The sequence below is a fragment of the Melanotaenia boesemani genome, chromosome 6 (assembly GCF_017639745.1).
Source record: "Melanotaenia boesemani isolate fMelBoe1 chromosome 6, fMelBoe1.pri, whole genome shotgun sequence".
NCBI lineage: Eukaryota > Metazoa > Chordata > Actinopteri > Atheriniformes > Melanotaeniidae > Melanotaenia > Melanotaenia boesemani.
The window spans coordinates 34,448,338-34,592,516 of record NC_055687.1 but is presented as its reverse complement, the minus strand read 5'-3'; the positions used below and the strand labels follow the sequence as shown (position 1 = coordinate 34,592,516).

At 40.5% G+C, this 144,179-nt stretch overlaps 4 protein-coding genes across 5 annotated transcripts; 3 read left to right on the top strand and 1 right to left on the bottom strand.

The window, feature by feature from the left end:
- Positions 1-5,186: 5,186 nt before the first annotated feature.
- adcy3a (adenylate cyclase 3a) lies at positions 5,187-61,036 on the top strand. Its single transcript, XM_041988508.1, has 21 exons — positions 5,187-5,532; positions 6,050-7,113; positions 11,556-11,705; positions 12,768-12,895; positions 14,823-14,934; positions 16,819-16,946; positions 17,773-17,931; positions 23,350-23,515; positions 26,335-26,454; positions 31,835-31,977; positions 33,981-34,142; positions 34,249-34,336; positions 38,102-38,218; positions 38,302-38,588; positions 38,663-38,744; positions 39,483-39,641; positions 52,677-52,823; positions 54,276-54,389; positions 60,125-60,251; positions 60,425-60,549; positions 60,736-61,036. Exons 2-21 carry the CDS (start codon positions 6,439-6,441, stop codon positions 60,913-60,915), a joined length of 3,369 nt encoding a protein of 1,122 aa, XP_041844442.1. The 5' UTR covers positions 5,187-5,532; positions 6,050-6,438; the 3' UTR covers positions 60,916-61,036.
- A 19,989-nt stretch (positions 61,037-81,025) lies between these two features.
- Positions 81,026-105,355, top strand: wdr26a (WD repeat domain 26a). 2 transcript variants are annotated; one of them, XR_006010664.1, is made up of 15 exons: positions 81,026-81,599; positions 88,926-89,025; positions 89,155-89,211; positions 91,114-91,250; positions 92,482-92,579; positions 92,700-92,856; positions 92,964-93,102; positions 93,189-93,329; positions 94,873-94,992; positions 95,176-95,321; positions 95,718-95,796; positions 95,951-96,080; positions 96,243-96,437; positions 98,343-98,943; positions 105,344-105,355. XR_006010664.1 is itself a non-coding variant. In XM_041987155.1 (14 exons), exons 1-14 carry the CDS (start codon positions 81,331-81,333, stop codon positions 98,363-98,365), a joined length of 1,791 nt encoding a protein of 596 aa, XP_041843089.1. In that variant the 5' UTR covers positions 81,026-81,330; the 3' UTR covers positions 98,366-99,838. The 2 variants fall into 2 exon arrangements, 1 of the variants encoding a protein (XP_041843089.1); XM_041987155.1 differs by lacking the exon at positions 105,344-105,355 and having other exon boundaries at positions 98,343-99,838.
- Positions 102,421-109,585, bottom strand: cnih4 (cornichon family AMPA receptor auxiliary protein 4). Its single transcript, XM_041987156.1, has 5 exons — positions 109,458-109,585; positions 107,358-107,426; positions 107,157-107,269; positions 104,818-104,958; positions 102,421-103,754 (listed from the first exon to the last, which is right to left on the bottom strand). The coding sequence occupies exons 1-5, from the start codon at positions 109,524-109,526 to the stop codon at positions 103,727-103,729; spliced, it is 420 nt and encodes a 139-aa protein (XP_041843090.1). The 5' UTR covers positions 109,527-109,585; the 3' UTR covers positions 102,421-103,726.
- Positions 109,586-118,149: 8,564 nt separating this feature from the next.
- On the top strand, positions 118,150-134,271 carry zgc:114181 (uncharacterized protein LOC619255 homolog). Its single transcript, XM_041989046.1, has 12 exons — positions 118,150-118,205; positions 118,440-118,550; positions 119,963-120,106; positions 120,843-121,005; positions 121,609-121,697; positions 122,383-122,583; positions 122,664-122,745; positions 126,479-126,639; positions 126,724-126,888; positions 126,978-127,119; positions 129,424-129,571; positions 133,877-134,271. The coding sequence occupies exons 2-12, from the start codon at positions 118,440-118,442 to the stop codon at positions 133,953-133,955; spliced, it is 1,485 nt and encodes a 494-aa protein (XP_041844980.1). The 5' UTR covers positions 118,150-118,205; the 3' UTR covers positions 133,956-134,271.
- The last annotated feature ends 9,908 nt before the right edge of the window (positions 134,272-144,179 follow it).

Genomic DNA, 144,179 nt, shown 5'->3' with positions numbered 1-144,179 from the left:
TAATCTCTTTAGAAGTTTTTCTGGGCTCTTTTGTTACCGTTCGTATTATCCGTCTCTTTTTCATCAATTTCCTCCTGCAGCTACATCCAGGGAGGTTGGCTACAGTCCCATGGGTCTTAAATTTCTGAATAATATGTTAATAATAATATAACTGTAGTCACAGGAACATCAAGCTGCTTGGAGATGGTCTTATAGCCTTTACCTTTAACATGCTGGTCTATAATTTTCTTTCTAATCTCCTGAGACAACTCTTTCCTTTGCTTCCTCTGGTCCATGTTGAGTGTGGTACACACCATGTCACCAAACAGCACAGTGACTACCTGTAGCCTATATATAGGCCCACTGACTGATTACAAGATTGTAGACACCTGTGATGCTAATTAGTGGACACACCTTGGATTAACACGTCCCTTTAGTCACATTGTTTTCAGTCTTTTCTAGGGGTACCATCATTTTAGTCCAGGCCTGTTTCATGAGTTTATTTTTTTTAAATAATTATGTTGAATCATGGTTAAAAAGCAATGTCTGTCTTTCATTGGTAAATTTCATAGAATTTTTATTTATTATTACTTTTGTCAGATTCAAGTTATTTCTGTGACCATTGTGAGTTTTTCTTTCATTAACCGAAGGGTACCAACAATTTTGTCCACGTGTGTACATACATATATATCAATATATAATTTGAATTATTATATGTTTAGTTTAAACATGTCATAAAATGATAAAATCCCCGCCCTGTACAGAGAACGACACTGTTGTGGAGATATTGATATGGAGATATACACACAAACAACCTAAAAAACATGGCTTGGCTAAAACCCTTTGAAAAGGACTGTTATGTTGAGCTTCTGGTGCATGTTGTTTCTTTGGAAGCTAAGTGAAGTGATGTTGGCAATGTGGTGCAGCCTTAGCTCCAAAAAACACACAACTAATGTCAGCAGCATGGTGGCGGTAACTGTCTACGCCATACTGTGTGCAACCGATGTGCTCCTCAAGTAAACACATCCTCCAACCCGATCCTCTCCATACAATGTACAGGACCTCCAGCAGTCTGATGGGCTGTGATTGGCTGGAACTTGCTGATGCCTGGCGAATGAGTCGCTTTTCTACTCTGATGAGCCTTACTGTTTAAGTCACTTTTCAAAGACAAAAGCTGAAATTTCAATATGTTCAAGTATCCAGAATTATAACCACGTTAATAGCTTGTGTAAGAAACTAAACTGTTTCTAAATCCGTCAATATTTTACTGAAATTAGAGCATTTGTTTGTGCAGATCACTCATTTTCCCTCAGATACCACAGATCCTTATGAGAAGCAAACTTGTGGCAAGATGGCCGCCGGGTGAGGACGTCTGAAGCTCCACCATAAAGCATTTAGCCTTTATTGTAGATATCTATGCCCCTAACTCATGTGTGAATGCAACATTTAACAGGTCCCCTGGGGAAGAGCAGGTCATTGAACTTAATTCGAGGCGGACAGTTCTTAGAACTTCTCTGTCCGATTGCTCCTATAATGAACGGTGGCGGCTCTTAAGAAATTTCTCAGTGGGGGTACTCGTTATGACAAAGGTTACCTGTCAACTCGCAGTAAGGTTTTACCTTTACCTCTGTAAACTAAACACCATGTGCTAGAGGCTGTGGAGTCTTAATGAATACAATTATATTGGCTCTTCAGTGAATGATAAATTCAACGAGTTATCAACAGGAAAAACTTGATCGATTTCCTTCAAACAATGAGAGATAAATGCTTTACTATAAATAAAGGGAATTGCATATAATTCTAAAACACAGTTTATTTACAATATTTCTGATTTAAGACAACATTCGTAAAGTCCAAGATCAGCTGTGTACATGAATGCAGTAATCAAGAGTATATGAACGGTTTTTACTGTAACAGAAGCAGAATTATGGTTCGTCACATGAAGACTGAACAGAAAGATGATGTCAAGGTTAAACCTGATTTAAATCCAGTTCAAATTCTAAAGCCATGAAATAGCCAAATTTATCATGTCCCACTAATCTGCATTACTTGTACTGAAACTTTGCTCATCTCTCTTTCAAAGCAGCAAAATGCAACAAACACTAACCGTGACAACAAACAACGGACTGGCGAAGGAGGAACTGTGGCTTACATACACTGAAGGATAAACAAGGCATAAGCTAATCAGACCGAGTGAAGTAATGAGCAAGAAACCAAAGAGCAACACAGAACTAAACATGACCCTAAGCAACAAAAACATGAACCAAAAGTTAACAGGAGATTAAATATTTAGGAATAGTCATTTCAAAAGATAAAGGTAAAAGAAAACGTTCAAATATTGAGAATAATTTGTAAAAATCCGAAAAGATTTTGAATAATTGGCTTCAAATAGACTCGTCTAGCGGCCGTATTTTATTAACTAAAACTGAAAGCTTGTATCGAACAGTTTAGTCTTCACAATGTCTCCATATATCAAATAAAGTAATCAGGAAAATAAATTCATTTTCATTTTATTTGGAGAAATATATATCACTATATCAGGTAAAATCATTTGATGAAGGAGGTCTAAATGTGATTATCTTTTGGTGTGAGGTGTGTTAGGAGCGAATTTGTCCCAACAATCGTTTTGAATCGGGTCGTGGCCGACAATCGGAAGTTTAATATTTACTACCAAAGATCCTCACGTGCATGTGGAAAACTGAGTTGTGTATAAAAGATGGATGGAGCCTCCGTAACGTCATCATTAAGTTTCTGAAGAGCAAAAATGAAGCTCATTGGGTGGTTCCCACCATCACCATCTTGGTAGCGTCACGCCTGCCGTTGTTCCCAGAAAATACAAAAATGGGCAAAGAGTTGGAGCTGAGAGGGGGGCTGTGACTGTGGGGGTGAATGATTGACATCTGTCAAACTCCGAGCTGCCTGTAGCTAAGAGCTAACTGAGCCAACTCGGATGTCACGTAAGCTAACCGGCTAATGAAGGTAGGCGGGCTAAAGCTAAGGTGCGCTGTTAGCCGGCTAAAAACCGCGGCTGTGCTACACTCTCCATTCTTACCATGGATATTGGATACCTGTCAATCAAATGGACACACCCCTAATTATGCCAAATTTCAAGATTAAATAACATCCAAATGGATGAATTAGAAAAAAATGCCCCTCCCTCACAGTTGTCGTGAAGGTAAACTTGACCTATTAATCCTAAAATGGATTTTTGTACCAGGCTTTAAACATGTTTATTTCTGCTGTGAAGTTGGTCTTTTTAACATGGGAGTCTATGAGGATTGACTCTGTTTTGGGGCCAGCTCCTAGTGGATGAGGGGTGAACTGCAATTTTTTGCACTTCTGCATAGGCTTCACATTTCACCGGCAGATGTTGCTGCTTGGTTGTGACTGTGTGGATGGTGATGTGAAATGTAGCCAATCAGAGAGCGAGCTGACTGGGGAGCAAGGCAGGATATAAAGTCTGTGTTCACACTGTCTGTAGTCTGTTATTTATTTCAGTTCTGGAATAGTCCCAAGACCACCATTATTCCCTGGTCTTGTATATCCTCTTCCATGCTGGATGTTGTGTTTTCTGGTTGTTGCCATGGTTCTTCTTCTTCATTTTTGTTAGATCACATTTGATCCCGTGAGATTTCTGCCTCCGAGGACTAGATTCTAGATGGGCTGCAGGACAACATCGTTATGTCTGGTTGTTCTGTGCTGACATTATCGGAGCCACCACACACATTATGACCAAAACTGTTAAATACCTGATTTTTTATCTTCATGTGTAAGGTCTTGAACAGATAAAAATCTCCTCAGGCTTATGTGTGTACCAGGCTTTAGACAGTATTTGAGAAATTTGGTGGAATTAAATGTGAATTTGAGATCTCCAGTTTCTCATGAACAGTTTCTCCTGCACTGGAAAATTATAAACTCAATTTCTCTCCACACACTATCTCAATTTGGAACAGTAGGTGCATTTTAACAAATAGTAAATAATTTTTTGGATGGATCATGGAGTTTGGTCAATTTTCCAAATTTCCAAATTTTTTTTAATTTACTAGGTAACAATGGGAATCTGCTAGCTTCTAATAATTTGTCTCCAAATGTGGCCTGTTCTGAAAACAAGTTTAATAAAGTAATGAAAGTGATTCCTTTGGCATTAACAATATTTTAATAGTTTTGAAGCTTTCAAAAATTGTGTTCATTTTGCCAAAGCCCAAATATTGTTTGAATATATAAATAAACCTTTCCAGTAATGGAGTATGTGGGTTTGCCCAATAGATATGTAGCTATATTTTCTAAAACTTGTAAAATATGTGCATTTTATATTTTTTACTGTTACTGTTGTTGTTTTTTTTCTTCTTTTATACAAAAGTTTTCTTAGAAACTTTCATATTATTATTATGATTTTGCACTAAAGATTAAAAAATAAATAAAACTTAAAAACAGCTGAAACCGCCATATTCAATGAAAACCAGAGTTTACAATACTAATGTCTGTGTCTGTTATTTGTTTCATCTACTAAAATCAAATTATTTAAATATAAGAAATTAACATTTTTGGGGGGGCAACTATTTTTATGAAGCTGCACTGCGATTAATCAAGATAAATTAATTACAATGCCTCAAATTCATTATAATTCATTGACTCATTCAACGATGCCCACCCTAACACACACATGTGTGTGTGTATGTGTGTGTATATATATATATATATATATATATATATATATATATATATATATATATTTGTCATGTTTGTCAGTTTCACAGTTACATATGTGTTCGGCTGGAGAATCTGAGTGACTGTAAAATGGTATGTTTTGAGAAGATATTGATCAGGAAACTATCATCTGTCGGAGGCCTGAAAATCCTCCACCCTACATAATTAATTCAACTTCCAAATCTCTGAAATCACGGTAGCTGGCAGCAGCTTCAGTAACTCAGGGTTTCTTCAAAGTGAACCTGTGAAAGAGCGAGTTTCCTCCGTAACTCAGAGTTTGAAACGGAAACGCTTCAGTGTGCCTAAATTCTGCCCGGTTAAGTTAGTTTTCTGGAAAACCCTCCAGGCAAAGGGCTTTTTTATTTTCGTTATATTACATAAACAGACACGTACACACACACACACGTCCATCCGGTTAATCTGCATTAATTCTGTATTAGTGTCCACGGCTTTTATTTTGACACTTAGCGGAAGTTTTGGTGTGCTTGTTGGTTTCAATCATGCTAACTTGATGATCAAGCGATTCCGTCTGTTCTGCGGAAAACACCCAGAACCAAACGTGTCGGACGGGGAGCTGATGGGATCTAAAGAGGAGACTTCTTATGTCTTTTCTTCTCCTCTTTCCTTTCTTTTCTCGTCTCTTTCTTTCTCTTGATCAGATGTAATTATTTCCCAGTGTGGATATACGAGCTCTCCTGGTTTCTTCCCGTGGACAGCTAAAAACCTCAACATTCACAGGGTAATAACGATAAGACCCTGAGGACCGGAACATTTGAACGCATCTGGACGAACCCCCTCTTTCTGGAAGAACCGGAGGAGGGAACGTGTTTCCAGAGAGTAGACATGGTGAGTGGAGTCCGGGTAGAAAACCGTATTCAGACAAGTTTCCGACAAAAAAACGCATCCATCTCTGACTGCAAGGTTCTGCTGAGAGGAGAGGACACCGAGTCTTATTTACCCGACAGGTTCTGATCAGGTCCAGGTTTCAGTGCGCGTGTATGTGGGTGTGTGTGCATTTGCTTCAGCACCTGACAAAGCGCAACATGTAGGGAGGAAGGCCCGCAGCAGCAGCAGCCTGGCCTCTGGAGGGACGTGACGCCGAAATCAATCCATCTTATCTATTTTACAAACCAGTTTCCATAAACACACCAGATGTCTTCCCTGGACTGCTGTCAGCTCTTCTTCCTCCATATTACTGAAAATAAACCCGTTTTCTGGTGTCTGTTAAATGTTTAATCTGTAAAATCCGTTTGGAGGAAATGAATCTAAGCGAGGAATGTGGATCATCAGGTTGGGTTGGTTGAATGAGCTGCATCTCTGAAGTTAAATGTTCATGTCTTCTTGTGGTGCTCTTTGTTTTCAGACCCAATGAGATGGAAACCTGAAACACAAACAGTGGTCCCTCAGAGGACGGTGGAGACAGAAAAATCCCACCATCAGAAGTGAGCAGTGGAGCTGTAAATGTCCATGTTTGTGGGGCTGAATGTGGAAGCAGGAAGTGGACAGTGTTTGGATCAGGGTTTACATGTGACTCAGGACTAATGACCTGGACTGAGCAGCGGGGGTCTGGTGATGTTCCATCTATGCTGCAGAACAATCGTTACACTTCACATGTCCGGGGTGGACATGGTTTGTTCATCAGTGAGGGACACCACAGCCGATGATGTAGGAGTTGTTGATCTGCTCCTGCAGGACGACAGCGTGCTTTCCGTTTCTGATAAACAGAGGAAGAGGAGGCTGTGAGTGTTAACCATGCCCAGGAATCAGGCTTTCTCAGAACCGGAGTACTCTGCTGAGTACTCAGCGGACTGCTCTGTCACGCTGCCCTCTGACCCCGGACAAGCCGTGGGGCGAACACACGAAGTCACGGTGAGGAACTCAGGATGCTGCCTCTGCCTGCCTCGCTTCATGCGCCTGACATTCTCCCCCGAGTCTCTGGAGAACCTGTACCAGACCTACTTCAGACGGCAGAGACATGAGACCCTGCTGGTGCTGGTGGTGTTCGCCGCCCTGTTCGACAGCTATGTCATCGTCATGTGTGCAGTGGTCTACACCGCCGACAAGCTGGCCTCTGTGGTGGTGGCTTCAGTGGGATTAGCGGGGGATGTTATCCTTTACCTGCTGTGCCGCTTTGGACTGCTTCCAGATCGGATTTCCAGACGGATGGTTCCCTACGCCCTCTGGGTGCTCATAGCAGCACAGATATTCTGCTATCTGGGTCTGAACTATGCCCGCTTCCACCATGCTAGCGACACTGTGGGCTGGCAGGCTTTCTTCAGCTTCTCCTTCTTCCTGACGCTGCCTTTGAGACTAACGCCCATTGTGCTCATCACAACCATCTCCTGTGGGGTCCACACCCTGGCTCTGGGGGTCACCATTGCCCAGCATCAGCAGGAGGACATCCAGGGGGCCGCACTCGGCAAACAGGTAAGAGGTGGTGTGTGTGTGTGTGTGTGATACCATGTAGCTAGACCTCCATCTCTGTGAGATACAAGGTCTCTGGAGCTGATGTTAGATGTTCAGACCTGCTGGATCAAAGTTTTGGTGCTAAAATTTAAATCTCAGTTCAAGATATTCTTGGTTCTTTAAAGCATATTAGCAGCTAAGGTGGTTCAGCAGATTGCTGGTGTTTCCATTTGCTGCAACAACTATCTGGACATGATTGTCACTAACAAGCTGCTTGCTACACGTCTGACCTTTTACAAGTATCTCCGGACAGCAGATATGTCATCAGGGCCTGAAATTCACTGCGGGGTTGTGGGAATCACACATAATAAAATCAGTTTCTGTAAACCTAAAGGCCCGTTCATGCTTGATGCAGAAATACACAGACGGACGGACGGATAGTTTCGTTGGCCTTCTGCGTCGGTTACGCATGTAATTTGGTGTGTTTTCAGGGAGCTTAGTTATCCATAGCTTGATGCAGAATAGGGCTGCAATGATTAGTCGACAATAAAAATAGTTGACAATGAATTTACCCGTCGACTGTTGTCAGCAAAAAAAAAAAAACAAAACTACAGAGTGAGACATCGTCGTCTTCCCTTTCTCTGCTGAGAGTTGCACACGCGCAATACAGTCCGCCAGGGGAAAAATATGGTGGCCGAATAGGTGGCAGAGGACGTCAAAAGTCTGAAATAACTTCACGTTACACTTTACAAAATAAATTAAATACATCTGAGATTTGTAAAGCGGACCTTGCGTACCACGGAAGTACGTCTGCAATGCTCGAACATTTAAAGAGGAGGCACGTCGGACTTACATAACAACCTCATGAGATACGTAATCCGATCGGTCGACTAGTCGTTTTAATAGTCGCTGACTAATCAACCATCAGAATAGTCATTAGTTGCAGCCCTAATGCAGAAGATGGAGCAATACCACCGGAAATTTGGGGGACAGTGCTGAGCAGAAAAGCTGACATGCGACCATCAAAAAAACAAACCAAAGAAGAAGAAGAAGAGGATCAGGAAAGGAACAACAAAGAAGAAGAATGAAAGCTTTTGAAGAACTACATACGAATGTTTAGGGTGTGTTGGGCGGCTGGAAGCAACTTTATAGCGACGCATTACCGCTGCCAAACGGTGGCGAAACTGACGTCGGCTGGTGAGAGTGAACCCTGAACTCAGCACTGCCCACTAGTGGAGGACTTGACCTAACAACCATGGCAACTCAAAACATGCACGGAAGTATGAGGACGGCAGCGTATGACAATGTTTGAAATGGACGTTGCTGTTTACGTACGTAAGGGAGCATAAATGGGCCTTAACTCTTACAATGCAGGAAATTTCCGCGTAGTTACAGAGGTGTGACAATAATGTGCAACAAAGGTTTGCATCGGAGCCATAAAAGTTTGGAATAAATAAAAAAAACTAGAAGAAAGAAGAGGACTTCCGCTACAGATTCAGTGCTCTCTCCTTCTTTCTAAACTCTGAGTTCCCTCTGCTGTCGCAGCATCGCTGTTAAACCAATCGTTGAAGGTGGATTTCCTGCCGGAAAGACAATCCATTCATATAGTCACATGTTGTGTCTTTGCATTTATAGGTTAGATGTTATATTTATTTTAATCTATCACTCCCAAGTTCTACATTTGATCCGTTTTATGGTTCGTCATCTAGTTAAATTTGATACTTGTCTGAACAATAAAACAACCACAAACTACTTTCTTTATATTTTTCTGTCTTAATCTGTTATATTGTAAATACTGACCAGTATTTTCCGGAACTCTATTAGTGGAAAACAGAAGTAGCTGGATAGTTTCCTCGGGGCATCTTTAGCAAAAGTAGTTTATTCAAGTGTACTTCTTTTATAGTAAAACTGAGGCAGTATACCCCAAGTTTACTTTTTATATACTGTATTTTATATACTTAAGAATAGTATAGTGAGGTATACTGGGCTTATACTGAAAAGTATAAAAAAGGTATAAAGAAAAGTCTACTAATGCTTGTACTTGCTACAGAATAAAGGCAAGTCACTGACTCATGCTTCCCTTTGCAAAAAAGGAAGCATTTTAAATGGAAATGGAGCAAAGACTGGAACATTTTAAGTTCATAAAAGTATACTTAAAGTATACTTCAATAAACTAAAATGTGAATTAAAGGTATATCACTACTACAGTGGCAGTATATAGCCTAGATTAGTGTACTTGTTGTATACTTGAAAGTATACTTTTAAACTTTAAATGATCTAATAAAAATGTATAAAACCCAAATGTAAATATTATTACAAAAACATCAGTTAAATGTCGTTTGTGGCACAAATTGATGATCAAACAGTCCAAAAATAGCATGAAACGGGATTTATAAATAAATTTATAAATAAATGTTGTAAAATATAAAATTGAATTTGAAAATGGTAAAATCCTAAACTGCACAGCCATTTACAGGAAACAGAAACGTTAAATGATTGTATTTGTCTTTATATGACACTGATTAATTAGAAGTAATTAGTGCATACTGAGTTCATGACCCCTCTTCCATCCGCTGCATCCACACAAGCATCAACAAATGGTTGCCATGGAAACGTGCCGCACATCATCATTGATGTACAGAAAACTGCCACTCACAGAAATAAACCAGAGTGTGATACAAAGACTTTTTTTTTTTTTTGTTAGACAAATTTTGGAAAGTTAAGTGAGGGCTGAGAACATTATTCAGATAAAGAACAGACTGCAGGGTGAATGGAAAGTGCTCAAACAGAAATCATCAGGATTAAATATCTAAACAAGGTCTGATCAGACTTCCGGTGAGTGATGTGATGTCGACTGATCTTTCAAAAGAAAAAAAAGAGAGACACCACGTCTGATTAGGGATTTAGTTCATCCTGAATGTGCAGCTGAAGAGGAGAAACTCAGTTACTGGGTCTAAACCTGCCAGCGAGCAGGTTGGTCTCTGAGTCCAGCTGAACTCTTTCTGTGAAACAGAAAACTCAGTTTCCTTTAACTCTCTGCATGAAATAACTCAGAGTTTTGACTGAACCCACTTTCTGGAAATAGGCCCCAGTACACAGTTGCAAGACAACTGAAACCTGTTGTTTTACAAAAACTAGCTACCCGGAGCTACCCTGAATGTTTACAAGCGTCCGCACATAGAAGTATTTCAAGAGTATTAGAGTAATGAGAGTCGACTCTAACCGTTTCATGTTTGATTCCAGATGAATAACCTTCTCTTATGGGTGCGACGGTGTGTGAAGTGTTTTGCTGCTTAATTTAAGCAGGCCTTTTAAATCTGAGAAACATAATGATTATGATAATAATAGGCTGAATAATATTTATCTTTGGTATTAAACGGACAACCACATCTACTTTTGACTGAAACATTGATATTTTTTCTATTCATTATGTAATCAACTTACTGTAAACAAACACTGTTGAACATCTCTGATTATTATTGAACTATTACGTAGCAATTGTTTCATTGTTGTTCCACCATAAATTTGAAAATGAAAAAGAAATCAAACAAACCCAGTCAGCTGCAACTGCCATGACCAATATGGTTGATCGTATCCTAGCAACGGACCGAAGCGGTGTCTGTTTTTTATTGATGAAGACTGACTTTCAGAATAGAGTTGCGATATAGTGGGGCTGTTGTCCATCATCTTAACTGCATTTGGGTACTCTTGGTCCATCTTTATCTCCAGATCAATGACAAGATCACAGCGTATAGAGGCGGTGAGAGGACGAAAGTTGGGGGGGGTTCGTAAAGAGTAACGTGTCTCATTTTATAATTTCCTTAACTTTATACTTGGCATACAGTATGTTTGAAAAGGTAGTTAGTTTTTAGATGAGTTCTTTTACTGTGAGGTTGGAAGTCACTGTGTTTTTCTTGCATTGGAAAAAAGTGCATGTATTTAAAACAAATGAATAAATAAATAAAATAAAAAATAAAAACATAATGCTTCCTAGAGATTTCTGGGTTGGGTTATCCTTACATGTTTAGAACCAACTTTCTCAGTGCACTTTGTCAAGTAAAAGAAGTGCACCCTGAAGAAGGCGGTGACGATTTGCACAGTCAGCATTTGTTCTATTGGCTGGAGGACGTTTGACAGGCAGCTCGTTCAGCAAAGTGTGAGGGAAAGAGACCAAGCTGGAGCACAGGAGATTTTAACCTGCAACCCTGAACTTGAGAAGAGGAGCAGAGTTTGAAAGGAAGAGCAATGTATTTGAGAGCAAGGAGGAACTTTTGGAGTGTGAGAGCAGAGTTTTTAGAGAACAAAATCATGAGCGTGAAAACCAGAGCAACCCCAGGTGTGCTGGAGCAGGGAAACATAGAAAACCTGCAGGATTGTGGCCTTCGAGGACTGGAGCTAGACACCATGGCCTTAAAGCTTTCTGCTGCTGTATTTAACTGTTTTATTCTCTCTTTTTTTTCCAGCTGCTGGCCAACTTAGTGATCTACATGTGTGCCATCACTGTAGGCATCATGTCATACTACATGGCTGACAGGAAGCATCGGAAGGCCTTTCTGGAAGCGAGACAATCCCTGGAGGTTAAACTAAACCTGGAGGAACAGAGTCAGCAGCAGGTTAGTGCATGTATAGCTGAGATAGTTCAGGCTTCAGGGTTCATGATAGATAGATAGATAGATAGATAGATAGATAGATAGATAGATAGATAGATAGATAGATAGATAGATAGATAGATAGACTCATTAAAATGACCTTATTGAACACATTGAACCTGGAACTAACAAAGCCTATAGTTATTGCTTATAAAAAGACATTAATCATTAAATAAATGGAAAAAAGAATAAAACAAGATAATAAAATCTTGTTGCGTTTATTTCTTATGGCTATATATACATTTTTTTCACAGTAATTTCAACTGAAAAATGTTTTCACTTGGAAAACAAAAGAAAAATGAAATGCCCTGTAAAAGCCAAACAGGGTTAGCGAGCGACTGAACGGTCTTGCAGGTGATCTCTCTCGTGTCATATTTGACAGCAGCATGTTGCACCAGGAGCACGTGATAAACCTGTGCGAGGCGAGTCGTTTGCCAACTCTCAAGCATCAGCCCTAAAACTCACGCATTTGAGTGGCTTCTTAGGCTCTCACTCTCCGATTTCTCACGGTGTACTTTGAGAGCGTGGGAAATGTCCCCTTTCTGATGTCCCACTCTAACCCCTCAATTTGTCTACAGTGCTGACTGAAACCTATCTAGTAAACAAGATTTGTAAGAGGTAAATGTCATATTCTCCGCCAGTTCTATGATAATGGTCTGTTGGAGGTGTTTAGTAGATTCTGTCAATTTCCATGTTTCCTGAAGGCAACCCTTGACCTCCTAAATGACCCCCTCTGGCAGTTATAGGGGGCATTAGAATGTTTGTGGCTCTTAAGTTAAGAAACAGATATGGATGATATAAATTTATATGGATATTTGGTCTGTTGTTACAAGAAAAGTGTTAAGCAGCAAAATGAAAAGTGTTAGAAATGCTCAAGTCTCTGATTTTTGTCTGTGGTTGGTTTTCTTTCTTACTGTCTACTGTGGAGCACGGTTGGCTTTTTAAAACACTGTGCTCAAGGCTGCTGCCTTAGCCTCCATAGTTTGTAATTATTTATTTAGTTGTTATTTGTCCTGTCTTCCATAGGAGCGTCTCCTGCTGTCCATTCTTCCAAAGCATATAGCAGACGAGATGCTTCAGGACATGAAGGAGCCCAGTCAGAAAGAGATGCAGCAGTTTAACACCATGTACATGTACAGGCACGAAAATGTCAGGTACCAAAGTCAGCTTTCATTCTCACTGTCCACATTGAGAGTTCAGGCCAGACATTAATGTTTCTACAGCAGATTCCATGAAACGGACCATTAACAGGTCCATAAACCAGTCCATGGCCTATAAACGGGTCCATGGCCTGTAAACTGGTCCATGACCTATAAACTGGTCCATGGCCTATAAACTGGTCCATGACCTATAAACTGGTCCATGGCCTGTAAACTGGTCCATGACCTATAAACTGGTCCATGGCCTATAAACTGGTCCATGGCATATAAACTGGTCCATGACCTATAAACTGGTCCATGGCCTATAAACTGGTCCATGGCATATAAACTGGTCCATGACCTATAAACTGGTCCATGGCCTGTAAACTGGTCCATGACCTATAAACTGGTCCATGGCCTATAAACTGGTCCATGGCATATAAACTGGTCCATGACCTATAAACTGGTCCATGGCCTATAAACGGGTCCATGGCCTGTAAACTGGTCCATGACCTATAAACTGGTCCATGGCCTGTAAACTGGTCCATGACCTATAAACTGGTCCATGACCTATAAACTGGTCCATGGCCTATAAACTGGTCCATGACCTATAAACTGGTCCATGGCCTATAAACTGGTCCATGACCTATAAACTGGTCCATGGCCTATAAACTGGTCCATGGCCTATAAACTGGTCCATGACCAATAAACTGGTCCATGGCCTATAAACTGGTCCATGACCTATAAACTGGTCCATGACCTATAAACTGGTCCATGACCTATAAACTGGTCCATGGCCTATAAACTGGTCCATGACCTATAAACTGGTCCATGGCCTATAAACTGGTCCATGGCCTATAAACTGGTCCATGACCAATAAACTGGTCCATGGCCTATAAACTGGTCCATGGCCTGTAAACTGGTCCATGACCTATAAACTGGTCCATGGCCTATAAACTGGTCCATGACCTATAAACTGGTCCATGGCATATAAACCAGTTTGTGGTCCATAACATGGTGTACTGGTCCATGACCTATAAACTGGTCCATGGCCTATAAACTGGTCCATGACCTATAAACTGGTCCATGGCCTATAAACTGGTCCATGGCCTATAAACTGGTCTGTGGTCCATAAACCAGTATGTACTATTACGCATTGTATGATAATATAAAATATTAAAGGGCTCATGAAGTCTGCATTTTATTGTTAGAGGGGTTCGTTTTGTCATTTGTAAAGAAAAAGAATTAAAATAAATTTGACATGATGACTGGGGGTTAACCAAGATAAAAAGATAAAAAGATAAAGGGATGAGCTGACAGTTGTCTGAGGCAGATTAAATGGGCTCAACCTGAAAAAACAATAGACTGTAATCTTTCCTTAGAGTTGGGTATGAGAAAATTATAGTTAGTTGAAAACTTTTCACCGTCTTCATTGTATTTTCTCCAAACTTAAATCTAAATTCAATTATTATTTTAAAACCAGGACTCATAGTGGAAACCAAAGACTGATCTCATTCTACTGTTGAAGTGATTAAGAGCAAAGCCAAATTTTTCATAGCATAGTTGTAAATATTTTTTCCCCTTTCTTTTTCCACTAAAACACTGGGACCTTTCAGGATGTCCAATCCAGTCTTTTAAAGTCCATTGTGAATGTAAAGAATGCTTTCAGAAAAATTATTTAAATCGTGATTCCCTACATGGATGTTTATAACACATCACACAAATTATTGATGACAGATGTATCGATGTTTGTATGAAAATATTGGGAGATTCCAGTGTTGATGGTTTTATTAAATAAGTTTCTACTTACATAAAGGTCTGATTGGAGGGTAAAGGCTTTCCTGAATGTCCCGTTGAAGCAGTTTTTGGATAATGTCTGTATGACTGCAGCAGCATGATGAACTAATGTGTTGTTCTGTTTGTGTCTCTTGTTGTAATGCAGCATTCTGTTTGCAGACATCGTGGGCTTCACCCAGCTGTCGTCATCGTGCAGCGCCCAGGAGCTGGTCAAACTCCTCAATGAGCTATTTGCTCGCTTTGACAAGTTGGCTGCAGTGAGTTTTAGATGATCACAGTGATCTCATGACATGTTATGTACTTACAATCTAATTAATCTTTCATTTTATTAGTTTGAGGTTATATTGACATATTCAACAGGAGGACGACTGCTGTCTTGGCAGTAAATTTTTCCATAGATAATAATAATACTAATACTAATACTAATAATAATAATAATAATAATAATAATAAGTCAAGTTTAAAATCACTGTCAATGGTGACGCCAAGGCTGGTGACTTTGGGACTGACATAATTTTGGAGGGGTCCCAAGTCAAAGAGGGCATTTCCAAACAACATGATCTCAGTCTTTCCCTCGTTCAGTTTTAAAAAAACTTTGGGCTAACCAAGCCTGGACGTTATCTAGACAGTCGAGTAGGGTTGTAGCAGTGGCTGTCTTTGGCATTGGCATGTAAAATTGGCAGTCATCCTCATAAAAATTAACCCACACCCCACGCACCAGTTATAATTACCAAACAACCCATTTTGCAAAAACAAACATACCCAGTCCCTGGTTTAAACCATGTTCTTTGTTCTCGAATCATAAATCCAGCTCCAAGAAAGGAAACGCTGGCAGCTGATACTTTGGAATACTGTTATTTAAATATACAAAATACAACACGTTTTTTTACCTATATTTAAAGAAAAAATAAATACATTTCTTATCTGTGATCGGCCTGCACCTGTTAAATTTAAATTATGTAGATTTATTTCATTTTTTTCCGCATGGAGCACCTTTCCTGCAGGTACTCTGCACGTTGCAAGACTCTGGCTGTGAGTCAGAGTTCAGTTTAAGCTAATGTTTGCCAAAATACCTGCACTTTTTTTGTTATATTCATGAAACTTTGTTGTTTTTAGTCCAGTGATAGGCAACCTGAGCCCATACAACTTGTAATTTATTCATCTAATCTTGTAATTTTTTATTTATTTTATTTGTATTATTTATTTTCTTTATTTTTTATTTGTCTATTTTATCCTGAAATTTTCATTCTTCGTCAAAAATTTTTTATTTTATATATATTAAGAAATATTTTAACTGTTACTGTTTAAAGAGAAAACTGCTGCTAAATATGTTTGTTTAGTACAGGGATCTTCAACCTTTACAATCCTAAGAGCCATTTTTCCCTCAGCCAGCTAAATAAAAGTCCTTTAGAGCTGCAAATGTTATGAGACGTTTTGAAGAAAGACAACTTATAATTTTTGATAAATATCTACTAAAGGACATTTGTTGTCATTTTTGGAGAACTACATTTTTATTTTTAGGTTTTAAAATAAAGAAAATTATTAAACTTTTGCAGTAGACAGACTTTCTTCAATGGGATGTAGATATTTGTAAAAAAATTATGTATTAAAAAAAAACCCAGAAAAAACAAACCCATAGTTTCCAACCTAATGACAAGAAAAATAGAGTACTGGTTAAAAAAAACTGAAAAATTGCTAAAACCTGCATTTGTTATTACATTTATATTTAAAAACATTAGTTAGTTCTTTAGCATTTTTAGCCCTTTATTAAGAGCCATTGTGGAAGGTCCAGAGAACCACTTGCAACTCCGGATGATGCAGACCCCTGATTTAATGTTTGTAAATCAAAATTTACTGCGTTTTCTTCATATAGCAGTAGGCCTATTTTTTTAAATCGTAACAATGTGATTTTTAAGTTTTGCCCAGCACTAATACATAGCTCTATCTATCTATCTATCTATCTATCTATCTATCTATCTATCTATCTATCTATATCTATATCTATATATATATATATATATATATATATATATATTTATATATGTGTGTGTGTGTGTTCCCTAACCCTTCCTTTGCCTAACGCCTAACGCCGTCATGTGTTCTCAGGTTTATACCTGATTAAACCGTACCTCCACTTTCAGAAATATCACCAGCTGAGGATCAAGATCCTGGGAGACTGTTACTACTGCATCTGTGGGCTTCCAGACTATAGAGAGGACCATGCTGCCTGCTCTATCAAGATGGGGCTGGCCATGGTGGAGGCCATCTCGTAAGTGCATGTGTTAGCTTGTCATTAGGTTGTGTTAGCCTTAAAAAATTCAAATATCTTTCAGTACAATAAACAGATATATTTACAACAAATTTATCCCTAAATATTACCGAATCAAAGTTTTGTGCTTTTCGTCCCACAATGGGCTTCAGTTAGGATAAAGCTAGCAGGAGCCGGTCACATCAACCAGGGTCAGACTAGCATCAAAGAACATGACAAGGAAGTAATGATCCTCACTTTTAGAGATTTTTATTTCCAAGACTGGATCATTTCTCCTGGAGGGATGAGGTTTGTTTTTGCCTTAATTTCTCTTTTTAACAAATTTGCTCCAACCCTTTCATGCATAGTCTCCACTACTGTAGAAACCTAGTTAAAAGCTGTTTTCTTATACATGCATGGGAGAAAATGGTATAAACGGAAATTAGCCCCTTCATCGAACATTTGCAAGTCAACTAATTCACTGCCACTTACTGAAGTGTAAATATTATCTCATTCATTCATTCATTTTCTATATCGCTTAGTCCCATTCAGAGACATGGGAAGCCGGAGCCTGTTCCTGCAATTAGCAGGCAAGAGACAGGGTACACCATGGACAGGTCCACCGCAGGGCCTAAATATTATCTCTTATGTAATTTTATGTAGAAACACACGTTAATAGCCTCTCTCTATATATATATATATATATATATATATATATATATATATATATATATATATATATATATATCCTGTGTGTGAAAAAAAGTTTTGTGTTGTTGAGGTATTTAGAGGGATGAAAAGAGTATGGATGGATTCATCACTTTCCTGTTTTGTGAACCAATCACAGGTATGTTCGAGAGAAAACCCAGACTGATGTAGACATGAGGGTTGGTGTGCACAGTGGTACGGTACTGGGAGGAGTACTGGGACAGAAACGCTGGCAGTACGATGTCTGGTCCACAGACGTCACCGTTGCCAACAAAATGGAGGCTGGAGGCATTCCAGGGTAAGAACATCATAGCCATTTTACAACTTTTAACACAGTTAACCTAACACCTTTCCAAGTACCACCTTTATGACTGAATAATAGCCGGTAGAAGAGATGTCCCCATTCAGCAACCTCAGGCATGTTTCTTTTTTTTTTTTTTTTTTTTTTTTTGTAAAGCAAATTTAAATTGTGTATAGTTTTCATTAAACCTTACAATTGTGTGCCACTTTGTGTTGGAATTTCACATAAAATTCCAATAAAATATTTTTATTTTTGTGGTTATAATGTAACAAAATGTTGAAAAGAGGTACGCTGTATATATGAAAAAAAAAATCAGATCCATTTAACTCAACATCTTCACTTTTGTCAGGGGTTATCCAGGTCTCTGGTATGGCAATCACACTTAAAGTTCTCTCAAACTCTCTTCGATGTCCTTCAAAAGAGTGAAAGTTTGCATACAAACTTCTATTATAATGAATCACTGTAATGCTGTTTTTTTTATCTTCATGTTAAATTGATCATCTGTGTAATAGTTGCAGTTATTTGTCAGACTGTTAAAGAAATGTATGTCCAGGTTAATATCACTTTCATACTCTGTGCTCTATATACTGTGCTGTATAGTGGTGTTGGTTGTAATATTCAAATTGTCGTGTATCATATACAGAGTACTCTTTACATTTGACAGCATCCTGACTGGTTAGATAACTAGTTTCGTAAGGTCCGCACTGGTATTTTTCCAGTTCTGCCATCTCTCTGATGACTAGGATTTTTGCCTGCTCTGGAGCCCCATTCAGTTTAATGTATGCTTTGTACTCTGAAGTCCATGTTGACTGGATTTTTTTTCTGCTTACTGATTAGTCGTGCCTGTCTTGTGATGTCTGCTTGGTTTTTTTGTGAGGTGTTAATTTTTTTTTGTGAGGTGATCATTTACATAAACATTTGTTCCTTTTAGCTTTCTTCCCTGTTCAAGCACTTCTTTTTTTGTTTTCTCTTAGTAAAGTGGATAATCATTGCCGGTTTTTCATTTTTCTTTTTTCTTGGAACCGGGTGACCCCTCTATATCCTTACTTTCCACCTTTATCCCCTTGCTGTCAAAGTAGGCAATTACTTGTTGTTCTAAGGAGAGTTGTTCTTGGTCTGGTGGGTCCCCGTTTCCGTTGCCGTAAATCTTGCATGTGAACGGTGTGTGGTTTCCAGCCCACTGATTATCACATCATTTATTCTTAAGTACTGTTCCAGTTCTGACACTCGAGATTCCAGGAAAGCAGTTTTCTTAATCTTTTCTACCCCAGTGCCAGAGGAGACAACGTGGATGCAAAGCTGTTGTAAAACAGTCTAATGGCTAATAGACATTAGCCTGGTACCTGGCTAGTCAAGCAGCCTCAGCCTGGGTTCTGTTGATGGACCCAGCGGTGGAACCTGGGCCTGATGGCTGGTGGTAGCTCCTGGGCCTGGTGGCTGGTGGTAGCTCCTGGGCCTGGTGGCTGGTCGTGGCTCTTGGGCCTGGTGGCTGGTGGTAGCTCCTGGGCCTGATGGCTGGTGGTAGCTCTTGGGCCTGGTGGCTGGTGGTAGCTCCTGGGCCTGGTGGCTGGTCGTGGCTCTTGGGCCTGGTGGCTGGTGGTAGCTCCTGGGCCTGGTGGCTGGTCGTAGCTCGTGGGCCTGGTGGCTGGTGGTAGCTCCTGGGCCTGGTGGCTGGTCGTAGCTCCTGGGCCTGGTGGCTGGTGGTAGCTCTTGGGCCTGGTGGCTGGTAGTAGCTCCTGGGCCTGATGGCTGGTCGTAGCTCCTGGGCCTGGTGGCTGGTGGTAGCTCTTGGGCCTGGTGGCTGGTAGTGGCTCCTGGGCCTGATGGCTGGTCGTAGCTCTTGGGCCTGGTGGCTGGTGTTAGCTCCTGGGCCTGGTGGCTGGTCGTAGCTCTTGGGCCTGGTGGCTGGTAGTGGCTCCTGGGCCTGATGGCTGGTCGTAGCTCTTGGGCCTGGTGGCTGGTGGTAGCTCCTGGGCCTGGTGGCTGGTCGTGGCTCTTGGACCTGGTGGCTGGTGGTAGCTCTTGGGCCTGGTGGCTGGTGGTAGCTCCTGGGCCTGGTGGCTGGTGGTAGCTCTTGGGCCTGGTGGCTGGTCGTAGCTCCTGGGCCTGATGGCTGGTCGTAGCTCCTGGGCCTGGTGGCTGGTGGTAGCTCCTGGGCCTGATGGCTGGTCGTAGCTCCTAGGCCTGGTGGCTGGTGGTAGCTCTTGGGCCTGGTGGCTGGTAGTAGCTCCTGGGCCTGATGGCTAGTCGTAGCTCCTGGGCCTGGTGGCTGGTGGTAGCTCCTGGGCCTGGTGGCTGGTCGTAGCTCCTGGGCCTGGTGGCTGGTCGTAGCTCTTGGGCCTGGTGGCTGGTCGTAGCTCCTGGGCCTGGTGGCTGGTGGTAGCTCCTGGGCCTGATGGCTGGTCGTAGCTCCTGGGCCTGGTGGCTGGTGGTAGCTCTTGGGCCTGATGGCTAGTCGTAGCTCCTGGGCCTGGTGGCTGGTGGTAGCTCCTGGGCCTGGTGGCTGGTGGTAGCTCTTGGGCCTGGTGGCTGGTCGTAGCTCCTGGGCCTGATGGCTGGTCGTAGCTCCTGGGCCTGGTGGCTGGTGGTAGCTCCTGGGCCTGATGGCTGGTCGTAGCTCCTGGGCCTGGTGGCTGGTGGTAGCTCTTGGGCCTGGTGGCTGGTAGTAGCTCCTGGGCCTGATGGCTAGTCGTAGCTCCTGGGCCTGGTGGCTGGTCGTAGCTCTTGGGCCTGGTGGCTGGTAGTGGCTCCTGGGCCTGATGGCTGGTCGTAGCTCTTGGGCCTGGTGGCTGGTGGTAGCTCCTGGGCCTGGTGGCTGGTCGTGGCTCTTGGACCTGGTGGCTGGTGGTAGCTCTTGGGCCTGGTGGCTGGTGGTAGCTCCTGGGCCTGGTGGCTGGTGGTAGCTCTTGGGCCTGGTGGCTGGTCGTAGCTCCTGGGCCTGATGGCTGGTCGTAGCTCCTGGGCCTGGTGGCTGGTGGTAGCTCCTGGGCCTGATGGCTGGTCGTAGCTCCTGGGCCTGGTGGCTGGTGGTAGCTCTTGGGCCTGGTGGCTGGTAGTAGCTCCTGGGCCTGATGGCTAGTCGTAGCTCCTGGGCCTGGTGGCTGGTGGTAGCTCCTGGGCCTGGTGGCTGGTCGTAGCTCCTGGGCCTGGTGGCTGGTCGTAGCTCCTGGGCCTGGTGGCTGGTCGTAGCTCCTGGGCCTGGTGGCTGGTGGTAGCTCCTGGGCCTGATGGCTGGTCGTAGCTCCTGGGCCTGGTGGCTGGTGGTAGCTCTTGGGCCTGATGGCTAGTCGTAGCTCCTGGGCCTGGTGGCTGGTGGTAGCTCCTGGGCCTGGTGGCTGGTCGTAGCTCCTGGGCCTGGTGGCTGGTCGTAGCTCTTGGGCCTGGTGGCTGGTCGTAGCTCCTGGGCCTGGTGGCTGGTGGTAGCTCCTGGGCCTGATGGTCGAATTGTGTGGACTTGAATGGAGCTCAGCTCTGCTCCTGCTCAGCTCAAACAAATGAACTATTTTTTAAAATACAAGCTCTAAAATTTCCAGATTGATCCAGTTTAAAACAGCACAAATAATATTCAAAGCCAGAAATAATTTACTTCCAAATAATATTGAGAATTTGTTTTCAGCAAGAGAAGGAGGTTGAGATTTAGGAGGGAAGCATAAATTAAAAATGCAGCATGTCAGAACAACTTTATGTGTGTTTCAATGTGAGGGGTAAAATTATGGAACAGCCTAACAGATCAATTAAAGGAAAGTAAAAACATATTCCAGTTTAAGAGGAGACACAAAATGCAAATATTAAATAAACATAAGCTTGAAGCTTGAAAAACACTAGTTTTACAAAGGACGGTGAAGATGGTGTGACACTGTTTGAAGGCAGAAATATTGTGGTGTTTTGTTTGATTTATTTATGTTTTCTTGGGAGGAGGGAGGGAGGGGAGTGTGTACATTTTTTATTGTGAATATGAAAGTTGAGTTGTGAAATAGAGTTGGAGTGTTAGTATATTGTAGAAATGGGGTAGGGCATTATAAGTTTATACTTCGGCCTACTCCTTTTCAGACATGAAATGGAAAATGGAAATATTGTAAATGTAAGAACATGTTTGAAATAAACTTTGAAATGAAAAAATCAGGCTGGTCATGGAGCAGAGGTGAACGTCTCCTTCTCTGACAGTGACGGAACAACACCACGAAAGCATGAAGGCCTATTTTTTCCTACAACATTTAATTTTTTCTATGTCAAAAATCATACAAAATATACAAATCATACAAATACAAAGAGACTGTCAAAAATAAAGCATCAACTGTGGTAACTAATTTATGTAATTAATTGCGTTAAAACTTTTAACGCGTGCACAGCATCCGTCATTATGACGGCGAGACGGGGAGGCATGATGGAAAAAGCTGAGCTAGTCGCTCTATGGATGGATTTGACGTCACATCCATGGGAGATGGGTATGTTTTAACACCCACACATTTCCTGGTGAGAGGGTTCAACATCTGCACCTCTACCGCATTAAAAAAAAAAAAAAATTCACGTAATTTTGCACAGACGTCGCTGCTCTGCTCGTCTCTGTATCTGCTACAGCCGCCTCCTCTCCTCCCTCTCCTGTTGTGATTCAGGACGGCTGTTGTGATCAGCTGATTGGATTTTCTGTTTCTAGCACCGTCTCTCTTGTGTTTGTTTATCGTTCAGCTGAGAAGTAGGAAACCAGCGGTTCATGGCTCGCACTGGTGCAAATTTACCCAGAAGTATTGTTTTTGAACACGCTAGCAATAGTAAGGTAAATTTACCAGTCAGATCCATGTCACTGTCATGTGAAGCTGAAGAACTTCAGCCTATTTCAATTAGATATTGTTTGCCTATTTTTCCTATAACATTTCAGTATGATTGAGGTTTTCTAGTGACAGCCATAAAATCTACTGTCATCAGACAGTCATGCACACATCTATGAAGACAGATCAGGTATCTAGTGAGGGTTAAACAGCAAAGGAACAAGGAGACATCTTCATCATTTAGGGGCCATGAATGTGGTGAGAGAGATCATGAACTGGTTCTGAGAAACAAATCATAGCAAGACCCTTGTGTGTGGTGATAGAAAGGATTTCTACTTCAGCTATGCAGGAGCGGGTCTAGAAAAGTTTTGATGGGGGGCCAGGCAGGGGCACTGGCCAGGAAAAGGTTGGCACAAATGAGATTTTAATTTGATTTTATGTAATATTGAACTGATTATTTTTACGTATTACTTATTATTACTAAAGTGATCATCTAATGTAATAAATCCCAAGTAAGCATTCTTACTGTTGATCAGTACCGTAAAAATGGGATAATTGCGAATGGTAATTAATCATGATTAATCATTACTAAGTCATTTGTAAGCTGTGATTAATCTGATTACTTCTCTGTGTGTTGTTTGTGGACCAGTCGTGTTCACATCTCACAGAGCACCATGGAGTGTCTTCACGGAGAGTTTGAGACTGAGCCTGGAAACGGAGGCGACCGCTGTGACTACCTGAGGGAGCGAGGCATCGAGACATACCTTGTGGTTGTTGCGAAAGCCCCTCTGGGAAAGAACGGAGTCAGTGGTGTGGTAAGTTAAGCTCACAAACTGCAAACATGAGGCGGCGTATCATCATCGTACATACAGGATTAATGTCAGAATACAACCAGTGATCTAAAAGCATCAGGTCTAAGTCTAAACTTTAAATAAAAATAGAATTCAGTGATTTCCAAATCTCATCAACACATATTATATTCCTAATGGAACATACACCACATATCAGATGTTGAAACTGAGACATTTTACCATTTCATGGAAAATATTAGCTAATTTTGAATCTGACACCAGAGACAATCAGATTCATGAGATCTGAGACCGGTAGTACAAAGTTGGATTTTCTCTTATTGAGGTAACTTTGGGGTTAACCCTGTGTTTTCCATCCTAGACGCAGGTTTACTTCTTACCGGGGTAAATCTGTGGTGTCCGTGGTATAAGCTGAAACACTAACCTGCTCCGGAGCAGGTTATGTTCTGGATAAGAGATCAACCAGTATAAAAGCACCACCTCCTGACCAATCAATTCTCTTGGAAAATGGCCGCCCATTCTTATAACATCCTGTCCTCTTTGGTGCATGGTTCATGAAATGAGCGCGTAGGAGAGAAGGTGTTTTTAGGGATAGTTGCAATTCCTTTGATGTCTCCAATGTCATCCTATATGAAAGGTACAGTTTTTTTTATCAGATGGACTGTGTTACATTTGTCAACTGATGGGCTGCAAAAAATAGGCTATCAAATCAGTTCAGTCCAAAAAACAGACAGCAAACAAATACAGCCTTGTAAATAAATAGGTTGAATTTTAAATAAAGCACTTTGAACTATGTTTTTGTACAAGTTCTTGTTCCCAAGTCCGTTTAGTTCCAGTAGGGTTGCTGAAATAACAAGGTTGATAGTAATGGTCACACATGGCATAACTGCAGATTTACGGAACAACTGCTCATTCTTATGGAGAGGAATTAATATTCCAACACAAAACACGCACACACAGGGTGCTAAGCCTCGGAGAACTAAGTGGAAAATATAAAGGAAAGGAAGGCGACTGAGGAAGCGCTCTGCCCGAAATGTCTGTGCCATAATAAACTGATCAGAGTTGTCCTTTTATAGTGTCCGATTAATTAAAATTGTATAATCTCACAAACAAACACAGAGTTGGCAGTTTTCTGCCAGCAGTCCTTTCTGGCATTTGCTGCAGCAGCAGTGTTGCTTTTGGCCTGGATGATGTGTTTGAATTTTTCATATTTTTGAAGGATAATTGTCTGCTCCTCAGTGGTGAAGTTGGCTGCTCTGCAGGGTTTTTCCATGTTTGGGATTGGTCAGATGTTGCAAACACCACTCCTTTTATGATGGTATCCAGCTTTGTAGTACCGCTTATCAATGTCTGGGTAAGTCAAGCCAGGTAACAGAGAGATATCCCGGGTATGTTAACCCTTTAGCTGCAGGAGTTTTTAAACTTTCAAAGGCATACTGCAAATGATAAATTTTTTTTAATATGAACCAGAGTTTATGGTGGCAGTAAAATGACTGATTTGTGTTGTGACATCACAGGTTGGCAGCCATATGAGATTCCATATCTTTAAGTGGGCCTTTACCACGTCCAGAAACTTTCCTAAATATTGGAATTCTGCCTCCCCTGCTGCTTTAGACTCGTTAATATTATGGATGAATGCACCGTGATTTCCAACAGAAGCATCCCTTTAAATGTCACTAGATGACCAATCATCACTCTTAAGAGGCAAAATTTCCCCTCCAGAATCAGAGATGGCTGATGCTAAGAGCTGAGAAATATACTCCATCAACAGTGAAACATGTCGCAACATGCCGCGTGCATTCTCTGAAATCCACTCCACATCACTGACAATGCTCCGCACTGACTTCCTCCTTGGCTCCGTATGATGCCTTTCAAATGTGATTTCCTTATAAACTTTAAAAGACTCTCTCCGCCCTACCACTTGTGTTACATTGAAGTTCACACGTCTGTCATCTCGCAGTGGAAAGTGGTCGCAGGCTTAAGCTCTTTCTGGTCTTGTGCTTGCTGCAATTTTGCGACTTTGGCACATAGAGGGCTAATCTCTCTTCATAGAACAAGCCTCTGGAAATCATTGGATTCTGTTTTTATTTACATGTTACACAGAGTTCCAACTTTCTGGAACAAGGGTTGTAGAATGGAAAACCTTTCTTGTCAAAAATACTACATTTGGTGTAATTTCACATAAAAACACATAAAATTGTTGAAGCACTTTAAAGATGCACTTCTTAACTTTTGCCATTTTCTAAGTGATGCGCCCCTTATCAACAGCTAATTCAGCATCCATCTTGTATCCTACCGGTACTGTGAGCTCTCACCAGAGTGTAAAAAACTGGTAGAAAGACAGTCTTATGTTGACTCTTGTCTCATCTCTTGCTCTGTCTCTGGCTCTCTTTTGTTTCTTTTTTCTGCCTCTGATAATGTTTTCTAAGTTTCTTGGCTGAATCAGCCACGGTACATGTTCAAAACGACCAGTTTGTTTACATTTGCTTGCTAGCGTGTAATGCTTGCACAAAGCGAATTTCTGCTGCAGTGTCACGCAGCAACCCGGGCAGGTGGCTTCATCCAGAATGCAGAGTTTTAAAGGAAAAAGTTGTGGAGTGGGCCTTTAACATATCAGTAAATCAGTATGTACAAATATAAAAGATGTACTGCTCAGATTAAAAGGTAATAATGCACAGCAGGAAAAACAACTTTTTAAATAATTATTTCCTTTAAAAACTAGGATTCAATCATTTATAAAATATGAGATTTTGTTAGCTCAGCATTTAAGATGTAAAAATGTGTGGATAGTAAACGGTTCTTCCTGTTTGCTTGTTTCATGATAGAAGCTGTCTGTAACATCTTCAAATGGAAACTCTCCTCTGTTGATCAACACCACGGAGTGTAACGGCAGTGTGAACACAGCCTGCACCACACCAGAGGAACCGGAGGAACTGGATACCAGGGTAATTGAGAATATACCTCACACTTACACTCACTGTAAACACTGCTTTCTGGAAGTTACTACTCTATTGTTCTTTTCAGAAAGATTTCCATTAACTTTGTCTGACATATAATTACAACTCTTCTCATGTCAAGCTACACAGGTGTGACGGATGCAGCACGTGGTTTAGCATTGTCTTGCTGCAATCTGCAAGGCATAAACTGTGATGAATAGATTGCCCCTTAAATGTAGGATAGGACATGTTTTCCAGGAGCATTTTTACTATATTGGTTAAAATCCTCTTGACACCCTGGTTGCAGCCAATTAATTAAATGCTCTAAAAATTTAGTCACCTGTGGAACGGACAGGACAGAAAAAAACACACCATCCAATCATTTTAACCGGCCCGTTGTAAACGATTGATTGGTGATATGTCTTTCAAACTTAACTGCCATTTGTCCCTCCCCCTCAACCCCTCTGTGTGCTCCTCCTCGTGCACGAATCGCGCTCTCAGAGGCTCGGAGCACTATTAGAGGCAACGAAGCGAGAGCACAGCTTGACTAGCTTATGACATCAAAACATGGTTCACTTTAAACGTACGTGACATTTTGGATGAAAAGGTGTCTATATCTAGTCTTAAAAAAGAAACTGTTTTGGAGAAGGCTGCTTCCAGGAAAAAAGCTGAAGAGCGCAGAAAGAGCAGAGTGTGCATCGGTGCAGCATTTGAGCGGTTGTTTCATCTAGTGATGGGATGTTCGGCTCTTTTCAGAGAGCCGGTCTGTTGCCTCGTCTCCCAAAGAAGAGCTGGCTCTTTTGGTTCCCAAACGGCTCTTACTTTAGCATCTTTTTAGCTCCATAATTTACGTTAACTTCTCAAAAATGTTTGTGTTTTGAAAACCCTTTTGTGTTCAACATTTTCACGACAAGCCTTATAATTGCATCCTTTTGTGCATTTATTCTGATACACAACCACTTACTTTTGTTAATATTTTAACTAAACACTTTTATTGCACAAATGAACAAAAACCAGCAAACAAATCCACAAAACAGAACGAGAACCAAACTCAAGGAAGCAGCCTCAATGTCCTCAATGCAGGTTGGCATTCAGAAAAACCAGATGCCTCATCTTGGATGGGTTGATCCGGTTTCTCCTCTCTGAGTAGGGTTTGATGACATGACACACTCACTCACTTACTCTCCTCACGGCTGTCTGCTGTCTCACTCGCAGTGTAGCGCCGTATATCCCTCCCGGTTTTCACATAATGGTATGATGTGATTGGCCCCCTGTGCATGCAGGCCAATCCAGGAAAGCAGTACTGTGGGCAGACCTGGAGCTGAGCACTGAGAGCTAAGCACGCAGCAAAAGGGAAAAAAAACTGGTAACTGGCTCTTTTGAATCCCTACAAAATATCAGCTCTCAGAGCCGGCTCTTTCACGCATGGCACATCATTAGTGTCAACCGAGCAACAACCTCCGGAGGTAAAAATTGCAGTTCACCCCTCATCCACTAGGGGCAGGCTCCAAAACAGAGTCAGTCCCCAAAGACTCCCATGTTAAAAAGACCAACTTAACAGCAGAAAAAAACATGCTTAAAGCCTGGTACAAAAAAAAATCCATTTTAGGATTAATAGGTCAAGTTTACCTTCATGACAACTGTGAGGAGGGTGATTTTTTTTCTAACTCATCAGTTTAGATGTTATTTAATCTTGAAATTCGGCATAATTAGGGGTGTGTCCTTTTGATTGACATGGATCCAATATCTGCGGCAAGAAGGGAGAGTGTAGCACAACCGCGGTTTTTAGCCGGCTAACAGCGCGCCTTAACTTTAGCCCGCCTACCTTCAATAGCCGGTTAGCTAACGTTAGATCCGAGATGGCTCAGTTAGCTCTTAGCTACAGGCAGCTCGGAGTTTGATGGGTGTCAATCATCCACCTCCACCTTCACAGTCCCCCTCTCAGCTCCACCTCTTTGCTCATTTTTGGATTTCCCGGGAATGACGACACGGGTGACGCTGCTAAGATGGTGACAGTGGGAACTGCCCAATGAGCTTCAATTCAGCTCTTCTGAAACCTACGGGTGACGTAACGGAGGCTTCCTCCATCTTTTATATACAGTCCATGGTGTCAACTGAAGCAAAGTAGTGTTAATTCCATTAACGAAAACTAAATGAAAATATTTTCATCAACGCACGTTTTTCACCGGACAAAAACTTAACTAGACGAGACTAAAATCCCCATTAATAAACAATAACTGGGACTAAATCTGAATGCATTTTCGTGGACTAATAAAGATGAAACGAAAACACAAAACACCTGGGCAGCTACACATGGATGCAAACTAAAAACTAAAACGTACTAAAACAAATCATCTAGATAAAATAAAATAATACGGCACACTTAATTCAAAACAACTTTAACCTACATTTTCATACATGAAATTGCCTAAATGTGGTATAAAAGTAAGTAAAATTGTGTTTTGAATGTCTGGGGCCACCAGAGTTTAATGATATCTAAATGGGGCTCCAAGCTAAAAAAGAAAAAAAGCTAGGAACCACAGCTCTAGGAGTTTGCATCAATGTATTTATTTGATGATATAAAATGCTGCTCTGTTTGTCTTCAGGTTGCCATCACAAGGACATTTGATTTGAATTTGCATCAATATGAATATGAATAAATGCATGTAAACATAAAAATGCCTGCAAATATTTCTGCATAAAATAGGATAGTTATGTTTTAAGTATAAGTTTTAAATGGATTGTTAAATGTAGTTTAACAATGTTAAACTTAATTTAACAATGTTCTACTAACTACTAACAATGTAATCTACTACTAACAATGTTCAATATTATCTATTGACAAAAACAATTGTCCTGACTAAAACTAGACTAAAATGTTGACAGTTTTTGTTACTAAAACTAGACAAATAAAAATATATTTTCTTGGACTAAAATAAAGACTAAAATGCTAGACTTATAGTCGACTAAAACTTGACTAAAACTGAGACTAAATTTAAAAATGGCTGATAAAATTAACACTACTGCAATGTGATGTCATGGTGGCCCTATTTCTACTTGATATGTAAGATAACAATATGTCTTTATGTTAGCGAAGGTTAGCAAATCGATGCTGCCAAACGCTTGTGAACCCTCAGGAACAAACATTGCGCGTTTCTTTGCTTTGGAGGCGTGGCTTCAGGGGAGGTCTGAAGACCTACATTTTCAAAATGTAGTTTGCTCAGCCATTTTTTCAAGGATCTCCTACCCTACCTTTAAGTAACCAGGCATTTATAATATAATATAATATAATATAATATAATATAATATAATATAATATAATATAATATAATATAATATAAATCGTTATTTGTATAGCACTATACACGAGGTTTACAGTCCAGCTGCAAAATGTAGTGTTTACTCAGAGACTTTATATGGTAAATCCATGTTGAATGATTCATAATACCATTATTTATCACATGGTTATCATCATAAAAAATATCACTATCACTACCATAGATATCTATAATAAAGGCTAGATGACTCGTCCACGTTGTTGGCCAGTGGGGTCGAACGTCCGCACTGGCGGCCATCTTGCCACAGTCAACTCGCCTCACTCATAACATTGTTTTAATGGTGCACGACTTTATAAATAACCATAACTTGGTCAGTTTTTATAGCGATTTTTAAAGGGCTTGGTTTGTTATAAACACCAGAGATGTAGCAATGCATGCTTATGAATAATACTTATAAATAATTATAACCAAAGATTCTAGAGTGGAGCTTTAACCATGGAAATAATATATATATATATATATATATATATATATATATATATATAAACATTATAAAATCGTTTGAATTATTACTTGTTTAAACGTGTAATAATTCAATTTTTTTTATTGTATTAGTAATATTTTAATTATCATAACACATTATAATACATTATTCTCATTATTCAGTTCAATGTCTGTAACATCTTGGGCATAAAAGTGACGTTTACTTGCAATACAAAATAAGTACAAGATTTACACATTTACATGACGGAATGCAGCTTGTTGAAACCCCCACCCTGTACAGAGAACTAGACTATGGTGGAGCTTTACACATGGAGGCCAGAGATAGCAGAGAGATGTGTGAGTGAAACAGTGGAATTGAATTTAACACTGAAAAATCTCAGAGTTTCAATGATATGCAAATAAATTATCCAAATTAAGATATTACTAGACATAAACACAAGGCATAGCAGTGAGAGTGTGAGAGGACTTCAAACCAACACAAACTACACCTCAGAAATCAACGTACAAGCTCTTGTGAAACAAACAAAAAAAAAAAAAACATGGCTGGACTAAAACCCTTGGAACAGGACTGGGTTGTTGAGCTTCTGGTGTGTGTTTTTTCTTTGTGAGCTAAGCGTAGTCATCTTGGAAATGTGGTGCAGCCTTAGCTTATAAACAGGGATACAACTAATGTCAGCAGCATGGTGGTGGTAACTGTCTACGCCATACTGTGTGTAGCCGATGTGCTCCTCGAGTAAACACATCCTCCAACCCGATCCTCTTCGTACATTGTACAGGACCTCCAGCAGTCTGATGGGCTGTGATTGGCTGGAACTTGCTGATGTGTATTTATGTTTGTGCAGATCACTCACTTTCCCTCAGACACCACAGATCCTGCGAGAGCAAGCCTGTGGCAAGATGGCCGCCAGTGAGGGTGTTCGAAGCTCCGCCATAAAGCATCTAGCCTTTATTATATAAATTTCTATGATCACTGCTATGTACCTAAGAGACCTCTAATTAGACCTGGTCATGATGATGAAGCCACTTCCTGTAAAACTTTCCACCAATCAGAGAGCTTAGATTGACGGTAACGTCCAATCAGGAGCAGCCAAGGATCAACCAGTGAGCAGAAAGTTCTATGTGTGTGTGAAAAGAAGAAAAATAATGCTCCTCTGTGGCTGGAATAAAGCCAAGAAGACGTTTCTGATGCACGGTGGCGCCACAAAGCAGCTGAGCTGGAGTTGGTTTAGTGAGGATAGCAGGTAAATAGTAGCAGGAATAACTGGAAATAGCAAAAAAAACAAGGAAAAAACTTATAAAAGTTTCTGTTGTTTAATAAAGCCAAGCCCTGGAAGAATGATATGCAGAAAGCTTCATAATCTGACAGCTGAGGCTGTCTTGAAAACTTAATGTCTGCATGTTGACTGGCATTAAAAGGGTTGAGCTTCTTGTAGTTTTACATAAAAATAAAAAATAACATCAAAGTAGACCAGAAATAGCAGAAAATGCAGTTTTAAGGGTTAAAGTGTTACATATTGCAGATTGAGCAGTGAACAAATATAACTGCTGTCATGTACAAGTCAGATGTGTGTATTCCATTTTTTCTGTTCAATTTTGTTGATGTGAAGGTGGTAAATCCGTCTTTTCCAAACCCTCGGAGACGGCTGCGTCTGCGGGACTTGGCTGAAAGGGTGATCGATGCTCAGGAGAACGAACAGGAGCTCAACAAACTGCTGAACGAGGCTCTGCTGGAGAGAGAAACAGTTCAAGCGTAAGTCAGCTCCTTCCCTCTCTGAACCAGAAAGCGCCACCATGTTCAGGTCACTCTGGTATATATCACCACACAAGAAAACTGTCTGTCTACTTGACTGGGAGTAACACTCTTGATTAGAGGTACTCTGACTCACATTGATCATGAATCATGAATCCAAACGATATAGACTTGATAGCTTTATTAATCCACACTCACCAAACAGTGGCAGCTCTGTGCTGCAGCAGTGTGTTCTTTCAAAGACATGTTAAAGAGATAGAGCTGCTAGAAAGTTAGGAAGCAGTTTTAGAATTTAGGAAGCACATCTTTTTTATGTGCATGCTGTCTTATAATCAGTATAATCAACTAGGGAATGAATGAGTGAACTGGGAGATGATTAAGTGTGAGATTCCTTCCTAAAAAGGGACAAGATAAGAAGTTAAATAAACAAGCACTACTCTGAGATAATAATGGAAGGGGAATGATCACTACAGGAAACGTCACATATAACTTTAAATGATTTCTGTAATTATCAACCATGTAAACTATCATACAAAACTGGAAATCCATAGACTCATTCAGGATGAATCACTGGAATATTTACTCATCTAGTTTCATACTGGAACCATTTCACCTTCATCGCTACTGTTTGTTTGTAACCAGATGAAAGGTTTCACCACACCACCCTTTTCTTTCTTCTTCTTTATTTTTAAGTCTGTGTCCTGGTTGTTCTCAGTATCATTCTCCGAATGAAAAATATCATGTCTGCAGTAAGAATCTGTAGGATGTTCTTCATGTCATGAACATTTTAAAGCTCAACATCCAGAATGTAGTTCAGCCTGTTTGTTTTATTTAAATGTCTGATTCATCAGGAAGAAAATTAGATGTTTCTCATTTGATCTAAAGTGATCGAGTTTTATCAGCTGTGATATTGATGGATGGATCCTGAATCCAACTACTGATATCAGCAAGCATCCAACCGTTTTCCATATAATATCATAATGTCATCAAATAAAAATATTGATCTGACTTCACTTAGATTACACTAACTCATTGTTGGGTATCAGGGAGGGAGAGGAAGAAAACATGAAGACCAGGGCAGGAGTTTTTCTACAGAACATTTTTCATTCATAAAAAGGTGTAAAACCTCTTATATGTGAAACATGTGAAGAAAAACCAGTTTTAATTAGATTCATATTTAGAGAAACACTGTTTACCTGCAGAACCCAAGCCACCAAATCTGAGAGACTTTATATGATAAATCCACGATGAGTGATGACACCATTTTTATCACATTTCACCATAAAACATCACTATCACTATTATGTTGCTAAGAGACCTCTATTTAGACCTGGACATGATGATGAAGCCACTTCCTGTCAGACTTTCCACCAATCAGAGAGCTTAGATTGATGGTAACGTCCAATCAGGAGCAGCCAAAGATAAATAAAGCCAAGAAGACGTTTCTGATGCACGGTGGCGCCACAAAGCAGCTGAGCTGGAGTTGGTTTAGTGAGGATAGCAGGTAAATAGTAGCAGGAATAACTGGAAATGAGGAAAAAGTAGAAACATGGAAATAGTTTCTGTTGTGTGTTTGTTTCAATAACAATATTTTTTCTCCTAAAAGCCAAGACTTGAGAGAATGATGAGATGAGAAAAGGCTTGGTCACTGTTGATCTGTGTGTTATAACGTGTCATAATCTGACAGCTGAGGCTGCAAACATCATGTCTGAGGCTGGCTGGGATTAAAATGTTTGAGCTTCTAAATGCATTTTTTATTGACCACAAATTAATTTGTGATTTTTATGGTAATTCAACTTTGCTATCATGTTTGTTTGTAGTGGGCTAATGATGTAAAACAAGGTTACAATCAGGTAAAACTCACTGAGAATGAAAGAAGCCGTCAGGCTGATATAATTTTCCTCCTACTGACGGTCCTGGAACGGCTGTGTCCAGGATGATCATGTGACAGGTCAGATGATTATATATTTTAGTTTGGAGCTGATGTTGTTGTGTATTTGCAGTCTGAAGGGAAAACACACCAACAAGCTGTCCCTGAGGTTTGTGGATCCGGACCTGGAGACTCGCTACTCGGTGGAGAAGGAGAAGCAGAGTGGAGCTGCCTTTTGTTGCTCCTGTGTAGTTCTGCTTTTCACTGCAGTGATGGAGGCGCTCATCGACCCCCGGTCAGTCCATGAGGCGTCAACAACGTCCTCGCTCTGTCTTTTTACCATTATAATCCAGATTGAAGCTGCGGTTTTTGCCTGAGTTGTTCTTCTTGTGTTGGAACAGTTTGGTTGCAAACTACATCAGCTTTGCCGTTGGAGAAGTGCTGCTGCTCGTCCTGACTTTCTGCTCTCTGGCTGCCATCTTTCCTCGAGTGAGTTAAACATTTCTTAACTATTTACACTCCAACTGTCATCAGTGATAACACAAAACTTCTCAGCTTCTGTTCCCTTTTAATAAACCAAATAAAATAAAATCACATAAGAAGATAGCTGAAGCACTAGTTTATCTTTTAAGGTTGAAGGTTTTCTAAAACTAATTTATTAATTGCAATACCTCATATGTAGTCTATAGACTCGAATGTCCTTGTGGTTGTTTTTTTATTGGGAGAACAAAACACAAATTGAAGGCAAGACTGACTGAACATAAATATGCAATAAGAACTGGCAGCTCCCGATATCCTATGGCTGTTCATTGTAAAGATGCTAATCATAGCAGTTGTAATCCATTAAAGATATCAGGTATAGAGCACACTGAAAACCGTGGAACCCTCAAAACAGGAAAACGGTCAGCAGTCTCGAAGGGTCAAGCATCTCACATGAGTGAAAAGAAAATCTCCAGTCAGTTCGTAGAGCTCTGAATTTTCTTTTACTTAGAAATAAGTGTTTTTCTTTTCATTTACCAATAGCAGGATGGTTCAGCAGTATCAGACAGACATTCAACCTGCTTCACATCTCTGACCCGCCCCCCCCACAGCACCTAAATAATTATCGGTTGAACCATCCCACGAAAAGATGGTGTCCCTCACATTTCTAATGCAAATAAACTACTATTTACTACATAACTTCCCTGAAATTATTTAGAAACTGCATACATTGTGACTAACTAAACTTAATACATAACAGAAAAGCAAAAGTAACATTCAAAGAAAACAAACTATACAAAAGCCCCATCCACTCCCGTCCCTCTCTACTCTGACTCCTTGGTTCAGCCCAATCAGGTGATTATTGGACAACCTCCAGCAGCTTGGGTCCTTAGGCTGCCTTCATGTGTGCACTCCATGAAGCTACGCCCAGCAAGACCTCAGAGAGATGTTAGTGGCTTTTCCCAAAATAAATCACAACTACAACCTAAGTAAAAAAAACAGTGTCAATATATGGAACACATTCACCTTAGTGAGGGGGCTGTCACGCCACACCCTCACATGGAGACAGGCTCAAAAGACTCTTGCAAAGAGAGTCCTTTTGGATTTATAGATTGAAAGCTACACATTACCCAGGCTTAAATGGAGAACTGGATTTTTCTGCCTTTTTGTAATGGTTATGCTGTTTTACTGTGTTTTAACTGTTTTAATGTTTGTTTTGTACATAGTGGTTTTTAAACTATTTTAATGTTCCTTTGTACAGTGTCCTTGGGTGTTTTGAAAGGCGCTTTTAAATAAAATGTATTATTATTTTATTATTACTGGCTTAGAAAAATATCTCAGTCTGCTTGTGGGTCTGATGCACTTGTTGGTATGTATACACGTATGTTTCTCACATCTTGTTTAATTTTCTTTTAAGGAATCTGTGACTTTGTCACCCTGTGGCCGCCTACCTGCCCACACAGTGTCTTTGATTGCCTGTTGAAACATGAACCGAGCTTACTGACAAACATTTAGCCATTTTCCCTGATGAAGGCCTTTTAGGCTGAAAAGCGTCAGCATGGATATGTTTTTATTAGGTTAGCCATGATATAATAAAGGCTTTTTATTCATCATCTGCCTGAGTGCCTCAGCTATCTTCTAATGTGCTTTACCTGAATCCCAGAACTGAAGAGCACCAGAGGAATACTACTTTTTTAAACCCAAGTAGCACTCCATGCATTCTTTTTTTTTTTTAGTAGTTTGATACATATTTACAAAATATGGATGTTCTTCATCATCATCATCATCATTTTGGGTGATGAAGGACATCACAGCATCCAGTATGGGTGCGCTGGCATGTCCTGTCATGGAAATTCAGATGTATTGATTTCCTGCAGGCAGGTCAGTATCGACTGTGATCTGAGGTCAGCTTGCGAGGCATCGATCTGACGCTTAGCTGCTGTAAACGGTGCTCGGGGCGGCTCACTGTGTTCAATACTCATCAGAATACTCATCAATATCCTCGTGGACAACATGTGTGTGGAAACGTGATCATCCTCTCTCCTTGCATCTAATATTACCTGTAGGTCTGACCATGTTAGTATGGGCGCCACCAGGTGATGCTCTCAGGTGATGCACATGTTTTTAAAAAGAATAAAATATGTTTTAGATTTTCTTCAGACGCACTGGATAGTGATTAAATTAAATTCATAAACTTTATTTGTCTGGGGACAATTTATGGTACACAAAGTAGTTATTAGGTTTCTCAGTACATGGAAATTACAGTACAACAGTTAACTGGTCAGTAAACACAAACAGCTGTAAATCAGAGCATTATTGCAAAACACACTAATAAAAGGTAAAAAAAAAGTTTAAATTTAAATAGAAAATGAAATACAGGTACAAGTAACATGATAGCAGTACACAGTATAATATAGTAAAGCCCAGTAGTATTATGTCATATGTATTTTACAGTACAATGTACACTGAATAGCAGTAGAGACTAATATTAACATAAAACATGTCATGTTGTGGAGTATACATAGTAACTCTAATACAATAAACCGTGTATTATTGTCTTATGTATGGTAAAATAAATGGTTGGTTAATAATTGAACATAATGTATAATAAAGTGAAATAAAGTAGATAAATGAGGATTTGATAAAAGTATAAAACACTGTAAGATAATAGGACATAATATCCCATAAGGTGTGTTATAGTATAATGAGAGATATTCTAATAGTTATAATAAGGGTTAAAATAGCATGTGATATAAAGAAAACCTTGACCTATGGTCACGAGCTGTGGGTAGTGATTCAAAGAATGAGACCGCGAATGAGTTTTCTCTGCAGGGTGGCTGGGCTCTCCCTTAGAGATAGGGTGAGAAGCTCGGTGATCCGGGAGGGGTTCAGAGTAGAGTCGCTCCTCCGCATCGAGAGGAGTCAGATGAGGTGGCTCGGGCGTCTGGTTAGGATGCCTCCTGGACGTCTCCCTGGTGAAGTGTTCCGGGCACGTCCCACCGGGAGGAGGCCTCGGGGAAGACCCAGGACACGCTGGACGAACTACATCTCTTGGCTGGCCTGGGAACGCCTCAGGATTCCCCCAGACGAGCTGGTGAATGTAGCGCGGGGAGAGGGAAGTCTGGGTTTCCCTGCTTAGTTAGCTGCCCCAACGACCCGACTCCTGTAAGAAGTAGTAAATGGATGGATGGAGAAAACCATGCAAGTGTTAACATTGTATACACGTGACAATAATAAATATTGAAGGTAATATGTGGTGAGTGATGTAAACAATAGTACTGTGCATGTAATAGTGCAATTACGTAAAGTTCTGGTGGAGAGCAGCTACAGACGAACAAAGTGTTCTGGGATTTTGGGGGTGTGAGGGCAAATTGTGGTGGTGCTTTCATTTTTTTTTTTAAATTCATCTACAAGAGAGAGGCAGTGGACACCCTTGACAGGTCGCCAGTACAGGTCACCTGGAGAGGTAACCTCAATGGCCCACCTGGATAGGTCACCTGGATAAGTCACATTGACAGTTGTCACCTTGATGGGTAATCTAGACGGGTAACCTCAATGGGTCACCTGGACAGGTCACCTCAAGGGATCAACTCGACAAGTGACCTGGACAGGTGACCTGGAAGGGTCACATGGACTGATCACCGGAATAGGTCACCTTGATGGGTCACCTGGACAGGTCATCTCAACAGGTTAACTTGATGGGTCACCAATCCATCACAATGGTTGTGATCTGTTGGTAAAAATAAAATTCTAAATGAATGGTTTCTGCTTCAGGTCTTTCCCAAGAAGCTGGTCTCTTTTTCCACTTGGATTGACCACACCCGTTGGGCAAGAAACACCTGGGCCATGGCTGCCATCTTCATCCTCACTGTGGCAGACATCATCGACATGGTGAGCTTTGATGTTCCTCTGATGGTAAAGTGGACGTCAGGACCTGACATGAATAACTGACTCTGTGTCTCTTAAATCTGCAGCTGAGTTGTCTGCCTGCTGTCCCAGATCCAGCCAGCACCACCGTGGCCCCGTCCTCTTCCTCCTCTTTCTCGGTCCGTTCAGGCCTGGAAGGTTGCTTTAACAATCCCAAATACTACAGCTACACCGCTGTGCTGGCTCTGATGGCAACCACCATGCTGGTCCAGGTCAGTCACATGGTCAAGCTGACGCTGATGCTGCTCATCACGGTGACCACCGGCATCGTGAACATCTACAGCTGGAAGGACATCTTTGACCGCTACGACACAGTCCGCTTTGAGGATTACAGGTAGTCACATAAAGCATGTGAATCCTGAACATCAGCGTCCATGATCAGAAGGTTTAACTGGTTTACCTGTGCAGTTCGTTCCTGGTTCCCTCCAAGTTCACCATGACCGTGATGATCTTCATTATGATGGTCAGCTTCTATTATTTCTCCAGACATGTAAGTTTAGACTCCTTAAAAAACATCTCTAACATCTGTTCCATGTTTCTGCTCCATGTTTGTCTTCCGTGTTTTTTTCCATGTTTCTATTACATGTTTGTTTTGTGTTTGTATTGCATGTTCTGTTCTTTTTTGCTGTTCCATGTTTCTGCTCCATTTTTGTGCTTTATCACCTCAACATCTGACTATGTGCTCAAATAAAGAAATTAGGGAGATAATCAGAGATGTTTTCCCATGAAGAGGTGTGACCACGATGTTTACTTGGTATTGGTCTGACAACATGGCATGAAATAAACACCTTATTTTCCACTCTTCTTTCTTCAAAAAGCCTTATTTCATGTTAGTGACTGAGTCCTGTACTGTAGCACTACTGCCTGCTAAATGTTTGCTGCTTTTATGTTTTTATGTGGATTCAATGAAAGATTATGACTAGATTTTTCTTCGTGTTTAAGGTCATATCCGTGACTTGTTTCTTTCCAATATCCATTTATCGTTCTGTTTCCATTAAACAAACCAAAAGAAACTTTAAACTGAGTAGAAAGCTGTTTTTTATTCCTCATAGCAACACCTGAATAAGATGAAAGCTGACCTTAAATAATCTGGCATAACCCCAGGCCAGTGTCTACCTTTAGAATACAGAAAAATAAATACAACTTGTGCTTAGTGGTTGGGGGGAAAACTTAATCATGGCTCCTACAGTCTCCTGAATTCTAACATGAGTCCTGTTGCTGTGTGAAGGTGGAGAAACTGGCCCGAACCCTTTTCCTGTGGAAGACAGAGGTCCATGAGCAGAAGGAGAAAGTGTATGAGATGAGGCGTTGGAATGAAGCTCTGGTGACGAACATGCTGCCTGAACATGTGGCTCGACACTTCCTGGGCTCCAAGAAAAGAGATGAGGTGAAAAGTTCTGCTCCATGTACACCAAATGTCTCCTTTTTTTTTTTTTTTTTTTTTTTTTAACCTGTCTTGTCCAGCATCGTTGCAAACAGAATGATTGTCTGGTTGCCGTCTGGTGCTGGGCAATTTTACTCTATCAAGCAGGGATTTATACTACATGTATAAAGTCCCTCTTGATGACATGAAAAACTTTATTAAATCAGACTCTTAATGCTGGACTCGACCGGAGGGGACAGAGAGAGAGAGAGAGAGAAAAGAAAGTAGAAAGAAGAGGGAGGGGAGAGAGAGGGACAGAAAGGGTGTGGGGAGTGCGGGTGGGGACTTGAAACATCATACAGAAGACCATGTAATCCATACTACTTACAACATATATAGCTAAGATCATCCTAGCCAGTAGGTCATTACACAACTAGTTGATAATAGTAACAATAATAATAATAAGAGTAAGAGTAATAATAATAATAAGAACAGAAATAATAAAAAAAAGAAAAAAAAATATGATAATAGATATAAGTGAAACTGCTGTATTCAAGAACACGCGCAGAGAAACCTGTGTGGATGTGTTGGAGAACTCGGCCACACGGCGACGCAAAGACTGTGTGGAGACGTTCAGGAAGGAGTGACCATGCAGAGTGATCATGCAGATGCCACCTCACTTGAACAGAGGCCAGAGTCAGGCCAGCGGTCCCGAGACCCAGGCCACCAGCCCCCCCGCAGGCAACAGATCCCGACCGGTCCACAGAGACGACCACTCGCCCGCCCAGGAAGGCAGCAGCAGGAGACCCCAGCTGTGTCCGCCCTGTGGACACAGGGCACCGGCCCCGGCGGGCCGAGGCCAGCAGTCCCCGACCCCCCCGGGCACCGGCCGCCCGGGACAGACGGGGCAGAGGGCCCGGGCCCAGGAGCGCAGAGACACCCCCCCCCCCCACAGGCCGAGGGCCAGCACGCCACCCGGGGGGACCCGGCCCGCCCAGACGGCCACCACCAGAGGCCAGCCCCACACCCCAGCGCCCAGCCACACACCCCGAGAACCAGTCCTGCCCCCCCCCAGACCAACACACACACACACAAACACACACACTCTCCTTCCACTCCTCCATTCATCCTCCCACGCATACACCATTCAACCCTCACATACTCAGTACTCCCACACACACACACCATCCTTCCACACACACACCATCCTTCCTCCCACACACTCACCATCCTTCCACCATACACTCTCCCACACCTACCCCATCCTCCCACACACACATCATCCCTCCACCACTCATCCTCCCACACATACACCATCCTCCCTCTCATACACCATTCATCCACCTTCACACCTCCCACACACACACACACACACCATCCTTCCACTACCCATCCTCCCACACATACATCATTCTCCTACACATACACCGTCCTCCCTCTCCTACACCAAACATCCACCTTCACGTACCCCATCCTCCCACACACACACACACCACCCCTCCATCACCCACTCTCCCAAACATACACCACTCCCCCACACACACACCATCCTCCCTCCCATACACCATCCATCCTCCCGCACACACACCATCCTTCCACCATCCATCCTCCCACACACTCCCCCATCCCTGCACCATACATTCTCCCACACATACGCCATCCTCCCACACATACATCATCCCTCCACCATTCATCCTCCCACACCCACACCACCCCCCCTCCCACACACCACGCATCCACCTCCACACACCCCACCCTCCCACACACCATCCCTCCACCACCCTCCCACACACACACACACACAAACACCATCCCCCCACCACCATCCTCCCGCCACCCCACGCCGCGGGGGGACAGCCCCAGCCAGGAGGCGAGGAGACACGAGCCAGGCCCCCACCCCGCCCCCGCCCCCCCACTCCCCACCCCCAAAACAGCACCTTCCCCCCAGGGCCAGCAGCCAAAACCCCCCGGGACAGCCCGCCTACGCCCCGGGCCAACGCGACATGCCACCCGGCCCTCCCCGCCCCCGGGCCATCCATGGAGACAGGGGCGCTTGAAGACCCTTATATAATTGGAATATATTATGTGCTGTTTGCAATTAAAAAAAGAGGGTTAAAATTGGGGGGCAGTAACTGCATTGAGGAGGGGGCGGGGCCACCTGAGCAGTCCCACCCACCTGACCTCGCATGTTCCACCCCCCAAAACGTGTTTGTATGTTGCAAATGTTATTTGTGCTCAGTGACTAAGTGGAATTAAAAGCTGGGAGGCATGCTGCCGCTCAGCGAAGCAACGGGGCCATTATGATGACCCCCCTGCCCCGCCCAGCGCAACAAGCACACCTCCCACAGCCCTACCTGTGTATGTAGTGAAGAGTGGGGGAGGGGAGGGGTCAGGAGATGTAGGTCCAGAGGGGAGTAAGCCTCCCCCCTGGAAGACGAGCCGCCAGTGGCTTAGGGCGCCCCCGTCCCCCGCCGGCCCCGAAGGGCGTCACAGGCCCGGAGCAGGCACCCCAACCCAGGCACGCCACGAACCCCCCCAGGGGCCAGCCACCAGCCCAAGGGGCCACTTTCCTCTTTCTGAGTGGGAGGGGGGCGAGGCAAAGGAAGGGAACCCCAGGCCCACGCCCCCAACACCCGGCCAGGGCGCCCCCCAGAGGACACGTCCTAACCCCCTGCAAACGCACACACACTCTTTTTTTTTTTTTTTTTTTTTTCCCCCAGCCACTCACACACCCTCTCACACACCTCTATACACCAACACCTCAATACGTGCACATACCTCCACACACACACTTCACGCACATACCTATAAACACACACACACCGGTGCCCACATACACACACACTCTCATACCCCTCCATACACATACACCACTACACACGCACTCACATACATACCCGCATATACACACAAGCACCTCCATACATACTCACGCCTCCACCCACTCCTTCACTCCTCCACACACACCTCGACCTCCACGTGCACACACTCATATATACACACCTTCACACACCCCCACACACACATCCCACATAGACCTCCACACACACACCCGCACACCACTCACACACACATACACGCACACACCTAGACCTTCATACACACCCACACACACATACAGCACACACATCCCTCTACACCCACCCACACACCAGCATACCTACGGACACACACACACACACCTATATACAAACACACCCCCACCCAGGTTCCGGGGCTGCGACCAAGCACCAGGGCACGGACCAACCCCCGGCACGGCACATCCGGACGGGCCCAGCCCCCCCCAGCAGCGGCAGACCCCCCACCCCCAGGAGAGGGGGGAGACCCGACACCCCAGAGCCCGGGGCCCCCACCCGGCCCACCCCGGGCCCGACCGGCCACCCGGCCAGGGGCCGACGGACACCGACCCAGGCACCCCGGCAGCCACCCCCCACCGCCACGAGGCAGCCCCACCCCGGGGCCCACCCAATGCCGCCCGCCCAGACCGGAACCCCCAGCCGACCCAGCAGCGGAGCAGCCGAGATCCCCACCCAGGAGATAACCGGAGACCCGAAGCCACCAGGGACCCCCCACCCATATCCACCCCCATCCAAGCGAAGCCGCAATCCTCCACCTACATTAGGTGATGTAGCCAGTCACAGGGGACCAGAGGGAATGAAAGTCATCTGATTGGTTCCTGGAGGAGGCAGACATTGTCTCAATGCTGATGTGATCTAACAGGAGATTTCTAAACTGCTGGATAGACAAATTATTCTTATCTTTCCAGTTCACAAGAATAGTTTTCTTTGCGATGCATAAGACTGCGAGGACCAAGTTTATGGAGTGTATTCCTATGTTAGTGTCACCCAGGTCGCCCAGTAGGCAAAGTGTGGGGTTTGCAGAAAAACTGGTTTTAAACCATTTTGAGAGATCTTCACACACCTTAATCCAGAACCTTTGGACAGGTGTGCAGGACCACAGCGCATGGATGTAGCTATCAGAAGTGTTCTCAGAGCAGTGTGGGCAGATATCTGATGGTGAAAGGCCCATCCTGAACATCCTGTGTCCTGTATAATGAGTTCTATGGAGAATTTTGAATTGTATTAGTTGTATATTTGAATTCTGAGTCATTTTAAACGTGTTTAAACATATTTGTGACCATCTTTTCTGATCAAAGTTATTAGATAAATCATCTTCCCATTTTGAAGTTGGGAGAGATATCCTGTCTTCTAGCTTTGCAAGTAATCTATATATTTTGATAATAATTTTGGAGTATTAAGATTCAAGAATTCTGCTATTCTGACAGGAAGCTGCAAGTCTAACTGTACAGGGGTATACTTCTTACATATAATTGATTTTAGTTGGTGGTACTCTAAGAATTTATTGCTGTTGATTCCATACTGTGAGACAATTGTGTTGAAAGATACAAAGTTTCCATTTTCTATTATCTGTCCTAACTGTTGTATTCCTTTAGTCTTCCATTGAGTGAAGTTTATCATCTTTTTGTTCTGCAGGATGTCAGGGTTGTTCCAGATGGGTGTAAGTCTACATGGAAAGAGGGAAGATCTGGTTATCTTACAGAATTCCCACCAAGCCATTAAGGAAAAACGGATGTTAAGGCTTTTAAAGCATTTATATGGTTTAATGGTTGAGCTGATGAACGGCAGGTCAGAGATGACTAAGTCCTCACACAAAGCCTGCTCCACATCTAACCACGGCTCATCCAGATAACTGGGTTTGAGCCACTTGGAGATGTACTGCAGCCTGTTAGCTATAAAGTAGTGATTAAAGTTTGGTAGATCCAGTCCTCCTCTATCTTTAGTCTGCTGTAAGGTTTTAAGACTGATACGTGACGGCTTGCTTTTCCAAAGAAACTTGGATATGAAAGAGTCCAGAGATTTAAACCAACTGGTGGAGGGTTTAGTGGGTATCATTGAAAATAAATAATTAACTTTAGGTAGAATCATCATCTTAATGGTGGCAACTCTCCCCATTAGTGAGATGGGTAAGCGCCTCCACCGTAAGAGATCATCTTCTATTGTTTTTAGTAGCTGAACATAGTTTAATTTTGTTAAGTCTGATAATCTGGGGGAAATATTTATACCTAAATATCTAATGTTTCCTGTCTGTATTTTGATATTAGGGATGTTTTGTAGGTCACAGTTGATGGACATGGCTGTAGTCTTAGACCAGTTAATAGAATAATCAGATATTGATGAGAACTTATTAATAACTGTGATTGTCTCAGAGAGTGATGTTTGTGAGTTCTGAAGGAAGAGTAATACATCATCTGCATAAAGACTTATTTTATGTTCTATATTTTTGCCCTGGATTCCTTTAATTTCTATATTTTGTCTAATAGCAGCTGCTAACGGCTCTATGAAAATGGCAAAAAGTGAGGGGGAGAGTGGACAGCCCTGTCTGGTGCCTCTCTGTAAGCGGAAGCTTGGAGAAGTTTGATCGTTGGTTTTCACACATGCATTTGGGTTATTATATAATATTTTAATCCACTCTATGAAAGCAGATCCAAACCCAAATTTGTCTAGTGTTGCAAATAGAAACTTCCAGTTTACCCTGTCGAAGGCTTTTTCTGCATCTAGAGAAATGATTGTGGATTCTAGATTATGTAAAGTAGAGTAATCTATGAGGTTAATTAGTCTACGCGTGTTAGTAGATGAATGTCGACCTTTTATAAAACCTGTCTGGTCCGGATGTATTATAAGAGGGGTTATTTTTTCTATCCTTCTGGCAAGAGCTTTACTAATTATTTTCAGGTCTACATTTATTAAAGATATGGGACGGTAACTGGATGGAAGTGTGGGGTCTTTGCCTGGTTTTAGCAATAGTGTTATATTAGCTAAGTTCATATTTTGCGGTATTTTTTGTTTTTCCTGTATTTCTAACAACATATTATAAAATGTAGGAGCTAGCGTTGTCCAGAATTCCTTGTAAAATTCTGCTGAGTAACCATCTGGACCCGGGGCTTTATTGTTGGGCATATGTTGGAGAGCTTCGTGGAGTTCATCTACAGTAATAGGTGCATCTAAATTTATTTTATTTTCATTTTTTAGTTTTGGTAGATTAATGTTGTTTAAAAATTGTTCAATATGTTCATCTGTTGGATTAATCTGTGATTCATATAATGTTTTATAGAAGCTTCTAAACGTGTCATTTATCTTGTCTGGGTCATGGCTGATGTTTCCGTCTTGATCTTTAACAGAGGAGATTGTTGTTTTCTCCTTGTTTGTTTTTAGTTGATTTGCTAAAAACTTTCCAGATTTGTTACTATGTTCAAAGTTCTCCAAGCGAAGTCTTTGCACTAAAAACTGTGTTTTTTTATCTATAATTTCTTTAAGCTGCAATTTAGTTTTCCTTATATTATTCATTGTGTGCTCTTCGGGGGAAATGCGGTAAGCCTCCTCCAATGATTTAATCCTGAGTTCTAATTCTAAAACTCTTGCTGTTTCCTTCTTCTTCTTATGTGAGGAGAAGGAAATTATTTTCCCTCGCATTACTGCTTTTCCTGCTTCCCAAAGAAGACACGCTGAAGTTTCAGGCATGTCATTTTTTTCTATATAAATTGACCATTCTTTTTTAAAATAATCAATAAACTCAGGATCTTTCAATAAAGAGGTGTTACATCTCCAGCTTTTACCAATCGGTTTATTATTTTTGATTCTCAGACTGAATGAAACTGGTGCGTGATCGCTGATGCTGATTGGATGTATCTGAGTCTCTGAAATGTCGCCCATTAGTGAGTTACTATTTAAAATATAATCTATTCTAGAGAAGGAGTGGTGAACTGAAGAGAAGAAGGTGTATTCTCTTAGTTTAGGATGGTGAGAGCGCCAAGCATCGCAAAGACCAAAATCCTTCATGTACTGTTTGATAGTTTCTGACGACTGCCAGACTCGATGACTACCTGATGTGCTGCAGCGATCTTGTTCAGTCAAGACTACATTAAAATCACCAGCTAGCACTATTCTGTTATCTGAATAATTCTGGAGTGTAGCAAACAGGGAGTGGAAAAAGGAGGGATCATCTGCATTGGGGCCGTACACATTGGTAATACATAATTTGATATTACAAATAGATAATGAAGTTATCAGAAATCTGCCTTCCGGATCCACTACTGTGCTATCTATGTCAAAATTTAGTCTCTTATTAATAAGAGTAGCTACTCCTCTCTGCCTAGAATTGTAACAAGCTGAGTAAACATGAGGAAACTGAGCTGTTTTAAGAAGATCTATGGTTGAGTTTGTTAAATGAGTCTCTTGTAGTAAGACAATGTCAGCCTGCAGCTCCTGTAATTTATTAAAGATCTTCAACCTCTTCTCCCTGGAACCGGCTCCATGTACATTCCAACAGACGATTTTTAACATGGTTATTGTGAACGGTTTAATGCTTCATGCGTGTTACTGACGCGTGTGTCTTTGTGCGCCCCTCTTGCGTGTTCGCGCGTGTTTGCATGCAGCCTGATTGCGCGCGTTTGTCCGTATGTTAAATGTCCGTATATGTAGTCTACCTTAATGCTTGTTCTCTCATACATAAAACGCAAGTGTTTATATGTATCATGTATGGTGCGGCTGTGCGTCCTGACGGTGTTGCGTGCGCTGCTGATATTACGAGCTGGATTACAATTAACAGTGAAGACGTGAAATAGAAAGATAGTGAAAAGTGAGAAGAGTGGTGAAACAGAAAAAATACATCGATCTAGGTGTAGAGGCTGTGGTGAGACGAGCAGTGTGTTCTACTGTCAGTGATCTATAATGGCGAGTTAAGAGTGATCATTTGGAGAGATTGACTTACAGCACCTGGGATCAGAAGAGCCACGGAGTGATGTCCGGGTCACGGTACAGCTGTCCATTAATAAACAGTTTATCCACCGCGATGACAGCGCGAGCGCCATTGGCGATCGATTTTCTCCTGATGGGAAACAGGACTCTCCGTCGGTCCAGAATCTCTCTCGGATATTGGTCGTTTACTCCGAAGTTGGTCCCCTTCAGTTCGCGGCCCTGGTTCTTCACCTGCTCCTTCTGTTTGAAGCTGACGAACTTCGCTACTATGGGTCTTGGTCTGCTGGACCCGGGTTTCCTCCCGCCGAGCCGATGGACTCTGTCAAAGGAGATGTTTTTCACCGTTTCCTCCGGGAGCTTCAGGTGGGTTTTGATGAAGGTCTCGGGGTCCTCCTCCGTCTGCTCTGGAATCCCTGCAAATACCAGGTTCTCTCTCATGCTCCGCGCCTGCAGATCGATCACCGTTTCCTTAATCTTCTTATTTTCATCTGAGAGACGGGTCAAGCCCTCGGTGAGGGATTTTACCGTCTCTCTGAGACCGGCATTTTCTGCAGCCAGACTTTCCACCTGCTTCTGGCTGAATTCTAATGATTCACATAGCGCCTGGAACTCCTTGTGGAGAATTTCTACCAGACTCAAACGCGCATCAAAACTACTGAGTTTCTTATCTATAGAGATCAGAACATCTGTTGAGTCGTTCCCCGGTGGTGAAATAGCTCCAGGTGAATCCTCATTTCGCTGTCTCTTGGACTTTGATGCGGTGGAGGGGGTTGACGTGTTGTTCGGTTTCCCCATGACGATTCTGTCGTAACAACGATCTATAAAATCTGTCAGGCTGGCCAAATCCTCCCCGCTGTGCTCCAGAGTGTACCTTTTAAAGACACTATAGTCCTACTTTAAAGAATATTTTGATTAAGTTGGCACAAAATACAATCGAATGAAAGTAGAAATGTTTGGGCGCGCCTAGTTTGAATCTGCCGTCTCCCCCGGAACTACGTCACCTACAGCATTAGCGTCACTTACCTGCCACCCGCGTCTCCGCTTACCATTCCTCTCCGCTTACCATTTAGTCACAGATTTTCACAAATGTCTCCTTACTGAACCCGGCTCTGAACTTCCACTCATCACATCTCCATGGTCAGAGGACAGATTCAGTCACTGGCTGTTGGCAATAAAAAGTTTTTGTTTTTTGTCGTCGCCTCAAAATTTGCCCTGAATACATTTGGTGATGCATGATCTGACAAAGTTTCATGTGAATTACATAAATTGTCAGCACTAGGGGCAGCGTGGCTCATTGGGTACAGCGCTCGTCTTGTAGCCTGAGGTTGCCGCTTCAATCCTTGGCATGTCGAGCTCATGTGGAGGTGTCTCTAAGCAAGACACCGAACCCCAAATTGCTCCTGATGGGTCGTGGTTAGCACCTTGCATGGCAGCTTCCGCCAGCAGTGTGTGAATGTATGATGTAAAGCGCTATAAAAATACAGACCATTTACCATTTACCAAGCACAAACAAGACCACTTCCTGCTACCATCTGGTGGCGCTGACAGGAAACAGGCATATAGATCAACTCAGGGTGTGACAATGATAAATTATTGTAAGACTGGTTGTGATCAGAATAATTTTGAGCGATTTATGATGATTTTTGTGGCCTTGGCATTGCATTGAAATTCGCCACACCCACACCCACCAGTCAAAACTCGCAGTTTTTTGCTGTAAAAAATAATCGACTTAGAGATTTTTTTTTTTAGTTTTTGTCCTAAGGACCTCAGAGTTATAAACCCATTAGTAAAACATGGGAATTCCTCCATTGGGGGCGGAGCTTTGCATTGACGAAGTCTTTATATATTGGTACATTCAGGATGGGGCTGACATCATACGTGAACAATTTTATGCAGATAACGGCTTGTAGTTATAACAACTTCCTGTTTCATCGTGAAACATAAAACTTTGAGGCGGATGCCACGCCCACTGGTGAAAACTTATGATTTGATAACTTTTAATCACAGTCTTGTCAGGAATGTTTGAGAGCCATACGCTGATATCACTGGGAGGAGTTTGTTAACATACAAAGTTTACAAATTGCAAAAATGGCAACTTTGATCCAAAATGTTCAACTGCCTGTTGGGTGTAAGTGATGGCCCCAAAAGGATTTTTTGTTCAGCTTAATGTGTTCTAAAAATGTATGAAAAGTGTATTTGGGCTGTAGTGACAGGCTGCCACAATAGGTTGTGCTGTTTAAAGGAATACCCCATAATATCTAAATTTTCTCTCCCATCTTGGGTGGCACACAAATTTTTAGTTTTGGTGCATATTAAAGTCCTCAAAAATCTGATTCATTTGACAGGAAAATAAGAAACACTAGAAACACCTTCACCCTGGCCATTGGTGCTCGGGCCTAATTAATCAGCAAAATAACACACCAAATCCCATCTGCATTAAAGAAGAAGCGATGCAGGGCAGGAGCGAGAGAGAAAAATGGTGGAAATTCAAACAGTTTCTTCCAAGATCACTAGCTAACAAAATGGACAAGCTAACAAGGTTTCAAAAAGAATACAGGGAGTGCAGTATTATGTGCTTCCCCGAGACGTGGCTGCATGAACACATCTCAAACTCTAATGTGTCTGTACACTGCTTTAAGACTGTATGTGCAGTCCATTACAAGAACGTCAGCGGAAAGCTAAAGGGAGGAGCTTTTTACCACCATTTGTGGCACCCTGGACATGGGAAAAGATCTGCACAAGGGACTTTAAACTGTTAGCTGTGAGTTTTTGTCCCTATTCTTTACCCAGAGAGTTTACCTGTGTTGTTCTGGTATCGCTTTATATTATACCTGGTCCCGCAGCAGACAGCCTATGATGCCATCAGCTCTGTTATTGCTAGGTTTCATCTCCCTCTCTGCAGCATTACCAACATTTTGTCAGCTGCTCCACCAGAGAAAATAAGATGTTGGACTTATTTTATACAAATGTTAAAATGCACCCAGCTCTTGTGCTATAATCTGGTTCTTCTCACCTCCACCTACAACCCATCGTTCAGCAGCAACCGGTCATTAGAGATCAACTTCTGTGTGACAGCATCGTCCCAACTAGAGCAGTGATGGAGGTCTGGACAGAGCTAATGAGCTGAACATAGGTTCAGTTCACTCCTGCCTCCAGCCAAACGTACCACATGTCCTCCATGACCCCACAGCTTTCTTGTCACACAACACAACCATAATCTCCCTAAACATCCTGAGACCTCCTCTGCCTCCACCTCTAGCCCTTCTGACTCCTGCAGTCAGGTGAAGAAGCAACTGGGGAACCTGAACTGGAACAAAGCTGCAGGTCCAGATGGTGTCAGCCCCAGGGTTCTGAAAACTGCCTCAGAATAACTATTGAAGTGTGCGATTTTTCCACAACCTGTTAAAATTACATCAGAAGGAGTTTGTTCAAAAATCCACTTTTAAAGAAAGGCAGAAAACACCAGAGATTGAGTAGAATTGACAATTCTTTGTTTAGCCAGCAAAAAGAAAGAATACATATCTCTTAAGAGGAGGTCCGTCTTAACATTAGCTGCTGAGCTCTAGTACAGGAAGTGCAGAGTCATCAGGTTCAGCCAGAAAGACCCGCCTACCTCAGTTATCCTCCTCATTTTATACTGATACAATGCATGTGGCTATGTGCATGCATGTTGTGTGCGTTCATGTAAATGTGTATTTTTGCAAGGTGCGTTGTTCCTCTTCTTGACTTTTCTCCCAGCGTTTTATCCCACAGTCAGGCCTCCTCTTTGGGTGAGATCTGCAAAACAATTTTGATCCTCCCTATTTCTGCATTATTTCCTTATCACACTCTCTCTGAATTATCTTCTCAGTAGCTTTCCCTTGCTGGGCACCCAGAACAGTTTCAAGGTCCTTTGCATACTTTTACCCAGCTATTTTCTCAAAATGTGAATTTTTTGACTCAGTAACCCTGTGTGAGTTTGTGTCCTGCTTATGTGGATGTTCTGCCTGTAAGCTGTGAAGCAATGATAATAATTAAGCTGTTTCACCTCAGCATCACTATAATAATGTAGCTCTATTAGTTAAAAGCAGAGCCTAATAAATGTCACTGAAGTATGGGTAAAATGTAAATGAGTAAATGAATAAGAATGTTTATAAAAATATTTACAACACTATGTTAGATTCTTCAGCATCTTTTCAACACCAGCCCAAGTCAGAAAGAGTTCCTGTGCTGTGGGAAACATCCTGCCCTGTTCCAGCACTTTAAAGATCATGTTCTTTGAAGTGTTTTAAATACATTTCAGCTGTTCGATAATGTGAGAAGCTCCATAAATTCCAGGCGGTTACCTCCACAACCACCTGAATTTATGACTAGCTAACAAACAGACCACAGTTTCTGTGTCTGAGATGCACTGGAGCACCACAATGGACTGTACTCTTACCATTTACCTTCACACTATACACCTCAGACGTCCAATACAGTTCTGACTCCTGTCATCTGCAGAAATACTCTGTGTGGTCAGTCAGTTGGAGAGCTGGTGCAGAAACAATCACCTCATTTTGAGCACAAACAAAACAAAAGAGATAATTTGATAGTAAACAAAACACTGTTTACATCCTTGGAGAAGAGCAGGAGTAGTTGGAGGAATACAAGAACCTTGGAGTTCAGCTGGACTTTACTTTTAAAGGAAGCTAAGATTATTCAATGTCTGCACCAAGATGCTGCAAACGTATCTTCTAGAAGTCTGTTGTGGAAAGTACAACCAGCTTTGCAGCATCTTTTGGGGCAGCAGAGCTGACTTAGAGAGGCTGAAGAAACCGATCCAGAAGGCTGGTTCTGTGTTGGGGATAACTCTGGAGCTGATTGTCTAGAAAAGAGTGCTGCTGCACAAGCTGCTAAAAATATAAAATATATAACAACCGTTGCAGGTGAAACAGGAAGAGCATCTGCTCTGTCCAGTCGGAGCTCTGTTCACACACAAAACATTCAAAATCGGGTTCTGGGTTCCCTGATTAAAATTAAATCTGTATTAATAATGTTAGTTATATTATTCAGAAATTTTATTTGAAACTGCATCTTAATATCACAGAAAAGGTCAGAGTTTGTTTTTAAAAAGGTCATTTTTTTTTCACTGTAGTTATTCCCTGGCCGATGTGATTGTGTAGATAATAGAACAACATTCACATCTGATTCCAATCAAATGAATGAAAACGGAGGTTAAACTTGATGTCGGATACTTCCTGGTCCGGGTCCAGATTTATACGTCTGACTAATTCAGTGTCCATGTTTTCACTGTCCTGTTTAGGAACTGTACAGCCAGTCCTACGATGAAATCGGAGTCATGTTCGCTTCCATCCCAAACTTCTCAGACTTCTACACCGAGGAGAGCATCAACAACGGCGGGATCGAATGCTTACGCTTCCTCAATGAGATCATCTCAGACTTCGACAGCGTGAGTTCAGTTTCTGAATTTTAGCTGAAGCTTATTTCATATGTTTTTATTTTCTCACATTGATGTCATCTCAACCGGATTTTTTTGTGTTTTTTTTTATTTATTCAGACTGATGTCATTATAAATATGAGGCTCAAGCTAACAGTTTTCCACTTCATTTCTAAACATTTCTGGTTAAAACATAAGAAGCTCACTGAAACCTGTCAGGTTTTCATTATTAAAGGATTCTTCTGGATAAGAGAACAGAGGTATTTCTGTTCTTGACCAGACCCCACCATACAGGGACAGCATGAGAAACTCTGCTGATTATAAAATATAGAAACTCTGGAGCTAGCAGCCAGAATCAGAAATCATGTCCTATTTTTGCTGTTTTGTGATAAAAAGTTTGATTCCAGCTCTAAAAACTCTAATTTGTTCTCCTACGACGACTCTGCCTTTGTTTGAAATGAACGATGAAGGCCCTGCTGGTTTCCATGGAGATGAAGGAGGTTTTATAGTTTAGTATCACTCTTCCCATCATAGACTATCTTGAACTTCACTTCATTCTGGATCCTCATGGTGTTTCTAGGTGAATGTGGGGTCTATCCCTGGATCCTCCTGACTCTGGTGTCCATCATCATGATTGGTCGATGGCTTCCTGAGATATTTACCTGCATAACACCTTTATTAATGGGTACCTTCTACTGTAGAACAGTTCCTTTACTTTACTCATTTCTAGAAGAACTGAGCTGCTATCTTCTGGTTTTCACTGAAAGTAATGTAGTTTCTTTTAGGAGGAGATAACCATTTACATTTCCTACTGTGCTGCAGGTGAATTTACTCTGACACAGTAACACACATCTTGATTCTGATACTTCTGTAGTAATCTCAGGGGTCTTTCTTTTGAGACCAATATTTTAAATACAGCCCTTGTAGTCATGAAGATATACAGTATTTATTTACAGTATTTATTTTTGTGTGTGTCATTTCAGACACAGCAGGCATCATCAAGAAGAGAATACTTCTTCTGATTAGTGTACTGGCTTGAAAACATCTCTATTGAACACATGAAGGACTCAATAATTATCTCTGTCCACTTGTTTTACAGAAATCCCTCCTGAACATCAAATTCTTTTCCAAAATTATGTCTGAGTGGAACTTCACCATTAATGAAACCCAACAGGTTATCTAGGTGTCGGCCAGACTGGGACTTTCTAACCAGATTGGTAAATTAGATCTAAACTCTTTCTCTGCAAAGAGCCAAAAGATGGAAATAAAAATATTACAAGACAACTGTAAACAAACAGAAGATCACAGAAAAGTATGATATATTTTAATTGATAAATACAGTTAAAATCCTCCTTCGGCATCTTCTTTTCTGCCCTCAGGCTTCAGTAGCTGGTTTTGAAGACAGGAGTTCGAGACACTGTTTTTACATCATCAGTGTGTAACCTTTGACTTGTGTCCACCCAGCTGCTGGATGAGCCCCAGTTCCGTTGCATCACCAAGATAAAGACCATCGGGAGCACCTACATGGCTGCATCAGGGGTCACCCCAGATGCCAGCAACGGCTACACATGCATGAAGGTAAGCATGTCACAGGACACAGAAGGAGCTGCAACCTTAAAATAATAAGAAACATGACCACAGCTGTCAGCAGGTGTAGCCCTCAAGTCCTTTAATGCTTAGTTCATACTCACTGTTCTTGGTTAGTGTCAACCAGAATTGATGCAATTGCAGGTGTTGTGTGAGAAGTGTGTTAGTTAGGGTTGGAGTCCCAGTTTCTTCCAGAACTGTCTCAATTTGCAGTGTCATAGATTCAGCGTCCCCACCCTCGCCTGTGACGTCATTTTTCACAGACGGCCCGGGTGTTGCTGTCTTTTTCAGAAAAAGACAGCAGGACACGAAGTAGACTGACTCTGGACAGAGTCCTTTGGCCAATCAAGAAACACAACAGCGCATTGATGTTTACCGACCCGATCAAGAAACAAAGCACAGTGGGCTGATTCCTGCAGTAAAATTTGGACATAGAATGGTTGAAATATGCTGTGCTGCATACAAAAAAATCTGCGAAACAGCGAGACCGCAGAAGATGAACCGTGATATGGTGAGGGAGCACTGTAATGCAATGTCTTTACTTTTTCATAAATGCATTTTAATAAAATTTATTAAAGCAGTCCACCATAAATAGACTTGGAAAGCATACGAAACAAAGGTTTTGATAAACTTACCACCGACAAAGTGCTTACTACAACACGGATGTACCATTATGTTTTTGATGCGAAAGCTAGCTGTAGACCTGAGCCCCGTAGCAGTACATCTGCTTTTTTATATATGTATGTATATATATATATATATATATATATATATATATATATATTTCAGAACAATGTGGTTTACAAACAAAATGATCATAAAGAACATAAAGACAGCAGAATGACATGCTACATGAAATGCAGTTAATGACTTGACAAAAAAAAATATATGTGTATATAAGAATAGAGCAGCAATAAAGAGGACAAAATAACAGGTAAGACGATACAGTGACAGTTATGTGCGTAATATAAAGTGATTCTTTGAGAAAACTCAAGTAAGCTCTAAAGAAAAATGGTTTTTGAAGATAAAGAGTGTAAGTGCACTTTTCTGGTTGGACGTAACATTTAAACTCCATAAATATGCATCAAGTTCAGCTGTAAAAATTTCTATGTTGGGGAAGGATTTCTGGAATCTACACTTATGTATATGAAATTTTCCAAATAATATTAAGATGTTAACAATGTGCTTCAGGGGTTTATTTTTACAGTTGTATCTGCAAATAATATCTTTTGAGAAAATTGATATCAATTGACCACTTTTATTTAAAATAAAATTTTCCACATCCTTCCAAAGCATAACAGAAGGAGGCAGTGACAAAACTGGTGTGAGATTGATGGGAAAGATTTTTCTGTCAAGAACTGTTCATATGTGTAGAGGTAGCCATTGTCATTAAATAAGTCTTTGATGTGAATTATGCCTCTATCAATCCAATTTTTATTGTATAAGGTTTTGTTTTTAATAATTATATCACTATTGTTCCATATTCTGTATCTGTGGGGTGAAAAGTTTCCAAGCTATTAAGGCTCGCTGGTGGAATTTAGATGTATTCCATCAGAAATTTTAATCCTCCCACCTCATTAAAAATGTGATTGGGAATTAAATTCCATAAAGATTTTGGGTTTTTCAAAACATTTATGAGCCATCTGATTTTAAAAGTGTGGTTGAGGTGGAAAAAGTCCAGCGTTTCGAGCCCTCCTTCATTTCTTCATAGACATAATATGTTTTTCTTAAGATGGGGGTGTTTGTTTTTCCATATAAACTTTATGCATAGGTTATTCGTTTCTTTGCAGAGGTTATCATTAAAGAGTGATAAGGCAGGATAAACTAATCTTGACACACCTCCAGCTTTGGAAAGCAACACTCTTCCAAAGATGGAGAGGTCTCTTTGAAGCCATAAATTAAATATTAAATTGGTTTTCTTAATTTTGGGAATGAAATTCAGCTGCTGTCTGAGAAGTTGATCATCTGTGATATGAACGCCTAAATATTTAACACAATGTTTAACGGGCGTATCGGAGATGGTAGTTTCTGGAGTTTTGTAAAGGCATTAAATTTAACTTTTTTTATGTTTAATTTAAGGCCTGATGCATTAGAAAATGTATCTATTGTTTTAAGAGGTTTTGGAATTTGAGTTTTATTTTTTAGAAAAAGAACTGTGTCGTCTGCTAGCTGAGTCATTTTTATAATTTTACCAAAAATGGAAACGCCTTGAATTTCAGGATTATGTGTGAAACTTAGTGATAAGAGTTCAACAGTAAGTAAGAATAGGTTGCAGGATATTGGGCAGCCTTGGCGAACTCCTCTTCAGATAGGAAATCTTCATGAGACATTGGGGTATAAAATAACCGAGCTATTAATGTCTTTATATAACATATTAACAACAGTAATAAATTTAGGTCCAAAGCCAAATAGTTGCAAGGTTTGTAGTATAAAGGGATGTTTGAGTGAGTCAAAAGCCTTGTAGAAATCAAGAAATACGAGTAAAGCATCAGATTCAATATAATTTGAATAATCAATTAGGTCCAAGATTAATCTGACGTTGGTGCTGATATGTCGCTCGGCCATGAAGCCATTTTGATTTTCACTTATTATCTCTGTCAGATTCTTTTTTAAACATCTGGTGTAAATTTGTGCAAAAATTTTGTCGTCTATAATGAGAAGGGAGATAGTTCTCCAGTTTTCAATTAGCATTTTATCTGTTTGTGGTTTAGGTATTAGTGTTATTAAGCCTTGTTCATGGTTGTTGACATTTCCTCATTTCTAAGACACTCATTATACATAAGCAGTAGATTTTCTTATAAGCAGAGGTAAAACTCTGCTGTGAGGCCGTCGCTTCCAGGTGATTTTTTCATTGAATGAACAGCATCATTTACTTCTGAGTACCAGATTTCTTTATCACACTGAGGTTTGAAGTTTTCAGAGTTTTCAGAGTGGAACAAACTTCTGTTTGTTTTCCATAAACACAACATTTTGTTGGGTTAAATTCAGATGTGTGTGATAGAAAGAGCCGACAAATTCAGAGATGATTGTGGTGTCAGAGGTAATGTTGTTATTTACTTTTACATTTCTTTTTTCCAAACCAAAAAATAACTGGAATTAATTTCACCCTCTTCTAACCATTTGGCTCTGGACCTAATGAAGGCACCTTTAGCCAGATTTATATATATTCTGTCAAGTTCCTCATTTAAAGATTTTAGTTCATTTGTTTCATCATCAGATCATTTTTGTTTAGAAGACAAATCTTGTATCTTGCTGAGAAGACTTTCTTCTTTGATTGAGTTTAGCTTTTTGAGTCTTGCTGCGTCTTATTGCTGCTTCTCTAGTTTTGAGTTTGAAATATTCCCATTTTTGGGTTGAACTCAAATCTTCTTTATCAAAAATGTCCTTGGCAAGTATCTCAATAGTTTTTTTTAAATTTGTTGTCATCTAACAGAGAATTATTTAACTTCAAATATCCTCTAATTCTTAATTTCTTTTGATCCTTTATATTTCAGAGATATCATCTTATGATCAGACAGTGACAGTGAGATACATCATAAATTAAATGAATACTTGTCGATGAAACTAACCATGAATCGATTCTTGAGCGCAGAGTTTGAGTAGGATTACTCCATGTGTAATCTTTGACATGAGGGTTCATCAACCTCCAGGCATCAGAAAGAAGAAGTTGTTCTTTTAGGAGCTGCTGGCTTAACTCTGGATGATAGATCCAGTTCAGGTGGCCATGGATCCATCTCTTCATCAGGAGCATCATCCAGATCTCCACCAATGACCAGGAATGTGTCTTTATATTTCATTTTAAGTTGGAGAGTTTTGAGGATGGTCCACAATAGAAGTTTTTTGCTGTGTGGGTTCTGTTTGGGCCACATACATTACAAATGGTAAACAAGACATTGTTTACTTTTAAGATTAGAATAATCCACCGTCCTTCCTCTGAAAAACAAGTCTAGTACATCTCCGTTGAACTTGTGTAACAGAATTGCAACCCCAGCTGAATTAATTGAGGTGTGGGAAAAGTAGATTTGGTTCCCCCACTGGGACCTACAGACCTCTTCAGAGGCTGAGTGAGTCTCTTGTAGAAAAATAAAGTCTGCATTACGTTTCTTACAAAAAAGAAAAACTGCCTCCTTTTAAGATTGTTTCTTAGTCCTCTTACATTTATAGAGCATAAATTCAAGCTGTCAAAATTAAAGTGAGACATAGTTCGGAGTAAAAGGAACTAAGGAATGACTGCTGTCTAAAAAGAATAAGAACAAAGTTAGTATAACAGAAAAATGTTAAGTACTCACCCAAAACAGTCAACCTCAACCGTAAGTACCAATAACATTACTGCCATTACAGAAAACCAAACAAAGATTTTAAAGTCTTTTCTTATAATAACATGTAAAACTTCCACAGGGGTGGAAAGAAACAAGTTGGGAAACAGATTCAATTTGGAGATTCAGTCCCCTTCTTTCCCTCAATATATGCATCAGGTCCTCGAAGCCAGCTCTTTTTCCTTGCTTCCTAGCTGCTGCGACCAGCGGCCATTGCTGGTTTCTTTTCATCTTTTCATCTTGTCAGCATGCGTCAGGTCTTCCTTCGTTTGCAATTTCATCTCCTTGAGGAACTTTATTTTCATGGGTTAGCTTCCAAATTTTGTTCCTGTAAGATCGTTGAGAGAATTGGACGATGATGGGCCTGCTTGCTTTTTCGCAGGACGGACCGACTCTGAACCGTGTCAACAAAGAATCCTAGATTTTGCTTGTTATCAGGTGCAAGCACCACAAACAACTGAAGAACTTCGGCTTTGACATCTTCTGTGGTTGTTTCTTTCATTCCATATAGACGCAGGTTCCACCTCCTGCTGTAGCGCTCAGCATCTTCACATTTTTGCTGCAGCTGTGACACTTTTCCAGAGAGCTCTTTGACACGCTCCTCGTTGTTTTTCATTTCAAATTCCATTTTTTTAACATGTTCGCACACCATGGCGATGGATTCTGTGTTTCTTGATATGTTTTTCTCCAGCAAGGTGAAGCGTGCCGTCAATTCCACTACAGCTTTTAAAATGTCTGCGTTGGAGATATCTTCTTTTGGTCCAGGTTCTTTTGTTTCCTTTCTATCATCTCCAACCAGTCTGCTCATTCTCCTCTGACATCTACCAGACACTCTGGTCCAGACAACTGCTGCTCACTGGATATTTTCTCTTCTTCAGACCATTCTCTGGAAACTCCAGAGATGGTTGTGTGTAAAAATCCCAGTAAATACTGAGACCAACAGCCATGCCACGTTCAATGTCACTTAAATCCCCTTTCTTTCTCATTCTGATGCTCAGTTTGAACTTAAGCAAGGGGTCTTCTTGGGGGGTCTAAATGTGTTAAGTTGCTGCCATGTGATTGGCTGATTAAATTTTTGAGTTAACACAGGTTGAACAGGTGGGGCTGATAAAATGGGCTGTACCTGTCTGACTTATTTTTGTATTAATCCTGTGGTGCAGCTTATTTCTCATTTACTAAAACTGTGGGAGGATGAAGAATGCAGTGAGTCCAGCATGACTTGTAGGACTATGTCAGCATTACTGTTTATTCGATCACTGACTATTACAACCAGAAAACAATCCAGAAAGATTACAATCTACGTAATTTTGACCTTAGAGATTTTCACTGTTAAAAAGAATAAATAATGATAAACTTAGTCTGCCCGATTACATATGATGGGACTTTTCCTGCTTGTTTTGTGCCCTGTAGAAGGAGGAGCAGTCTGACATGGAGCGTTGGCAGCACCTGGCAGACCTGGCAGACTTTGCTCTGGCCATGAAGGTCACACTCATGAACATCAACTACCAGTCGTTCAACAACTTCATGCTGCGTATCGGTACGTCCTCTACCTGGGGTTTGGACCTGACGGGATGGATTATCTGTTTATCGTATCAAGAAAGGAAAACCAATTTTACTGGTTTCTATGATCAGTTTTCTTACAGCTGTAGTCTTCAAATCCACTGGTATGTAATACTGATTTTTCATGTGAGCTGTGAACTCTCTCTGCAGGTCTGAATAAGGGAGGGGTGTTAGCAGGAGTCATTGGTGCACGTAAACCCCACTATGACATCTGGGGTAACACTGTGAACGTGGCCAGTCGCATGGAGTCCACGGGGGTGATGGGGAACATCCAGGTACAGTTTTTTCACTTCACACATCTGGATTAATAATTCCACTTTAACTGCAGGTTTCCTTCCTGGTTCTGCTTCTGCTTCGGGGGGTTTTCCTCTCCGTTGTTGTGGGTGTAAACCAGATGATGAGAATCAGTCACTTCTGGTGTTAAGACAAACTTGGTGAACTGGTCTCTGTGTCTCCCTCAGGTGGTGGAGGACTGCTACAACATCCTGAAGGAGTACGGCTTCAGATTTGTTAGGCGGGGGCCCATCTTCGTTAAAGGGAAAGGAGAGCTGCTGACTTTTTTTCTTAAAGGAAGAGACAAACAAGGCTCATTTATTAACGGCTCGTCCATCACTTTACCACATCAGGTGGTGGACAGCTGATCTGACACACCTGAATGAGCCACCTCTCATTAATTCCGATAGCGTTTTAGACTTTACGGAGACATCAACAGGCCTTTTTCACATCATTTTTGCAGCTGTTAATAAAATTATTTTGAAATGTTTTGGGCCAAGCCGAGTGTTTAACCACGAATTCAGGTTGTTTTAGGACATGAAAAAACCCAGCGGACTCCTCTTTGCTGCAGTGTCCATCTCGGTGGTTGGCAGTAATCAGTGCTGGGAATGTTTGGCTCACTTGATTTCTAATTATTGTTTTGTATTCATAGATCATCATTTATTGTCCCAAAATAATTTCCCTTCTTTATCTTTTGTTTTTATTAGCACTTCTGATTGATCCTCCTTTATAGTACCTAGTTTTACGATGTTTTATGGCGTACTTGGACATAACACAGCATCTGACCAGTTGCTGAATTTATCTGTTGTATTAGTGAGCATAAGGATACTGAAGATCCTTACAAAAGATTTCAGTACATCACCTGCTTTATTTGATCAGTGTTCAGTCATTTTGATGAATTTAAAAACAACTTCAGAAGTCACATTGATTTCACCGTCTCTGAAATTCTGCTTTTAACCAGATGAAATAAACAATAATGGCTCTAAAACATCAGACTCAGATCAGTTTATCAAACATAACTAATGCATGTTACATAACTACTGTTCAGCTAACAGCACAATGCTCTGCACATGAGACACCTCAAAGAAAAACAGAGCAGCAGTGATCCATGATGAATCTGCTGTGGGAGCGGTGCAGATTAAAATAACACAGCGATTTTGGTCTTATAGAAGTTCAATGTGAGCCACACAGTAGGTTTGGTGATCTTTGTTAGGGCGTCATCCAGAGCAGGGGCCTCATTTATAGAGCTGGCATAGGAACAAACACAGGCGTACGCCAATTATAGTCAACTTTTGGGATTTATAAAAACCAAACTTGGCGGGAGAATCTTCCTACTTCCACGCAAATTCTGACCCAGGCGTACCACAAAATCTGGGAAAACAGGAAACCGTGACACCAACGGTCCAGAATAAAATCAAGGAAATTATGAGGTGGAGAGTCTGCTGCCAACATTTACCAGTCATTAAAAAGTGTGAAAAGTAAGCTTTGGTCATTTATTCTGAGATCCAGGAGAGTGGGACAGACTGGAGCATCTACACACTTATGAAACACACAAGAGGTGGATTTTATTTATTTATTTATTCTTACACAATCCTTTTGTAATTGTTGCCCCAATTTCCGTCAAGACAGTCTCCATTTTCTGCAACTCCTTGTCCACCTGGTTAGTAGTGGTGATCATGTCCCTCTGAACCTGCAGGACTTCCTCTGATGACACGACGGTGCTCGGTGGAGTCTCTGGCCTCACCCTCTCCAATCACAGCTACAGCACCGCCGACCCAGATGGAACACCCAGGAACGAGAAAGAAATATTATTTAACTCTGAATAAACTGCTACCAATCTCAGATGTATCTGTACATATTTATTTTATACAATAAAACAAAAGACTACATTACCGGCATCATTACTGTCATTTAGCAGACGCTTTTCTCCAAAACACTTTACTGTAGGCTATAGCGTCTTGCCTAAGGCCCAAACTGGAAGGTGTTAATATTCACCCCTGTGGGATTCGAACTTTGATCTCTTACATGGCAAACAGATGCCCTACTGACTGAGATATCCAGTCACATGTTTCGATGCCTCTGACGTGTCTTGCCTTCTGACACTGTGATGACAGCTCTGCCACCTGCTGCTAGGACTGGGTGATTGATCGAATTTTTATCTCAATTATGATCTGAGTTTTACAACAATCATAAAATTGAAATGATCAGATTTTTTTCTCCTTTCTAGTTTACTCTTGTGCTGTTTCCAGTTTCAAATCGAGCACCGCCTGGCATTGCAGCGCTCTGCTGCAGACTCCTCCCACAGGCCCAACCGCTTTGGTTTTATTCAACGCGAGTTGCCAGCACCTCTCAAGTTAGACTGAAATGTCACGACTAAATAACTCACCAGCTCCCAGAGACACAAAGAGATAACAAACGTTATAAACAAACCTAACTTTCTTTTTTCGCCAAAGACCAGGGCTCAATTAACACAGTGAACAACCAAGTACTTGTACTTGGTTCTTGGTTCGTAAAAATGTGGTATCAGTGCATCCCTACTTCATAGTTCCATTTGACTTAAGGTAGTAATAATAGTTTTATACTGATGGTTTGTTCAATTTGTACTTGGAAGTTGGATTTTTCTGAGTTCCCAGTCAGAAATACAACATGAATGCCCCTTGAAGTCTTATATTTGACTCTTAAAGTCAGGGCAAATAGGAAAGCAGTGATACCACATTTTTACAAACCAAGTACAAGTACTTACATTCGAGTACATGCCGAGTACCAATATGAGTATTAATATATCCTGTTATAGTTCACTGGTCACAACTGAGTAGTTTGGTGTGTGTTTAAATGAGTTATCCTACATCCTCTAAATGTAAGGCTGGAAAAAACTGCCAGAATCCTCATAAAGAAGGAGGATAAAGTGGTTTTTGGTGGATTCTGTGACAAAGCACCTACATGTCCAAAATAAGGTTCTTTCGCTACATTATAGAATCCTAAATCAACAAATTAACATTAGCCTAACACTTTACCCTGTCATGTTTCACTTGACATGCTATTTATATCAAATAAGTAATGTTAGTTGAAGGTGAGATGCTGGGCATTCATACTGTTATGGTACTTTTACTTTATAAGTTCACTCTAATACTACATTGTATTTCCAGAATGAGGTTGTTAGGAGAGAAAGATGCTGTGGTGGTCAAACAACTGGATGCAGGTATCAAGTGCAGCTGGAACTGGTCTTGGCTCAAATTACATTAGAAGCCAAAGTCATAGTGAAAGGACAAAAGCTGTCATTTCATCTGTCAGAGTTGTTCAGGAATCAGTAAGCAGGGATTTGCAGTTTATTCTCTGTCAGAACGACATTAACTATGCTAACAAGCATATGCTAACCATGCACTGCAGGCACGCTGTCAAACAGAGGTGCACAAGAAGAAGGTGCAGGTCATCGTATTAACAGTGTGGCCAGCACCTTTCCTCCAAGCAGAGCGACAGCATCAACAAGCCAGGGACCAGAAATAATCAGGCAGCAGTGCCTGGCAAGGATCCCTGTATCAGCTGTGAACCACATAGCAAACGCAGAGGTAGGTGTAGGCCTGTTATGTCAGTCAGCACAGGCAGCATCACCATTTATGCAAACAACACACTACCAGTTTAGCTGACTGGCAGCATCATCACCTAAACATGGAATACAATAGATTTACCTTTATTACACAACTTGCTACATAGCTTTAACAACAACGAAGAGCTTCTGCATGTCAAGCTGTGGTGTGACTTTATGGAACAATTTGGATATGGAGATAAACCAAATAAGGGGAAGCAATACAAAAAACTGTTCACCTCTACCTGCTCCTTTTTCATACGTGCAGACAGAATACACTTTATTTATATAAGAATGGCATTCTTCCATTTTTATTTTTTTCAGATACATGTTTAAAAAATTTGTTCGTTCGTTTATAACTTGTGTTTTGGTCAATAGTACTCGGAGTGATTGCAGAGCATTCTTCCCATTTGCTATGGCTCCAGTAATTCTGGTGCTTGCCGAGACTCTGGACAAAATGGGTTTGCAGAGAATGAAGCTGTCGAGAACGGCAGCATCACATAAGATCCATGGTCTAGGTATTTATCTTTCTTTCTTTATTATTATTTTAACACATCACAGGAGTCAGCAGTCATACTCACTTTATATTGTATGGATTTGATTATGTATGTGCTGACAAATAAATGTGTGACTTTGGTGGACATACTCTGAAAAGGACCTCCACCAGCCTGAGGAGATTTTCCTTTTCTTTAAATTAGGAAGAAAGTATGTCAAACAACAAAAAGGTTGGTCTCAAATTTTATAGCCATCAAAATCCTTCCATTTTTGCTTGAGTATGTGCTCCATAAAAATGTTGCATGGTAACTGTAACGCAGGGACTCCTCGGAGACAAAGGGCAGATTAACCACTCTTTATTAATCACAATGAACACAAGGAAATGGTCTTACTGAGAGACACTGCAGGAGTCGGCTGGAGGTACGGGAACCATTGAGCCAGGAATGAAGAAGAGGTGAGTCCATAATGTCTGTAGGTTAAGGTTCAACAGGGCGTGACTGGGGTATATAAGGGCTGGTGAGCCATGGGAGACAGGTGTGACTGGTTAGGCTTGATTTGAGTGAGAGGATCAGGCACAGGTGTGGAGGATCAGGGGAGTGCTGACGGAGGTACTGGAGAACAGAGGATGGCTGAGACGAGTGGAGGAAGTGTTGCTAGGGCGGTTGGTGGCACCTGGACTGGGAATGGTCAGGAGTATGCAAGAGAAAGCGATGGTCCTGGAAGTGAATGCGAGGGGATGGAGGAGGAAATGAGCGGGAGATATGGACCATGGAGTACAGCAAGGAAAAAACGTAAACTAAAATCTAGAGGTAGAACATCTTACACAGATGAGGACGGAGAATGTGATGTAGTGATTAGGAGTGATCCCGAGTACAAAGTGTTTGTGAAATTGGTCCAGGAGGGAGCTACTTTTGATGACTGGGGCCCAGTTCGACTGACTAAAGCACTGCATAAGGAGTTTGGGGAGGTAAGGAATGCTAAAAAGCTGAGGAATGGGAGTCTGATGATTACATGTAAAGATGAAGAACAACAAAGAAAAGCAACCGGTGTCACTAAAATAAATAATAATAAAGTTAAATGTTCAATGGTCTTTGACAAGAAGCTTGTAAGGGGAGTAATCTCGGGAATCCCTCTGAGGGAATCAGTAGATGTCATTAAGGAAAGCATAAGTAATGCGAAGGTAAAGGAAGCGAAACGACTGAAAACGAAGTGGGATGGTGCTATTACTGATAGCTTATCAATTGTCTTAACGTTTGACGAAATTAAGCTACCTGACAGAGTATTCATAGGCTACATGAGTTATGAGGTCAAGATGTATATTCCACCTCCACTTCGGTGTTTTAACTGTCAAAAGTTTGGCCATGTAGCTGCGGTGTGTAAAGGAAAACAAAGGTGCAGTAAATGCAGCGGAGAACATAAATATGGGCAATGTGACAAGGATGCAAAGCTAAAATGTATTAACTGTGGTGGTGAACACAGTTCAGCATACAGAGGTTGTGAAGTGAGTAAGAGAATGCAGGAAGTGCAGCGGCTGAAAGTGACTCAAGGGCTATCATATGCAGAAGCAACTAAGAAGGTTAAAAGGGCAGTGGTGGCACCGGCCCTGGCTAGTAGTGAAAATAGACAAGAAGCAGTTACGTGTACAAAGTGTGACCAAATTAAAGAGGACACATTGATCATGTCTAAAAATAATTTTATCTTGTTTATGGCAGAGGTCATCAATTGCTCGGCACAAACTCCAAGTCGAACGGATAGAATTAAAATCATAGTTAGATCTGCTGAGAAATTCCTGGACGTTAAAGGTTTAATGTGGGAGTCAGTCAGAGACACCCTAAGTGAAGAGGTTCAACCATCTCAAGCATGTGGTGGGCCGGCATAATGGTTTCATAATTTTGCAATGGAATGCGAGAAGCTTGGTAGCAAATGGACAGGAGTTTAAGAGATACATAGATAGTCTCAATGTTAAACCACATGTCATCTGTATACAAGAGACCTGGCTGATTCCCAAATTAGACTTTGTTATTAAAGGATATACCTCTATCAGGAGGGACAGGGACACTGGGAAAGGTGGGGGAATTATAACGTTTATACAAAAAGGCATTCAACATAGAGAAATTAAAAGAGGGACTGATCTAGAATACACCCGAATAGAGGTTTGGGCTAATGAAAGCAATATTGAAATAATAAACTTCTACAACCCATGTAGACAACTTGAATTAAGCCAGCTGGCGGAGATGTGTCGGGACACAAAGGGGAGAGTGGTATGGTGTGGTGATTTTAACTCTCATAGTACATTGTGGGGGGAGAGAAATGATGCTAATGGGGATCTGATCCTAGAGTTCATGGATGAGGAAGGTTTGGTCTGCTTGAATGATGGCTCTAGTACTAGGCTTGATGCTGCTAGGGGTACAGAATCGGCAATAGACCTCACTTTGTCTACTATACATTTAGCAGGCGACTGTGAATGGGAAGTTTTAGGGGGCGATACTATTGGTAGTGATCACTACCCTATTAGAATTCAAGTGGGGATACAAGCTGTGACTGAGCATGAAGTTGGACATGGGAGATGGCTGTTACAGAAAGCAGATTGGGACAAGTTCAGAAAGCTTAGTGATGGAATGCTGTCAGGGGTAGATACCACTAAAGATATTGAAAATCTATGTAGAAATATTGGTGGTGCTATAATCGCTGCTGCAAGCTTAGCCATACCTAAGTCTAAGCCAAGGACCTTGGGCAAATTAGTTCCATGGTGGTCAAATGAGTGTAAAAATGCGATAAAAGTCAGGAACAAAGCTTTTAGAGTCCTGAAAAGAACACACAACTTCCAAAATCTGATTAAATATAAGAAAGCCCAAGCATTACTAAGGAAGACAATAAGAGAGGCAAAGAAGAGCTGCTGGAGAAAGTTCTGTGACTCCATAGGCAGCACTACACCAATAGAGAGAGTTTGGGGTATGATAAAGAAAATGAAAGGGAGTGGGAGAGAATATGGCTACCCGGTGATGATGGATGGACAAAATGCAGTTACCAGCAGTGTGGGTAAAGCAGGACTGACAGCTGAGACACTAGGTAGGGTGCATAGCACTGAAAACCTCAACCAGACTGAAGTTAAAGCTAGAGCGGAAAAGGTTGAAGACCATAAGCATGCTTTTGAAAGTACAGAAGAGGTAGGAGGAGAACTGAATGACCTGTTTACAATCACTGAACTCAACGGTGCACTAAGAAAGCTAGGTAAATCTTCACCAGGGGGGGATGAGATTTGCTATGGCATGTTGGAGAATCTGACTGATATAGGAAAGGAAGTGTTGTTGTGCTTATATAATAAGGTCTGGACAGAGGGTATAATGCCAAAAGGGTGGAAAGAGTCTATCATTATCCCTATCAAATAGCCTGGAAAAGATCCAAAGAGCCCTAGTAATTATAGACCAATAGCACTTACATCCCAGATGGGTAAAACTATGGAAAGAATGATAAATGACAGGCTTACATACACTATTGAGTCAAAAGGTTTGTTAAAATATTATCAGTGTGGTTTTAGAAGAGGCAGGGGCACGATGGACCCTATAGTATACTTAGAGGATACTATAAGAAGGGCACAAGTAAACAGGGAGACTGTAGTGGCTGTCTTTTTTGATATTGAAAAAGCCTATGACATGATGTGGAAGGAGGGCCTTTTGATTAAATTAAGCCAGATGGGGATTAAAGGAAGAGTGTATGCATGGGTCAAGGAATTCCTATCAGATAGAATAATGATGGTTAGAATAAATGGGGTGATGAGTGAGCGATACCAGGTGGAAAATGGCATCCCACAAGGGAGTATTGTCAGCCCTCTATTGTTCTCCATAATAATAAATGCCATCTTTAAGGAAGTGGAGGGCCAGGTAGAAGTGGCACTGTTTGCTGATGATGGTGCGCTCTGGAAGAGAGGGCGAAACATTGAATATGTGATTAACAAGGTTCAGCGAGCAGTTGATGCAGTGGAGCAGTGGTCCATAAGATGGGGCTTTAGGATATCAGTGGATAAAACAAAGACAATGTTCTTCTCAAAAACGAAAATCCCTAATGAGATGAAGATCAAACTTTCAGCCAATGAATTGGAGAGGGTTGGCTCCTTTAAGTACTTGGGCATATGGTTGGACCAGAGGCTAACGTGGACAGTGCACATACAAAAAATAATTGACAAATGCAAGAAAGTCATAAATGTAATGAGGTGTCTATGTGGAGTGGAATGGGGAGCTAGTAGATCTGCGTTATGGACAATTTACACAGGGCTGATCAGATCTGTGCTTGATTATGGGTGCATGATATATGGGTCTGCAGCTAAGACTCTGCTGAATAAGTTGGATGTCATCCAAAATCAAGCACTCAGACTATGCTGTGGTGCTGTCAAAACCACTCCAGTTGCTGCTATACAGGTGGAGATGGGAGATACACCTCTCCACCTCAGAAGGGATCAATTAGCTGCAGTGTATTGGGCAAACCTAAGAGGACATGATGAAAGGCATATGGGTCAGTCAGTTTTGAAAGAATGCCAGGAACGTGGGAAAGCCCGTGGCAGAAGCTTTGGTTGGGTGATCATTAGTAAGGTTCATGACATGGGGATTAGTGAACTGAAAGTGAGCCCTACTGTGCCTTTCTCAGCTGTCCCTCCATGGTCTTTTAAAGAAGTGCCCATTGATTTGGGGTTACTAGAGGCGAAACAAGAGAATAACTTAGACAAATATGTGGTACAGAATTATTTAATAGAAAAATACAATGAGGGGCTAACTTTGTATACGGATGCATCTAAAAGGACTGACAAGAGAGTGGGGGTTGCATATGTAATCCCAAAGCTAAACATAAAAACAGGTAAAAGAATTAATGATGACCTAGCAGTATATACAGGAGAACTGGTAGCTGTGTGGTTAGCTCTGCTGTGGATGGAAGCTAACAGGCCAAGCAAGGCAGTTATTGCTTCAGACTCCAGCTCAGCGTTGGTCAGTATCCAGAACGTCCGGTCAGAGTCAAGGCAGGACATTGTATTTGAAATCATCCAAGTTGTTAACAACCTTCTTCAGGCAGGTATTAATCTAACGCTGGTGTGGGTCCCAGCGCATGTAGGGGTTATAGGAAATGAGTTGGCAGATAAATGTGACAAGCAAGCAGCTGGACATACCAACATAGATATAGAAATCAAATACAGTAAAGCGGAAATCAAAAGCATGGTTAAATGCACAATAAAGGAAAGATGGCAAACATTATGGGATAATGGGCAGACTGGTAGACGGTTCTACAACATACAGAACAAAGTGGGAAAGGGCAGGAATACAAACAGAAGTAAGAAGGAGGAGGATGTTCTGTCAAGAATGAGGTATGGGCACACAAGGCTAAACAACAGTCTGTTTATGATGAAGAAACATGCAGATGGCAACTGTGAAGTATGTGGTAGACCAGAGAGTATAGAGCATGTGTTTATATATTGCCCTAAATACCAGGATGATAGGCGCATATTGGTCTCACTGTGGCAGGGACAAAAGATACCATTTAACTTGCAGGACATTCTTCAGAGAAGCTCAGGTGAAGTCTGTTTCAATTATGTATTTAGTTTCCTGAGGACTACAGGACTGATGTACAGAATTTAGTTTTTTTTTTTTTTTTTTTTTTTTTTTTGTTTGTTTTGGTTTGTTTGTTTGTTTGTTTTTTTTTTTAAACGTTAGACAGGTAAGACTCATGTTCCACACCCCAGTCCAGTTGGTGGCGGTAATGCACCAGTAAGTTAGCTGCCAACCGCCTTAAAACCCAAAGAAGAAGAAGAAGAAGAGTGCTGACGGAGGATGGGCAGGACAGGCTGTGACAGCAACAAAACCTTGTGAGTTTGAAGGTCCTCTCCATGCTCATCTGCTTTCATGCTCACTTGAGGAAGGTGATGGTGGAGCATTTGGGGTCCTCAGAGGTTGTGAAAGAGACTGTTGCCACCTTGGAGAGGGTGCTTTGTGAGTTCTTAGAGCAAAAGAATAATCCTTGGAAAAATCTCGTAAACATGCTGATAGATTCATGTTCTTTCATGAGGGGCAGCAAGGCCGGTGTTCTGTCAGTTTAGAATATGTTGTCAGATAAGCCTACTTGTAGCGCATACGGACAGCTACATCTAGCATACGATGTCAAAACAGTATACACTTTTTATCAGCTGTTCGCAGCAGCCTGTCATATATTTAAAAGCTTAATTTCACACCATCTCCCATACAAGTGGTAATTACCTTAAAGATCTCATGCACCATGAAAATCAAAACCAAAATCTTAAAGTTAACTTTTTCACAACAGCTTTTGTTGCAAAACAACTTTTAAAAGAAATACACAATTTACAACTGACGGTTTGCCGTCCCCTCGTGCTTTCTGATGGATAACAACCCCTAGACAAGGAAGTGTTTGCTTTCCATTTATTTATTTAAGAATTTTGACTATTAATGAAAAAAAAGCTATCTTCTCTCTGGGCCTCAGCACACACTGCAGATGAAGACAGATCTTGATTAGACAAGCAGGACAGCTGCGCCAATCACCTGCTGCTGCCTGAACCACAGCTTCGCCCCTTCTGGCTACAGCTGAGCAGGTTTCCCTAAAAAATGCATTCAGAACTGCAAACCCTACAATTATCACTAAAAACAACAATTTACTTACCTTAAAATAAACATCATTTGTCATCGTATGCTGAACTGACAGCTTCTATTCACATGGTGGAATTATTTTACAACACACATGTGCAATGTATGCTGCTCTGATGAATATGCTGAAATGACAGAACAGCTGGACGATCTCCGAGAACAGAATTCAAAATGCGCGTTTTCTTTCTTTTTCTTTGTTTTGTTTTGTTTTTTTTTTTTGTTTTTTTTTTTTTGTTTTTTTTAAGAGAGCTACATTCCAGATCTATATTATAGTTCCTGAAATCTTTTTTCTGTCTTTTTAATTAATTTACCAGCTGGTCGGCAGTTCTTTGCCTGCTGCAGCATCTCCTTCTGTAGATGTCCGCCTTTGTCCGACTGGCCCCTCCAGTTAATGCTGAATTTCAGAGGACGACCACAAAGCCAGGAAACACTGGGTCTCCTCTTTGGACTAACTTTGTTTGTTTTAAAAATCCATGGCTTCTTTGGTTTGAAGATGACAGTTCATTGTTTCAACGCTTTTCTGTTGGCCAGGTAACAACACCCCCAACCACTGACGCAACCAACTTGAAGTGGTTCTTAGATCTGGCCCAGCAAAGAGTTGGTGCCAGCTTAGAACCAGTTTTGAGAGCCAGGAGCCGATGCTTGGTGGGGTGGAAAGTCAGAGAACTGGTGCTTAGGCAGGCTCTGGCTCTGAACCAGCATTGGAACCAGCTCTGTGGAAAAAGAGAGCCATATGAGAGCCATAGTCTGCAGAGGTGGGCTTAGTAGCCAAAAAGTGAAAGTACTGTTGCTTTAGAAAAATATGACTCAAGTACAAGTAAAAATTAGTCATCCAAATAATTAACCAAGTTAAGGTAAAAAAGTACTTCCTGAGTAACGTCAGACTTATTGTTCTTTTAAATTCAATATTAATGAATGAAATGTTAATAAAAACAAAAAACATAAATGACGGCATGAACCACAATAAATAAAATACTCTGTTTTTCAGAACATTGTCTTCTGTCTGGCTGTCGTGGTCTTTCATAACAAAGCTTTTGAGACAAGAGTAAAGGACACATGAGCAGTGTTTGACTAAACGTTGTGCTGAATAACGTTCTGTCTGTGTTACTCCTGTTTGCCATATTCCACAAAAACTCATATTCAAAGCTGATTTTTTTGTGGGCTGAAATGTCGGCTTGTGTGGGCAGACAGATTACAGTGCATGACATATACTCACCCAGGCTGCCCAGTTCATTTATTACACACATGTGCTCACATGCAAGTGCACACATGCATGCACGCACACACACACACACACACACACACACACACACACACACACACACACACACACACACACACACACACACACACACACCTAGGCTAAGTAATCACCAAAGCTCTATGTTCTGTATAGACTAACATTCACACACAACTATAAGCCACCAGTCCAGAGCTTTTCTCTTTCCAGGTCTCATCAAAAGACTCAATACAAAAGTCCCAGCAGGACTCCGTTACTTATATTATGTTAATCTGAAACAACATGACTGTGTGATTTTATCAGCAAATAATTTAGATGCCAGTTTACCATAAATATAAAATGCTAACATAAATATTTGCTGCAACAGTAAAGACAAGAAGTGGTCAACAGCAACTTCACCTGATGTGATTCAACTAACATTAGAAAATGAAAAAGTCAGCTCAACTTAGACAAGAGACTGTCTAACCTTAAGGGGGCTTCCCAAACTTTTCCATGCAGCAGCCCACCTTTGTAAGTATGTGTGATCCAGCAGGACCCACCAAATATTTCATGAAGTAAAATAAGCCAACAGGCATAAAACTGCAGTTACATCATTTACATTCAGATAAACACACTGACAAAGATTCAAGATCTTTATTGTCATTATGCATAATGAAATTTTGAGGAGTCTCTTGTTTAAGCACATGTAAATAAGAAAATAATAATATAACAGGCACATATAAGTAAAAAATAAAGATACAAAATATATAAAAACACTTCTATATTTATGAGAAAGAATTCACAGCAGACAGTAATTTTTACCGTGTGGATAAAGTGCACCCTAGTGCAAGGATGGTGGTCTCTTTGTGTGTGTGTCTGAGAAGGTGTAAATCTACTATCTATGTTGAACTACAGGGGGGCTATTGCTTCCACAACTCTGGGGAGAAAGCTGTCTCTGAGTGTTTTTGTGGTGGTTTTAATGTTCCTGTACCACTCTCCTGATGGAAGCAGTACAACCAGTACATTGCCCGAATGGGTGGGGCCCTCTCTGGACTCAGGGAGTGTAGATGGAGTCCAGATCTGGTAGACGGCGACCCACAATCCCCTGAGCTGTCCTCACCGGCTAAGTTCCTCTTGTCCTGTGCTGTGCAGCTGCCATACCACACCGCCACACCACAGGATACTCTCCATGGTGGCTCTGTAAAAGTTCACCAGCAGCTGAGAAGAGGGTCTCGTCCACTTCAGCTTCCTGAGAAAGAAGAGCCCTTGTTGGGCCTTTTTCAACAGGTGTTCACAGTCGTTTACATTGTGAAGTGTTCACAGTTCAGGAGAGGTCAGAGGAAATGTGGATGCCCAGGAACTTAATGCTCTCCACACGCTCCACTGCCTCTCGTGGATGCAGAAAGGAGCGTGCTCAGTCTTCCTGGACCTCCTGGAATCTATTGGACCTCCTTTGTCTTGCTGATGTTAAGAACCAGATTGTTCTTGGAACAGCATTTTATGAGACTCTGGACCTCTTCTCTGTAGCAGGTCTCATCATTGTTGGATATGAGACCCACCACGGTGGTATCATCAGCAAACTTCATGACCATGTTGGTGGGGTGGATGGCAGAGCAGAGCAGCCTGAGCTGAAGTCCACAAACAGCATCCTAATATAGGTGTTGGGATGCTGCAGGTGAGTCAGGGCCATGTGAAGTGCTATTGAGACCGCATCCTACATAGAATGGTTCTCCCTGTAGGTTAATTGCAGGCTGTCCAGGCCAGCAGGGATGGCGTCCTTGATGTGCTTTAGGAGGATTCACTCGAAACACTTCATGATGACGTGGTGAGAGCAACAGGGTGGTAATTACTGAGGCAGGTAATGGTTGTTTTTTGGGGGGGCACAGATACAATGATGGAGGATTTCAGGCACAGAGGAAACTTTTGCCAGCTGGTCTACCGAGTCACAAAGTTTCCTCATTAGTGTTTAACCTGGACCAATAAAATGTTCTTCATTTGCTCAGTTTACAGCTGTTTCTGAGCTGGACAAGGACAGATGTGGACAGTATCCTATGTGTATAGATTAGCTTAGCTGATCAGCTTTAGTATTGAAATAGCCACCTGTCACTTTAACACAGCACATAAAATTAACTCATATTTTATTTATAATACTAGGAAGTACTGCCACGATCATTATTACAGGAAGTAGTACCACAATCATTATTACAGGAAGTAGTACCAGGGTCATTATTACAAGAAGTAGTACCAACATCACTATTACAGGAAGTAGTACCAAGATCATTATTATAGGACGTAGTACCAGGGTCATTATTACAGGAAGTAGTACCAGGGTCATTATTACAGGAAGTAAGTAGTACCAGGGTCAATATTACAGGAAATAGTACCAGGGTCATTATTACAGGAAGTAGTACCAACATCACTATTACAGGAAGTAGTACCAAGATCATTATTATAGGACGTAGTACCAGGGTCATTATTACAGGAAATAGTACCAGGGTCATTATTTTAGGAAGTAGTATCAGGGTCATTATTACAGGAAATAGTACCAGGGTCATCATTACAGGAATTAGTACCAGGGTCATTATTACAGGAAATAGTACCAGGGTCATTATTACAGGAAATAGTACCAGGGTCATTATTACAGGAAACAGTACCAGGGTCATTATTACAGGAAATAGTACCAGGGTCATTATTACAGGAAATAGTACCACAATCATTATTACAGGAAGTAGTACCAGGGTCATTATTACAGGAAGTAGTACCAGGGTCATTATTACAGGAAATAGTACCAGGGTCATTATTACAGGAAACAGTACCAGGGTCATTATTACAGGAAATAGTACCACAATCATTATTACAGGAAACAGTACCAGGGTCATTATTACAGGAAATAGTACCAGGGTCATTATTACAGGAAACAGTACCAGGGTCATTATTACAGGAAATAGTACCACAATCATTATTACAGGAAGTAGTACCAGGGTCATCATTACAGGAATTAGTACCAGGGTCATTATTACAGGAAATAGTACCAGGGTCATTATTACAGGAAATAGTACCAGGGTCATTATTACAGGAAATAGTACCAGGGTCATTATTACAGGAAGTAGTACCAGGGTCATTATTACAGGAAATAGTACCAGGGTCATTATTATAGGAAATAGTACCAGGGATATTATTACAGGAAATAGTACCAGGGTCATTATTATAGGAAGTAGTACCAGGGTCATTATTACAGGAAATAGTACCAGGGTCATTATTACAGGAAATAGTACCAGGGTCATTATTACAGGAAATAGTACCAGGGTCATTATTATAGGAAGTAGTACCAGGGTCATTATTACAGGAAGTAGTACCAGGGTCATTATTACAGGAAATAGTACCAGGGTCATTATTACAGGAAATAGTACCAGGGTCATTATTACAGGAAGTAGTACCAGGATCATTATTACAGGAAATAGTACCAGGGTCATTATTATAGGAAGTAGTACCAGGGTCATTATTACAGGAAGTAGTACCAGGGTCATTATTACAGGAAATAGTACCAGGGTCATTATTACAGGAAATAGTACCAGGGTCATTATTACAGGAAGTAGTACCAGGATCATTATTACAGGAAATAGTACCAGGGTCATTATTACAGGAAATAGTACCAGGGTCATTATTACAGGAAATAGTACCAGGGTCATTATTACAGGAAGTAGTACCAGGATCATTATTACAGGAAATAGTACCAGGGTCATTATTATAGGAAGTAGTACCAGGGTCATTATTACAGGAAATAGTAGCAGGGTCATTATTACAGGAAGTAGTACCAGGGTCATTATTACAGGAAGTAGTACCAGGGTCATTATTACAGGAAATAGTACCAGGGTCATTATTATAGGAAGTAGTACCAGGGTCATTATTACAGCTGCATGAAGAATCTCAACTAGTATCATCATGTTATGTTCAGATAAAAGTTTGCAGCTTGTGACACACCAGCCATCTCTCCTCTATTACTCATTATTTAAACTGTAAACTCATGATGTCAGTGCTGCTGCTTATTTGAAAATATCTGAAATTTTCCAACACTTATCCGCCTCCTAATCTGTCTCCCCCCTTTCATCTTTTTATTCCGAGTCCATTTCGCCACCACGTTTCTCTCCATATCAACTCTTCCACCTCCATGGGCTTTGCTCGTGTTGATCATTTAAATATACTTGAGTGAAAGTAAAAAATATGTCATATTAAAATTACTCTTAAAAGTACTATTTGTGTAAAAATGTTCTTAGGTAAATGAACAGAGTAAATGTAATGTGTTTCTACCACCTCTGTTAGTCTTGTGAGTGTCTTCTGGTGTGAGAATAATCATCAGCGGCACATTAATTTATCAAACTTCCACCCTAAACACACAAATATTGGGGTTTATGTACAGCTGAAATAAATTATGTGAAAAATATGCCGATATGATATTTTTAGACTGAGTAGGCTAGAAAATATCTAATTTATAACCCTCCTCTCAACAGTTGCAAGCCTTACATCTCTCTGTCACAAAATATATAAAAGAATAACATGAAATCACACATTATGACTGCAAAGAATATATTACGTATACATTAATCCCACTCCAGTAATGAAGATATAGACAAAATAGACTGCAGTTTTAGCAAAGACAACATGCAGGAAAAAGAGAAAATTTGTAATAATATGAAGGAACCTTTCGCCACACAGGCTTGCATGCTGGGCAATCTCGCTCAAAGGAAAACTGCAAAGACAAATAAGACTTTCCTTCCTGTCCTGCAAACATCATACACTTTGACATTTGTAACGAACTGCAAAGAATATGGAAATATATAAAATTGCAGATTGATTGTAAATATTAGATAATACCTGTTCCAGGTCACCGGACTCTTTGAAAATACATACAGTAGAACAGATTAAATACAATTATCATTAATAAAATATAAATATCAAATTGTGTAAATTGCGTGGTTGGGATGAAAACTTGATACGAATGACATTTCTTTAAAAAAAAAAAAAGATCAGCTTTTGATGTTTTTCTAGTAGCTAAGCTTTACATTTTTTCCTATTTAGACTCAACTGTGTTGTTTGTGTGTGATTAAAATGTTCTATGTGTAACATGGTTATTAAAGCCATTGATAAAATGTAAAAAGTCATACATCGTTTAATACACGGTCCTGTACGTTTATAATAATAAATTTGGATGTCAAAAGTCTGTGTCAGGCAAGTCAGAAAAAATGATTAAATTATGTACAGTACCAGTCAAAGGTTTGGACACATCAAACATTTTCCTTTAAATTACTAGATACAAACTTTTGACTAGTGCTGTGGGAAGTTATGTCTTGTGTATGTCAAGTAGAAACATGGACTAAACTAAACTAAACAATGACAGAGCTACATTGTGAGTTGCACATAAAAGCCCAGGTCTGTGTAAAAACAGTCAATAACACTTGTTTCACACTGTAAGAAGTATGGATTCACCTCATCCTCTTCCTCTGGTGTAGATGGATGCCCCATGCAGTCTTTGACAAGGAGAGCTAGGATATGCAGAGGCATCCTCTCTTTACAGTCTTGATGCGCAGCTTTTGGCTTATTTTTAGATTCAGTTGCATCAGAAGGCAGTGGAGTAAGATCAAGGTCCTGCTGAAATAGAAGAATGTACAAGAGGGTCTTCCCAGCACCTGAAACACTGCAAATTAGTCTTCCAGTACAGCCATCTACACCAGGAGGAATTTTAACCGGTTTACTTCAGCCATGGCCACCTTTTTAAACAATGAGAGAAAGAGTTTTTCATCCATGAAAGAATGAATGAATTTTTATTTATATAGAACTTTTTATACATTGTGCTGCTCAGAGTGCTGCAAAACATACAAAACACACATAGTGAGCATGTTTCAGCACCATCCGGACAAAAATGACTTTTTAATAAGGAATACTGCACACCTGAGGCTTTGTGCTTTCCCACCCTCCATTTTGGGATATTCTTCAAAGGTGATTTTGTTTATCTAAAACCATTACATAAAGAGGATAATGTGGTTTAACAGCTGTAAAACGTATTCACATTTCAGCACCATTCACATCTCTATCAGCAGAATGACAGAATAATGCTTTTGTTAAGCCCATCGTCAAAATATGATGCTGAAGATGGTTTATAAATGTGCATGTAATTGTTTTAAAGTGAATTATCATTAATTTCAAAGTGAAATATAAGGTTTACGCGACCATTTTATGATTCATATCATCTGTCAAGATGAGGAACCTCTTTCCTAGGCCTGCGTGACTGAAGCTCGTCAGTGGCAGGAGGAGTGCTGGTACAACACACATAAATACACATAAAGACTAAATGGCTTACAGGATTTTAGCCTCAGTAGTTTGTAAAGGAGAAAATGAATTTTTCCCTTTCTTTTGTCAAAGAATCCAGGATGTGACCTACCCGACAAAAATGAACATGACCGTGTAAACTGACTCAATAAAATCCTAACTCTACAAAATATAACGATTGTTACTGATAATTCAGTGAGTAGAAATAGTCTAAAACCTTGTCATCTCCACTGTGTCTTTTGGGGTTTGTGCTTGTCAGTCCCGGTGTTCATTTGTTGTGAGACCTGAGGCTGCTGAATATTTTGAGTTCGCACGTTTATGAGACCTTGTTCAGCAGCAATGACACTGGCCTCCAGCTCCTCGAGGGAGTCCACGTGAACCGCCCACACCAGCTGGACTCGCAGTGGTTCTTGTTAAAAAGACTTTGACTTCTCTTCACAGCTTTTGGAGATGAATTTAAACAGGTGTTCTGAACTTAACCCTTTAAAGTCTGGTTTCACAAATTTGCATCAAACCACTTCTGGCATTCAATATATATCCTTATATCTAGTCATTCTGTTTTATAAATTTATTTGCTTTTAGTCACTTTTATTTATGTATTTATTTCTATACTGTTTATTTATTATTATTCATTAATTTTTAATTTATTTCATATTAAATTTGACTTTATTTTGTCTCAGTCTTTTTCTTTTTTCCTGATTGTTTTCCTTGTATTCTTTATCTGTTTTAAAAGTGAAAATAAATTCAGACATTAAGGTGTTAAGAGTTTTTCCCAAACCATGTTTTAAGCTTTAAGAATTTCATTTAGTACCCTCTTCCTTCACAGTGGATTTGATGAGTTCATTAAAAAAGACTTGAAGAAAGTCTCTGTTATTACCGCAGTCTGTGGAAACTATTCCACATTTGTCATTTCTATATAACAAATTATATTATTATTAATCAGTTTTATTCTGTTCACTGATTCACTGTTGGAGTTTAGTAGAAGCTAGTCTAGTTCTTAGTCATTACTGATTAGTGTCCATGGACAATTATTGATATTCAATAAAATTATTGAAGTTAGACATTAATTTTGAGGCACCTGCTTCAAATGCATGTTTAAGGAGGAATCTCCTGCAGGTTCTGGGTTCTGCTAACCGCAGAAGTGTTGTGAGCTCTGTTTTAACATGTTGCTTCAGCATGGCAAACATCACATTATCTCCTCAACCGAGGCCATACATCAGACAGATATCGAGCTGCTTCATGGGGCTTTGAAGAGTAACTGTCTCAGCTGCATGGGCACCCTCTTCTTCTACTTTTCCCTATAAAAACACTTACATACACAAAGTGTCTGTTATTACAGATTGCTTTGAATTAAGTTCCACCATAATCTGATGTTTCCTTAAAAAATGACTATAAAATCAAAATAAACGAACAGCCTCGTTTGTCAGTTGATTTTGATAAAATTAATTAAGTGTAAAGATTAAAACAGTAAGACAGGGTTTAGAAGATTTCTTTTATTAAACACTGAGTTAAAGATGAGACAGGGCGGCCCATGACAGCTATGACATAGTGAAGTCCTGTCAATGCTTCCCCTCAAATGCATTGCAAGAGCACTTCAGAGCAAGCACGTGGCTGTTTGACTGGATCAGATGCTTCAAAGCAGGGAGTCAATTTCACTGCAAATGTGTCAAAGGTCATCAACAGTGCTTCACAAAGTTTTGGTTTCCTCATCTCTAAAGATCGTCGGCTTCTGGCAGGCTGATATGGAGGTTTTGGAGAGTAAGCTGAAGTTACCAGGTTTTGTCCTCTGGAAGGCCTGGATTAGAGCAAAGCTGCAGTTCTGTGGAGCCTGAAGTGAAAGGCAGTTGTTCCTTCAGGATCAATGCAGAGGGGTGTCTGGTCTCCTCTGAGGAAATATTATTATTTCCTTAAAAAAAACTGCAATTGCCATCTGGGATCAATAAAGTTTTTTTTTCCTCATTTTTTTATTCCATTCTTTTAATTTCTGATTATGCACTAGACATTCTTTTCCCTACCAATGATTTACAAGACCTGCCACTCTTTGATCCATCTAAAAATGAGATGAGATTTACTTAATCCTTGATAACGTTCTCTCTCTCTCTCTCTCTCTTCTGCTGGCGCGCGCTCCCGCGGAAGCGGCTCTATTTGGCTGAGGATCTTTTTTCAACGGTACACCGGCATAATAAGACGTGGAGGAATTTCCGCTGACGTCACCGCGTTTAGCCGTAACAGAGCTGCATCTGTCTGAGAGCAACAATAACAAGCGTTACTCAGCGCTCTGAACAGGGTTAACAACCACCATTAATAGCCAAGATGCGACCGTCCACATAACCCCGGCCTTCCTTTTTGTGTCCTCTGAGCTGAAAACGGGGTAATCTTCGCGGCTAAGGCCACGGAACAGCCACGGAGACTCGGCCGCAGGGCAGTCCGGGGCTGCATCTGGGTCAGTGGGCCTGTTCAAGTGGTGGTTTATCCTTTTAGCCCTTCATCGAAACATCGTGTCAGCCGAATAAACTGCCCAAATATGCAGGCTAACGGGGCAGGACAGGCGCGGGACTCTGATATGTCCTACCGAAACGGAGCCCAGAACGGTGAGTCGTCCTCTGCAGGTGCTGCTCACTCCAACGGCTTTCTGTCCGTCAACAATAACAACAGCAGCGGTGCGGCGGCCCAGTCCAACAACAACCACAGCTCTGATCCAAACTCCGGAGTCAAGAAGAAGAAACGACTGTCACAGTCCGAGGAGGATGTCATCAGACTCATAGGACAACATCTACACGATCTGGGTCTCAAGTAAGTCAGTCCGAACCGGAAGTCATGTTCTGTCCGTCAAACGGGAGAATGACCTCTGGTCTAGAATAATCCTGAGTCCTGATTGTTTATTGGCTCAACTAAACTGTAACCCTCACTCAGAGATATTGGATGCAACCAGAGTCAGACTTTCCTCCGCAGGCTGGAGCTCATTTGACAGGCTGACACTTTGGGACGAACGAACAGAAAGATGTGAAAAATACCTGCCTGCTGTTAATGGTGAACTGCAGCTCATAATTCGTTTAAACTTGATTTATACAGCACCAATTCCAGACGGAGTCCTTAAACTTCCCCCTCTAGAGTTTGAGAAAAGCACATCTTCATTAGCTATGATAAATCATATTATATATTTATGGAAACAAAGCTGCGTGAGCCATCTCTACCACTTGGTTTGGGAATGCAATACCAAAAATAAGAATTTATTATCCCATTACTGTTTTAAATGTTTCACTAATTGTTACTATATTATTAACTGTTATGTAGACTATTTGTAAAAAAAAAAAAAAAAACATTGATTCTTTTTACTATTGTCCAAAAGAAAAGATAGACTGTAAAAACAAACAAACATTTTCTCTGCCTTTTTTCTTAGTGGGAAATGAAAGGGTTGAGTAACTTTTACAGACACAGTTCACTTCAATCCGATTTATTATAGTGCTGTTATAATCCAATTAAACACATCCATTTTATGATCCACAATACGATACGATACAATACAGCTTTATGTCTGAAATTTGTGTCACATCAGCAAGATGTTTACACAGAACAATACATAAACAGTACACACAAAATGTGCTCACATTTACACAACATGTCATGGACTACACACACACTGGATTCTTCCAAGTTCAAAGTTTAGTTTTAAAATCAACAAATCTATAAAAGAGTTTTTCTACCATCTTCTAGATGACAAGGAAGTTTAAGGACTAAGCGGACTCTTATTCGCCTCAAAAGACCTACGGCGTCAGAGGAAATAGATCCGTTGTTTTCTAATTAAATTTATGATAAGTTCATATAAACTAATTCCTAAAATTAATGACGTATGTATGGGAACCAAGTCTTCTCTTTAGGCGTGTCTCAATTCAGGGTCTGCACACTTCAAAGTGCGGATTTGTCGGCTAGATCCGTCATCGTGGTGCGCCAAGCACTGTCCCAATTCAAAAAATTAGAAGAACCCTCCAAATACACCCTTCAAATCCGCACTTCGTTTGGCCCAAGCAGCAACCTCTGGCGGTAAATGTGACGCCTATGCGGAAGTGCAAAGGATTGCAGTTCACCCCTCATCCACTAGGGGCTGGCTCCAAAACAGAGCAAAACCCTGTAGACTCCCAAGTTAAAAAGACCAACTTCACAGCAAATATAAACATGTTTAAAGCCTGGTACAAAAAACATTTTAGGATTAAAAGGTCAAGTTTACCTTCATGACAACTGTGTGTGTAGTTTGAATTTTTTTCTAACTCATCTGTTTGGATGTGATTTAATCTTGAAATTTGGCATAATTAGGGGCGTGTCCTTTTGATTGACAGGTATCCAATATCCATGGCAAGAAGAGAGAGTGTAGCACAACCGCTGTTATTAGCCGGCTAACAGCGCGCCTTAGCTTTAGCCCGCCTACGTTCGTTAGCTACTGTTAGCTCCGGGTTAGCTCTTAGGCTAGGTTCACACTGCAGGCTGAAGTGACCTAAATCCGATTTTTTTCCCCTATGCGACCTGGATCTGATCTTTTCATAACCGTCTGAATGACACAGATCCGATTATTTCAAATGCAACCCAGGCCACTTGGATATGTGGTCCTAAATTCGATATGTATTTGATCTTTTGCCATGCAACTTCAGTCTGAACGGCCAGGTCGCATTAATCCGACCTACACATCATTGATACACATTGATCACATTGATACAAAATAGTTCATAAACGCTGTAAAGGCCTCACATCACTCTCCCACCACTCCTGGCTGCAACTCCGTACCCACATTTCTCTGTACAGACGTTGCTGCCACTGCTCCACAAAATGCCATGGCCAAAAATTTGGCTCTCCTCTTTGGTAACCTCCTCCTTAAAACAAGGCCTTGAAAATGTGCTGGCTATCGTTGGACAACTTTAGAATAGCAACAAACCCTCCGCTGTTACTGCAAACACAAAGCTGTCACATACATGCTCACTGTCACGTCGTCATGTCTTCTATGCATGCGGGACACTTTTGGTGCGCATAAGGTTTAGACAGGAGATCACGTACAAGTTGCATTTATCAGAAATGTGAACGAACTCTCAAAAAAATCGGATTTCACAAAAGAAAAATCAGAATTGAGCATTATGCAATGTGAACCAAGCCTTAGCTACAGGCAGCTCGGAATTTGATGGATGTCAATCATCCACCCCCACCTTCACAGTCTCCCTCTCGGCTCCACTTCTTTGCCATTTTTGGATTTGCCAAGATGGCGACAGTGGGATCCGCCCAATGAGCTTTAATTTAGCTCTTCAGCAACTTATGGGTGACGTCACGGAGGCTCCGTTCGTCTTCTATATACAGTCTATGATGCAGATCCTGAATGAGGACACAGCTTTTGACTCAATCCTCCACCCTATGCTGCACAAGGAGACATCAGCGAGGAAAACCTCCATCAGGCCCAGAACCAGGAAGGAAAACCTCCATTAGGACCAGAACCAGGAAGGAAAACCTCCATTAGGACCAGAACCAGGAAGGGAAGCCGCCATCAGGACCAGGAAAGAAAACTTCCTTTCAGATCCAGAACCAGGAAGGAAAGCCTTCATCAGACCAGGAAGGAGGACCAGGGATACCTGCTGAGAAAGAAGAAGACAAGATAAACGTAAATTATTGACAACATCAGAAATTTCTACATGGAGAGTAAAGGGGAACAGAGAGGAGCCCAGTGCATCATTGGATGTCCTCCTGGGGGGGCAAAATAAGGAATGAATAGTGTTCAGTGATTCGTGTCAAGAACAGCCTGAGCACCGATGTGCTGCTGCCCTTCTACCACTCATCCATCAAGAGCCTGATGACGTACTGCATCACAGTGTGGTACGGCAGCTGCTCTGAGGCAGACAGGAAGAGGCGTCACAGGGTCATTAAAACTGCCCAGGAAACTGTTGTCTGCCTTTTCCCCTTCCAGTGGACATTTACACCACCCGCTGCCTCATTAAAGCACGTAACATCATCAAGGACAGGTCACGTCCTGGCCACTACATGTTTGACCTGTTGCCCTCTGGTAGGCACCTCAGGTGCATTAAAGCCAGAACAAACAGGTTTTAAAACAGTTCATTTCCCAGATCTATTTCTGTCTCTTTTTTTTATATATATATATATATACACTACTCAAAAAAAGTTAGGTATATTCAGCTTTTTGTATGATGAAAGAACGTACCTAAAATACATTCAAACTTTTAAAGGTGAACTTGATTTGACATTCTCTAAACTTTTAAATGCACATATACAACTTGTCAGTGTGTTTTAGTATTTATTGGACAACCAACAAGGTGCAGCAAAAAAAAAAAAACAAAACAAAAAAAAAAACAACCTGCGTCTGAACCATGAATGGACAACTTAATGTTCTGCTTCCAAGACAGTTTGTATAAAACAGTCCTCTTCCTCAAACTGTTCACATTTTGACATCATCAGATCAATTACGTTACACGATTCCACTTACATGTCCTACATTCATTATAAAATATCAGCGCAGCATCAACTTTTTGCATTTTCTGTAAATTTTACCCAGAAGTTGATTATCCCTAACTCAGGGATGCCCATAGAGATTTTTAGGGGGTGGCCAGAGAAAATAGAAGGGTGGCCAAGGGTTAAGTCAGTGATGCATAACTACAAAAGTCCACGTAGTCTGTGGACAAAAAACATGAATTGGGTCAGTTTGAGCTTATGGCCCAGAAGAACTCCTGATCAGAAGTGTTCCTAGAAAAACAGACAAAATGAAATTATCTGCCATTATCTAGAGAAGGCTATATCCATGATTACAGCATTGGTTGCGTGGGTGAGGGACCAAATTCAGGGGATCTGGGGGCATGCCCCCCGAGGAGAAAAAGTTGAACATTGTAGATTAAAATGCATTAATCTGGTGCAATCAGAGCAAAATCTTAAAACTTTGCCCCTCGTAATAGCCGTAATTCTACAAAACCAAAAACTGAAATTTAACTTCAGGGGCCTTAATATTGGATTGTTGGATTTAGACAAAGGCTTCCTGATCGCAAAAATAATTCAAGTATTCTGGATATTGTGTGCTTCCAAAACAGATATGTTTCCAGAAATATTTTGGGAGGGACATTTTGGGCATATGTGAACATTAAGTAGGACTTGTTCCTGTCAATGTATATGATGACTACAGTGTTGATCTAGTCAAACAACCTCAGTGAACATCAGCACACTGACTCTTCTCTCCCATTAAAATGTATATTTATTATCAATTTGCACTTATTTACATTCTCATAGTTCATTAATATTTGTGACCAAAGATAAAATTACAGGGGCAAAATGGTAGAGTGCAAAGATTCACTCTGTCACTCAGAGATCTGCATGACCAACAAGCACTAAACATGGAAATTAAGATTATACTTTAACCACTTATGAATGGAGAACCACTTGTAGTTGAAGCCCTGTCTCTTGTGGTTGTACAAGGTCCGAGGGTAAACCTTTAGATATTGCTGTTTTGGTCCATTTGCTCGTGACTGGGACGCGTCTAGAATGACAGAGGAAAGCAGTCATTAAATGTAATGAGAGGACCTTCTTTCTACCATCAGGAAAACATCATCCTCACCTGCTGGTCCATGAGCAGGTCCACTACCTGGAGGCCTGGTCTGGTCTGGATCCAGCTGTTCTGAGCCCTCTACTGTAAAAGATATGCATCATCAAATGACTTTGATTGATCATCATATGCAGATAAACAGAGCCTGCTGTTGGTATAAGATGACTTAGTTTCTGACTGAGTGTTACTACAGCCCCCAGATTACAACATCAGGATATCCTTTTTAACTATTACTATTTATCCCCAGAGGAGAAATTCATCTCAACATGGCACTACATTCTCAACATTACACTATAGCTAAAGCTGGAGTAATAAACAAATAACAGTTATGGAAGAAGCACAAGGACTGATAATATTACACTCCATACACTTGTTTTGAGAAATAAATCTAGTACAACTGACTTCCATAGAAGTCAGGGAAACATTTGCAGTTGACTTAAGTTGCCTTCAGCTGTAGCCACAGTGCCATTGTTTGTCACTGATTCTTTCTCTGGCTGCCTAGCATTTGCCCTGTGCTGCTATCTTGTATCTGTCTGAAGGTGGCAATATCTTTGGAAGACTTTCTCTTCATTGTTTGCAAAATGACATAATGTTAGCACACAGTGACTAATTAAATTATTAATTATTGTAAATTATGTAAAATTATTACATTTTCCAATGGAAGTCTCCAATGTGCATAGGCAGAGTTTTCAAGCGGCGTTATCAGAGAAAAAGTGAATTCACTTTGACTTTATAGCAACTTTTATATAATGTTAGCTCCCTGGGCAGTGGAATTTAGCCAGCTAACGTTAGCTAGCATTAAAGACAAGTTCACAGGGTTGTTAGAAATGTTCTCCATCTAACGTAGATACGGTTAATAATGTTATTAACTAGCTAACCTGTGCAAACGTTAACTTATGAATGGCTTGATTTTATGAACATTGGCTAATGTTAGCTTCGTAGCATTAGCGCATGTAACGGTAACTATATTGCCATTCATTCCAGGTCATCTGCATCCATGTTAGCGCTAGCCATCGTCCCTGTAATTATTTAAACCCCACCAACAGTTGGCAGAAAACCATGAAACTGAAGTACTTGTGGTTTTATCATAAACTTACTGACAAGCCTGTTGTAGAGCTGATTGTTAGAGTCCATTCTATTACCAGTGGCAACATTGCTCTTTGATCTTCCCGCTTTGGTGTCCTCGCTCTAAGGACCTTTCAGTAGGACCCTGTGAGGTGCCATCTGCATGCCTGATTAAAATACTTTTTATTTCTCTCTTTTTTTATTATTGTTTGGAATATTTTGACATTCAAATATAAACAAAATCATATTTTCAGGGGTGGCCAGCTTTTTGTTCAGGGTGGCACTGGCCACCACTTGGGGGCGTCCCTGCCCTAACTGTTGAGCAGTATATTTATAGTAAATAATACTCCTTCACTGTATGGTGTCCTCTTCGATACTGTGATTTTAAACTGCTTTTTTTCCATACTAATTTTATACTGATTATTGTTTATTTTAGAGTATGTTGTCTGCACTTTAAGGAGTTGGCCCCCTCAAACCTCATTATACATGCATAATGACAATAAAGACGTTGAACTTGATCATGCAAATGTCACCGGGCCCCTGCCATAGATAGAGGCAGACCAGGGGCCCCTACAACCTGGGAGACCAGCTGCCACCCCAGAGCACAAAACCCAGCCAGCCCACCACCGGGATGACCACACTCTGCTCAGAAGACTGCAGAGGAAAGGCCCCAGCCAGAGCACCTTATGGCCTTAAAGCATAGGTCCCAGGAAGCCAAGGAAGACAGCCACTGGCCCCACAGGATGCTGCCCACTCAGAGGCGGGCCCTGGGCCTGCCTCTGAGTGGGCAGTGAGGACAACCCAGTTTCCCCAGCCATTGGCCCTGCCTGACACCAACAGGACCAAGACCCCCTGGACAGCCACCCAATATGGTTTAACAACCACCCCGATGCTCCAGCCAAGCATCCCTGGGACCAGAGTCCCGTGATGTATTAAATGCCTTCACAGACCACCACCATCTACTGTGCTGCCTCTTTTTATGTCTCTTTCTGAAAATCAACATTATCACGATCTCCTCCATGGTCACCGTGTTCATTGTCTGAAACTGATGTCAGAACTCAGTGAACTCTGAACTCTGCACTGCCCTCTGGTGGATGTATTGCCTAACTATGATGCCAACGCAAGGGATGCATGGAAGTTAAAGGCCAGTGACCATTGAAACTGACATACTTTATCTATGTAAAGGGAACATAAATTAGCCTTAAGGGTCACCAAGCCGGACCTACCATAAGATTTATCAGAAAGGAAAGTTTGAAGGCTGATCTGAGAGGTAGAGAGGGTGTCCGGTTCCTGAAGCCAAACTGGGAGCTGCCTCTACGGAGAGGATCTGATAACTGAAGGTTCATAACTACTAGTGGAAGTTTTTTCTCTGAGACATTTTCATTCTATATTAGTAAAAGTAATTTTAATGTAATACAGGTCATATTAATGGCAGTTCCATTTAACTTTTGCCTGACTCTTTTTTATTATTATTGCAGTCAAACAGTGGAGCTGCTGATGCAGGAGTCTGGATGCCGCCTGGAGCACCCGTCGGCCACCAAGTTCAGAAATCATGTCATTGAAGGAGAGTGGGATAAGGTAGGACCAAGATTGAAGTACCTGTTCTCTGATTATACCTGGAATATGTGAGCTGATCCTATTGTATAGATTTCATTAAGCAGAAATGTACATTTTTTTATATTCTCGTTTTTTTCTCTTATTTCACAGGCTGAGAGTGATCTGAATGAACTGAAGGCATTAATGCATGCTCCCAGTGCAACAGTGGTAAGTTCAGCAGAAAACAGGTCAGTAACATGACTGGGTATAAAAAGAGCATTTCAGAGCGGTAAAGTCTCTCAGATGGAAAGATGGACAGAGGTTCACCAATCTGAGACAAACTTGGTCTAAAAATTGTGGAACAATTTCAGAAAAAATTTTCCTCAACTTAAAATTGTAAAGACTTTGACGATCCCACCATCTACAGCGTATATTAATCACCTAAAGGTTCAGAGAATCTGGAGGAATCACTGTGTGCATGGGACAAGGCTGAAGGTCAAACTAGAAGCTGGCGATCTTGGGGTCGTCAGTCAGACATGATTCTCTACTGGAAATCACGGCATGGATTCTGGATGACTTCCGGAAATCACTGTGAACACAGTTGACCCTAAAATCCACAAATGCAGGTTAAGTCATCTAAGAAGAAACCAGATGTGAACAGGATGCAGAAACACCGCCGTTGTCTCTGGACCAAAGCTTATTTAAAATGGTCTGAGGTAAAGTGGAAAACTGTTCTGTGGATAAAATGTGAAATGCTTTCTGGAAAGCATGGACAGCATGTCCTGCAAGAGGAGAGGGAGCATCCAGCTTGTTATCAGTGGACAGGTGAAAAGCTGCATCTCTGATGGGATGGGGCTGCATTAGTGTCTATGGCGTGGGCAGCTTCCACATCTGTGAAGCTCCATCAATGCTGAAAAGTACATGGAGGTTTTAGAGCAACATCTGCTCCCATCCAGACAACGTCTCTTTCAGGGAAGACCTTGCAGGTTTCATCAAGACGATGCTGAACCACATCCTGCATCCATCACAGCAGCATGGCTTCACAGGAGAAGAGTCCAGCTGCTGAACTGGCCTGCCTGCAGTCCAGACCTTTCACCAGTACACAACATCTGGAGCATCATGGAAGCAGGAATCCAGCAACCAAGGTCCAGAATTGTAAAGCAGCTAGAATCCTGCATCAGACCAGAATGGGACAACATTCCTCTCCTAAAACTTCAGCAACTGGTCTCCTCACTTCCCAGATGTTTACAGACAGATGTTAGAAGAAGAGATGCTACACCGTGCTGAACACCACCCTGGAACTACTTTTTACAGACGTGTTGCTGCCATCAGATTCACTATCAGCTCATATTTTCCATGAAATGGTAAAATGTCCCAGTTGAAACATCTGATATGTTGTTTATGTTTTACTGGGAGTAAAATGCGAGTTGAAGAGATCTGGAAAAAATTGAATTCTGTTCTTTTTTTAATTTACACAGAGGCTAGCTTTGTTGGAAATGAGTTTTTTGTCACAATTTGAGCATTGATCAGTGCAACTGAATGTCTCTGAGTCATTTGGGACAGTACCTCAATGCTTTTCTCTAACAAATCCCGTTGGTGCGCTGGGTGTGCTGTTCGTTTTATAAAAGACATTTTGTTTCAAGACAACTGTTTAGTGTTTAAAAAGTTTTTTTTTATTATTATTATTGTTAGTATGTTGAAATGCTCCTTTTATTTGAATTGGTGCTTGGCACAGTGATATGCTGGCCAGTCAGGGTTTCTGGTAAAGTTCAGGCTAATATGACAAGAGGGTGGCTTCTACAGCAGAGTAGTGATACTAAACACAACTTCAGATCCACAACAGACGAGCTCCAGGTTCTAAACTGAAGGCTGAAGCTCATAGGTTAGGTCTTTATCGCAGGAAACATCCCATTTACAAACTAGAACATGGGCCAAAAAAAGATGTTGCTGCAGAGACAAAAAGATGACATCTCTCCTAAATGTCACGGTAACAGTCATTTTCAGAACGTCTTTATCCGCCTTCCAGATCCGATAGTAGTGTGTTATTTTGTGCAGATGCTGCAGGTCGTACCTGGACAGATGAGAATGTTGTGATGTTTTGTTTTTCCTTGTCTTCTCGTTCACATGCAGCGCATGAAGTTCTTGCTGTTGCAGCAGAAGTACCTGGAACATCTGGAGGATGGGAAGGTCTTGGAGGCTCTGCAGGTCCTCAGAGCTGAGCTCACACCTCTGAAATATAACACCGAGAGAATCCACATTCTGAGTGGGTCAGTTCACCAGAACAGAGAGGAAATGTCACACAGTCACACCTGGACATAAAAAATGGTCAAGTTATGTAAAAAATAAAAAAATCTATCATTTCTTTCTAAATGTTAATTTTTAAATACATTAGGACTGTCAGTTATTCCAGATATTTAACTGCAATTAAACACATTAGTGTCCTGAAAATGTTTTTGATTAATTGCATATTAATCACAGATTTTTGTTAATCTGTTACTAAAGTACCATAACAGGGTATTTATCATGTTTTAATGCATCTGTTAGCATTTTTGTACCTGCAGTTATAGAGTAATAAAGTAATGACTTTATACACCTCATACCACCTCTGATGGCCTCACCGTAATTTAGAAACAAACACGCTGGAAACAGGAATAAATCTTCTGCAGGGCTTTTGCCGGCTGTATCTGTCGGTTTCTGGTTAGGAGGCAGCTTCACACAGCTTTGAAATGAATCCCGCTGACTTGCTACCTTTTAAATTAGTAAATCCTTCATTTTCATCCCTTTTGCCATAAATATTTGATGTTATTTCATAACTTTTAAATATGAGATTCACGAGAACTACTTTAGTGCCTTTAAACCAGGAGCTGCTGCTTTTACTTCATATGGCAGTACTTTTAAAGAAAAAACACATTTTGTTCATAACAATGTGATTAATTGGCAAAATTTCATGCGCAGCCAAAATAACTACTTGCCCAGCAGTAGTTACTTTGTATGGTTTGATAATGATTTTTGCACAGCCTTTTAATTATGTCTTAATATGATTTTCTCTTTATTTTCTTTTATGTACTTTTAAGGATTTTTCTGCATCTTGCTATAATGTGTTTAATGTTTTATCTAAAGCGTTTTTAATTGTCTTGTAGATTAAATGTTTGATCAAAATAAACTTGCCTTGCCACAAAGAAATTCAACCTCAAGTGGACAAATTAGGAATTACAGTTACTTTTATTAAATAATTGCAGTTAATGTCGTCCATGTTATTTTATATTTAACTAAATCGTCCAGCGGGCCAGATTGGACCATCTGGTGGGCGGTTTTTGGGCCATGTGCTGTATGTTTGAAACTCCTGTTGTAGACCTCAAATGAAACATTCTGAAGATGTACTTCATTTATTTTGGGTACGTTGTTTCCGACAGTAGGCAGAAAAAATATCAAGAAGAGGTTATGTTGGTTTTTCTGGTCGTAGCTTAAGAAAAACTAACTTTGTGATGCCTTCTGAAGGTACCTGATGTGCAGCCATGCAGAGGACCTGAGAGCCAAAGCTGAGTGGGAAGGTAAAGGCATGGCCTCCCGGACGAAGCTGCTGGACAAACTGCAGAGTGAGTTCAGTCTGACATCAGCAACATGAGTGGAGATGAGAGGAGTGATGATGTGTGGATTTATTGGGGTTTTTGTTTCACACACAGCATTAGAACTGAACCGGTTTGTTTTGTGCGCAGCATACCTGCCTCCATCGGTTATGCTGCCTCCTCGCCGCCTACAGACTCTGCTGAAGCAGGCGGTGGAGCTGCAGAGAGAGCGCTGCCTTTATCACAACACCAAACTGGACAGTGGACTGGACTCCATGTCTCTGCTTCTGGACCACGCCTGCAGCCGGTCAGAACCCCAGCTCACATTTATGACTGCTGTTTCCGACTGAGGGAAACTGGTTCTGTTTGTGATGAAACATTTTTTTGCCGACTGTGTTTGACCCTTAAATGTAGGAAACAGTTCCCGTGCTACACTCAGCAGATTCTCACTGAACACTGCAACGAAGTCTGGTTCTGCAAGTTCTCCAACGACGGCACAAAACTGGCAACTGGGTCCAAAGACACCACAGTCATTGTGTGGCAGGTTGACATGGTAACCAGGCATTTAGTGATCCAGAGAATGTGAGATAGGAATTTGAATGGTTAAGATGATTGATTTGTGACTTTGCTGGCTAACAGGAAACTCAGCAGCTGAAACTGATGAAGACTCTGGAGGGGCATGCCTACGGTGTCTCCTACCTGGCCTGGAGTCCTGATGATACCTACCTGATAGCCTGTGGTCCTGATGACTGCTCTGAGCTGTGGCTGTGGAACGTACAGGTAGGCCATGTCCCACAGACGCTTCCTCCCTGTCTGATCTTATTTTTTTGAGTTTTAAAAGAAATACTGAAATAAAATCACCTCCCAGAGCTGTCAGCTCCAGTCAGGTCAGACCTGAAACATCATGAAGTAGCAGACACCATCCTGAACTGTTCAATCTCATCAGAAGTGTGTGTTATAAAAACAAGGAGATTTTTTTCATGAATAGTTAAAGGGCAAAAAGTGAAATTGTTTCACTGCAGTCAGTGTTGTTTTCTTCAATGATGACGAATTTATTTTGTTGACGAACCTTTTTTTCATGACGATAACGAGACGGTGACGAGCTAAAAATGTCTCTCTGATGACTAAAACATGACGAGACGTTTGTGAGATTTCGTTGATGAGACGAAAATGTTCAGGGCTGATTGTCCGACATTAAAAACACGACATTTCTGCATATTGTGAGCACAATCTGTCAGCCAGCAATGCTGCTACCCCTTGGCCACGCCCACCACCAGACATGGAGCGCACACACAGACAAGCAGTTCATTCATTCATAGATGAATCATGATGGCAGTATCAACGAAGGGGTTTGGTGGAAGCAATAAAACGATATATGGACATATTTTAACTATAATCCATCATAATTTCACTGGCAGACCAGGTCAAGTTGAGCATGTGTTTCTCATCCTTTGCTCATATTTTGGACATGTGTATGTTCAGGGTGGAGTTTTACACTTCAGAAAGTTATCAGAAATAAAGCCACAGTTACCGAAGTAAGGATGTTGTTGCTCTTTCTGCTTTTTTGGAGTAATTGATTACAGTATTTGCTGTTGGTTGGGAAACCTTTTAAGTCTAAAAACGTTCCTTTTGATTTTGTAATTATTGTTGAAAATAACCAAACAACAAGCTCACAATGTGGTGCTATATGATGAACTTATAGATCTGCTATTTTCTTGTGTGACATTTTTGTATGATGAAGTAGGGCATCAATTCATGAAAAAATATGAAATATAGAAATAAAAGGTTTCTGCCCAACAGCAGTTAAGTAACACGGCAGCTTTGCTTCCCTGTTGATGGAAAAGTCTCGGCTAAAGCTGTCAGTCTGGTAAAGGATCAGGTTACTATGCAAAAGCATTAAGGTTAACTTGTTTTATGAATTACTTGTTATAACCTGTCAACCTTGATTCCACTTTTTAATGCGCGTTATTGATCTAAATTAATTTGTTAAAAGACTAATACTTTTTTATTTGACTAAAACCAGACTAAAACTATCAAACTTAGAAACGACTAAAAGGTGACTAAAACTAAAAAAACATTTTCGTCCTGAAGACTAAAACTAAGACTAAAACTGATATGCCTGCCAAAAACAACACCGCTGCAGGGCTTGCTGTTGTGTGCTGCATGTAAATCAAAACAAAGTGTGTAATAAGTCCCCCCGACCCAACTCCACCAGCAGACTTCAATCATCAGATGATGAATGAAGGTACTTTTAAATGTGGTCAAACCTGACAGACTAATAGCGTCATCCAGATCAGACTATTTTTTATCTGTGGTGTTTCAGACGGGAGAGTTACGAACCAAGATGAGTCAGTCTCATGAGGACAGCCTGACCAGTGTGGCCTGGAATCCAGATGGAAAACGCTTTGTTACTGGTGGTCAGAGAGGCCAATTCTACCAGTGTGTGAGTATCTTTACAGTTCTCCCACCCCATCCCTGCTTTGTGTCCAGTCTAGCCCCCTCATTCTAGCCCCGAGTCCAGTCCTGACCTCCAACCTGTATAGTTCACCCCCCCCACCAAATCACATGTGGAATTTCCTTCAATCTGATGCTGATGAAACTATTGATCTTTGTGTTTATTTGGTAGGATTTAGATGGAAACCTGTTGGACTCATGGGAGGGAGTCCGGGTGCAGTGCCTGTGGTGTCTGACTGACAGTCGAACTGTCCTGGCATCTGACACCCACCAGAGAATCCGAGGATACAATTTTGAGGACCTGACGGACAGAAACATGTGAGTTACCACCTGAACTGGGTCCACATAGATCCATGTTTTTTTTGTTGGTTGCTTGATTTCCTCTTTGATCATCAGCTTCTTCATAAGCAAAGATATTTATGTCCTGCTTTGCATTGACCACATATAGCTGGTTTGGGCATGTTCAGGGCAAGATATGAGGCTGATTCAGGTGTGCACATTTCCAGGTAGTCTGTGATTTATAAAGTAGAAATTGCTCGGAGGTGTGTGTAAGTCTGGATTTCTATTTGGCGCACACCATTTTCAGCTTTTGGGCACGTACATTTTTAGTATAGATTCCAGGCAATTTTTTATAAATGAGACCCCAGGTGACCTGGTTCTGAACCAGTACAGGTAAACAGGCTTGTACTAATGATCCTGTGTCTGTCATTTCAGAGTCCAGGAGGACCATCCTATCATGTCGTTCACAGTCTCAAAAAATGGACGGTTGGCTCTTCTCAATGTTGCTACCCAGGTTAGTCCCCCCCCCCTCACACACACACACACACACACACACACACACACACACACACACACACACACACACACACACACACACACACACACACACAGGTGTGTCAGAGCACTGCTGGTGTCCATGCTTCAGCTATGTGGATGTTTCGTTGCAGGGAGTGCACCTCTGGGACCTACAGGACCGTGTGTTGGTCAGAAAGTACCAGGGAGTTACCCAGGGCTTCTACACCATCCACTCCTGCTTCGGGGGACACAATGAAGACTTTATTACTAGTGGAAGCGAAGGTAAGACGACACATTTTTTATCCTGTTAAACTTAGTTCTGGGATTTAAAATGTCATTCAGCAAGAACTAAAATCAGTCTGCAGAATGAGTCATACCTGGTGGAGTGGCCATGGGCCCCGATCTAAGATGTTAGCAGCTGATGACGTGTCCGTCTCCCTGCAGACCACAAAGTTTACATTTGGCACCGGCGCAGTGAGCTTCCCATCGCAGAACTGACCGGCCACACTCGCACCGTCAACTGTGTGAGCTGGAACCCTGTCCTGCCCGGACTACTGGCCAGCGCCTCGGATGATGGGACCATCCGGATCTGGGGACCGGCCCCATTCCTAGATGTTCAAGACACAGAGGGGCTCAGTGGTATGAATATGAATATTATAAGATGCGATTAAAAATTTTCAGTCATGGGAAAAAAAAAATGTGTTTCTAGAGCCACCACACACGACAAGGAAACTGATCATGTTTCTGGAGAAAAAAGACTGAATTTCTGCTGAGTTTTAAGCCAAACCAACGTATCTGTTTAGTTTACTTGCTGTCAGACAGATGCCGTTCTGGCTCTGGCTGTGTTCTAGAGTCTCTTTCTGGTAAACTGGCCTTCATTTACACCAGTTTAACCAGAGCCAAATTACAAGTAAACATCAGCAGCTTGGAGATTTAGTCCTGAAAGTTGAGGGTTAGTCATCAGGCGAACATACAGTTTCCTAAAATAAACAATATACAAGTGAAACAAAAAAAAATCATTAAAAACTTAATATATTTCACTAATTCAACTTAAAAAGGTAAACTAATATATTATACAGACTCGTTATATGCAAAGTAAGACATTTCAAACATTTATGTTATAATTTTGATTATGGCTTACAGCTTATAAAAACCCAAAACTCAAAATCTCAGAAAATTTTAATATTGTGAAAAGGTTCAATGTTGTAGCCTCGAAGTGCCACACTCTAACCAGCTAATTAATCCAAAACACCTGCAGAGGACTCCTGAGCATTTAAGTGGTCTCTCATTCTATTTCAGCAGAATTCACAATCATGGGGAAGGTTGCTCTAAATATTGTCAAAGTTCAGATCTCAGATAATGTGTTGATATTAATAAAACCTACAAATATTATTGGATCAATTTTAAGACATGATACAACTCAGAAATGACCACATAGACAGTAGATTCAGCTTGTTCACTGCGTCTCTGTGGTGAACGTGAAGTTCTCGACATAACCTTTCTACTTTTCTAGAGATGAATGACAATGGAGAAGTGGACCCAAACTTACTTAAGGTGGGACACCTTAAAAGCAGTTGTCAAGGTAAATTAATATCCCTTAGCACAGGGGTCGGAAACAAAAGAGAAAATAAGCTTAAATATCTTGAAAATAACTTAAAGGAAATGGAAAAACAGCACTGTGAGACTCAAAACCTTAGTTAATGGATAAAATTAGAGAACTCAAAGATCAGATTTTGACTGCTTATAAACAGGAAATGAAGAAGAAATACAAATTTTTAAAGACACACTATGAAGTAGGGCCTAAGGCCAAAAAATTATTGGTGAGAAAAAACGGACGAACATGTGACAATCTAGAAGAAATTGACCCTGCATTTCAGTCATATTACAAACACTACTCACTACCAATACAGGAAAGTAAAAACATATCATAGTTTTTAAATTCACTAAGCTTAACTTCAATTGGGAAGCACCAAAATTATTCCTTAACGTCACCAATAAAGGAAAAAGATGCATTAAATAGATTCAAAAACAATAAAACACCAGGAAGTTATGGTCTACCAGCTGAATGGTAAAAGCTCTTTAGGGAAGATTTGATTCCGAAGCTTCTGAACTGTTAAGTTTTGCACAATGACTCATCAGTTTGAGTCAGGTGGTTTTAGAGCAGGGACACATCAAAAACCTGCAGGATTGAGGCCCTTGCGGACCGGAGCGGGACACCCCTGTTCTAGTCAGTTTTACTTTTATTTGACATTTTCATCCTGTAAACAAGATCACGTCATAAACAACCCTGTTTATGTAAATCATCTAAACAGCAGCCAGATCAAACCAGACTGAACCTCACCAACATGTAGCATCTATAGCTAGCCGCTAAGCTTTCTCTGGCTTGTTTCTGATACTGAATGTACAGTTTGGCTCCATCAAATGGGTTAGGGTTAGGCTTTAAACAGTGTTTAAATCTTAACGTTACCTGACAGCAGACCTGCTGTATGAGGCTGTTTAATGAAGAAAATGTGATGCTACTGAGGTGTTTTCTATCATCATCAGAGTGCTGCACCATGGACAGCTGATGACAAGCATGAAGACTGTGGACACTTGAATGGATGAAGCGGGAAACGATGGTGAGAGATATCGGACTCTAATGTGGACCTGGTGAAGCTGGACTGAGGACCTGATATGACCCATATCCTCCTCCTGCAGGACCACTGGCCTCCTGTGTTCTAAACTAAGTTATTTATTCAGCTGCTGACATACAGCAGTGGTTTTCTTCTCACTCACATGAGGAAGATTCAATGTTTTCTTTGTCTGCTGAACCTTTAAATGATGTTAAATTGTTCTATTTTAACTGAAAATTGTGTTTTTTATTTAATGAAAACTGTAACTTTCTGATGTTTGCAGACAGTATTTATGAGCATGTTACACCTGACAGAAGGTTGTTGGCTAGCTAGTTTTCCTTCTCCATCTGTGATCATGCTGATGCATTTGCCTTTTTAGAGCATTCAGAAGTTATTGTGTAGAGTTCAAAGGAGGCTTTACCTTTTTTTATTTCTGCCTGCCATCCCTCCTTTCATGCTAACAGGTCATATCTTCTGTTTTGTTTAGTTCTGTGTTTTAAGTTTAATTTATCTTTGTGATTGTTTTTAATTTGGTGGCCGTGGGTTATTAATGGAAAGTTTTGGATGTTAAAGCTAGTGTTTTTCCTGTTTTCCCAACAACAAATATCAGAATTCTTCTTTGAATGCGGCATGACGAACATCTCAGGAAACAGTGCTTTCTATGGGGACCATCTTCACTGAGGATTCATCTCCACCGGTTGCTCCGGTCAGAGCATTAATGGAACAAACTTCTCTGTATTCTTGGACAGCCGTGGAGTTGAAACCCGATGATACGAATAAAAAATGGCCGACACATCAGAGATGACGTGGACAGTTTCCTTTTAGAGTCAGAACTGTCTAGATGTCTCCTTCCAGCTTTCTCTTCTTCCTACAAGGTTTCAGCTTCACACCAGATGTTTTTGACTGTTTGAACCAGCAAGCTTTAATTTTCTGCTGTTAAAAATAATTTCTGACTGCAGAAATTTTATCCAGACTTCTTCATGAAGTCCCTCTAGTCCTGGACAGAAACTTGACTGAGGGAACCCTGTTTGTCCAAATACCACAAGCTTAAACTTTTCATGGTACAGCTGAGGCGGCGTTGAACAGTAGATGTCCGTCTCATTCTAAACTCAGTCCCAGGACTTCAGAGACTCTGAGTGCTTCATGTCTCACTTTTTCTCTTCTCACTTTAGAAGTCTAAATAGGAACCGTGTGAGCTTGCTGGCAGTTTCTTCCACAGATCCTTTTCCATTTTTAAGATAATACAAAGTGATTGTTTTATTCAGTATAGCTGTAGGATTTTTTTTTCTTTTGTCTGCATATTTTAAATAAAGCAATCAAGGTTTTAAATGGAGTTTAGTTTGGTATATCTTTAACAGAGTTGTGTGGCTGCAGACCTGATCAGCGGGAACCTTCCTATGTCCGTCCTGAGTCTTTATGGGGTATTTCAGCTCTCTAAAACATGCATGTTTTGTAAAATAGCTCTAAAATGTAATTTGTGTCTAGAGTCTCTCACAGACTAGCAATCTGTCAACGTACCTCCTGGATGGGCTCCAGCCCCCCCCCCCCCACCCCCCCCCCCCCCCCCCCCCCCAATATCCCTGAACAGAATTAAAGTGGTATTGAAAATAGGTGTATGTTTTAGTTTGGTTTATTTTGGCCAGTGACAAGATACAGACGAGGACAAAATTGTTGGTACCCTTCGGTTAATAAAAGAAAAACTCACAATGGTCACAGAAATAACTTGAATCTGACAAAAGTAATAATAAATAAAAATTCTATGAAATTTAACGAATGAAAGTCAGACATTGCTTTTCAACCATGTTTCAACAGAATTATTTAAAAAAAATAAACTCATGAAACAGGCCTGGACAAAAATGATGGTACCCCTAGAAAAGACTGAAAATAATGTGACCAAAGGGACATGTTAATCCAAGGTGTGTCCACTAATTAGCATCACAGGTGTCTACAATCTTGTAATCAGTCAGTGGGCCTATATATAGGCTACAGGTAGTCACTGTGCTGTTTGGTGACATGGTGTGTACCACACTCAACATGGACCAGAGGAAGCAAAGGAAAGAGTTGTCTCAGGAGATAAGAAAGAAAATTATAGACAAGCACGTTAAAGGTAAAGGCTATAAGACCATCTCCAAGCAGCTTGATGTTCCTGTGACTACAGCTGCACATATTATTCAGAAATTTAAGATCCATGGGACTGTAGCCAACCTCCCTGGACGTGGCTGCAGGAGGAAAATTGATGACAAATCAAAGAGACGTATAATACGAATGGTAACAAAACAGCCCAGAAAAACTTCTAAAGAGATTAAAGGTGAACTTCAAGCTGAAGGAACATCAGTGTCAGATCGCACCATCCGTCGTCGTTTGAGCCAAAGTGGACTTAATGGGAGACGACCAAGGAGGACACCATTGTTGAAAACAAATCATAAAAAAGCCAAACTACATGTTGACAAGCCACAAAGCTTCTGGGAGAATGTCCTATGGACAGATGAAACAAAAATGGAACTTTTTGCCAAGACACATCAGCTCTATGTTTACAGATGGAAAATGAAGCATATGAAGAAAAGAACACCGTCCCTACTGTGGAACATGGAGGAGGCTCTGTTATGTTCTGGGCTCCTTTGCTGAACCTGGTACAGGGTGTCTTGAATCTGTGCAGCTACAATGAAATCTCAAGACTCTCAAGGGATTCTAGAGAGAAATGTGCTGGCCAGTGTCAGAAAGCTTGGTCTCAGTCACAAGTCAGGGGTCTTACAACAGAACAATGACCCAAAACACAGCTAAAAACACCAAGAATGGCTAAGAGGAAAACATGGATTATTCTAAAGTGGCTTCTATGAGCCCTGACCTAAATCCTATTGAGCATCTATGGAAGGAGCTGAAACATGCCGTCTGGAAAAGTCTCCTTTCAAACCTGAGACAACTGGAGCAGTTTGCTTATGAGGAGTGGACCAAAATACCTGCTGAGCGGTGCAGAAGTCTCATCGACAGTTAGAGGAATCGTTTGATTGAAGTGATTGCCTCAAAAGGTTGTGCAACAAAATATTAAGTTAAGGGTACCATCATTTTTGTCCAGGCCTGTTTCATGAGTTTATTTTTTAAATAATTCTGAAGTATGGTTGAAAAGCAATGCCTGACTTTCATTTGTTAAATTTCATACAATTTTATTTATTATTACTTTTGTCAGATTCAAGTTATTTTATCAGGGACCGGCTTCCAGTGTGCTTCTAATATTTCTCAAAGGAGATAATTCAGTCCAACCAGCTGGAACATCTGTGGTCAGCTTATAGCGCCACAAGCTCTTCCACTTTTCCTTTACTTAGCTGGTAACAGGCGTTGCGGTATTTTCCTCCAGGTCTGGATTAATCCTGCAGCTTCTCCAGTTCTCTGCCTGCAGTCCGTGCAGCAGCTTCCTCTGACTCCTGCAGTCCCGCCTGTACTGCAGCTTTCTCTCTGTTCTGTCCTCCTTCCCTTCTGCTCCGCTGTTTGCACCTTCTTTCTCACTCTTGCTCAATCCTCAAGAGAAGCTCTTTATTACTCATCGTCAAACCCTAAAGCAGGGGGCTGTGAGGACCTAACTGAAGTGAAAAACAAAACCAAATAAAAATCCACACAAATGTCAATAGTTAAAACTCATGCTAAATAATAAACAATTTAAAACCACGAATCAAGAATTAAGCTTAAGAAAAATAAGGTCCCACCTTGACATACACAAGTCACGTTTTATGTGAAGCAAATAAACAAAACAAGCAGAGACAGGTTTGAACTTATGTGCTCAAAATTCTGCCCCCGACTTGGCGATGGATGGAATGATGATGGATAAATGGATGGTTTGAAGGATATTTGGATGGATGGATAAATAAAGGGATGGATGATGAATAAATGGATAGATAATTAAGAATGGATAAATGGATGAATCAGTCAGGTGGATGACAAAGTTTAAATGGATAAAATGGATGTCAGATAAATGGATGGATAAATAGTCATTCATCATTTGCACACAGAAACAAATTAAATCAGTTTGCTTTTATTTAGAAATCCGTCTGTCCAATAACACAAAACCAGACATGAACTGTTCAGAAACTGGTTTCCTTCCAGTAGAAATCTGTTTGTCTCCCAGTAAACCATTCAAACTGGTTTTCTTCACGTGGAAAGCTGTTTTGTTCCCAGTAGATCACTGAAACAGGTTTTCATCCTGTAGAAAGCTGGTTTTCTCCCAGTAGAAAGCTGGTTTTCTCCCAGTAGAAAGCTGGTTTTCTCTTATATCACTCAGAAACTGGTTTTTGCCCAGCTAACAGATGGGAAAGAACAGAACATCTCTAACGAACAGATCAGGGTGAAACAGCAGATTGAGAACATGCAGAGCGTCACATACAGTGGTCATTATCAGCTAATGAATGGACGGCGACATCCTGTGAAAGTCAGTTTTATTTCTTCCTCTCTCCTGACGACCTGCTGTCATGTCACAGCAGCGAGACGTTGATACAGCAAACGGTAAAAATGGAGTGTTACAGGTACAGAATATACAGGTCTGATCAGATGTTTTCTGACAGGAGGACAAAGAGAAAACTGGTCTGTGCTGGAAGACATCAGTCATCTCCAACATCACGAAAACTGGAAGGGATCGGGAGCAGGAAGGGGAAGAGGAGGGGGGGGGGGGGGGGGGGGGCTACAAACAAACAAAACAAAACCACTGCTGTGACACATCCAACCCATCCTGAAGGAGAAAACATGTTCAAACATGAGAATCGTTACGGTCAGGAAAATGATTCTCAGTAAACCACATTTCTTACTGCATAAACACTGTGATGTTACCATGACAACTGCTGATCACTCCCATATGATGAAGTTCAGCTGTGATGAAGTTTCCCCCCAAATGGAATCAGTCTTTACTTTTAGATTTCTGCTCAAGGATTTATGACAATGAATTTTTAGCAGTTTGTGTCCAATATGTCCTGTATGTTTGTATGTTCTGTATGTTTGTATTTTTGTATGTTCTGTATGTTTGTATGTTTGTATGTTCTGTATGTTTGTATGTTCTGTGTGTTTGTATGTTCTGTATGTTTGTATGTTCTGTATGACCTGATGAGCAGGTCATTTGTCAGTTTCCATAGAAGAAGAGAGTGTATGTAGTGTAATGTCCAGGGAGTTGAAGTGTTGAGATTAACTCTGTTATCGTATCCAAACTGATTTTTGACGAGACTGTTTCCTGCTGGTGTTCTGAGGGGTTTTATATGGTGCTTTAATGATACAGGATGTGAGGAGCACATCAGCAGATCCAGGAGGAGGCAGCTGGAGATGGAGATTTCACCGAGAGCTTCAGTCGTTGATCAAAGCCAGGATCATGCTGTACCAAGAAAGACATTTGTGTTAATAAAGTAAATACATCCGTATTATCATCATCTTCATCATTATGATTATAATCATCTTCAGACAGCGAAGCACTCGACCAAAGTCTGAAACAATCTGTCTTTATTTTTTTTAACCAGTTTACTTCAAGGAGAAAACAGATAAAAACCAAATAATCTTTTCAGTCATCTTTTTCTCTCTTCTTTCCCAGCAGGTGTCGCTGTTTCATTATGACACTGTTGTACCAAACAGAACAATAAGACTGGAACAGTCTTCTTGTTGCGTTTGTTAGCTGATCTTTGAATCAGTAGCTACTTTTACACGGAGCACCTTTAATCCGATCAAACGACAAATCAGAATGAAAATGCATCATGTAAACATGTCAGCTGATCGAGGGGGGTGGGGGGGTTAAACCTTTCCACGATCGGATCAGCAGGAAATAACAACACCACGATTACACTCATTCTGATCGCTTGAGGCGGATGTTTGTACGCCTGCTTGAACCACATCGGGGGTACATGTAATGAGTTTCAGGGAGAACGGGACTGGATATGTTTTTGTTAGAACCTGAAGGTGTTGTGGATTAATGAGCCTTTAAATGGTCAAAAGGTTCAAAATGAAAAAAAAAAGAAAACCCTTCTTCTGAACTGGTAGGCTTTGTGGACGTCAAAACATTACAATTGTATTAAATCTGTTCACCATGTACAGACAACTGATCCAATCACTTTATCCAGCGTGGACTCTGCGATCAGATTGATTTCAATCGGATGGATGAAAGAACCCAGACCTCAAAGTTACTGAAGCAGTGTGGGGTCATCTGAACAGAGAGCAGAACAAAAGGCAGAAGCATCCAAAGAGCTTTAGGAAGTTCTTCGGGATCCTGGAGAACTAAAGAAATGTCAGAAAGCTTCTCTAAGAGGCTTCAGGCCGGGATGAAGGCCTTCAAACTGTGTTTAGTCTCCTTTACGGTGCTTCAGAACTATGTCCTCTGTACCTTCCTTACAACAGCTAAAGAACCAGGTCTGGCTCCAGACTTCATCTACGTGAATGTGACTGATTACCTGTACAGATAGATGAAGAAGCAGAGCAGGTGGTAGCCCAGTTTAATCATGGCTTCCTTCATGTGGGACTTGAGCAGACCTCGGTTGTGGATCTCAGTGGGGTCGAACACGCCCATGTTTCCCATAGGAACCTTTATGTACCTGCAGGAACGAGAAGAGTTGAATTGGTGAGACGGCGTTAATGTCTACAGGAACCAGAGATGTGGCTCTCTGGAGGATTTCTGGAAGGTTGGATTACAGCATCAACAGATGACGTTAATTTCCTGAAAAATTAAGTTGTTTAAAATCATCATTTAAAAAACAAGCTTCTTGTTTTTCTAACATATAACTTCCTATATTCTTATAATGAATATGAATGAAAAAAGCTGTGAGCAATAATTTAAAATAAAAATGATGAATGACAATAAGCCATGAACAAACTGAGACCGTTGCAAAGAGCTGTCTACTCCTTTCAAAAGGAGAAAAAATCTGTGAAAAAATTGACTGATTTTACCAAAACTCCCCCAGGTAACTGATGCGCTAACAGGTCAATGTGGCCTCAAAATCCCCCAGAACATGACTCGACATAAAAAAACAGGAGGCAATAATCGCTGAATCGAGCTTCAGAACAGCTCCGTTTTTCTTTGCCCGACCTCCTGGACTTTGGACCAACAACACAGCCTGAAGTGTCCTGCTGAGTCAGTAGTTTCCTTCTCGTATAACAGAGAGACAAAAAGTTGGACTGTTTGCTACCGTCAACACTTCACGCGAGTCTCAGCCCGATGTATTATTGTAATGGACAGATGCTGCAGGAGAAAGTAATCTAAAGCCTGGTACACACATAACGATTCATTTAATCTTGTGAGATTTTTTGTGTGGTCGAGACCTCACACGTGAAGATTAAAAATCAGTTTTGATCGTACTGTGTGTGGTGTGCTCTGAAAATGTAATCACAGAACAACACACACATAAAGATGCTGTCCTGCAACTCATCTACAGTCTAGTCCTCCGAGCCGGACAAACGTCGAAACATAGAAGAAGAAACATAGCAACAACCGGTAAAAAAATGTAGAAGAAGAAACATAGTAACAACCGGAAACAACACACAGCATGGAAGGGGATATACAGGACGAGGGAATGATGGTGGTCTTGGGACTAAGAGGAGAAAACCCCAGCAGCCTCCATCAGACTCACCCCAAGAGTCTGAGCTGGAAGCTGGAGGCTGTCCTGGAGAAGATCCATGGAAAATTATACTGGTTGTTGTCAACAAAACTACTCACATGGAACTGATGTGTTTTTAAAAAAAAAAAAAAAAAAAGAAAGCCATAAATGTGTTAGTTCAAAGCACATCCTTCTGATAAAAAATAAATAAAGAAAAGAAGCAGCTCAGCCTCATGATCTATTACAGAGTTTTAATGTTTTTTCTACCTAATATTTGTGCTTCAAATAAAGATGAACATTTCCTAAAACTCTCTCTAGTTCACAATGATTTAAATAACCATCAATGTTCATGTGAAGGAAATCTTTATAATGTATAAAAATGAGATGCTGAGAATGAAAACTTTTGTGAAACCTCAATTAAAAAGTTAGATGCACCAGTTCAACCAGTGCAGAGTTAGTCTGAAGCCCTGAAACTGAGTGTTTCCCAGGATGGACGTTTCTGGTTATCTGATACTAAAGTCTGAACATTGACTGACTGTGGAAGAACGTCACCAGAATAACAAGATGGGAAGTGATCAATATCACGCTGGGTATCGCCACTAACTTCCTGACTCCTGATTCGATTCACAACAGCCGGATTCCATCAGATTTCAATTCAATCGAATTCGATTGGATACTGATTCATTTACAGATAATTATGTAACACAGACATTCACAGATAACTATTTTTGTAAAACACTGAGTCAGATGTCTGGGAGTAATCAGATTACTGTAATGATATGATATGACGCGTCTATATAAACTCTGAAATACGATATTCAGAGGATCGTCTACTTTTAACGGTGAGCGTTGCCTTAAGGTTCACAGCCAGAACGCTGCGATGAAAAACACAAAGTTAACATTTTAAATTGTTATATTACTGCATTTCAAGCCGTAATATAAGTCGTTAAGTGTTGGGTCACTGTTGTCGCCGGGAAAGAAAACATAAAAAAAAAAATCAATCTTTAAGTTTTAATTTATTAATATTAGATTCATTAAATTTGAATTGATTAATCTTTTTTTTTCTTTAACCCAGCTGTAATCAATATTCAGTTTACTTACAGTTTACACAGACGGACTCTGTCTGAATATTTACCATCACATGAAAAATGAGTTTGGGGTTTAGTTTTCTAAAGTCCTCATTGGCTGTATACAGATACCTGTAAATGTTCCAGGCTGCAACGGGCAGGTTGAGGAGGAAGATGAACCAGTGCATGGAGACCAGCATCAGCATCGTGGAGAGACACTGGCCAACCATCTCAGGAATGACCCACTGGACAAATAACACATCCAAACATCAGTCTTCATACATCACAACATTAATCTCAGTACGGACATGAATCTAGGAAAAGGAAACTTACTTTGTTCAACTTGGAGCAACAGGATCTTGCATTAATGTAGTCACATTCAAGATCAGACAAGGTGATAATCTGAACGTCAAGGTGTAACACACACACACAGGTGAGCCCCTCACAGGTATTTAACAATTATCAAACAAACTTTCTCAGTCCCAAATGTCATCGGATCAGTTTCGGAGCCTGTGCCAGAAAGCATGTTCAACTAACTCTGAGTCTGAAAAGAAGCTCTGGGTTAACTTAGTCTGAGCTGAGCAACTCTGAGTTTCTGGCTCCAGGTCAGCTGCTCTGAGTCGTTTGCATCAACTCTCTTTATCCAGAGTTCAGAGTTCATCCATCATCAGAGCTGTGATACCTGGAAGCACCATAGCAACCACGGAAAAAACATATAAAAATATATATATATATGTTCTTTATATACATTTGTTCTCTTTACCCCTACAATTAAGTATCCTGTATCTGATTGAGCCTCCAATCACAGTAGAAAACCCTTCTGTTGTATGTGAACAATACTCCATTTTTTGCCATATATGGTAGTTTAAAATATCCTTAAGCAAACTGGTCTCCTTCATCACAGGAGGAAGACGATGGTGAGGAGACATTGTCTGCTGGGATCCAAAGAGGCCAATAGAGGAGTTTTTTTTAATGTGTAACTAACAGTAGATCTCTACACTCTAATCTTTAGTGGAATTATGATTTCAGACATGTGAGGAATTTCTAAAATGTTCTGTGTTGCCAATGTTATAAAGTTCTATTTACATAAAAAAAAAATTAAGCGTTTCTGCACAAAGTACAAATCTCACTGCAGGTTTATGGTGTGTGATGTTGGATATGTACAGCCAAAGAAGCTGAGTTACTGCAGAACAGTATCGCTCGATCAGGAAATGATAACATGTCTGTTCAAGTTCTCTGTCCCTACGTAAATTTGCCATCTATGGATCTCTGGAATCACGTTGCCATGACAGCCCATGTGTAACAGCTGCTTCAGGTGGAGGAGACAGGTAAAAAGCGGTCAGTTACCATGGTAACAGACTCAGGGTGCCCAGAGTTTCGCCCAACTCAGGGTTAACATACACAGAGTTTTCACATAATCTGCTTTCTGGAACGGACCCCCTGTATAACCTGGACACATTTCTCCAACACGTTTAAAGAGGTGCATTTTCATTGGCTTCTGTTAATTAATTAGAATAATTTCAGTTGAAAAGTTGTATTTCCATCTGTGAACATCTAGAAAATTGACATGAACTTTTCTAAATCAACCATATTTGACCAAATTACAATAAAAATAAACATTGGATCTAATCTCTAAATGGTCATCAGAAATCTTTCCAAAGGTGAACTAATAAATCAACATGTTGCCAGGATGTGATCAAATCATGAACATGGTGATTAATAGTCCAGGACTTCCTCCAGGATTTTTGAAACTGAAGCTTTGCCCTCCTCACCCCAAATAAATATATAAAATCAGTTTAAACAGCATTATCAAATGTGTGTGTGTGTGTATATATATATATATATAAAATATCTGTTAAGCGTGTTCTGTATATGGTATTTTTGCATCTTACAGCTTAATTTTTACTCCTTTTTTTCTCTCTCTCTCGCTGTCATTTATAGTACTGCTCCAACACTGAAATTAGCCAGTCTGAGGTTAATAGAGCTCAATTGATTCTGAAAAGTTCTGCTGTACAGAAAATCGGCCACAGCTTTCCTGCTGCTCTCTCTTCACTTGCTCTGCCTCCACTTTTCTCTCCCCCACTAGTCTTTTTATGAGACTTTGTCACCTGCAGAAATACTAAAGGTCCATCCTCAGTGGACAGACCGCATACTGGTTTGGCTCCAGTCACTGCTGACAATCTCAGACAAATGTCTTGTTGTACATTAAAACACATCTCTTCCAGAAGGTCTCCATCAATCTGCTGTTTGCCAAGATTTCAGCATCAGCAAACGCCCCATCCTGCTCCTAAGACCAAACCCCGTCATGATAGAAACTGATCAGCGTTAGCATGTAGGAGGCTAACGTGTTAGCTAGTTACCGCTGTTTTGTTCAAATAAAGAAAAGAAGATTACACCAACCAGCTCCTACGAACATAAGCAAGAAAAGGATACAAAGTAAACTGAGAGGAAAATCAGAGCACAGCAATCCACCAGAGACAAGATGAACACCGCCGCTTCCATTTTTCCCTAACTTCTGTCATACATTCTTATTTCCGGGTAGTTGTTGATTAATTGGCACGTACCGGTTAATCAGTCTCGCGAGAAAGATGAAGACTGTTCAGCGCCACCTAGTGGCCTGGAGGACTCGTCGAAGCTCCGGTGGAGGTACCAGATGTGTTTCTTTTGTTGTTGTTTGTTTGCTTGTCTTTTTTTTTTACTACTTTATTGAGTTTTTTTTTAACTCAATAATAATAATGAATAAATAATTGAGCTTTTTAGCTCAATTATATAATCACATTTTCAATAGATTACATTACCTTAACTGCATTTTTTTCAAACATGACAAAGTCAATATGAACTTTTGAACAGTAATAGAAAAGAGAAAAAGAATGAAAAAGACTAAATAAGAAATAATACAAATGAAGTTCTAAACGAATAGCAGGGACTGAAAGAGTTGATATCTGTTCATCAGATTGCTTTTATTCCCCCTTCTTCATAAGTCTTTATTAGGTAAGCTTTTATGTTTCTTTTTCCAAATAAAGTCAAAGTTTATTTTGCTGATTTCTTTAATAACTTTGGTAGAGATTGGCAGAGATGATGTGGGATAAATAAGTTTAGCAATGGTCTCTGTTTTAGTGAGTTCTCTCAGATATTGTTGAATCTGGTTAGCCACATGTTCCATGCTCTCCTACATTTCTCCATTGTTTCCTGAACATTATTTTCTTCTGACATGTTTGGGTTCTTTGTTATCCAAATTCCTAAGTAGCACGTTTTGGTCTGCACAGTTATGTTATATAAGAGGAGAGGTCACAATCATGAAGCCGCATCTGTTCACATTCATCTAAATTTAACTTCAAACCTGAAGCTTTTGAGAACAAATAAGGGCTCAAGGGGTTTAGCCTGCATTCTTTAGAAAGATAGTAGTGTTATCTGCACGTTGGCTTATTATTTAAGTTCTGAACATAATATTAAGGCCTTTCACATTTGAGTTTTTAACAAGAATCCAAAACGTTTAAGTGTCTCAGAGATAAATTTATGCTCCACTGAGTCAAACGCCTTGCAAAAATCTGAAAGTAAAATAAAACCCTCATCATTAATTAGATGGCTTTATTCTTTAAGGTCCAGAACCAAACTTATGTTGTTGTACTGATCCTGACTGAGTGCTATTGATTACAGTGGATAAACTGGATTTTAGCCTTGTATATAAGACTGTAGTTGTAGTAGTGTAGTCTGTGTTCAGGAGAGTTATGGGTCTTAAATTACTCTGGTTTTGGTAAAAGTTTAATTATGCCTTGCTTCATAGTAGTCATCTGTTCTTTTTTAGAGATGGATTTATTAACTGCTTGGAATAATAAAAGTCTTAATTCGGTCCAAAAGTGTCAATAGAAATGAGATGTCAGTCCATCAGGACCTGGTGATTGATTGAAAGTTATCTTATTAATGATTTAGTTAAATTCTTCAATTCTTCGTTCCTCATTACATTTTGCTTTGCAGGTTTCATCAGTAGCTGGAAAGAGATACTGGTGTTTTTCAGAGAAAGCTGTTGCATCTGAATCAGAAAATAGTGAAGAATAAAACTTTCTAAAAAATTCAAATATTTCTCTTTTGATGTTATCTAGATTTGTAGTTTCATGTCCACTGACCAGTCATGAGTTGCTAGCATTGTATTCTTGCCTAAGTTTTCTAATTTACAAAGTAAAGTGTTTTTGCCGTCCTCCATCCATTTGGCTCTGGACCTCACATACGCCCCTTCAGCTATTTCTTTAACAATGATCACCTAAGACTGCAGAGCCTCTTTCATGGTCCTCTGCATTCCAAGCTGACCTAGTATAATACGAGAAAAGTTCTTTTGTAATATTCTTTTCTTTGATTTCTATTTCCTAAGGAAATTTTTTACTAAACGTTATTGTGTTTTTTCGAAAGTTAAATTTCAAACATTCCCATTTTAGGAGCGCTGAGCCCAGATGACAGTTAGTAATATCTTCTATTAATTTTTTAATGTTATTACAATATTCTCCATTTTTTAATAAGGAGGCATTGAAGTACCCTTTAAACACATTTTTATTTCTATTTCCAGATAAATCCAGATGTCTGTTACTTACATTTGTAACTATAGTTGAGCAAACATGAATGGGGATTTATTAGTTGGCCTATTTGCAATGAAACAAGATTAATTATTTAGATCAATATTTTTTAAATATGATTGTGTATTATGGCAGATGCCTACCATTTAAAATGTAATTATAAATATTGGAAAATTTTAAACAATATATTGTTATCAAGATTCAATTAGCGCTGAATTGTAGGAATGAGCTGGATCACATTAAAATTTAGACTAAATTAAGTCATATTAGGAACTTGATTTCCTTGGCTAAAGTGCTCTGTACTTTGCAGGTAATCATAGGTTATTGATCAGATTCAGACCAGTCAGTTGTCACGGCACAAAGGTAGAAATGTCATTCCTTCTGTTGGAGCACCATCTAGCGGTGATTGAGGGGATTTTTCCTCTTTATCCACTGAGGTTCAGCCGTGGATGGTAGAAAATTTCCTTAGAAAACTCTTTTAGTGGGCTTTTAGTGGATGAAGCTGAGTATCTGGTTTGACAACAAGCTAAACTTTGAGCATCATGCCAGAAAACCAAATCATGTTTTACCAGAAGAATTTCCAAGATATAATTTCTGACTTTAAAGATACTGAGGTAGTTTAAATTTTCATTCAACCGCGGCTGGATAACTGTAACAGTTGTTTAGCCTCATTTAGGTTTTCATTATGCACTTTTTTAGGTAGTGATGGTCTTTAGTCCATGTGAACTTACACTCTTAGAAATAAGGGTTCCAAAAGGGTTCTCAGTGAAGGGGAGAGGTTCTAACCAGAACCATTTGAGTCTGAAAATCCCTTTTTCATTTAAAGGGTCTATCAAGGGTTCTCCAAGGGTTCTCTAAGAATAAGGGTTCCTACACTCTTAGAAAAAAAGTGCTGCTTATAACCATATAAGGTTCTTCGGCTTGTCCACATAGGAGAACCCTTATCGGTGCCCGTTAGAACCCTTTGGAAGGGTTTTAATTTAAACCTTTTCAGAGGGTTCTGACTAGAACTTTTCATAAAGGGTTACACCCAGAACCATAAGTAGAAGGTTCTACCCAGAACCCTGCAATGATGTGGTGGTTCCACCAATAACCCTTACTGGGGGTTATAGACAGAACACTTTTATATTCCAAGGGTTTCATCCAGATCCCACACAGAGAGTTCCACCAAGAACCTTTTTTATTTTCAGATGGTTTTATCCACAACCCACATAGACATTTTTATGAGTATTTCACCAATAACCCTTTCATCTTTTAGTAGTTATAGAAAAAATTTGATGCAACATATCAGGCACAACTACTTAATAACATACACATTAAATATTGTCTCTATCAAAATAGTTGAGATTGAAAAAGCATTCTACTGCATTCAAAGCTTTCCTTTTATTAAAAAATCTTTACACAATGATTGATAAGGAGGGCCTACTCGCTGAGGAGAGGTTATGTTGGTCCTGTAGGGAATAAAGGTGAGCATAGGCCAGTGGATTAATCAATGTTACAGACAGACAAGCCAGGTACCCCAAGATGTCCTCGCCAGGTGGATGAATACAGTTTTCAAATAATGGGACACAGAAAGGAAAGAGAAAAAGTTAGTCAGTAGCATCCATACAAGACATAATTACTACACCAGATGAATTACCTAGCTTTCTACCAACAATAATGGATGGTCCAGAGAGAATAATCTGAGAGCAGGCACATAGTAATAGTAGGAGTGCAACAGACTGACGAAGCTTGTCTCCTGCAACACAAACCTCCATAGACACACAGTCAATGGAAGCAAGAGGACCTCACACAGTTTTAACATTATGTAGTAAATTTGAATGTCTTTTCAGTAAACACATTCCAGGTTTGTAACACAAACAGAAATGTTACATAACATATGATAAGTCCATGCTGGTCCACTGCAGTGTTTTCCTGTTGGACTGTGCTGCTGTGTTTCTAGCTTAGATGTTTTAGAAATTATATTTGGTATATCTACTTGGGCATCCATTTTCACCACACTCAACAACAAAATTGGGTTCACTTTAATGGTATAGTTGAACACTACAAATTCATGTCATCTCACCCAAAAAGGCACTTGCAAAGTGACCAAAACCCTCTTTTTCAAACCAGTGGCACACATCATCTTTTGTCCAAAGCTGATAATTCATCTGTAAAGATATACATAAAAGAAACAGATGTTAATATTAAGATATTCTACCTTTCCCCATTAAAGTCCTTAGCTAGTCATGCTTGGTAAAATAACATTTAACTCACCTTGATTCTCTGAGGTTTCAGATGTCGTCACACTTAACCCATCTCTTAATCCAAATTCCTGCACAGGGGATCACATGAGTAAATAATAATCACCACTGACATGTCACACCCTTTTTGTCAATATAGAAACCAACTCTCAGCTCCCTCAGGGCAACCAACCGTGCAGCCAGTTCCTAGGTCCCACATGCCAAAAAATCATATCAAGATAGATTCCCAGTACAAAAATGCCCCTCAATTCATTTTACATTAGACAGAAAAACCTATATAGTTTTTGTTTGTCACAAAGGGACCCCACATTTGATTGACTTTCTTTTTTTACCTACTTTAATGGTTCGTTTTTGGTCCCTACTTGTTAAATTGATCATTTCATTTAATATAATCCTTGGGCTGGGAGAGTGCTCAGTGGTACACCTGGTACACATGTCTTACCCTGATCTGATTGAACTGGGTACCTGTATATTGTAGGTTTAGTGGATTGAAGCTTAGATCCCATTGGAATAAGTAGTGAGGCATACACTATTCGCAAAAAGTTAGGTATATTTCACTTGTTGAATGATGTCAGAACAGATTTAAAATGTACAATGACCTTTACAGGTGAACATAATTAGAATTTCTCTAAAATTTGTAATGCAAGTGTACAGCTGTTAAATGTTTACGTACTAACTGAACAGCATATAGTTCTCTAACAAGATGATCAGCTGCAAAAATCCATGGTGGAAATTCCATCCCCTTTAATACCAAATTCAGACAAACAAAAGGCACAAACATGGTTCAAGATGGCTGTTCATGTGGTTGATTTTTAAAACCATTTTTATGACAGCCAATCGGCAGCCACGCTGTAGAACACATGGTAAGGCTGAATAAAGCCCATGCTAGATCACATACTTCAGCATGGACATGTCATAACATTCACCAATCAACATTCAGGAAAATGGTGCTTGCCATGACTGACCTCCTGGAAAGTGTCAGCACTCTAATCCCAGATTAGCTGAGTTTACTAGAAATATGCGTTACAACCCGTTGCCATAAACCGTTCTAGTTTTTATAAATGCTGACACATGTCAAGTTATATCAACGTGGGCTACCATTAGACTTTACTTAAACCCATTAGTTCACGGATCTAATTTTCTTTATACTCTAGTTGTTTGAATTGTCTTAAATGAGATTTAAGTCTTTTTTTTTCTTTCACTGAACTTTGTTTTACACCTTCCTATGATAACAATTTCTTGATGAATCTTTTCAACAGACTGAGGGTCCAGAACTGGTATCTGCAGAACTAAACACATGACAATAGGTTATGTCAGTAACCATCACCTCTCCACTCATGACATGATGTCATACAGGATGTGGTTGGTGGTGGCTTCTTTTCGTGTAGAGTCCATTTCACCCATGGTAACAACTTTAAAATTCAAACAGGCAGAACTTTCTAACATTGTCTAATTGCTAACATAGCACAGGTATTAAAGCACAGAACTCAAATTTATAGCACAGCAATCAAAATTAAATTTCAACTGACTCTACTTTTCCCATGAGCCTTTGAGGTCCAGATATGTTGAGTTTTAAAAGTAGTCCCGCCCCCTCTGACAGAAACTAACATGTTCAGTTGTTTTACCTATTCATTACTGTTACACTGCACGATATAAAATTTTTTAGAAACAACTTGTTTGTTTTAGTAATGAGACACTTTTTATACGTGACATAAAATGATAATTAATCAATACTAAAAAGTTTATGTTCAAATAAAATCTGGGCTAAATTGCAGGCTAACTGGCAGAAGCAAACCCTTAAAATTCTGTCCTGCTGGGTGAGCTTCATTCTGCATCCTGTGTCATCTACACTGTGGCTACTGATTGACTCTACTGTAAAAATGGTGCTGGAAGTCAGCCTCATGATTTAACTCTTCACCTGACTGGTCAGTTATCAGTTATCTATCATGAAGATCAGAGTTCAAAAGCCAGTCTTGGAACACTGTTTTTCCAAATGCAAAATATTTAACTAGTCTATGACACGACATGAAATTTTGGACTTTGTTAGAATCAGTAAAATGAATTGATGAGAGCATTCCAGACACATGCATTAAAATACTTTTTAAAACATGAACATTTGAGGGTGATGATCTAACACCCATACTTTCACTAGGCCTTGTAGAACTTTTTCTCCCAAAAAAGGGTTCTCTGCATTAAAGGGGTTCATTTTTTTTTACAGAGGATCCTTGAAGAACCCTTGATAGAACCTTTCATTGAAAAAGGGATTTTCTGACGGAATTGGTTCTGGGTAGAACCTCTCCCTTCACGGAGAACCCTTTTAGAAGCATTATTTCTAAGAGTGTAAGATCTGAGTACTACTCCATCTTTGTACATTATATTTTGGCAATAAACCTGAGAAGAGCCACAGATATGAAAATTTCTGAATCAAAAAAAAGAAAAATCATCAACAAAACCTGTTTTGGATTTTTAAAGTGTCACAATTCCATTTATTTCATTTAATCACAAAACTTCCCCAGAGGAGACAATTATTTCTGTATTTATGCATTTTCTGAAATGTAATGTTTTTTTTTTCCTTTTTTAACTTGTCCTGTCTAGCACGGTAGCAGCAGAATGATGGTCTGGCTGCTATGTTGTGCCCAACAAATTAGCTTTCTAAAGGGGAGCTTTATGGGTATAAGGCTCCTCTTGATAATCTGATTTATTTATTTACTTATTTAAAATTATGGAATTTACATAATGTTGCTGGACCTGACTGGACAGGAAGAAAAGGAGAATAATGAGCAGAAGTAAGTAAGACACTAGAAAAAAGTAGGAGAGACAAAGATACAATAGATAGAGGCAACGACCCCTCAGTCCAACCCCAGACAACCACCTGCTACGCCTGTACAGAAACACAACAGAGAATTTCCTACGACTTTTACAGGTAAACAAAGCTAACAATCATCAGGAGCTCCTAAAATAAATAACAAAATAAATAAATAAATAAAAACACAAAACATCATGTATTACATGTATCACAACAACAACTAACGTACCAGAAACCCCCACAAAAAATAAAATGGAAAAAAAAAAAATAAATAAATAAAACTAAAAAAAGTATCTCTTAGTGCAAAAACCCACTGGACAACTGAGTGACTGAGTCAGCATGCAGAGTATGACGAATGAGGAGTGAGCAGAGATGATTAGTGGTGAGTGTGATCGTGAAAATGCGACCACGCCTCTACAGAGGCTAGAGGCAGACTAGCGTGGTCCAGAGACCCGGGTCATCAGCAGCAATCCCAGACCACGAACCCCAGCCAACCCACCACGAACACCACCCTGGATCCACTCGGAGGAAGGCCCCAGCCAGAGACCCCCCTCGGTCACAGGGTACAGGCCCCGGCAAGCCAAGATTGGCTGCTGCTGACCCGCCAGGTACATCCAGAGCAGCCAGAGTGAAGGGCCCAGGACCCCAAGAGCGCAGAGCCCTCCTCCCCTGTCTCCTGTGGCACCCCCATGCTGCTCACAATGCTGTCTGATGTGATATTCTCCACCCTCACATACGGGCACATGCCTGTGAGGTAGATGTGGATCCAGACCGCTAGTGGAGCATCCACCTGCGTGTGCAGTAGTTTTCTGTTGAGCAGAGCAGATCAGATGGTGTTAAAAGCACCAGAGAAGTGGAATAACATGACTCTCACAGTCTCCTCTCTCATATTTACATACCTTCATTTGTAATAAGGCTTTTTATAGAAGCAGGTTTGTCTAAACTGACTAGTATTTGAAGAAATATTATTTCTGTGATTTACTTTTTGGTAACTTTAAGTCTCCAGCTCAGTGGAAGGATCATATTTCTGGATGCATGTGTCAGCTCTGGCTATGTCTCACAGCGGGGAACAGAGGTAGGAACAGGGTGGCTAAACTCTAAAAAAAAACAATTTATCTGATTAACATGAAGACATGATGGGATTAAATTATGCCAGTCAAAACAATTTTAGAGTAATAATCTAATAATGCTTACTGTCAAATGTTTATGAGTAATTCAACATTATGTTTAGGGTCTCCTGCTTAACATGGAACAATGAAAGCTGCTCTGCTGTGTTTTTGCATACTTAGTTTGGTTGCACAAATCCTTCTCCCCTACAAATTCTTGGCGCGAGATCAATAGATTAGGGTGTAAATCTTGTAACTGTCAGCAAGAAAAGTTCAATTTGTCTGCTGTCTTGGCAGTGTGTCAGGAAATGTTTGACCCTCTGACCTCTGGGCCCAAGAGGAATGTGATATAAAGAGCAGAGGTGGGGGGGGGGGGGGGGGGGGGGGGGGGCATATAAATGCTCAGCCAACAACATAGCGACCACAGTTTGCCTGATTCTCACACTTCTATTTGAAAGAAGGTAAGACTAGATGTGTGGTTTTTGTTAAAATGTTCTGTAAATGGATGAATGATAAATGAGAGAAAATGTAAACAGTTTAAAACAAAGCATTATTTTCTTGTTGCTGATGGGTTTATACTACATGAACCTGTGTTAGCACATCTAAACTCAGTTTCTGGTTTCAGACTGGATGGTTGTAGTGAAGGAGTACAGTAATGAGCTTTGCATTTAGTGTAACTTTGTTTCTTCCAACAGATGAATCCTCAAGTCTTGTCATCCATCCTGCTTGTTGTTTCTGCTGTCCATGCTTTCCAATACCAGGAATTAGTGCAATACGTTGATGAGCACAAAGAAGAATATGTAGAGGTACAAATGCATCTGCCTTGTATTTTATCAGCTGCCAGTATTGGATAGGACAAGAGCTGCTTTCTTTAAAAACTCTTCATAAAATATACACCAGAGTTTTGTAAGAAAACCAGATGTGAACATAAAATTATTGACTGTAACTCAGATTTTTGAGGGTTGTTAAGCCATGGGTGTCAAAAACACTATTAGCATTCTCTTGATAGTAGTTTTAACTCTGTACCAGAACCGCAATGCTTTTCTGTTTGTCTAGAACAAATATTACAACTAAATAGGTCAAAAGACATGATTTGTCCAAAGGTAATGTTGGATATGTGGACTACTGTTACCTTTGGAAACTAGGTGATACTCGAAGTCTTCGAATGTTTGTCAGAATTGCGAAAATATTTTATAATCTCGCAGGTAGGCCTGTTAAATCTTCTCAAATCTTTCATGTACAAGACAATTCAAAGTGCTTTACATAAAACATTACAGCAGGGTGCAGAAATAAGTGCATTAAAAAACAAAGATTAAAAGAAATGCAGTTAATGAAATTAATACAGAGGGAAGATGCTAAAATAAAATAGATAAAATGCAAGAAATATTGTTCCAGTGTGGAGAAAGACAATATTAAAACATGATTCCAGCTTAAAAGAACCAGATGTAGATTTTGACTTCTGTTACGGCCCCAGGCCTGTTCGCCTGTGCAGCAGAGAACAGGTGGGTCTTTAACCTGGATTTAAATAAACTGAGTGTTTCAGCTGATCTGAGGCTTTCTGGGAGTTTGTTCCAGACATGTGGAGCATAGAAGCTGAATGCAGCGTCTCCATGTCTGGTTCTGACTCTGGAAACTGATAAGAAACTGGATCCAGATGACCTGAGGGTTCTGGTAGGTTCATACTGGGTCAAGAGGTCTCTGATGTATTTTGGTCCTAAACCATTCAGAGTTTTATAGACCAGCAGCAGAACTTTAAAGTCTATTCTCTGACAGACAGGCAGCCAGTGTAAAGACCTCAGAGCTGGACTGATGTGGTCCACTTTCTTGGTCTTAGTGAGGACTCGAGCAGCAGAGTTCTGAATCAGTTGCAGGTGTCTAATTGATTTATTAGGTAAATCCTGTAAAAACACTGTTATAATTATCAAGCCGACTAAAGATGAAAACATGGACTAGTTTTTCCAGGTCCTGCTGAGACATCAGATCTTTTACCCTTGACATGTTCTTAACGTGATGGTAGGCTGACTTTAAACAATATATCCAAATAATCTGGTGACCACATGCTGATTGTGATTAATAGACGATTTTTAGTCTATGATGGTTATTAGACATAAAGCATGTGTCAAATTAGCATTTAACACTTCTTTCCCATAAATTATGTTTTGAACATTAGATTGCTGATTATTATGTTGTGAATATTTTGTCTATATATACATTTCAGACACTGAGGGACTGGGTTGCTGTCGAAAGTGACTCCAGCAACGTTCTGAAGAGACCAGACCTCCACAATATGATGGAAATGGTGGCTCAGAAGTTACGACTGATGGGAGGGACTGTCGAGTTAGTGGACGTTGGAGAACAAGAAGTCAGTGCAAAAAAAATCTACACTGACTTCCTGGTTGCTTGTCATTGAGCCTTATTGAGATATTAGTTATTAGTATTTAGTTAGTATTAGCAGCTAACTTTAAACTAATTAACTAGCTAAATAAACAAAATCTAATATTTTTTTTTCTTCTTAAATAACTTGTAAATTTCTTTTGTCAAGTCAGTGCTTCTTACCAAAAACATAAACAAACATTTAATTCTAACAATGTGCAATCAAATTACAAGACATCTTGTGTTTCCATGGCAACTTCTCTTTACTTTCATTTCTGGGATATTTTCTGTCCTGTCTCTTCTTTCTTATTTTGTCCTGACAGGTCGTCCTACTTTCTGTTTGTCCTGCCTCAGCATCCCCTCCTCTTTCTATCAACACCCAGAGAAATAAACAAAAAAGAATGTAATGAACTATGTTTTCCATTTCTCAACCAGTAAACATCAGCAGAGCAAATAAATGGTCAAACTGGTGTCCATGAACAGCTGCATTGAAAAAATAAAGTTATTTTAGCCCAATTCATGTTTTTTGTTAACCGTTTTATTAAATACATGTCTGTCTTGAACAACCATCATAACTGCATGAATGATTGAAAATGCTGTGTACAATTACAGCATCCACCCTCATCCTGATAGATATACTATGTGTTATACTGGAACCTGTAAAATCAGCGGGAAGGAAGACTAATCATGGTGTCACTGTCTATTTTTTGTTTGTTTATCTGCAGCTTCCTGATGGACAGACTCTAGCTTTGCCTAAAGTAGTGACGGCTCAGTTTGGGAATGACCCTAGCAAGCACACAGTGTGTGTTTATGGTCATGTGGATGTCCAGCCAGCGAAGCTAGAGGACGGCTGGGCCACTGACCCCTACAACCTGACAGACCTCAATGGTAACAGCCTTCAACCTCTTCAACAAACATGACAAATTCACAGCAGGAAAAACAAACACTGTTAAATTTGAGCAATATGCAGCTTTCATAAACACATCTGGCTAGATTCTGATGAAATCTAAATTTACTTTTCTATAGATTTTTTTTTTCATGCTAGTTCCATCTGCTCAACATGACTGAATAATCATGCACCTAACCCCAGTGTATGATAGTTTAACTGGATTTAAATCTACAACAAAGCTCTATTGATTGATAAAGAGGAAATGCGAAGTATAATGTTAGGTTAGTGAAGGTCATTATAAAAAACAGATGCAAGTTTATTGACAAATTATTGAATGAATTAAATCACTGAATGAAAAAAATGAATGAATTTCTATTGTCATTGCATTAAAAACCATACAATCACATTTAAAAACTACACAATAAAAAAAAAAAGCTACTAAAACTAAATCAACATGGCAGGATGAAATGAGGCAGATGTGAAGGAAGAACTGTTCCTTGTTTGATGATAACATAAGCTTAATTTCCAAAACTAATACTCAAGTGATGGACATATTTATTTCATGAATAAACCAAATGATTTTTGTGCTGCTTTACTTTTAGGCAATCTATATGGAAGAGGAGCATCAGACAACAAGGCTCCAGTTTTAGCCTGGATCCATGCTGTAGAGGCTTACCAAGACCTCAATATGGTGAGAGGAAGTTTACCATAACAGTGGATGCACCAGAAGGATGAAAAGTATTAAAAAATAAGAGAACTCCACACACTGTTATTTTACTGAATCTTTAACATGTGTCAGTATATCTAATCTTTACCTGATGTTCATGGTTGAATTGTTATCACATGTATAAATACATTCACGTTTATATAGAAACAACCAGAACATTCTCACGCACTCCAGCAGATTTAAATAAAATGAATGTGGTAAAGTTAGAAAGGAGATTGTATTTATTATCACAAAAATATAACTTCCAATAAATCTATACTACATAACTTTATGACCTTAAAACTCTGTTTGACTCATTTTGATGATATACTGTCATTCATTATTCACATACTGGCTGCATTTCACTTTATGGTGCATCATGCACCAGCAACTGGATATCAACACACTAGCTCTTTTTAACACGCACCATGACACCCAAGGAGACTTTATTGGAGGAAGAGAGCAAAAAGTCAAAGAGCAACATCAGATTTACGTTTACTGGCTCAGAGAAGCGACAGGAGGCTGAATTAGCCGTCAGGTGACACCTCAGTGTGAAAATCTGCAAAAGTTCAGTAGTTTTAATTAGATGGGTCTTTTCTCTACAGAGAGACAACTTTCTGTTCTTGTTACTTATTGTTCAACATATTAAGTTGTCCTTACTGTCTACCAGGAACTACCAGTGAATGTGAAGTTTGTCATTGAGGGCATGGAGGAGACAGGGTCTAACGGCCTGGATGCCATGATCCTGGCCCAGAGAGACACCTTCTTCTCTGACGTAAACTATTTCATCATCTCAGACTGTGGCTGGCTGAGCAGACGGCCGGCTCTCACCTATGGCACCAGAGGAAACTGTTACTTCTTTGCTGAGGTTTTGTTTCCATCATTCTACTCAGATTTAAACATACTATGTCCCCTTTTATTGAATTTATTACTCTGGTGTCTTCTTAGATCGAAGGACCTATACAGGACTTGCATTCTGGTGTTTATGGAGGCACTGTGGTCGAACCAATGACTGACCTCATTGGCATTCTTGGTGAGTCTACTTTATGTCTATCCAACTGACTACCGCTGTTGCTCGGCCCTTTGATAACAGTAGCACAGCATGTTGGTTCAGATTCAAAATAGGTTCCCATTACCTGATGTTGAATAAAATAAAACTGAGAGGTTGGTCATCCATGCGGAAAAAATATAACAACTGGCTTCAAACTTTTTTTTCATAGAAACTTTAGTGTATTATAAAACTGACAGAAATCAGTGTCTAATTTTAGGGAATTTAATGTGACTGAATGTGTATTTCCACTACAGTTTTATTAAATTGAAATATAATCCCTCAAAATGTCTCACAATAGACAAGGGCCATTCAATCCGGTCCTACAAGGGCCCCAATCCAACAGGTTTTCCATGCATCTGTAATGGATCTTAGATGTTACTACTCCAAAGTAGCTTGAGATTCCCAGTCACACCAGCCCGGTAAAGCTGGGCTCACACCAAACGATTTTCATGATCGCAGACTAAAAACGGAAGTCTGTAGGAAATCTTAGGAGTTTTACTGGAGTCACAGCGCGCTCCCATCATCTCGGTTGTTGGGTGTAAGCTGGTAATCTGCGCTGGTTAACGTCAATCTTTCCCTAGTCTTGGACCTGCGACTATATCAATCAAGTTTTGATATTATCGCAAGTCGCAGTGATGAAACACGATCAACAACCAATAGATGAGCTCTGACAAAAGCAGAAACAGGAATCCCGACAGAACACCGGCAAAAATGGACCAAAAAAACAAAAAACAAGACGAACAAGAAGCGGTGATGAAACGGCATTGGTGGACCGTCCAGAAAGAGGAGCGGATGGTTATTTAGAAGTAAACGTCTGCTGTGCATCATTTATGTGTTACAGTATAATGATCTAACAAATGAGAGAAGAATGAAAACTCATTCATACCTCCAGATTCTGTTGAGTTGGTGTAACACCTGGTGGAGATGCAAAGCCACACTTAATGATGATGTGTAATTCCACCCTGGAGGGAAACTCTCCCCTTGTTTGCTTTGGGCAGATCAGCCCTGTTTGATATCACCTGTCCAACATATCACAAAAAAATGCTAAAAGAATCTAGTTGTGCTCTTATAAATAACGATTCAGTCTTTGTCAAATCTTAGTCTAAAACTAGGCTAAGACTTAAAACTTAAACATTTGCCTTTAGATGTGAGCTGGTGGTTTTCTATAGTCTTTTGCAAATCTTTTAAAAGTCTTCTAGTGCAAGCCCAGCTTTAGAAGCACAGATGGGGTTTTAAAACAATACAGGCATTTATCACTAAAAGAAAATAGAATATTAAAATGAGTGGAAACCTAAAAGAATAAAAGTCAACTTAAAATGTTGGTCTAAAAAGAAAATAAAAGTCCTGCTATGCTGCCAGTCCAGACAGGCCAGCATACCGCTCCGGGCTTTCCTTGGCCCACCGATCATCGACCTGGAGGCGTTCCTGCAGGATTCGTCCCACTGCAGGATTCGTCCCACTGCAGGACTCGTCCCACTGCAGTCCGATCCTTACATCCGGCGCTGGGCCTTGTGCGCCACCGCCGCCGTCGTTGCTGCTGTCAGGAGAGAATAAAATAAATGCCAGCTCTTCCTATTACCAGCAAACTCCAAGGGCCAGCCTAGCCTCTAATTCCAGTCGCTTCCCTTCCTTCAAGTGACCATGTGAGGGCCCATCACTCCACTGTCACTCAGGCCGGATACCCTTAACATAAAGCAAAAGAATAAAGTCAGCACACACTCGGGTCATGTGGGGAGACCACACACCCACACTCCAAGCGAGGCATGACCACTTTCCTTCCTGCATGAAATAGTGAGCAATGATTCAGTGGAATCCGGATCTCGCAACGTCACCGAAGCCAGGGGATGATCGGCGTCGAGGAAGCAAGTCCGACCGCGTCCCGAGAGACAGCAGCCACAGCGAGCGGGGGCGGCCAAGACCCTCTCACGCTGTCCGGGCTTCCGCCCGTCCTCCGTCTGTCCGCGTCCTTTCCCTCCTGCCTGCCTCTCTTGCTTGGTAGCTGGTGTCTTATTTATAGGAGAGACAACCGGGGACTGCAATGGAATTATACTCAGATGGGTCCCATCTGCATACTTCATGATCAGGTAACCATCCAAGTCCCACAACACACAATAAAATGCACAGCAATAAAATTAAAACATGGGGTTACCTGACCATAGTGTAAAAACTCAAGGCAATATTTTGCATCTTGTGACATATCTCTGCTTCAACACACCTGACTCAAATTAATTAGTCATTGTGCAGAACTTGATTGGCTGTTAGATTCATTTAATTTGATGCAGGTGTGTTGATACAGGGATACAACCTGCTCGATTGCGGCCCTCGTAGGACCGAACTGAATAGCCCTGCAATAGACCCTAATAGTTAATAGTGTGTCCCAATTCAGGGTCTGCACAGTTTGGAGTGTGCAAACTACCTAGGCTATGGAGTGTCCTCCTTAGTCTACTTTGAAGCCTGCTTAACGTTGAAATGGGATAAACTAACAACAACATAGGACGTTGAATCACTTAATCCTTTGAAATTACTCATAGGACACTTCAATGGATGTTAACACCGACTGTAAAAAAAAAAAAAAATTAAAAAATAAAACACTGTCTGAGGCTCTGTTATTTTCCAGTCAGTACACACTTCATTAACCTCTTAACAAGCCACAAAAATCAAATATTACAGAATTTTAATGTCACCATTTACCAAACATGTTTTTCATGTACTTGGTTTTGTACTGTTTCTGCTAAAGTGTAGTTATATATATATATATAAAAAAAACATACTTTTTTTTCCAAAATTTTATTGAAACCTAAAACCTACTCTTCTGAGCTCGGTTGGTCACTTGCCACTGCCTTGTACATGATGAATTCTGGGAGAAAAGAGGCCATGAAGGATACATCACCAGCAGCCTTCGTTTGAGACCAAATGAAATGCGGATTTGAAAGGTGGATTCGGAGGCTCCTTGTAAGCGTTTGAATTGGGACAGTGCTTGGTGCACCACAATGATGTATGTAGCCGATGAATACACACTTCAAAGTGTGCAGACTCTGAATTGGGACACACCTTTAGTCTTCACATACTTGTTACTGGAGGTTACCAGAGGATTCCACACAGCATCTGACTAGTGGACGAAAAACCCCATCGACTCCATCCCTACTCTGTTTCTCCATCATCTTCCTCCGGGCACGGACATAACCATCTCAGATTTGTTTCTACTTACATTTGCTTGTGCCCAAGTCAACTTAAAAAGTAGTACTGTTCTCTCATTGGCTACTGTGCTGCAGCAATGGAACATTGTAGAGATGATAATTTCATCAACAAGCTTGTCTTAGAAACTTCTTATAATTTGTCAACCCCCTTCGCTGCCCCTACTGGCTACTCATACATTGCATCTGGGGTTAATTTCTGAAGATGTTCACAAACAATGCTTTGAACAAATGAAATATATGTGACGCACCTATAATAAACATGCATTTGTGTGATTAAAAGCAAGTCTTTTCCCATCCTTACACTGAACTTCAGTAGCTTTGACTCACTAATATTCTTACCTACAGAGTGACTGCAGGGTCTGCAACCACCTGGTTTTCATTAACTGATTTCAACACCTGATGCTTGTATTAGTAGTATAGTTTATTTTGAAATCACCCAACACTAAATGTAATGACTCGCTTTAAATTGTCAGTTCAAGCCCTTCAACATTTTCATCCTCTGTAATATCACTCCTTAGACACTTTGATTAGCCCCAGCGGAAAGATCCTGATTCCTGGTATTAGGGAAGCCGTGGCTCCCCTCTCGGATGAAGAATGGAAAATGTACCAGGATATCGAGTTTGACATGGAACACTACAAGAATAAGATCGGTGTCAACCAGCTCATGTACAACAATAAGGTATTATGGCTGCAATCTTAAAAGCAGATCGCAAGTTTGTTCGCAATAAGAAAACTGATTGTCATTTTGATCACGGCTTGAAAGGTGGACCTGTTGGCTCACATGTGGCGCTATCCCACTGTCTCCATCCATGGTATTGAAGGTGCCTTCTCTAACCCTGGCACTAAGACCGTCATCCCTGCAAAGGTTACTGCTAAGTTTTCAATAAGACAAGTCCCCAACATGGACCCTGCAATGGTCAAAAAACAGGTAAGACACCATTGTATGCGTGCTTCTAGTTACTATTTGAAACTCCTTCCACTTATCTTTACTTTCTTTTTTTTAACTCCATGCTTTAGGTAACAGATTACCTGCATTCAGTGTTTGCCAAGAGGAAGAGTCCTAATAAGCTAAAAGTCACTATGGTAATCGGAGCCAAGCCCTGGCTGTCCGACACTCAGCATCCTCTCTTCGAGGCTGGAAAGGCAGCTGTCAAGAGAGGTACAGGATGGCTTTATATCAAACGCTCATCACTACATGTCAGCAGTAAAGATAAAAGTAAAATCTAAAACAGCATGAATGGGCTCTTTACTTTGGGGATGGCAGTAAAATGTTTGCCTTTCAGCTATAGAGAGCAATAAAAATACAAAAATCAGACAAATTCTGTTCCACTTTTATTAGGCATGGTGTTATCTCACCACATACTGGGCTGAAGTTATGATAGACCTTTCTGCATAGCTAAAACCTGCTGCCTTTCTGCTCATTTTGTAGGATGCAGGCCAGTCAGCTGCCACCTAAATGAATCACACTCAAAGCAGGGTTCAAAATTCTAGGAAAGCCAGGGGAGCTCGGCTCTCCTGAAAAGTAGATGAGCTTAATTGAAAACCCTTCCCTGAGAGACTACAGCCCCGTTTCCACCAGCAGGTCTGGGTCAGTATGGGTATGGAAGACTGAAGCTGGCAAAATAAAAAATAAATACACAAATATCAAAATGGCTAAAACAAATATGACAATAAATTATACAAAAGATATTTAAAAATCATTTTTCCATTAAGAAACTGATAAAAATGTAATATGAAGTTATCAGTTTCAGTTGTTTTAATTTAACTTTGATTAAATATACCTATTTATTTACTTTTCCATGTAATTTCCAGTTTAATTTATTTTTTATTTGGAAATTTTAAAATTCTTTCCTTAATTTTTATGACTGTTTTTATTATTTTTCTTTCATATGTTCTTATCCCCAGAATTATTTTCTTCTTTATTTTATTTTGATCTGACATTTTATTTATGTATTCATTTAGGCATATTATTTATTCAGTCATATTTACTTCATTATTTCCAAGCTTGCATTCTCGTCCTCCATTTGTTCATTGAGCCATTTTTATGTTTGTGTATTTCTGTTTTGCCATTTTAGTCCTCCGTAATGGGACTTAAAAGGAGGTAGTAAAGTAGATCACTGGTCACATGTCACCTGTACTGCTTGACACAGCCCCCATGGGTTCCTATGGTACTGCTTCATTTGCCCCACCAGGGTACACATCTACAAGGGTCTCAAAACAGACCAAATTACACACATTAAGGATGCAGAAGTTGGACAAAATTCTCCGAGTCTGTCTTTAGCGTAAGGACGTAACCCTGCCAGTGTTTAACCACGTTGCTGTGCACTAATAAATATGAACGTTCATGTGACTTGTGAAGCTCCAATGTATTCCCCGAAATAAGACTCCCCCACAAAACTTCCAAAAAACCAAAGTAATTCGAACCGTGACTGAAAGTAAATGTTGTTTTAATCTGGTGACAATTTCATCTGCTTTTCCCAGTCAGTGTTTCATGTTGTGAAATGGACAGAAAAGCAGCGTAAAGGGCCATGTATGCTCAGTGTTAAATATATGTCTGTCCGTCCTCTGCGTTCATGCTGTGTGTATTTTAGTACATTGTCAGAGAGCTTGTGGTTGGGGGGAAATGTTGTATAGCTCACGTGTGACCGGTGGAAAAAACAAAGAAGAAGAAGAAAAATGAGATGACTGAACTTTTTGAAGAGGGGCTGTGTAAATATGAGCAAAAGTACAGACTTTTCTTTTAGGTCTCTTAAAAAAAAGTACGTTATCATGATCTCCTTCACCATCTTGTTCGTCTGAAGCTGGGTTCTTGACTCCCCTCTAATGGACGCATTATGAAACAACCATGCCAACGTAAAGCACATAAGTGTATGTGGGTAGTATTGGATGTTTGAAACAGACGAATCTATATACAGATGCAAAGGAAGCAGAAATTTGTCCTTACAAATAATGGAGTAATTATATAAGCACCATCCACATGAGATTATCTGGTATTTTTATGAGGAAATCCATGGCTAACCCAGATTTTGAGTAATTTTAACATTTTACTTGGCTTTTCATCAGTACTTTTATGGTGGGACTAGAAGAAACAATTTAGAAAATGCTTTTAAATGAAGAATTAAGAACTCAAACAATATAGATTTTGAAGAGTTTTTCTGTGCTTTGCAATTATAAAATGATCATGTATCTACATTTTTTTTACTTTTTAATGCCAGCAAAATACTGACAAACAAGACTGTAATGCAAGGTGAAATAAAAAAAACTGTAGTACCACATCGTATATAAAAGAGAGAGAAAGAGAACAAAAAGAAAAAGTCCTATCAAAGCAAAAATGGAGGGTGAGGGGCAGGAACGTGCTTACAATCACGATGGGCAGATTAATGATATAAATCAGTTATTGTTATTTATCATGTAATTAATTGTATTATCTGTATTTATTAATTTATTTATTATTCATCTACAGTTTTTAACGTGGATCCTGATCTGATTCGTGAGGGTGGGACCATCCCTATCGCCAAAACCTTTCAGGACGTGACTCAGAAAAGCATAATCATGATGCCCATCGGAGGCTTTGATGATGGACTGCACTCCCAGAATGAGAAAATAAGCAGGTTTGTCCTCAGGCTTAAAACTCAAAACAAAATAATTAAATAAAAATAAAAAAATTATATAAAAGAAATCTAAATAATTTCCCACAGAGTTTGATGAACCTTTTATAAAAATAATTTTTAATTCGTCATTATTTCTTTGCACTGATGTTTATCCACAAATTCAACAGTAAACTGGTAAAATTTCCAGCATAAAAGAGCTGCAGTGACTGAAGTGAAAGGCCTTCAAGGGTTGACTAATTTAAAGGAGTCATGCCTTCTTTTTCCACAAGGTGACAAACGTGTGTATTTTAAATATTCTGTACATACTTGCAGGAAAATAATTTATTACAGCTTTGTAAAAAAACAAACAAAAGAAAGTGCTTGCTGATGCTGACTCATATTAGAAACGTGTTGGTGTCCATGGGCCATATTCCTAATGATTCTTAGTTTCTCCTAGTGGCCAAATTCTAAGAAAACCCTTGGAATCATAATGTTTTCGTGAAAGTGAATAGTAGATCCTAGTAAAGATAAAATGTATTTCTAAAGAATCTCAGCTCTTAAGAGCTCCTAACATGAGACCTGTTAAGAGCAGGGAAGAGGACTTTTAAGAGGCTTAGGAGTTCCCTGAACAGAGGAGAAAATGGCGTTGTGTTGTCATGCCGTCGTGTCTAACACACAATCCAGGACTGCACGTGACGTGAAGCAATCCACAGGAGGTTACGCAGCATCAATCGACTTAAATGATCCGTGAGCTCGACGAGGAGCGCACAGCCTGCAGCAATACCCACGAGTCTCTAAAACAATAACCAGAGTGAGCAGCGCTAGACGGACAAAACAACAAACAAAGGCTGTGAGCCTACCTGCACCATCCAGGAGGGGAAGTTATGGATGCCAGGAAGTGACATAACCCCAGCCACCAGCAAGCAAGAGAGGCAGCATGTACACATTGCTTACCTTTTATATGGTCCTCCCCTCCAGTAATTGGCTGACAAACACATATTGCCATCAATAACACGTGTCCTGCTACACTAGCAACAGGGTCAACCACATCTCATCACTAAACTAGGAGTTTCTATCCTTGCTTAGAGCTCTCCAAGAATATTCTGGAATCACTTCTAAGCTAATACTCCTTGCTAGGAAGGTTCACTTCAGTTTGATAGTTATTTTCTGTTTTTGTTGTTCAGTGTCTTTATTAGCTTGTTGAATAAAATGAAGAATAATTTGATCAGCCTCTCATCAGCTTGATCCACTGGTTATTGATTTTAAAAACGGTGGTTACCACACAAATCAATGAGAGGATCTAGATATCCAGCAACACGTTATCCCACATTGACCAATCACAAGGGAGTACCTCCACGTAACCGTCCGCATAGCTGGGGTGCACATCAGGTCTGGAGAAGGTGGACATGGAGCCTCTGCGGCCCCATGTAGACTCCACAGGGGTATAAATCCGCCTTAAGTCTCGTCACCTGTTATTTCATGTATAAAACAAGCTTAAGCATCTTTTCAAACAAAAAAATCCAAACAAATTTTATTTATAAATGCTTTCATGCACAAAGCGTCACGAAGTGCTTTACATAATAAAAACAAATTATGAATATTAAAAACCTTCACCAGAGATCATAACAGCAATTTAAAAACATACCCCATTGTAGTCTCTTTCACACACAGTACTGACCAGGAAAAAAATGTAAAAAAAAAAATTAAGAAAAACAAGCAGACAATGATCTGTTTTATCAGCAGGTGTTTACTTTGGGTGATGCTGCTGAATGACTTTTATCACTGCTGCACAAACACACTTGAATGATAAAAGAAAACAACTGTTTTTATACAGATCATCAGTTTCATCAGTTTCTTCATCAATGTTGGTTGTTTAACTTCAGTTGTCACATCTGCTGGTTTTATTACAGAAATGATCACCATGGAGACGGTTGTTGAGATGATGATACAGTGGGGCAAAAAAGTATTTAGTTAGCCACCAATTGTGCAAGTTCTCCCACTTAAAAAGATGAGGCCTTTAATTTTCATCATAGGTATACCTCAACTATGAGAAACAAAATAAGAAAAAAAAATCCAGAAAATCCCATTGTCTGATTTTTTTAATGAATTTATTTGTAAATTCCTCTGTAAAGTAAGTATTTGGTCACCTACAAACAAGCAAGATTTCTGGCTCTCACAGACCTGTAACTTCTTCTTTTAGAGGCTCCTCTGTCCTCCACTCGTTACCTGTATTAATGGCACCTGTTTGAACTCGTTATCAGTATAAAAGACACCTGCCCACGACCTCAAACAGACTCCAAACTCCACTAACTCCACCAAGACCAAAGAGCTGTCAAAGGACACCAGAAACAAAACCGTAGACCTGCACCAGGCTGGGAAGACTGAATCTGCAATAAGTATGCAGCTTGGTGTGAAGAAATCAACTGTGGGAGCAATTATTAAAAAATGGAAGACATACAAGACCCTTGATAATCTCCCTCCATCTGGGGCTCCGTGCAAGATCTCACCCCTCACAGGGGGACCTAGAGAAAGACCTGTCATGTTTGAAAGCGAAAGAATGCTGAGTTGCATCCAAAGAACACCATACCTACTGTGAAGCATGGGGGTGGAAACATCATGCTTTGGGGCTGTTTTTCTGCAAAGGGACCAAGACGACTGATCCGTGTAAAGGAAGGAAGGAATGGGGCCATGTATCGTGATATTGTGAGTGAAAAAACCTCCTTCCATTAGCAAGGACATTGAAGATGAAACGTGGCTGGGTCTTTCAGCATAACAATGATCCCAAACACACCACCCAGGCAATGACGGAGTGGCTTCGTAAGAAGGTGGTCCTGGAGTGGCCTAGCCAGTCTTCAGATCTCAACCCCATAGAAAATCTTTGGAGGGTTGAAAGTCTATATCTATATCAGTAGGTAGAGTGGTTGTCTTGCAGCCTGAGGGTTGCTGGTTCGATCCTTGGCTTGTCGAGCTCATGTCAAAGTGTCCCGGAGCAAGAAACCAAACCCCAAATTGCTCCTGATGGGTCGTGGTTGAAAGCCTTGCATGGCAGCTTCCGCCATCAGTGTGTGAATGTGTGTGTGAATGGGTGAATGTGATGTATGGTGTAAAGCGCTTTGGGTATCATTCCAGGTACAGTAGTTGAGATTCTCCATGCAGCTGTAATAATTACCCTGGTACTTGCTCAGTGATGTTGATAGGTTTTCAATGTAGGTGATTCCCTGGGACCAGCAGGTGACGATTCAATGGATCCTCAATTAAAAAAAAAACAAAACAAACAAACAAAAAAAATTTTATTTCTCATATTCTTCTATTTCTTAAATTTTAGTGTTAAACTCCTTTGATGGTGGTCTGGTATGATGTGGTTATAATTAATGGGCATATTCATGTTTAAGAAATTAAAGAAATAAATTTCCAAATCTGAAAAGGTCACATACCTTAACACAAATCAATCATACCATATACCAGTTCTGAATATCACTGTTTCTGTAACAGATGCCAATATGTTTTTTTTTGTGCTATTGTATTTTTTTTTAAATCACACAAACCATTGAAACAACAGGCACCATAAACAACAATAAATTATGATTTACAAATCTGTACATCTATTAAGTTAAATGTGTCAGTGACACAATTTGCATTCTAGCTGCTGGCATTTTGTTTTATTTCATTGTCTCTTATGCCACTCGACTCCCCAGCTCCTCCACTTGACTCAGCTGCTTCCTCTACCTCACCTGTATCACGCTGTTCTGTACCTCACCCTCAGGATACTCCTGCCTGTCAAGCAATCAGTCAAGATTAGAACATATATATATATATATATATATATATATATATATTAATCAGTCTGGTCTAATGAAATGCAGCAGTCAGAGGGACTGTTTACTGATTCCATTAAAACGCTCCACTAAAACACAGATAAAGAGCAGACATATGCAGACATTGAGCTCGGAAAAGAGAGGCACAAACTGAGTTTAAAGTGGACACTGGTGCTCAGGCTAACATAATACCAGCCAACACATTCTACCGGATATTTGGAAACGTACCTCTAAGCCCAGCAGACAGCTCAAAGCATTTGGTGGACATGCATTGAAAATAGAGGACCTGCATGCTGACATGCAGGGACAAGATTTAAAAGAGATTTTCTAAATTTTCTTAAAGTGAATGCTTTCACATGCTTCCATAAAATAAGGGAAATTATGATGAAAATCATAATTTCTCTTAAGGACAAAAGAGCCAAAAATGTATGATGCATCTATTGATGTGGATAACTGTGTACTTTAATTGTGCTGCTTACTTTTTATTTGCTTCTTTGTTTTTCCATCTTAGGTACAACTATATTGAGGGAACCAAGTTATTTATTGCCTTCCTTAATGAAGTATCGCAGATCAGGAAAACCATTGTGTGATAAATGAAGGCATGATTACGTACGATGACATCTTCTTCAACAAGTAGTCCAGCTCCTGCACCGAGTGATTTGATATTTTTACTGCATCTATATTTAATTTACATTTACTACTCAGAGCCAAACTTTTAAACTAACTCAAACTGCCTCTCTGTATTATGATTGTACTGTATGTAATAGCATATGTTAATAGTTACAAGTTGAAATAATTCTCTGTTATCTAACATTGCTGTTTTAATCACAAATAGAAATGTAGGTGTGTCAGGAAGCACTGTAACTCTGTGTGAATGTGTCATATAGTAAAAACTATTCAATGCAACAGCCTGTAATATCTTTATTTTATAAGAAATTGTCCTGTTGTTTGTTTAATAGCATAAATAAACACACATTCTTCCTTCATTCAACATTCAAATACTGATAAAAAAAAAAAAAAAAAATCAAAACTTTTTCAAGTGGCCTGAGAGACCACCTATTTTGCCAGTACTCTTTGTATACACTCACCAGTCACTTTTTCAGAGCCACCTTGCTACTACCAGGTTGGACGCCCTTTTTTCTTCAGAACTGCCTTAGTTCTTGGTGTCATAGATTGAACAAGGTGTTGGAAACATTACTCAGAGGTTTTGCACCATCAAACAGTTGCTGCAGGTTTGTCGGCTGCATCCATGATGAGAATCTCCCGTTCCACCACATCCCAAAGCTGCTCTACTAGACTGAGATCTGGTGACTGTGGAGGCCGTTGGAGTCCAGTGAACTCATTGTTCACTGTACTTCAAAAACTCATGTTCAAAAATGCAGGTGGAGATGATCTGAGTTTTGTGACATGGTGCATTATCCTGCTGGAAGTAGCATCAGAAGATGCTCCACTGTGGTCATAAAGGGTTGGACATGGTCAGCAACAATACGCAGGACAATTGGAAACCGGTATTACCGGAAGCAGAAGTTGTATATCACTGTCTGGTGTATGATGTCCTGAGACTCAGTAAATTTGTTGCATGTTGTTCCTGTCTCCATCTCCCTGTCTCCATCTCACTAATATACTACAACTGGCGACGAGGATAATTGGCAAACTTCTTCTCGAGGGGAAAGAGGACACTCGGTGTCGGTACTAGTGAGTACGATGGCCCTTTTTGGAAGAATTGATGAGTTTAAACTGAATAACGAGCCATGGTCAACGTAAATTTAGCAGCTTGAACAGTTCTTTGAGGCTAACAATATAGTCGAGGGAAAACAGGTAGCCACATTGCTAAGTGTTATGGGCGTGGCTACATATGGACTTTTAAGGAACTTGGTGCAGCCAGACAAACCTAAAGACAAGACGTATGATGAAATTGTGGTCATTCTCAAAGGACATTATGAGCTGAATCCTTTAACGGTAGCGGAAAGATTTTGGTTAAACCAGTGCAACCAGAAGGCTAGCCAGCCCGTCGCACTGTATGCAGGTGAGTTAAAACAGTACGCAGTTAACTGTAAGTTCGGGGCGAACTTAGACTCTTCTTTGCGGGATCGCTTTGTCAGTGGGATAAAAATTAAGCCTGTCAACAGAGATTATCTTGATGATCTTGATGATCTCACTTTCGCCAAGGCAAACAAATTGGAGACGGCTGACAGATGCACGTCAGCTCAGAAGATCAGAGAGTGAACATGTCAGAGCTACCAGCGTTCAGAAAGTGAGGCTACAGGGGACAAAAAACTGCTACAGATGCAAAAGGAAGAATCATCATGATAGTGAATGTCATTTTAAAGAGACTGAATGCCATAACTGTGGAAAAATCGGACACAGCAGAAAAGCATACCATTCCAAGACACAGGAAGCAAAGGAAAAGTCCACACACAGCTGGAAGCAGAAAGGGAAAAATACAAAGTATGTGGAAGTCGAAGAGGAAACTGATCTGAAAGGTTTTCCTGACCATCACAAGCAAGGAGGTGGAACGATATAAAGAGACATTGTCAGTTGCTGGTGTTGACTTGGAGATAGAAATAGATACTGGTGCAGCTAGGAGCATTGTATCATAACAGACCTATAAGAAGAAATGATCACACCTGCCTTTACAGAAAAGCACGGTCAAGCTTAGAGCTTATAATGGAGGCCATATTCCTGTTATGTGTGAAATAATAGCCACAGTGGTATGTGTCAAAGGATTTGCCACTGTTAGTTGTTAAAGGGAAAGGAGCAACTCTTTGTGGTCGGAACTGACTTGAATGCCTCAGCTTAAACTGGCAACAGATCAAATATTTGCATGAGAAAAAAACACTTAACGATGTTCTGGATACATACTATGAAGTATTCACAAAAGAGTTGGGAACTATAAAAGACATTAAAGCCTCCATCATTGTTAGACATGAAATAACCCCCAAGTTTTGTAAATACAGACCCCTCCCCTTTTTTATGAAGAAGCGAGTGGAGGAGGAGCTTTGGGGACTGGAGGAAACTAAAATCATTTCTTTCGTGAAGCACAGTGAAAGGGCAGCACCAGTGTTGCCCGTGGAAAAAAAGGATAAATCACTGTGCTTATTTGGGGATTATAAGATGCGATCCACTAAACTTAAGTAGATGTGCATACAAACATCATCATTTTGTACAAGGTTTAATCAATATCTTGATTAATTTGTAATCTGAAACTTTATCAACATGTGTCTATCTTTTTAAGGTATAACCCTCATTCTATTTTTATTATGTGATTATTATTCCTTTCAATGTGTCATTTATGGTTTAATAATGTTTAATTTAAGACTTTAAGAACTTAGAGACATACAGATGTTAACACAGATTTTTAATATTGATACTCTTACAAAGTGATTATAAAGTTTAACACTAAGACCGCCCACGTCTGCTATCTGAGCTGACCACCAAAGTCCTGAATGTTCATTGGTTAAAATATTTTAAGACACATCCTTCTCGTGGGCGTTATCAATCAGACACACAATTGGAAATTGCGTTAAAAAATTGTGCACTTGCTCCAGTCTTCACACTTGACAAGTCCCATACATCCATCATTTTTCTGTTATAACGGCCAGACATGTAGAAGCGTGATGGGAAAGGTTCTATGGATGGATTTGAGAATAAACACGGCGTTAATGGAGGAACCCATGAACGTTGCCTCTCTAGAGAATGAGGGTGTCTTAACAAGCACTCTTTTCCCAGTGGGAGGATTCCACACTCACACTTTTCCCGCATTATTTTTTAAACTTGCGACAGCCCAGCTGTGTTTTGCACCAACGTGTGCTCTAGTGGATCTCTGGTTGACTAATATATACACATATATGTACATCATTGTACATGCATCTTGTTGAGTTTCTGTCATGGTTTGCTCTGTTTGTGTGCTCTGAGTTTTCAGGTAGGGCTAAGCAGGTTGCCAGGAAGGCTCAGGGCGGAGTCTGGAGCTATGATTAGAACCACCTGCAGCTCGTCACTCTGCTACTGAAGGACATGCTGGAGCTGCAGTCGTTGCCAGATTGTCTCTCCTTGTTGTGTGGTAATTAGGCCCACTCTAGCAATTTTCCTATGGTTATTTGCAACAATCTTACCTTGCATCTACCTTTTCTCTTCAGCACATTTTTGGTGTTTATCCAAGTCATCCCTGGAAGCAATTCAAGCGACTCTGGATCAGGACTTCCTCTCCTGTCAAGTCTTCTGTTTTGCTGATTCAGACTTGCCTTTTTGCCCTGCCTGTTCATCCTGCCCTCCCGCTGCACACAGTTCACCACAATCGGAGATCTCTCATCTAGCCACCACCATCAGACTCCATCTAGGATTTCAGTAAGCCTCAGATCTTGCTCTCAAAATCCTATGTGCTCCTGATTCACACTAAAACTCTGCTCTCTCTCAGGACGATTTTCAGTGACCAGGACCAAATCTTCCTTATTTTAGTTATAAATAAATACCTGTTTATTTATATTCCCTCTTCCGTTTCTTGTTAAATCTGCTTTTGGGTGCTCTTCTCCATAACGGTCTTGGACCGTGATAGTTTCACCATATTACACTTCAAAGTATTTAATTATAGTTGCTGTGTGTTAAGTATCTGTCCCCACCCTCCCTATGTTTTTTTTCCAGAAATAAAAACAGATCTGACACTCTTCTGGCTACTGTACAGTACAAGCTGTTAGATGCTGAACAGCAGAGGCAAAGTGATGCAGCTTCAACATGCTGCAGTTCTTTCAGGAACAGGAACAAAGCAGGCAGAAGAACCAGCGGCTTGAAGGGCACAGCTTTGATGGAGGGTCTCTGGGGTGTAATGGACAGGATGGCGGGAAAAGCCAAAGTGATATGCATAATCATATACGTCATGTAAATAGTTAAATAGTTATTTTTGCACTTCTGTATTCACTATAAAAAATAAATGACATTGTAAAGAGTCAGAAGTTTTCAGTTTATGTCAGTTAGATGTGGTTTGGCCACATCTATGAAATATTAGCTAATAAAAATATTAAGTAGTCATTAACCAGTAATAGCTATGAAATATTATATAATCCATCTTTGCTCACTACGTTTTAAGTCTTTATCCTGGGGTGTGCATTACATTACAGTTTATCAACTTTTTAAAATGCAGCATATCACAGGATGAAATTTATCATGTTTAACGAAGGTCTGGCGTGAAATACTTGTGGACACATAAAAACAAACACCTGTAAACATTCCACCACCCCTTTCTACATTTTAACCGTCATATTCAGCTAATTTTGTGTGACGATGTCCTCATAATTCATCTAAACCATAAGTCAGTCACAAACAGCCGCTTCAGTGGCGTTAAGGGTCTTTCCTTAAGACCCAACTGGAAGGTGTCAATATTCGTCCCGTGGGGGATTCAAACCCTGGTCTTGAACACGGGAGACTGCTGCTCTACTGACTGTACTACCCAGCCACTAAAACAAGCTTTTTCCACCAGTCATCAGCTTTGTTCTGGACCAACCAGACAGTGAGAAGTGTTGTTCAATATGTCGCAGCAACGTCTGAAACAGAACACGAGTTACAATAAACCTTCCGTCTGTAATATTCACTTAAAAGTTAAACTTACATGTCGTCTCATTTGTCTGCAGCGCTCTGCTCTCCATTCTTCCTCCATGAAACAAAGAAATATCGCCTGCCGCTGGATTCTTCATCTCCTGACTCTCTGTGAGCTCTTCCAGCCTCGACGTTAGACGTCTGATTTGATCATCTATCATTAATATTCCCGTCATGCAGAGCATGAACGTGGCTACCTCTCCGCTCTACATATTAGCTTCTTGGTGGTGCTGTTTTCCTCTAGTTTCTTTTGTTGCTGTGCAGTGCTAAAGTAATACGTCACTGTCGCAGAGAGTTGCGTTACATCGGCTCCCCAAACTCATGTGCAAATGCAAAATGAAACAGTTCCCCTGGGGAAGGGCAGTTCATAGAACTAAATTCAAGGCAGACAGTTCTTTGAACTTCTCTGTCTGAATGCCTCTGTTGTGAAAGACATGTCAGCTATGTATGAGGGTTATTTTGCACATTTTGGACATTTCGATGTTCTTACATGCATGTAGTTTGCTTTAAATAAAGAGAAATTTAAAAAAAATTACATATAAACAGTAAATTGGGGTAATAAATAATATCAAACTAAATAATTCACAAAGAAATAAATGTGTTAGAATGCAAGACTAAAATGACCATGACAAAATGTTTGAAAAATACTTGAGACAGCTCAAACATTTATACTTTTCTGTGGCAAATTACAGAAAAAGACTAAGATTAAAAAGACTAAAAGTTTTCAGAAGATGCCATTTCCATAACAGTTTAATTATTTTAAAGGCCAATTTGACATATATCAGCGTTTTTTAAACTGTAATTACCACAAATGGGAATCAGCCCTGTTATGTTGTGGATGCATCAGCTGGAAGTGGTGGGGAGGAATCCTGGTGTCGTGAAGAAGCCGTAACTTCAGCGGCTTGATTCACAACACCAGCTAACCCTCCCCACCCACACACTCACACAGTGCTGAGGATGTCGGGCCAAAAGTTTATCTGCTGTGTGTTAGTGTAGATTCAGTCAAAATAACGGCATAACTATGTTTCTTGGTTCTTGAAGGTGTATAACTTCTCACCCTTGTTTGAGCAGAGTTTTTTGCTTCCAAATCACAATGCATTTGGAGCAACTGCAGTCCAGTGCAGATTTTATGTCCTGTCCAGCAGCTTGAAATCGTCACTGTGGTGTGTTCAAGTGCTGCTTTGTTTGTTCAGTTTGTTCAGCTGACGTTACTAGATGATCCAGTTGGGCTTCTCTTCTCTGAGCTGGTTCGTCTCGTCGGTTTGGTGTATAAGAGGCCTAAGAGAGAAGAGGTAGAGTGAACTTCAAGGTATCAATTAACCTGTGTAGACATGGGAAATCCAGGTGAGCATGCATAAGATATAACGATATTCTATTTATTTTCTATTTATTGTCTTATTCATCAAGTCGGTTATGTGTAGGATTTATGTTAGGATTATTTGTACTTTAGTAAACTATTCCTGCAAGGTCTCATAATACTCCAAACGCTTTGCCATTTTAACATGTAATTTGTTTCTTACTTGAAAAATTTCACTTGACATCTGACAAAATCTGACCCAGAGTTTGTACATTTAAGGAAGATCTGAAAGGACCTGCAGCCTGCCTCTCACTCTCATGACCCATGTCTTAATAAACTTACAACAAAAACAGAATGTTTTGTGGATTATTTCTTTGTTGATACAACAAATCTTGGTAATAAATTTTAAACTGTTGGAAAGCCTTTTAATTTCCATTTTAAATGGAGCCACATTTATAAGGAAAATGAATTTGTGGGATGAGCACCAGAGTGTGTGGATTGTACCCATGAAAAACTTGCCAAACACCTGATTCTGCTGTTGACTCTTGTTTGGTGGATAATTGAAATATGAAGAAGAAGAAGAAGAAGAAGACACATTGACAATGTCACAGTTTATTAATTCAACAATTAGGGGCCACTGTAGTAAAACGCATTGAATTTCCAAGTACTGCTTGTATTGGTGGGAACTGCCATGCAAGGCACTAACCACGACCCATCAGGAGCAATTAGGGATTCGGTGTCTTGCTCAGGGGCACCTCGACATGAGCTCAACGGGCCAGGATCGAACCGGCAACCCTCGGGTTACATAACGACCACTCTACACACTGGGCTTGCCGCCCTGTATTTACTATACAAGATAAAAAAAAAAACAAAAAAAAAACAAACAAACAAAAAAAACCCACATACAATATATACCATGATCTGGGTGAATACTCGATTATGATTGGCTGGAGGGTGTCCATTAAAACGTTATAATGGACACCTATGAAAGAAGTGAATGGTGGATAATATTTCTTGCAATTAAAACGTTGTAGGAAACTATCTGTGGACTTTGACTGTTTGAAACAAAATGTTGCATCATCCTCTGGACATACACAAGCTGTAAGAGCTGAACCTGCCTCTGAAATGTTTGTGTCACGTAACACTGCGGCCAACCGAGCTGCAGGTTCTGTGTCAGAGCCGGTTACCATGGCAACGTGTCACAACGAAATAGTCCACTCAGCCACTTCTTGTGAAAAACTTACGATTTTAACGGTAAAAAACAACATTAATGCAAAAATAATTTATTTTAAATTTTTTTCTTTTGTAAGTGACCAAGGTATAAGATAATGCCCTTCAAGGTGTCCATTATCATAAATTAGTGGACGATGCAGAGGCGTGATCCGGTTGCTTCCGTGAAGTCCATTATTTATGATAATGGACACCTCGTCAGGCATTATCCCTTACATATATATATATATATTGCTGGGCAACGATTAAAATTTCTAATCGCGATTAATCACATGACAATACACACAAAATGTCTCTTTCCTTTAAAAGAAGGCTTACAGCTACAGTATATAAAGAAAATGCAGTAAATTTTGGTTTACAAACACTAAATCAGGGGTCTCTAACCTGCGACTCTGGAGCCGCAGGTGGCTCTCTGGACCTTCCACAATGCCTCTAAATACATGGCTAAAACGTTTTTTTTTTTTTTTAAATCTATCTTGCTTGTCATTGCTGAGAAGTTTGATCATTGGTCTTCACATATGCATTTAGCTTGTTATATAATATTTTATCCAGTCTATGAAAGATGGCCCAAACTCAAATTAGTTTAATGTTTCAAATAGAAAATTCCCACTTTGCTTTTTCTGCATCTAAAGAAATGACTGTAAATTCCAGATTATGTACAGTAGAATAATCTAGTATGTTAATTAATCTGCACATATTAGTAGAGCAATGTCTACCTTTAATAAAGCCTGTTTGGTCAGTATGTATTATTAGAAGGGTTATCCTTATTTTAAGATCTACGTTTATTTACGTGGTTATAATAGTCGTGTAATATTAGCTAGGTTCATATTTGAAGATATTTTTTGTTTTTCCTTTATTTCTAATATCATATTGTAGAAAGTGGGTGCCAGCGTTGTCCTGAATTCTTTGTAGATTTATGCTGGATAACAATCTGGACCTGGAGCTTTATTGTTGGGAATATGCTGGAGAGCTTCATGGAGTTCATCAACTGAAAGTGATGAATCCAAGGTTATTTTATTTTCATGTTTTAATTTTGAAAGATTGATGTTACTAACAAATTGATCAATATCCTCATCTGTTGTGTTTAGTTGTGATTTATATAATGTTTTATAGAATTCTCTAAAACTGTTATTTATCTTGTCAGACTCATGGTTGATATTACCTTCTGGATCTTTTACAGAGGAGATAGTTGTTTTTTCCTTGTTTGTCTTTAATTGTTTAGCTTGGAACCTTCCAGATTTGTTGCCATGTTCAAAGTGTAACCCTTTCTGACTGGGCCACACCAACTTTAAAATGAAAAGAAACCATAGGTTAAAAAGGATCAAGTGAAGAAGACTGTGACACCAAGAGGAGGCAAAAATGGTTTGACCAGATTTTATTGGTGCAAAAGAATTTCTCTTTGTCAAGAAAATTACCCTATGCAAAACAAATGCTTCTAAAATAAAAGAAGAATCCAAAAGGTCCCTCAGTGGCTAGACCTGTCATAGTCCTCAGTTGGCGTGTCGTTACTCACAACCCGGGAAAATCAACTCGTCAGGTACTGGTACCTCAGCCTGGCTACACTAAACCTCCTTCTGGAGGTGGTCATGACCGGGCAAGGTCCCCACCCTGCCCGTACGTCGCGCCCTTCCTTCAATCAACTGTTGCTTGCTGCTACTGTTGGTGCCCTCTTCCGCACCTGGCCACATCACCCTCTGCCTCTGGGTTGGATGTGGCCCTTGGATCACCGCTGTCTCTTCCATGCCAGTCCAAAAAACACTTCAAATCCTCTGCCTTGCCACCATAAATCTGTGGGGTAAACATAAGGCAAGGCAAGGCAGTTTATTTATATAGCACATTTCATGTACAGGACAATTCAAAGTGCTTTACATAAAACAAAGATATTACAGATATTTAGAATAGTGAAAGGCATCAACACATAATCACAATAAAATAATAAATTACATTAAAATGATTAAAAGCAAGATAAGTTAAAAAAAAAAAAAAAAGTTACCGTGCAGATTTCATGCATAGGCACATGAAAAAAGAAATGTTTTTAACCTGGATTTAAAAATGTCTACATTTGGGGAAAGTTTAATCTCCACTGGCAGTTTGTTCCATTTGTTTGCAGCATAACAGCTAAATGCTGCTTCTCCATGTTTAGCCTGGACTCTGGCCTGGACTAGTTGACCAGAGTCTTTGGACCTAAGAGCTCTGCTAGGTTTATATTCTCTGAACATATAACAGATGTATTCTGGGCCTAAACCATTCTGGGATTTGTAAACAAGCAGAAGGGTTTTAAAATCTATTCTGTGACTGACTGGAAGCCAGTGTAAAGATTTCAAAACTGGTGTGATGTGTTCAGATCTCTTAGTCCTGGTTAAAACTCTAGCAGCAGCGTTCTGGATGAGCTGCAGATGTTTAATGCTCTTTTTAGGAAGTCCTGTTAAAAGACCATTACAGTAATCCAGTCTACTGGAGATGAACGCATGGATGAGTTTCTCTTGGTCTTTCTGGGAGACTAAACTTTTAATTCTGTTGATGTTTCTGAGCTGGTAAAAAGCTGTCTTAGTGACAGCTTTGATGTGGCTGCTGAAAGTCAGATCTGAGTCTATCAACACTCCCAGGTTACGAACTTGGTTGGTGATTTTAAAAGCCCGAGTCTCCAGGTGTTTGCCAATGCTGTCCCTCTTCTCTTTGCTACCAAACAGAATAATCTCAG

Excerpts from the sequence above, each read along its gene's own strand:
- adcy3a (XM_041988508.1), top strand. The coding sequence starts at position 6,439 with ATGCCCAGGAATCAGGCTTTCTCAGAACCGGAGTACTCTGCTGAGTAC. Across the intron at positions 14,935-16,818 it reads GCTTTGACAAGTTGGCTGCA|AAATATCACCAGCTGAGGAT; the intron begins GTGAGTTTTAGA and ends CTCCACTTTCAG. Across the intron at positions 39,642-52,676 it reads GCTCCAAGAAAAGAGATGAG|GAACTGTACAGCCAGTCCTA; the intron begins GTGAAAAGTTCT and ends TGTCCTGTTTAG.
- wdr26a (XM_041987155.1), top strand. The coding sequence starts at position 81,331 with ATGCAGGCTAACGGGGCAGGACAGGCGCGGGACTCTGATATGTCCTAC. Across the intron at positions 89,212-91,113 it reads ATGCTCCCAGTGCAACAGTG|CGCATGAAGTTCTTGCTGTT; the intron begins GTAAGTTCAGCA and ends GTTCACATGCAG. Across the intron at positions 96,081-96,242 it reads TATTACTAGTGGAAGCGAAG|ACCACAAAGTTTACATTTGG; the intron begins GTAAGACGACAC and ends GTCTCCCTGCAG.
- cnih4 (XM_041987156.1), bottom strand. The coding sequence starts at position 109,526 with ATGGAAGCGGCGGTGTTCATCTTGTCTCTGGTGGATTGCTGTGCTCTG. Across the intron at positions 107,427-109,457 it reads TTTTCCTCTCAGTTTACTTT|ATTATCACCTTGTCTGATCT; the intron begins GTATCCTTTTCT and ends CTTGACGTTCAG. Across the intron at positions 103,755-104,817 it reads TTCTTCATCTATCTGTACAG|CATGATCCTGGCTTTGATCA; the intron begins GTAATCAGTCAC and ends TTCTTGGTACAG.
- zgc:114181 (XM_041989046.1), top strand. The coding sequence starts at position 118,440 with ATGAATCCTCAAGTCTTGTCATCCATCCTGCTTGTTGTTTCTGCTGTC. Across the intron at positions 121,006-121,608 it reads CAACCTGACAGACCTCAATG|GCAATCTATATGGAAGAGGA; the intron begins GTAACAGCCTTC and ends CTTTACTTTTAG. Across the intron at positions 122,746-126,478 it reads TGACCTCATTGGCATTCTTG|ACACTTTGATTAGCCCCAGC; the intron begins GTGAGTCTACTT and ends ATCACTCCTTAG.